Source organism: Narcine bancroftii, chromosome 7 (genome assembly GCF_036971445.1).
Source record: "Narcine bancroftii isolate sNarBan1 chromosome 7, sNarBan1.hap1, whole genome shotgun sequence".
Taxonomy (NCBI): Eukaryota; Metazoa; Chordata; class Chondrichthyes; order Torpediniformes; family Narcinidae; genus Narcine; species Narcine bancroftii.
Window position 1 is genome coordinate 187,588,715 of NC_091475.1, and position 121,896 is coordinate 187,710,610.

Genomic DNA, 121,896 nt, shown 5'->3' on the forward strand with positions numbered 1-121,896 from the left:
CACCACCATGTTTCACAATGAGGTGGTATGCTTTGGACCTTTATGCCTCCACACTTTGCGCTAGCCATCACTTTGATACATTAATCTTAGTCTCATCTGTCCACAAGACCCATTTTCAGAATTTTGCAGGCTCTTTTAAATACATCTTGGCAAACTGTAATCTGGCCATCCTTTTTCTGGGGCTAACTGGTGGTTTACATCTTGCAGTGTAGCCTCTGTATTTCTGTTCATGAAGTCTTCTGCAGATAGTATTCATTAACATATCTACACCTCCCCTCTGAAGATCTGTTGGACAGGCATTTGGGGATTTTTCTTCATTATATTGAGAATTCTTCTGCCATCAGCAGTGCAGGTCTTCCTTGGAATACCAGTCCCTTTGGAATTACTGAGCTCTCCAGTACACTCTTTTTTCTTAATGTTGTTTCAAACTGTTAATTTTGGTAATCCTAAGGTTTGGGTAATATCTTTTACGTTTTTATTCTTGTTTTTCAAACCTGCCTCCTGAAGAGTATTTCTGATCTGTTAGACAGTCAATGAGGATTTTTCTTCATTATAATGAAAATTCTTCTGTCACTAGCAGTGCAGGTCTTCCTTGGAATACCAGTCCCTTTGCAATTACTGAGCTCACCAGCGCGCTCTTTCTTTTTAATGATGTTCCAAACTATTGATTTTGGTAATCCTGTTATAGTTTTATTCTTGTTTTTCAGTCTCATAATGGATTATTTGCCTACCATTGGCACAACTCTGGTCCTCATGTTGAAAAATGGTAATTAGAGAAAGTCAATCAAAAGCTTTGAAGCAATCCGAGCTCTCATGCCTTCACCAAGAAGCAATGAAACATACCTGAGTACTCACAAACACCTGTGAAGCCAAAAGTCCCTAACATTACAGTGCCCTAAAATGAGGGGACTATGTATAAAAATAACTGTAATTTCTACATTGTCAAATCAAAATGTATACAAATAACCTTGAATAAAATCTGGAATGTGCACTTTAATTATATGTGAATCGTTTGATTATAAATTTAACACGCCAGAGCACAGGGCAAATAAAGGAGAAAAAAAACTGTCTTTGTCCCAAACATTATGAAGGGCATTGTATATCCTCTGGTGTTTGAGCGAAAAAGGCTCTGGCTTCCACCTTATCTATGCCTCTCATAATCTTGTAGACCTCTATCAAGTCTCCTCTCATCCATCTACGTTCCAAAGAGAAAAGTCCCAGTTCGGCTAACCTTGCCTGATAAGACTTGTTTTCCAATCCAGGCAACATCCTGGTAAATCTCCTCTGCACCCTCTCCATCGCTTCCACATCCTTCCTACAATGAGGTGACCAGAACTGAATACAACACTGTTACGAGCCCTCAGGACTCTAAAACTAGCAGCAACAGAAATTCACCAAGACACTGGCTCCTTAAACAAAATTGATTTTATTTTCTTAATACAATATTTAACTTATCACTATTAAATTACTTAACCCTCTCCTAATTCAGAGAGAGAGAGAGAGAGAGAGTGTGTGTGTGTGTGTGTGTGTGTGTGTGTGTGTGTGTGTGTGTGTGTGTGTGTGTGTGTGTGTGTGTGTGTGTGTGTGTTCACTCAAGATTGTTCTTTTTTCTCTGCCCAGCCATTTACTGTTCACTTTTCCAAGTTCACTGGCGTCACCAGTTTTCAGTATTATGCACACTTAAACAGTTATTACATTCAACAGGCTCTGGTGCCTTAAGTTGTTACCAGTCAGGAAGGTCTTTTGTTGCAGAGAGATTTTCTTCATTCATTGGACATGCAAACTGATTTCCTTCAATCGGCAACTGAAGTGTCTTTCCGGAGAAATGTACCTTCTTCCAGGTTACCACAAAGAGTTCTTCTTATCCCCTAATTCAGAAGAAAGACAACATTACAGAGATTTCGAATAGGCTGAACTCAGGATACGTCTGGAAATGGGGTTTTAGTAGGCTTTTCACTTTGCAGCCTTTCACCCACTGCAGCAACTTTTATATCCCTCTATCTCTCTCTTTGTTTCAGTTTCAATTTCTGTTTCTGCCTCTGTCTCTGGTAATGTGATGTTTGCTTGTGAAAAGTGACCTAAAATACTTCATCTTATTCTCTCTTTATAAGCATATATTTTATTAACTTATTCCGTTAATGTTGTCTCACTAGAGATTTGCTGAGTTGCAACATGACCTCTTGACTCTTGAACTCAATCCCCTTATCAATGAAGCCCAACATCCCATAGGCCTTCTTAACTATCCTATCAACCTGCGCGTCATCCTTGAGGGATTTATGGATTTGGACCCCAAGGTCCCTCTATTCATCCACACTCTTAAGTAACCAACCATTAACCCTGTACTCAGCCTTCTGGTTTGTCTTTGCAAAATGTATCGCCTCACACCTTTCTTTTGATCTTTATGCTTAACTATTTAGTTTATCTTTGATGCCTCATTCTTTGTACTTGGCCATATTAAATTCAACTGCCATTGCTATGCCCACTTCCATTGCCATCTTGTATAAATATTTCCCAGTTGCTATTAAATATGGAGTCCAATAATATCATCCCTCAATTAATGAAGTTGCTGATCCAGTTTTCCCTTTGGATATGGCAGTCTGTTTACTTCTTGGATAGCACAGTTAGTACAGCAGTTAGCATAACACTGTTACAGTGTTAGGAACACAGGTTCATCTGCAATGCTGTCTGTATGGTATTAGTAGGTACTCCTCCTATCTATGTGGGTTACCTCCCACCCTTCAAAACGTATGGGGGTTGTAAATTAATTGGGGTATTTGGGGCAGCATGGGCTCATGAACCGGAAGGGCCTGGAACCATGCAGTATGTCTAATTTTTTTTTAATTTTAATTTTTTAATTCCTTACCTGTTCTTAAGTCTTCCACCTGAGGTGGATCAAATTAGCTTCACCAAAAACTTTGCATTTCCCCTTTACCATTTCAATTTGTCTTTTCTAACTCTACAAAATGAAGTACATTTTGGTATTATGAAATTTCAGTAATGCTAATAATTTATTCCATGCCTCCAGCAGGGATGTTCAGGTCTTTCATCTTATTCCTAATGTTCCTAGTATTCAAAAAATTAATCTGAGAATCACCCATTTTCCCCAATTCAAGGTAAAAATATATTTAATTGTTTTATTTTTCCTTCGAGATTGTAAGGTGCATGGTATATTCAAAGCCCACTGTACTGATCCCCCCCCCCCCCCACCCACTTTGCAAACATACTCCAGTTTCTTACGACTGCAGGCAAAGAGGTGAATCAAACATTCACAGCCATTGATCTTGGAACTGAGCTAAGGGTCCTTTTCAACACACTGAAGATGGCAGGGAAAGCAAGTATAATTAAAACGGAAGAATAGGTTTTTATTCAGTTTGAAGATTTTGTGTTTTTTTTAAATCTGTAGGTGACCTTTTCAAACCAGGCTATCAAAATCCATTAGACTGAGGTACTAGTTTAGGAATAAAGTATTTATTTTTCTGGATTCAAAGTGCATAATACAAGCACAACAATCCAACTTAATGATCTAACCTATTGAACAATTCTGTACGAGAATGAGATTCAAAATAAAATCACAAATCGTCACTTCAAGTGCAAGTTTATATTGGGGGATGTTAATTTTCTTCTGAGTGGAAGGGCATGAAATGTTTTTTGAGGTACGTGAATCTTAATTGATAGAAACAAATGATTAATAAGCAAATCGACCTAAGCAAAGGTGGCAGAAATTGCTAATTACCTTTTAATCGTTGTCACTGTGGGTTGTAGAGGGGCAAATCAAAAGTGCCAAGTATAGAGCAGCGTAATTAATAATGCAAATTATTTATTTTTATAATTTATCTTTATTTTTTATCTAATGTCCCTCTGATGTATATGTAGTTTACAAGAAAATCAAGCCATTAGTTTATGAATTACCATCAAAATGCTGGGGCTAATAGAGTTTCCTTCGAAGGAAAAGTTGTGGCAATTTAAAATTTTTACATTTTTAATTTAGACATAAAGCATGGTAACAGGCCATTTCGGCCCACGAGCCCATGCTGCCCAATTGACCTACAAACCCAGTACATTTTGTAGGGTGGGAGAAAACCAGAGCGCCCCTCCCCCCCCCCCCCCACAGGCAAAACCCACGCAGACACGGGGAGATCGCACCAACTCCTGACAGTCAGTGTGGGATTCAAACCCTATTCCCAATCACTGGTTCTATACTAACTGCTACACTAACTGTGCTGCCCTTTTGGGGAAATGGACTGATGTCCGACTAAGAACTCAACTCCAATATAGCCTCTGAATCTTTGGTTCAACATTATAAAGGCAGTGCAGCCCTTAAAGAATGATAGTATGTGAATAACTGCTCCATGACCAATGCCACAATTGTATCATTGAAAAACTAGTCTTGCGCAAAAACACACATAAAGGTACATAACCAACATTTTAGGTTTGAGCTCTTCATCAAGGTTGGGTAGGTGCCAGAACAGTGGAGCAGAGGGGGACAAGCACAGTCCCATGGGCAATAGGTGGATAAAGGAGGCAGGGCAAACCACCAATCAAGGGGAGGGAGATGAAAAGCTGGAGAACTGGAGGAAAGAAGGCAGATGGATGGAGAACAGAAGGAGAATGAGGAGTAGACTAGTGGAAACTGGAAAAGTTAACGTTAATGCCTTTTGGCTGGAGAGTGACAAGACGGAAATTTAGGTTTTGCTCCTCCAATTTACGAGTGGTCTTGGTTTGACCATACGTGAGACCATGAACAGACATGTCAGTGCAGGAATGGGTTACAGAATTGAAATTGTTGGCCACTGGGAGATCCCAGTCACTGATGCAGACAGAGCAAAAGTGTTCAGAGAGGCATTTTGCCAGTCTGAGTCAATTCTCTGATGTATAGAAGGCCACAAAAAGAGCACCGGATGCAGTAGATGACTCCTGAGGATACACAAGTGAAGTGTTGCTTCACTTGGAAGGATAGTTTAGGGACCCAAATGGTGATGAAGGAAGAGGTGTGAGTGCAAACGTGGCACTTCCTAGGGGCCACAGTGGAAGGTGCCAAGGGGGTGATTACTAGAAAGGGATGAGTGGATGAGGGAGTCACGGAGGAAGTGATCCCTACAGAAGGCAAAGTGTGGAGGAGAGGGGTAGATGTGTCTGGTAGTGGGATCCTGTTGTAGGTGGTGGAAATTACAGAGGATAATATGTTGGATGCTGAGGCTGGAAGGGCAATAGGCAAGGACAGGTGAATCCTGTTTTTGTTGTATCTGGGGGCCCAGGACAGATGAGCGGGAAATGAGGAGATGCAGTTAAGGACTGAGTTGGTGGTAGAGAAGGCATGTTTTTTGGAAGAAGGAAGGCATTTTGGATGATCTGGAAAACTTCATTTTGGGAACAGATACGACAGAGACTGAAAATCCTTATGGCAAAGTGAATGATGTTGACAAGCTCATCACAGGTACATATTGATGTAGTCATCAATACAGCAGAGGAAAAGTTGAGGGAGAACTAGTCTGACTGTATCTAAATCCAAATAAAGGGGTGCAATTATCATGCAACTGAAATACATTGATATAAACTAAAGAGACACTGCATCATTCAACTCAAGTGCACAGAAGAGTAAAGATACTTAAGCCATTGGATTCTCATGCAAGAGTTACTTTATCTTATTGTCCTCAATTAGGGTGGTGTTGGGGGAGGTGAGGAATTGCACCATATCACAGAGCATCATGTGAAACCTTGAAGAATGCAGAACCATAACATTTTATTTTGTTTAATGTTCCCCTGCTAAGTTGAATGGCATTCTTTTTGTCACTTGAGGGGGAAAATACACTGGCATTACAGTAAGTCCTCGGGTTAAGAATGTCCATCTTACGGACAACTCTTACGAATGGGCAACATGCAGCTTCAGCTCGAGGAACAATGCCGCCTGCCATTTTAAGTCTGATCACGTTCCCATTAACAATGTGTTGAGTGTGTAACTTTGTACTTGGTTTAAATTTTTCCTCTCATTTATCCTTGTAACCATGTCTCCAAAGTATAAATCCAATGGAAGTGCAAGCAATGCATCAAAGAAAAGAAAAACGATCACAATTGAAAATAAAAGTGGAAATATTAAAGCGATCAGAAAGAGGTGAAAGAGCCTTTGCTTGTGCACCACTCCCTATATCCAACGCCACTTCACCACATCATTAAGGCATCTCTTTCCATTATTTGGAAGGAAAGTGCAAAGGCTTGGATTACAATTTCCATCTTTGAAGGTCAGTCCTTGAACCATTTTGTCCCTGCTGTTGAATGTTATTTCTTGGCCAAGAAAATTCCTTTCAAGACTCTCCTTATGCTGGACAACGCACCCAGATATCCAAGCACTTTAGATGACCTTCACCCCAATGTAAAAGTTGTATTTTAATGCCCCACCCCCCCCCCCCTACACACATCACTACTTTAGCCAATGGATCAAGGAGTCATAACCCCCTTTAAGGCCTAATATTTATGACGGGCCTTCTCCAAACAGTCAGGACTACCCAAGATGATGTGATGAGCTTAAGGGAATTCTGGAGGAATTATAACATCCATGATGACGTCAAAAATATTGCTGATTCTTTGGATGAAATGAAGCAGTCAGATATGAAAGGAGTGTGGAAGAAATTGTGCCCCGATTCATCATGCTTTTCAGGGGTTGACAGCTGATGACATTACTGAAGCCAGGCAAGCTGTTGTGGATATTGGGAATCAACTGCAGTTAGACATCAGTGAAAATGATGTCGGAGAGTTACTTGCCTCCCATGCGGAAGAACTGACCAATGAAGACCTTATGGAACTGAAGCAGCAGATGGCAGATGTTAAACTCTTGAGGAAGAAGCTTGGGCCTTAAAAAAAACTCCAGATATGAAAATGCTTTTGGTGGAAGAGTTAGCTGAGGCCATTCGTCTCATTGAAGCAGGGATGGCAAACTTAGAGGAACAAGATCCTAATACAGAGAGGTTCACAAAGTTTACCATACAGTTACCAAGGGCCTCAGCTGCTACAAGGCCATTTATGACAAGAAAAAGCTCTCTACAAACCTCCCTGTCGTAGCGATAAATAATATAGTTCGATTATCGATTATAATGCTTTGCAGGATAATATAGATTGGTTAACAATTGTAATGGTTGGCATGTGGCACAGGACCATGAGGGAGTAAAATAAAACCAGTAATGGTGGAATAAAGATTGAGCATATTTGAACTCCACTTCAGAGTGTTGACTTTATTTGACCTCAGGATTCAACATTGGCGACGAGGATGAACTTAGATTCTTGATATTTTGGCTACACAGGATAAAATATGGGATTTGCAGGAATTGAAGCCACAGGAATTAGTCTCCACTCGACCCCACTGGAGAAGCAAGCATAGTTAGTGCTGGCTGGATAGCTTGTTACAGGGTGTTCGATTCATATCCCAACACCTTGGGACTGTTTGTCGACAGAGCGACGATGGCGGAGCTTACACGCAGGAGGGCTCTACTCTGGTATACTCCTGGGGCTGCGGTGCGGGAGATTTTTGAAGACACCAGCTGACATGGGGAACAAAGCTGATTAAAGCAGGGCTGTTGACGCCTTGAAAAAGCATTTTGTTGTGGAATCAAATGCCACATTCCAACGCCATGTCTTTCGACAGATCAAACAGAGGGACATGGAAAGCATTGCTCAATTGTCATACGACTCAGGAAGGTGGCCAAAGGATGCAATTATGGAGAAGATTTGATAAAACAGATTCAAGATCAAGTGGTACAAAGTTGTACATCAAACCACTTGAGACGCAAGTTGTTGGAGAAAGGTGCAACACTCACACTGGCAGGAACATTGACAACAACAGCATCATTTGAAGCAGTGGAAACTCAGTATCAGCCTATGAAATTGGATGGTTCCCCCAGATGGATGTGATGGCACAGTTTCTGGTCAAGTTCTTAAGATATTTACCGCCGCAAGCTCAGGACAGGAACATGGTAAGCACACTAGTTATTTTGAATATCGTGAATGTTACTGATGTGGCAATATCGGGCATTTTAGCCAGGGATCAAGTGTGCAGAAGCTGTGGTAGAAAGAGCCATTTTGCTAAGAAATACAGAGCCCCACCCAAGGCAAGAGGTGAACCGAGACATACAAATAATTGTAGAGGAAGAAGGGGGATGAGAGGCGGTCGTAGGCCAAGGGGTGAACAAAATGTACGTCACGTTGAAAAGGGTCCAAGTGAATGTGGACGTACACATGATGATGATCAGGAAAAAACAAATTGAAACAAGATGTGCTTTTGCCATTAATAATAAACATGCAAATGCAAAGGTGCCAGTCGTGATTGGAGGTGTGAAGGTTGACATCATGGTGGACAGAGGGAGTGACACCAACATCAGAGACTGAGTATTGTGGGAGGAACTGAAAAAGAAAAAGATAAAATGTACAACCAGAAGATGTGAGAAAAGTTGTTTCCATACATTGAAGCTGCTTCAAACAATTGGATGCTTTACAGCAGAGGGGCAGGTGGATGTCCAGAGTAATCTTACACCATCTACCATGATGGCAGAGTTTGTTGTCATAGAGGAATGAGGGGAACCTCTGCTGGATAGGGAGACGGCGCAGGCATTAGGTGTATTACATCTAGGTCTGAAATGTGAACTCAGTGCAATCCTACAGTGATCTGAAGGAGGAATTCTGGTCAGTTTTTGAAGGATTTGGAAAACTAAGGAACAACAGATCAGACTGAAAAGAGATCCAGAGGTCAGGCCAGTACCACAACTCATGAGAAGGACACCATTTTGGCTAAGGGAGAAAGTAGCAAAAATACACAAACTTATCCAACAAGACATAATCGAACCAGTGGAGGAACCAACACCTTGGGTCAGCCCAGTCGTTGTAGTCCCGAAACCCAATGGAGAGATCAGACTATGTATTGATATGAGGAGATCAAACAAAACAGTAGTGAGGGAAAGGTATCCCATTCCTACAGTGGATGAACTCCTACAGGAACTATCGATGAGCAAAATCTTCTCAAAGTTGGATTTGAAATGGGGTTTCCACCAGCGAGAACTAGAGCCAGAGTCAAGAAAAATCACTACATTCATCACACATTGTGGATTGTTTAGATACAAGAGGTTACTATTTGGTGTAAACGCTGCTCCAGAGATCTATCAAGACGAAATTCACAAAGTGATCCAAGGAGATCCAGGCACAGCTAACATCTCATACCAGAGGAACGATGAGAGACTTAGACAGACATTAGCCCGGTTGAGAGATGCTGGATTGACAGTGAATGCAGACAAATGTTTGCTGGGTGTATCCAAGATGATGTTCATGGGTCACAAGCTGACTGGTGAAGGTATCAATCCAAATGAAGATAAAATCAAGGCAGTGGCAGAGGTTCGAGAACCAAGGAATGCAACAGAAGTGAGGAGCTTCCTGGGCCAAGTGAACTTTTGTGCAAGGTTCATACGAAATCTAGCAACTATTGCAGAACCACTGAGGAGGCTAACAAAGAAAACCGCTCACTTTGTGTTCGCGCCCTACCAAAGGAAATTGAAAAGAAGCCTGATGAATGCACATACATTGGGATATTTTGATCCAAAGGCTCAGATACATCATAGCTGATGCTAGCCCAGAGGGACTAGGAGCAGTCCTAGTTCAGAAGCAAAGGGGAACAATGGAGGGTGAATCATATGTGAGCAAGTCACTTACAGATGTTGAAAGATGTTATTCGCAAACAGAGGAGGAGGCCTTGAGACTCGTATGGGCCTACGAACATTTCCATGCTTATCTATGTGGCATAGAGTTTCAGTTCTTAACCGATCACAGACCACTGGAAGTCATTTATTCTCCAAGATTGAAACCATGTGCTAAAATTGAAGGATGGAACCTGAGACTACAACAATATTGCTACAGGGTGATTTACATAGCAGGGAAAAACAATATTGCTAATTCATTATCAAGGTTGCTGGAAGATGGGGTAAAGCACTCAACACTTGAGATGGAGGCTGAATCGCTCGTGAGATTTGTTACGGCGAATCCTACACCACGAGCTATATAAACCAGGGAGATCGAGGAGGAATCATGCGTGGACCCAGAATTGATGGACATTAGAGATCAGATCAATAACAGTGACTGGAACAGCTGTCAAAACTAAACCATTGTGGCTATCAGAGATGAACTGTGCACAATTGCAAGATATGTGCTCTGCGGAAACTGATTTGTCATTCCACCAAAATTGAGAGGGAGGATGGTAGCACTGGCTCATGAGGGACATTTGGGAGATGTTGGGACAAAACAAAACCTCCATACAAATGTTTGCTGGCCGGGAATGGAAAAGATGTGGGGAAATATGTGAAATCATGTCATGGTTGTCAGGTGACAAGCAGACTTACCCACCTGAACCGATACAAAGCACACTGCTATTAGCAGGACCATGGGAGGATATTGCAGTAGACTTCTTGGGCCCATTTCCAACTGGAGAATCCTTTATAGTGGTTGTTGACTATTACAGTAGATATTATGAGTATGTCATAATGAAACCAACAACGGCAGAATAGACTATCATAGCACTGAGGGAGATCTTTGCCAGACTTTGCATTCAGTCAGTGGACCTCACTTCATATCAGATAAACTTTGAGAATTCATGTGAAGCATTGGTGCACACCACCACAAGGTTACACCAAAATGGCCACAGGCCAATGGAGAAGTTGAACATTAGAATCAGTCACTGGAGAAAAGAATGAGAATCGCTCAAGAAAAAGGCAAGGACTGGAAAGAAGCTCTTTTGACTTACGTAGCAGCATACAGAGCAACACCACATAGTACCACAGGAAAGAGTCCAGCAGAACTCTTGTTTGGAAGAAAGATCAGAACCAAAATACATTGTTGACATAGTGAATGACCAGGAAGTGGAAGATCATGTTGCTGAAGGAAAAGGGGCAACAAAACTGTATGTGGACATGAAAAGGAATGCCAAACCTTCAGATGTAATGCCAGGGAATGAGGTACTGGTGAGGAAAGAAAGTCAGAATAAAATGGACACACCGTTTATTCCCCAACCATATATTTATGGTGTCCAGAGAAGGAAATCAGGTGACAGTCCAGTCACCAGAAGGTGTTACTTATGACAGAAACACATCACATGTGAAAAAGTAATATCATCGCAATGCTCCAGTGATGTTGATGCCAGTTGAAACTGAGAGACAGCAGAGCCAAGATGACCAGCTTGATGGAGCAGGAATGCACCAGCTGGAAGGAGAAACTACTGGAAATCAGCATCAAGACGGTAGACAAACTGAGCAGGACATCACGGTCAGCAGTCCAGAATGTGAAAAAGTATTATCATCGCCATGCTCCAGTGATGTCGATGCCAGATGAAACTGAGAGACAGCAGAGCCGAGATGACCAGCTTGATGGAGCAGGAATGCACCAGCTGAAAGGAGAAACTACTGGAAATCAGCATCAAGACGGTAGACAAACTGAGCAGGACATCACGGTCAGCAGTCCAGAAGCGGGCCAGACAATACGAGGAGAGAGACTGCAACATCAGTGACAACCATCTTGGATATTTCAAGACTTCATGATGTAATAGTGTGGAGAACTTTGTATTTTACTGTTTGGAAATCTGTGTTTTATAAATCATCCAGGAAAATATGTGATTTGGACAATGAAGTTGATATTGGCATTGAAAATAATCAATATTGAAGGTTGACTGGTTTAAAGATAGTTTAAGCATTATTTATCAGCAAAATACATTTATTTGATGATCCTTTTATTTGATAAGGGAGGGATCTTGTAGTGATAAATAATATAGTTCAGTTATCAACTATAATGCCTTGCAGGATAATATAGATTGGTTATAGATTGTAATGACTGGCATGTTGCACAGGACCATGAAGGACTAAAAAACAGTAATGGTGGAATTAAAGACTGAGCATACTTGAACTCAACCTGAGAGTGTTGACTTTATTTGAGCTCAGGATTCGACACTCCCTTAATGCCTACTTCAAATCTAAATAGGTCATATGCATTAAATGGTAGGCTATTGAGATGTGCAGAGCAACAAAGGGATTTAGGAGTTGTGGTAAATAGTACCCTCAGGGCTGATACTCAGGTAGATGGTGTGGTGAAGAAGGCATTTGGAATGTTGGCCTTCATAAATCGGAGTATTGAATTCAAGAGTAGGGAGGTTATGATGAAATTGCACAAGGCATTGGTGAGGCCAAATTTGGAATTCTGTGTACAGTTTTGGTCACCAAATTATAGGAAAGATATAAACAAAATAGAGAGAGTGCAGAGAAGGTTCACGAGAATGTTGACAGGATTTCAAGGTTTGAGTTTCAGGGAAAGGTTGTGCAGACTGGGGCTTTTATCTCTGGAGCGTAGAAGATTGAGAGGGGACTTGATAGAGGTGTTTAAGATTTTAAAAGGGACAGACAGAGTAAATCTGGATAGGCTTTTTCAATTAAGAGTGGGGGAGATTCAAACTAGAGGGCATGGTTTAAGATTGAAGGGGGAAAATTATAAGGGGAACATGAGGGGAAATTTCTTTACGCAAAGGGTGGTGGGGATGTGGAACGAGCTTCGACAGACGTGGTCGAAGCGGGATCATTGGTTACATTTAAGGAAAGACTCCTGTTCGGCTCCGAATCATGGGTCCTCTACCGGCACCACCTACGGCTCCTAGAACGCTTCCACCAGCGTTGTCTCCGCTCCATCGTCAACATCCATTGGAGCGCTCACACCCCTAACGTCGAGGTACTCGAGATGGCAGAGGTCGACAGCATCGAGTCCACGCTGCTGAAGATCCAGCTGCGCTGGATGGGTCACGTCTCCAGAATGGAGGACCATCGCCTTCCCAAGATCGTATTATATGGCGAGCTCTCCACTGGCCACCGTGACAGAGGTGCACCAAAGAAAAGGTACAAGGACTGCCTAAAGAAATCTCTTGGTGCCTGCCACATTGACCACCGCCAGTGGGCTGATAACGCCTCAAACCGTGCATCTTGGCGCCTCACAGTTTGGCGGGCAGCAGCCTCCTTTGAAGAAGACCGCAGAGCCCACCTCACTGACAAAAGGCAAAGGAGGAAAAACCCAACACCCAACCCCAACCAACCAATTTTCCCTTGCAACCGCTGCAATCGTGTCTGCCTGTCCCGCATCGGACTGGTCAGCCACAAACGAGCCTGCAGCTGACGTGGACTTTTTACCCCCTCCATAAATCTTCGTCCGCGAAGCCAAGCCAAAGAAAAGAGATAGTTACATGGATAGGAGAGGACTGGAGGGGTATGGACCAGGTGCTGGTCAGTGGGACTAGGAGGGTGGGGATTTGTTACGACATGGACTAGTAGGGCTAAACTGGCCTGTTCTGTGCTGTAAGTGGTTATATGGTTATATGAAATTGACACCAGTAGTTTTATATGCATAGCCTAGAAAGGTAAAATATATACTATATTCTAAGACAAACTTTTGACTGACACTAAATAAGAACTGTATGTCCCTGCTCTGACTTATCTACCAATTTGACAAAGACATTCTGAGGAACAGATCTCAATCGTAATGTGGGGACCACCTGTACAATGCCATGAGCCGTGTAGTTTCTACATTTACCCACCTGATAACTAACATTTTCATAATAATATTCTGTAACCCTGTAAATTATGTAGTCTAATTTCTTCAAATTTTAATTATTGATTTTCAAAGCTTTTTCATTCCTTTCTCTCCATCCATTTTTTCTCATTACCTGATCTAGCATTGAAACACCAGTTTAACTTCATTTTCCTTTTTATCTATGCTGCTACCCATCATCACTCTGTTTAAGGAAATACATATTGCTTTAGCTCTTTTCTCTCAGGTCCCTGTTTTCCAGTTTCCTTCACTCTCCCCTGGACTTCTTCCCTGAAACACACTCACCGGTCCATGTATTTTCCTTCTCCTTTTGATAACCTCTCCTAACCCCCGACCCCCTCCCCTAGTTCCATTTGCCAATCAGTTCCTCCCTTTCTGGTTCCACCCATCACTTACCAGCACTGACCCATAACTGAACCCCCTCATCTTTCGATAGACTGGCCATTAGTAATGTTGATTAACTGGTGCTTGCCACTTTGACAATGGCCCATGTAGCTAGCCATTATCAGCAAAATACAGAAATGTTGGAGCCAGTCTCACAGCATCTGTAGGAGGTAAAGATATATTACAGATATTGTGGGCCTGAGCCCTTCCTTACACTTTCACTCCATTCAGTTGCTCCACTGGAAAATCTTTTCAAGGGATGCTGTTTCACAACCACTCATCTTTTTCCAAAAGCAACAAGTGCACATCCCAGGGCTTTTATTAGTGGTTCTTCAAATATGCTCCATTCTGCTATCTTCTAGAGTATAAAAGCTCCCTACGTTCTACTTTGCAATATTTGAGTGTGAAATTTTAAGTACCCAACAACTCAAAAAGGCCTCTTGTTAACCATTCATCCACTAAATTTGAATATAATTGCAGAATCATCCAATGACCTCTGACACCTCTTCAAAATTCAATAGAATTTCTATTATTCCAAACACCAATATTAAAATGAAGCCTTCTACAATATATCCTGAAAATAACTTGCTAGGATGTTCATGAGAATTGAAGGATTTAGACATTTAATTCAGGTGCCTTGCACAGTTTGCAGAAACAGCAAGCGCTTGGGCATTTTGACTGGCTGAAAACTTACTATAACCCTGTGCCTATTCAATCCTTGCCCTAACAAAATCATGACCATGTAAATTAATAAGCAGGATTCAAAATCTCTCATCTGAAATGGTTGACCTCATTTAATGTTATAAATAGAAAACAAGACCATAGAATGCTACAGCACAAAACAAAAAACAGGCCATTTGGCCCTTCTAGTCTGTGCCAACCATGGTCTTCCTAGTTCCACTGACCTGCTCCCATTCCATAACTCTTCCATCCAGGTTCCTATCCTATTTATTCTTTTTTTTTGGCTTTTAGTTTGGAAATTTTTTTAAAAACTTTATTTATAAGATATAGAATACAAATAAAAAATTAAACTAACACCTTACATAATACATACTATTTTCCCTACTACTCACCCACCTCCCACCCTCCCCCCTATAACCCACCCCAAACTACTCCCTACAAAAACATATATCGGTTAATTATCCATTGCTGTGGAGTGTGCCAAACCCCTAACATCTTGAAAAAGACATTTAAGATTTATCCAAACCCATACATTTCAAATATGGAGTCCACATTTTAACAAAAAAAATAACTATTACATAAATTATGTTATCTTCTCTAAATAAATACAAGATCTCAACTCATCATGCCATCTATGTACATTCAATATCATTCTTCCATGTAATTGCAATACATTTCCTAGCTGCACCCAACGGCACACGAATAAAAGCAATTTGAAATTTGTCCAATCTTAAACCTGTTGTTAATGTTGCAGTATAATATATTTTTTTTAAAAAGTAATGGATTAAGTGTCAATTCAAACTTGAATATTTTTTTTTAAGAAAGCAATAACTCATTCCAATTTTTTGTAACAGAATTATATACATTTATTATGGCTCCATACAATAACAGCAAAGGATTGTTCTGGTGTCCTTAAATGTACACTATCAGGCACTCGTCTATGAAACAATACATTTCGATACAGTCTACATTATTGAAAGGATATAGAGCAGTAAAACTTTCAAGTACTGCTACACTCTGTAGTAATGGACAAAGCATTATTTACATGCCACTTTCAGGCTATGGTTGGTCGACGGAACATCCATCAAAGAAGGGTCAGTTTTGTGCAAATTGGTGAATTTGTTTTTGTTTTTACAAACCTATTCCTACTGCAACTTTTATTTATAACCTGGATCCAATAGATAAGTCACATTTATCTCGATTATAAGTTAATAAATGTAAGTACTTAAATTTTATTAATGATTCATAAATGTTTATTAAAACAGTTAAAGTTTAAGTGCAATTAACTTTCTATGTTGAAAAACAATTGGTCCAATAATTTTTCCTTCCCTCTTCCTAGCGATGCTCTACTGACTCTGATTAGCCAATTACATCAAGCAGTACATCATATTCATTCGTTGTACTGAAGTATACAAATTCATTGAAAGAATAAAAATTTCATCACTAACTTCTAAATAAACTTTATATGACACATTTGGTTACACGTAGCTATGTCTGGAATATTACATCTTTGTTACAATTAAAATATCTGATAACTCTAAGAATATACTTTTTAAACAGTACAAATCTGCAAAAAAAGTTCCAAGTAAGACTTTGTATGCATAGGTAAGATCTGCACATTTCACAGAGCAATCGATTCTTGAGAATTAAGGTATTTCTACTTAAAGCTTTGAGGTTCTATTGTGAAATGGCCAATGCAATACAGTAATGAAACTGTTTGAGCATCTAGCTGAGAATGTGTAACACTTCGTGGTACTTTCAACTTTGTATAACATTAAGCAGAATGAAAAATTGTAAAAGAAATCTGATTGTTAAATAATTGATCAAAAAAATTTAAAAAAAACTTACAGATTTACACGAGTCTCTGCGCAAAAGGAAAAATCCACAACAGCAAACTAATTTAGAAAACTCTTATGCTTGGGTTTTGGTGAATATTTACAAAAACACAAAACACCATCACTTAATAGCACCCCTTAGGATGTAAAAATCTAACATTCTACGTACAAAAATCTCATGTAATCCAGTTAATATAAAAGTCTGAAGGTGCTTTATGCCCCTTTTTGTGTGATTCTGTAAACTCAAAATTGGAGGGGAAAAAGTCAAAACTTATTATGACCCACAGTTCTTGTCTTTAAATATAAAGGGGGAAAATAAAACTCAGACAATAACTACATCAATGCAAACTCTGATCCTTGCAATTTCTTATTCATTCACTATTTATCAAACATGTCAGTTTATGGTCAAATAAAATCCTTCTATAACACTGAATGTCATCTGATCTGGCCATTAATAATATTCTGTAACAAAGTTCATGAGTAAAACAGACATGCAAACCTTGCTTGTATTGCCAAAAAATTGTAAATAACCAGAGAATTTAATCTTAAATATTAAATGGATGACTTCATCTTTAAACTTTAGTAATCTTGAAATCATACATGCCAAATAAGGTTTATACATTAATAGCTCCCACAAATACAGTTATGAAAATTAGCTGCTGGCGGAGGGGGGGTGCAGGTATATGTACCCATGACTAGAGTGTGAGTCTAGCATGTGACCATAACTTGCTCGAAGCATCTCCATGCAGCTCAGCTAAGATTGGAAACTCAGCATTTGTTTAGATGGGAAAAATAAATAGGAAATTGAAACTTGTTCCCCCAACACAAGGTATCAGTGTGTATATATATTGGACGTCTCAGGAGGGAAAGAAAAAAAAAATACCATTTGTATTAAGCAAGCAATCTTTGTGGCCAACATCCATAACAATTTTCAAAAGCAGGCACTGTAACAAAATGAATAATAGGATACAACTCATTTTTTTTTGTTGCATCGTGCCTTGGGATATACTGTAGGTGTCTAAACATTTCATATAATATCCATGAAACACAGCACTTCCCTACTATCAAACTGAGGATTTAATCCAGATTATTTGCTTGTATCCACAGATGCAGCTAACACAAAGTCACCTGGCTCAGATTGTGGATAGTGTAGAATTCACATTGGATGGTTTTAAGAATAGTAAAGCAATGGTAGAAAATTGTACATCTGGGAACATTATATCTTGTAGTCACATTTTTTTTGAAAGTCAATAATACTTCTGTTCCTTTATCTTGTGATAATTCCACCCAATACCATTCAGAAGATAGGACTTTTAAAGACAGAGCCTTTGAATTGGGGATAAATTAATATCCTTGGTGTAAAATGTTGCACACTTTTTTGAGATTAGCATTCCTAATGACAATTTGTGTTTTTAAATACCCAATCAGATTGTGGGTAATGCATAGCTAACATTTATATCTAAAGCTTTAAAAAAACTAAGCTGGGATCTAACATCAGTGTCAAAGAGCAAGATTCTTCTATTGCTTTGAGATCGTTAAATAGAATCTTCTTTAGGTAAGAATTTGGCCTGTGCTTTGCTTTTTGGATACCAAAGATTAAAGAATTAGTAAAACTGTCTCTCAGCAAACTTTAAATAGAAAATTCCTCATTGACTCTTACCTAGACTACAAATGGGCATTTGTAACATTAACAAATTGTCAGCTATCAGAACAAAATTACTTTACATAAAATTGAAATTAGTCTCAAGGTACAAAACATTCAAAAACCTTCTGAATTGATGTTTAAATAATTCAATGTTAAAAACGAATTCAGAATTCTAAATAATCAAGAGAATGGGTAAGTTTAGTCTTTGAAATAGTCATGTCGTTTACAAAAGGTGGTTGTATGTCAATAACAATTGGATGATGTGTAAGTGGAATGCTGGGATATTCCACTTTCCCAAGTTGTGGGCAGTATTACCGTGGAAAGGCCACATGATCTAGATGGAAGGACATAACTAAGGAATAATGTATTGAAAATCTAAAAATTCACTGTAACTTCTCATACTGCACTTCAAGAGCTTAACCTTAATCAGTTATATTTATATTTTGAACTGTATTGCACAAGATCCATTATCAATCTGCTTTAATGTAATTATTAGAAAGAGAGGGGATCATTTTCATCTGACCTGTCACATTGGAAACTAAACTAGGTTCCTGTTTTGTCCCCAGTCTGTTCTTACTGTTCACCCACTTCAACAAGATAAGTGACTCAGCTTCCCAAGTGTGGAATAAAATTCAGCTCCTTCCACCACTCCCCACGCAATCTTTGTTTTCAAATCAATTCCCATTAAAATTGTTTAAAAACACTGGAGATACGAAATCTTAAAATTGATTTTTAAAATCTTCCTTTCTCTCTATTAGCATGAATGTATTATTGGATAAAGCACAAAAATATGCTACAATAAAACAATTCAACATCAAAAATATTGAATGCGCAAACAGTCCATCTTAAGGCTTAACAGTTGAAAATCACTAGTGCAATTAAATATCACTACAATTCAACAGGCTTGGAAACTAATCTCAACCTTAAATTCCGATTTAAAAGTGAATGATGTGAGGCTTTAAAGCAAATAGCAAGTGTGTTATTTGCATCAATTTTTCCACAGTGCATTACTAGAAGATGTGAAAGATTTTGGAACAGAGTTTGTTACAGATACAATTAACAACCAGATCAGGCACATATAATGGTCAGAATTAGAGAGAGAGAATTGTTAATTAAACATACAATGTATCTATGTTTTGGAAATTACATTCTGTAGTGAGTTTGGCACTTTTTAACCAAACAGTTCCAAATTCCAGAGGCCTTATCTGGAGCAGCACATAACCTGCAAACATTGGGCAAACATCCTGTGCAGGAAAAAGTTCCATGCTGCCAAGTATGATGAAAAAGGAAAAGGGAGCATATATCAAGAGAATTCATCTCGGGTGAAGGACATCTTTGCATTGCTTTTCCCAATTCCTGATGTCAATCCAGTTTTGGTATCCTCAGAAGAATCTAGTTTAATGAGAAAAGGACAGTGTCAAACAAAACAGAACAAACATTAAGCTACTCAGATGCTGCAGATTAACATGGGTGATGCTACTAATGTAATAATTCATCAAAAGGGCTTGAGTTTTATCTGAAAATTATCAACCACAATTCAGATTTTTTTTGCAGAATTTAATGAAACTAGCATATCCTTAAATAAATAATATTCAACTGAACCTCCAGGAATATTAATCATTCTATTTCTGTCACACAAAATCTGTTTAATGAGGGATTGACTGAAAAAAAATACTGGGACCTATAAAAAAAACTCAAGCAATCAAGTCATCTGAACTTCTCAAATAGGTTATGACTTAGTAAAATAGATTCAGTTCTTAGCTACTCATATTTCTTTTCTTTGGCTTGGCTTCGCGGACGAAGATTTATGGAGGGGGTAAAAAGTCCACGTCAGCTGCAGGCTCGTTTGTGGCTGACAAGTCCGATGCGGGACAGGCAGACACGATTGCAGCGGTTGCAAGGGAAAATTGGTTGGTTGGGGTTGGGTGTTGGGTTTTTCCTCCTTTGCCTTTTGTCAGTGAGGTGGGCTCTGCGGTCTTCTTCAAAGGAGGTTGCTGCCCGCCAAACTGTGAGGCGCCAAGATGCACGGTTTGAGGCGTTATCAGCCCACTGGCGGTGGTCAATGTGGCAGGCACCAAGAGATTTCTTTAGGCAGTCCTTGTACCTTTTCTTTGGTGCACCTCTGTCATGGTGGCCAGTGGAGAGCTCGCCATATAACACGATCTTGGGGAGGCGATGGTCCTCCATTCTGGAGACGTGACCCATCCAGCGCAGCTGGATCTTCAGCAGCGTGGACTCGATGCTGTCGACCTCTGCCATCTCGAGTACTTCGACGTTAGGGGTGTAAGCGCTCCAATGGATGTTGAGGATGGAGCGGAGACAACGCTGGTGGAAGCGTTCTAGGAGCCGTAGGTGGTGCCGGTAGAGGACCCATGATTCGGAGCCGAACAGGAGTGTGGGTATGACAACGGCTCTGTATACGCTTATCTTTGTGAGGTTTTTCAGTTGGTTGTTTTTCCAGACTCTCCATCGGGCACACAAAACTCAAAACGGTCAACCAGTTTACCTATCTCGGCTGCACCATTTCATCAGATGCAAGGATCGACAATGAGATAGACAACAGACTCGCCAAGGCAAATAGCGCCTTTGGAAGACTACACAAAAGAGTCTGGAAAAACAACCAACTGAAAAAAACCTCACAAAGATAAGCGTATACACTCATATTTAGCAAGTCTGAAAATAACGCACTCCTGACATATATAATCCCTTAACTACTCTGGTAATCTTACAACTTGATACAAGCTTTAATGTGTGTGTGTGTGTGTGTGTGTGTGTGTGTGTGTGTGTGTGTGTGTGTGTGTGTGTGTGTGTGTGTGTGTGTGTGTGTGTGTGTGTGTGTGTGTGTGCGCGCGCGCACCCGCGAAGAACTGTTTCCTTAGTAAACTGAATACAAGAATGATGTAGATTAAATTTTTCTTACATTACATCATATTGTGTTAATTGGGATGTCCTCCTTGAGATGAAGGTATCAAATAAATTGATCAACATATTACAACAATTCACTTTTATTGAAAGATACCCAACAGTATTCCCATTGAACAAGCATTTGGCTCATTATTGAAATGATGCTGCTAGCATACATTAACCAAAAGAAGGTACAATCATGCCTCAATTTAAAAAAATCAAAATCAAATTAAGTAAGTTTGTAGTATTAAAATAAAAACCAGCTTTCATAGGAGGTGGTTACAAACTTGTGTCCCTATATTCTGTGGTACTATCTGAACAAATAGAGTAGAATTTATCTTTGCTACATGTGGTTAGAATGATGTTTTATATACAAGGAAAGAAAAAAAGATAATTCTAAATAGTACACAAAAGTCCTGGAAAAACTCAGTAGGTCACACAGCAACGATAGAAAACCAACATTTTGGGCCTGAGCCCTTCATCAAGATATGAGCAAGAAGAGGGCAGACAGTGTAGGGGGGGAGGGGGAGAGGCGGAGGGAAGAAGGGACAGGGAGCACAGCCAACAAACGAGAGATCAGATGGGAATATGGGTGGGAGCACAGAAGAAAAAGAATGCTCAAGTTCGATGGGGGGACGAGGTACATACAACATGGAACATTACAGCACAGTTCAGGCCCTTCAGTCCATAATACTATACTGAATTGTATATCTATCCGAAAACAGATTTAAACCCTTCCTACCTCTTAACTCTTCATTTTTCTTTCATCCATGTGCTAGTCTGAGGTGTTTTTTTTAATGCCCCTATTGTTCCAGCCTCCCCTCACCCCCACCCTTGGCAATGTATTCCAGGCACCCACAATTCTGTGTAAAAAAAAAAAAAATCTCTGATGTCTCCCTTAAATTTTTCTCCCTCTGTCCTCTCATGTTTGCTACTCCCACCCTATGAAAAAGGTGCTGGCTGACTACCTTATCTATGCCTCTCGAAATTTTGTAGACCTCTTCACCTCTCATCCTTATTTGGTCCAAAGGCTGCTAAATCCTTGCCTCACAAGACACATCTTCCAATCCAGGCAACATCCTGGTCAATCTGCTCTGCACCCTCTCCATGGCTTCCACATCTTTCCTGTCATGAGGTGACCAGAACTGATCACAACATTCCAAGTGTGGTCTCACCAGAGATTTAGAGTTCCAACATTATCTCCTGACTCTTGAACTCAATCCTCCGATGGATGAAGCCCAGCACACCATAAGACTTCTTAAATATCCTATCAACCTGCACGGCAACCTTGAGAGATTTGTGGATTTGGACCCAAGGTTTCTCTATTCTTCCACACGGTTAAGTGTCCTACCATTAACTTCAGCTTTGATCTTCCACCTCACAGTTACCCGGATTGAACTCCTGCCACTTTTCTGCCAAACTGCATCCTGTCTATATCCCGTCGTAACCTCCGACAACTTTCAGCACTAAACCACAACTCCTCCAATCTTTGCATCATCCACAAACTTACTGACCCATCTGTCTGCTTATACATCTAGATCAATTATAAAAATCACAAAGAGCAAGGGTCTCAGAATAGATCCCTATGGAACTCTACTTGTTACTGACCTCCAGTGATTTTCTGTCCACTACTCCTCTCTGCTTTCTACAGGCAAGCCAATTCAGAATCCACACAGCAAAGGTTCTAAAGGATCCCATGCCTCATGACTTTCTGAATGGGGGAAACCTTGTCAAATGCCTCACTAAAATCCATAAACACATCTACCTGCTTACCTTCATCAATTTTTTTTGTTACCTCAAAAACCTAGACTCTCCTGAGGCGCAATGTTCCCCTTACAAAGCCATGCTAACTATTTCTGATATTCTGTGCTGGTACTTCTCAAAATGCTTGTAAATCCTGTCCTTAAGAATCCTTTCCAATAGTTTGTCCAACACTGATGCAAGGCTCAGTGGTTTATAATTCTCAGGATTCACTCTATTACCTTTTTTTTAAAACAAGGAGACCACAAATGCCATTTTCCAATCTTCCAGCACCTTCCCTGTGACCAAGGAAGATGTAAAGAACATTGCCAACGCCCCAGCAATCTCTTTCCTCCTTTCCCATAGCGGTCTCGGGTATATCTCATCCAGTCCAAGGGACTTATCAATCCTATTGTTTTTAATAAGATTCAGCAGTTCCTCTTTCTTAATTGGAACCTTGTCTAGCACATAAGCTTGTTCTATTCTGACCTCACCTTGACTAAGGTCCTTTTCCCTGGTGAATACTGAAGCAAAATATTTACTTAGGACCTCCTCACCTCCTCCACCTCCAGGCACCTGTTGCCTCCTTTATCTTTAAGCAGCCCTACCTTCACTCTCAACATCCTTCTGTTCTTCACGTACGCATAGAATGCCTTGGGGTTTTCCTTAATCCTACTTATCAAGGTCTTCTCCCTTCTAGCTTCTCAAGTCCTTGCTTGTTTCATTCTGTCTACCATATTCTCATAGCTCTTCCTGTTGGTCGCTTTTTAAATCTAATGTATATTTCCTTTTTTCTCATAACTAGCTACCTCACCTGTTTTGTCAACCACAGTTACCCTTTCCTAATATCTTTTCCCTATTCCTTGTCCAGAACCCCACACAAGTGGCACCTAAACATCCTCCACATTACATCTATTCCCAATTTACTCTCGCTTGTTCCTGCCTCACCCCATCGTAATAAACCCTTCCCCAAATGGAGAGGGAAGGGGGTGGGAAGCTGGAGGAAAGGAGTCAGAGGGATAGGGAACAAAAGATAAAGATAGGGGAGGGACCAAATGGAAACTGGAGATTGATGTTAATGCCATCTGGTTGGAGTGTGCCCAGATGAAATATTAGATGTTGTTCCTCCAATTTGCAGGTTGCCTTGGTTTGGCATTGTGCAGGAGGCCATGGTCAGATATTTGGTATGGGAATAGGGTGTGGAATTAAAATGGTTGGCCACTGCAAGGTCCCCATTATTGCAGTGGACAGAACAAAGATGCTTAAATGAAATTATCTACTAGTCTGCGTCCAGTGTGTCGGATGTAGATGATGAAGCAGATGACCCCTGCAGATGCACAAGTGAAGTGTTGCTTCATTTGGAAGGACTGATTAGGGCCCCAAATGGTGGTGAGGGAGGAGGTGCAGTCACAGGGATAGATACTAAGAAGGCAATTAGTGGGAAGCGTTGTATGGACAAAGGGGTCTTGGAGAGAAGCAATTTTGCATTTATACTGGCACATTTCATATCAGTGAATATCCCAAAATACTCATTGCGAAGAGGCGAGATTTGTTTTAAACAAACACAGAGAGGAAGGTGCCTGAAAAGCATTGACAGGGGTTGTAGTGGAAGTTGGAATAATATGGACATTCTAAAGACTTTTAGATAGGCACCTGGATGCAAAAAAAAGTGGAGGGTGATGGGTGTGAGTTAGGGTAAAATTAAATTGTTGCGAAGTTTACATTATGGGCTGAAGGGGCTGTACTGTGCTGCTATGTTTTGTGTTCTATAATTTACTTTTGTAAACAATATGGTGATCAATTTGTTTGTTGCCACAATCCAAGACAAATGACCATTTGATCCCAACTGCAGGAGAAATTACTCTGTAAGAAATCCTTGCTCTTCTTGCAGATGCATATGGTTATTCACATCTCGATGAACTCATCACCACCCTCTCCCCATTTAATCTCTTCCCACTAAGATTAATTAAGCAGAATGCCAGCAAAGGTCTTCACAATCTCCGGAACTGCCAGTTCAGGTTTGTTGGTCATCTGCGCAGTTAATTATACAGTGTAGGGGGCTTGTTTATCAATGAAACAAACATAATAACTGATGCAGAAGACTGACGCTTTTTGTTGAAAAGGAAAGTCAATTTTAGTTGAGATCAGAAGTGGCCAAATACAGCCCTCACGCCAACTGCGACCAAAAGGTCATTTTTAAGTGGCACATCAGAAGAGCTGGTGCAGACAGTGGTATTACTAGGGGTTGGTTTCACCCGATGCAGTAACTCATGGTGTCAACCCCCCTCCCCACAATGGTCAAGTGTAAGGATTGTAGAAGAAACAGGTGTGTTTCTTGCATGTCCGGCGTGGCGGCAGCAGCACAGAGTGGCAACGCTGACCGAGGGAGGGTGCTCTAAATGGAGTGCACTAAAAGGTTCAAAAAGTAAATTAGAATAGAGATTTAGCCTTATGGGTATATTGATACATGTAACCTGGGCTTACAAAAAATTTTTTTTGTTGTTATAGCTAACCACAGGGGTATTTTTATAAAAAAATAATACATTTCTAATGAAACACTGCATATAAATTTTTTAGACAGTTATTTTGATCTCACCCCCTCTAATGGTGTCTCCCAGTGCAGTCTGCACCCCCCCTAGTGACACCAGACCCATGGAGAGCAGGGATCGCAGTCTCAGGACTACCCTGCGGGGTCCAATCAATCAGTACAACTGCCATCATCTCTGTACAGGCTTTAAAAAAGCCTGTTAAAGGAGCTGGCAGAGGTTGAAAACTGCTGGACATAATACTTTTTGGCTCATGACTCTTTAATTTTTCTGTATGTGGCACACAACCAAAAAGGTGTGGCAACCCCTTGTCTAGATAATGGAAACTATGATTCACGTAAGTGTTGTAAATGCTCTCCTTACTTTATAGGTATTTTTAAAACAAAGTTCCAAAATATTGAGTGAGCATCTACTTTTAAAAAAAAAAATCTAATTTTGCATGTTGATATGCTATGCAATTTCCACAAAGAATTATAAACTCCAAGCCGAGTGGAAGATTTCCAAAAATTGTGGGAGGCAAATTAAAACTATTTATCCAAACAGATATCCAATTAAAATAAATCCATGTCAATCTTCCATCCTGAATCTTCTGAGCTGGCTAAAAGCAATGAGATTCTTCTCTATATATGAGATTTGATGACATCATTAATCCTGACTCCTACTTCAACTCCAGTACAAGTACGCTTGACATCATGACAAAGGCAGACAAAAGGATCTATTTGAGGTTACTTTGTATTGCAATACAAAGATATTCTTGCTACTCCAGGTTCATTAAGTCTGGACCTTCCATTACATTAGTCTCAATTTGCAGACATTGCATTTCCCAATTTCCACAGAATGGCAGATACTACAATTTTTCTGGCAGGAATAGAAAAGTAAATTTGGTAGATTCCAATCATTTAAAGTTTCCTTCCCTTGAAATTACACTTTCCTTCCCCCAATGTCAGTTCCATACAGGCTAGACCTTCTAATTCAATTATTTGAGAAATTGGAGGTAATGTGACAAGGCAACAACATGCTGTTTTAGAACAAAATCTAATGCTTACCTCTCAGGAAAATTTAGCCAGAGACCCAGCTGTGTGTGGATGCTTTTGAACTGTTTGAATAACAGTCAAAATTAAAATCTAAAGTATCGCCATCCATAAGGTCATTACGAATAATGGAATCAACATCACAGTCCAGACTTTCAATGAACATATCATCCAAATCACTAGGGAGCTTCTCTTGGTTCATAGCAGCAAGATTCATCCTTCCATAGCCTCCATTACTATTAATAGAGTATGGATCCATTGGATTAAATTGCAAAGACATAGGCACATGCAACTGGCTTTTTGGGGCAGAGAGATGTCGGATGTTTGAAGGATGAGCCATGATGCTCACAGTATGAGGCACGATGTGGCCATTCATTGCAACCGAATGCTGGCTATGTACGGGATGTTGCTGGATGCTGGGGCTCATCAACTTGGTGTGAACTCCCTGGTTAGGATACGAGGACACTGTTGTGATCATCCTATCTTGACTACCCATTCGACTGTTCGCTTGTGATACCACAGTATCCACTTGTGGTAACATGTCAGCGTGCGGAGGCGAGTCAGAAGTTAGTAATTCTTTAAGAAGCCCTGACGGACAATTATACTGGGTAATCAGTCCAAAGTTTTGTTTTTTATCTTGAAAGGTCTGCATAGGAATTTGCTGCAGAGGGTTCATACTGCTTTGAGCATAGAGGCATTTTCTGTAATCTTGGGTCTGTGAACCAATGGCTGTGTTCTGGGGTGCAAAAGAGTAGCCAATGCTTTGCTGCAGTAGAGACACTGATGAAGGCTGGGTAGATGTTACCATTGATGAATTTGGGGACAAAAGATTCAAATTATCCAAAAGATCTTCCATTACATTTTCAGTCATAGAATTGTTCATCGAACTCGTCATCTCACTTAGACTTGGTAATGTCGAAGACATTTTACTGGAGCTACCAGAATAGACCAAGGGTGACATCTGATGAACTTCACTATCACCAATATCTTCTTGTTCTGGCATGATAGGAGACAACCTTCCACTTAATGTGCTAGCATTTGAACCAGTTCTCGTTCTGAAAGTGGTCCAAGCATCAAAGTCATCATTACTGTGAGAGTTCGGACTTCCAGGCCATTTTGAGAATGGTGTTCCGGGACTATCAGCATTGCTATCTTGACCCGTCTGAAGTGCTGCCTTTTTCTTAGCAGCTCTTCCCCTGCTTTTGGCAAACTTGCTATTGTTGTCCATAGATGCTGCTCTTCTTCTTGGAGATTTTCCACTCTTTCCCCCTTCTGGATTTAACATCCACCATGAACTCTTGCCAGTTCCTTCATTCTGTACTCTTACAAACTTGCTGTGCAGTGATAGATTATGGCGGATAGAGTTCTGCAAAAGAAAATACACATTGCTGAGTCAGAACTTCTGCTTCAATGCATTTCCACGTTCTAAGCATTTCTTTCCCAAGCAAAATCTAAATAGTTAGGATGTTGGGGGGCCGGAATGGGACTGAGTGAGGAAATTGTTTCCAAGTTAACCAAGGAGCCACTGGGCGCTTTGTTCATTCAGTTTTTTTTCCCCCACAGCCAACTAAATACATAGGAAAACAAACAAAATGGAAAGTCTGTGCTCAATTACATGAAAGGGCTGCGGGCACGCACAATAGATCTATGAAGGAGAAGACGGAGTGAATCTTAAGAGTAGAAACCACAGCAGGAGACCAGGCATTAGTTCAGGACTTAGAGGCTGCAGGCGCCTAACTTTGGGGAAAACCCAGCTTTGGAAATGGGAGCCCTGAGGATGCAGATAACGAGCAGGGCACCTGAAGGGCCTCGGACATTGACTTGGGGATTTCGGAACTGGAGTCGTGGAGGTGTGACAAATGCCTCAAGCTTAAGAGGTAGCAGCATCAGGTCAAACAATGTTTCAATAATATGGGGAGAAGGAGTTAAGTCATAAATTAGATCAGCCATGATCGTATTGAATGGTGGAGCAAGCTCGATGGGCCATTTTTGGCCTACTCCTGTTCCTACTTCCTATGTTCCTATGTTCCTATGTTCCTATGTCGTATTGCCATGATCGTATTGAATGGCGGAGCAGGCTCGATGGGCCATTTTTGGCCTACTCCTGTTCCTACTTCCTATGTTCCTAGTGCTGGATTGATGTACCACTGTGTGCCTTTAAAGGGCAAACAAAGGGAAACTTTTTGGGGCTGTACCTAACAATCAATGGAATCTTGATCATGTCATGAATACATGATTGCAAGACAACGACTTAGCTTTCCAAAACTTGTGTTGCAGGAGATATTTTGGAACAAAAACAATGGTGGCATTAAATTTCAATTAAAACAAAAGCAGTTAAACACAGGACTGACCCTTCAGCCCATGTTGTCAAACATGATGTCCAACATATTAGCAGAATATACAAGTGCAATAATTGTAACAAAACCTAATCTTGTTTGAATTAGGTGGGGTTTTTCCCCAAATTTAGACATAACGACACAGTAGCAGGCCCTTCCGGCCCATGAGCCAGTCCCCCAATTACACCCAATTGACCTACAACCCTGGTATCCAGACACGGGGAGTACATACAAACTCCTTGCAGACAATGCCAGATTCGAACACGAGTAGCTGGTGCTGTAAAAGCGTTGCACTAATCGCTACATTAACTGTGTCACCAGAGGTCAAACATTTTTCAACATTCTCCTTTATTGATTAAAAAATGAGCTGCCATGGTTAATAGATGCTAAAACCAGATCACAGAAAATGTTTTGACTCAACTTTTAGAATAAACTTTTACAAGGGCGACACGGTTAGTGTAGTGATTAGCGAAGTGTCTTGACAGCACCAACAATCAGGACTTGGGTTTGAATCCCGGGCTGTCTGTAAGGAGTTTGTACCTTCTCCCTGAGTTTGCGTGGGTTTTCCCTGGGGACTCTGTTCAAAACATATCAGGGTGTGGGTTAATTGGGTGTCAATTGGGCGGCACAGACTCGTGGGCCAAAATGGCCTGTCACTGTGCTGCATGTCTAAATTTAACTTAAATTTAATTTAAAGTGAAAAGTGAATTTGTGCAATCTGTTTCTCATCCCTCACTGAGCAGAGTGGTGTCATATCAACAATTATTGGAGAAGATGGTTGGATGACATGGGGAGATGTACTTGGAGAGAGATCAAAAGGTTCGCAGCAAGTTAGCATTAACTGTAATCAAAATCAAATCAATCAATTAATTAATTCAAATGCATTCATAGCCTTAAGCCTATTTATGTTTCAACTTTCATTATATATGCACAAATTTTTCAATGAATCCTAATTGTGAAAAAATGGATTCTGGCATAAACATAACATCCTTAAAATGATGATAGAATCCAGCAGAAAGATTTTTTTTTAAATAAGGCAATTTAGTGTATTAGCATTTGCCTTCTACCCAATGAAGAGGAAAATTGGAATGAGTGCAGCAGCAAGAAAGAAAGAAATCTGAAAATCAACTTGCTGCTCAAATGGTCAATGTAGAAGCCCAAAAACGTCCATTAATTTAGCTTGTAATAGAACGGTCCACAAATTACAACAATCTGCAAATCTTTGGACAATGCCTCAGATAGTATGTTTATTAAATACAATCTAATGTTTAATCAGCAAGTAAATACAGTAAAACCCCTGGTATCTGGCACCTATGGGCATTGATAGATGCCGGATAAGTGCATTTCCAGTTGCCTGAGATGGCGTGTTACATGACTGGCAAGGCATGCCAATTTTAAACTTCCATACTTTTTTTTACCATTTATTTTCCTTGATTTTTTTTGATGGTAGCTTGAGACTTATGGTTACTTGAATTCCAGATAAAAGGGGTTTTACTGTATTTAACTCTCTGCTAAATGCTTTTGATCACAACTTGTGTACATCACCATCTTGTTAATCTTTATTGCATCATTTTCCTTTCCTTTTTACTGATAAGTATTCAGAGTTGTACAAGTCTGGATATTTAAAATAAGTGACTGTTATTTTGAAAAGAACATTTTACACTGCTGGGATTATTTTTTTGTTCCACTGTTCACATAAACATTAGCAGTAGAACCAAAGACGTTAAACTCATCACTTACAGAATTAAATCCATGGAGGTCACAACATCATTGCCTTATCTATATGCAGTGGGTTGTTGCTGTTGATGGTTTGCATGGGCCTCCTTTCACTTTTTAGTTTAAAAAAAACAAATAAGACACCTACAGAGAAATCCTGGCTCACTCTGCAACTTTTGATCAATGGGCGAGATTTCAGATCACGCTTCCAGCTAACAGTACCGTCTCCTGATGCTGCCAAACAATAAAGTCTTTTTGTTCCGAACAGGAAAAGGGTTGCTGGGTTGCTACACAAATTCCTGTTTTTCGTGCAAAGCACAAACCATAAATGAAGCACTAATTTTACCAGCCTGGGAGGGAAAAATGATTACTTCTTAAAGTATGTCCTGCTGTTAATGATGTTGTGTCTGCTGGCAATTCCAGACAAATACAAATTGGAAAAAAAAAGATCTTGGCAACACAGATAGATTTTTTCACTTTTGCTCACCTCTCAAGACAATGCACTAAACCATGTTTCTACACAGTACACTGCCACACATGAATGACTTATTGCAAACAAGGATAGAACATAGAACACTACAGAACAGTAATCGGCCGTCGATGTTGTGCCGACCCATATAGTCCTTAAAAAAAAAGTATTAAACCCTCCCTACCCTGTAACCTTCTAACCTTCTTTCATCCGTGTGTCGAAGAGTCCCTTAAATCCCCTTAATGTTTCAGCCTCCACCACCATCCCTGGCACACTATTCCAAACTCTCTCTGTAAAAGAAAAACTTAACCCTGAGGTTTCCTCTAAATTTCCCTCCCGTTAATTACTACTCATGTCCTCTGGTGTTTGCTATTCCTGCCTTGGGAAACACCACCCTTCCTGTGTAAAAGGTACCGACACAGAATGGGGTGTGGGGGGGCCCATTCCCGTCCCAGCTTTTTTCTGGCAGCAGATGTGGTAACACCCCTGAAGTCCCGTCTGTGTAAAAGGTGAATCCAGCATTCCGGCACCAATGCAGGCAAAGATGTCTTTTGAAATATTTTTGGTGTGTTTACGGGGAAGCATTTAAAACTTGGTCAAAACATGCAAGTAGGACAACAGGAAAAATCTTTAATAATACTGTAATACCACGGCCCTGCTCTCTCCCGGTGGCCTGCAAATTATACAGAAGAGGTAAAAGGTAAAGTCGATCTTGCTGACAGCGAGTGGTTCACTAGAGAATACCTGACCGGCAGGCACTTTGGGGTTTAGCCCAGCTTGGATGTCTATGCATAAATGCAGAAGTCTGAAATGAGCAGTAGTTGAAATGGCTGGAGCTGGAGATGAAATGAGCTGTTGGTGAAATCGTGATGCATCCTCCACTAAATTCACTGTTTCATTAGGTGGGTGAAGTACTGATGTGTTGCTGGGAGGAGAATGAGATGATTTAATTCATAAGTACATAACTCATGGCTTCGGCAGGACAGATGTCGGGTGGTTGTCGGTCTTTCAAAATAGGGATTGATCATTCATGAATAAGATAAAACGTATGAATCAAAGGGTACTGAATCTGGAACTCTACAGAAGGAGGATATGAATGCTCAGTTAATGAATGTATTCAAGACAGTCACTGACTGACTTTCAGATATTAAGGGAGAGGAGATTAATCCCCACATTGATCACACTGCCCCCCTCTCAGCTGTCCCCAGGTGTCTCTAGTCACCTTGTGCTGTGAGAGAGCTGGTCTGTGGGTTTGTCCTCAGTTTGAACATTCTGAAGCCTGCCGCCCCGCTCCCCTCACAACAGCCCACCACCAGCCCCCAACAATAGATAGCAGTGATTACTAAAGGATTATTTAAGGTGGTATGTGAAAAGAAAGAAAATATTTGAAATCACCTGCTATAGATCAATACTTGCAGAAGATTTTCCCACGCTCTTTTATAAATTGTGCACGTTTTATTCCCGCTACAATTTTCCCACACTCTTCTATTAACTGTTGTGTTTAAATTAATGTTTGATTGCAAACCCTTGTGTTCAGACTCGGCTCTCAACACAAGAATGACCAGTGCATGGACCAACAGCGTCACTGTCAGCGTTACTCACCATTATCACCCTAATTTCCATTTTGTATACAAGTCTGGGGTATATTTTTGAGCCGTCAAATATGGTATGTTATACACGACACTAGACCCCGACACCGTTGAGTTGCACGTCCCGCCTCTTTTGCTCCCGACGTGCTGTTTAAAAAGATGCACAGGCCTGGCATAATGCCGGCTTTGTTTAGTTCAGCATAAGCGACAAAAGCCAGCTTAATGCCAGGTCTTTCTTACGACAATATCACTGAATTTATGTGTAAAAAAAACCCCACTATCAATTAATTAATGGGGGAAAACCTAGAATTTTCTTGATGGACATCATAAAAGAATTGAATGCACCATCAGAGCACAAATAGAAAGAAAAGGACCATATCTTTCAGGGAAATGCAGCAGGTTTGCGCCAATCTATATTATCTGCCACAGTGTAGGATCCTGTGCAAATATGGAACTCTTAGACTTACCGGTCGCTCTTTGCTCACAATTTCCTGACTGTGCTCTCTCTGAAATGATACTCCTCAAAATGTTGTAAAGTCCAACAACACAGATTGAAGATGTAGGAACTTCACCATACTTGTGTTCAAAAACATTCAAAGAATTTTTAAAAAATGGAATGGCTGAAGTTAAGAGGCAAGGTGGTAAAAATGTTCCCTCCCCAGCTATTAAACAGGCAGGAATTGTTATAGCTTACATTTCAGGTGATGGCATCAGTTCACACAAGGCTCCCTCTTGCAAAGCAGAGGATCAGGTCACCTTGGTCACATTAGATGAATCACAAGTTAACGACAATTGTAGGCTACCCAACATTTCAGAACCAAAATTATTCTAAACTGATGTAACAATTGGCTTGCAAGGATCAGAATTTATTGTCATGAACAAGTCATGAAAATTGGTGTTTTTGCAGTAACGAAAAGTGTAGGTGTTCATGTTACAACTATCTTATGTCATTACTGAAAATAAAGACAATTAAAATAGTAGAGCACAAAAGTCTTTGGCTCAATGATTATTCAGGAATCTGATGGCAGTGGGGAAGAAACTGTCCTTGTGTGGCTGTCTTTAGGCGAACTAGTATACACTAAAGATACACTAAACATTTAGGATACACTAAAGATAAGCATTATCATTTGCATATTGGACAAAAGCAGCTTGTGAAGTATTGATTGCAGATCTTGTTTCAAGGCCACATTCTATGTGCAGTTCCAGTGAATTTTGTTTAGACGATCGACACTATCCGTAATCACCATGACCATCTTTTGGGCAAGGAACACAAACTTTAGGCCTTGCATATCCTTCATTAATAAACTTCAACAAGTTCAAACTTTTCAAAAACAACATTCTTGGTCCTGAATAGTAGCCCTTCTTTGTTCTTCATTCAACTATGCCAGCAGAACCTTGACATCCTGACACAAATGGGTGCATATGGTGCACGCCAGCATGTGTGCATTCTACCTCGTGCCATGTCTGAAGTTTTCATGAAAGTTAAGCAGTCTATGCGCTTCTGACAATAATATTACGGTGAAGTTAAGCACACCCCCACACCCCCCCCATACCTTCTGGCAAATTGCTAATCTCCACAGTGCTAAATCCTAGGGATAATTCTAATATGGTTCTCCATGGTGTTCAGTCTCTCACAACCTCCAAATTCAATAAAAACTCCACATTTATAATAAATTTATACTGTCAAGAAACACAAGATGGTCAAAAATATTCTAAATCAGTGGTTCTCAGCCTTTTACTTTCCACTCATACACCACTTTAAGTATTCCCTATGACATAGGTGCTTTGTGATTAGCCAGGGATTGCTTAAGGTGGTATGTGAGTGGAAAGAAAAAGGTTGAGAACCACGGAGCTAAATGATGATATGTTTATTGTGTTCCTTGAAAGCAAGTTTAAACAAAGCATCCCAGTGACCATTATCCATCACCCCAAATATTGTGTCATTTATTCCCCATCGACTACAAAGTGCTGCAGTTAAACCCAATTTTGTCCTGACATGCCTAGGTAAGATAATTGAAAACCCACCAAAGTTTTGTAGAAAAAAAGAACATTTTGTAATAATAAAGTGAAAGCTGTTTTGCTCACATGTCCTTCGGTTAAGGTTATCATAGGGCCTTAAAGTTGGTGAAGTATTTCTGTAATTAAAAAAAATGTACAAAATGCAACCAATGAGCATTCATTAGCCTGCTAATCCCATACCTTTCAAAAACAAGTCGCAAGTCTTTTCGTTTGTTACCTCACAAACAGAACCCAAGGATAGTGTGTCAAATGCCAGAAGCAGGAGAAGTAAGAGGAGTTCTAGAGCAGGGTCCAGAGCTTCAAGTTCTGAATCTACACATCTAAAGACTCAGGCAGACGTGGCAGCTCAGAGTGGAAAAAGCAAGGATTCAAATTAAATTGGAATGGGAAGAGCTGATAAGAATAACACGGGTGCAGCTACGGAGAGAAGAGGAGCAGATGCGGATGGAAAAGGAGCTACAGGAGCTGCAGCTAAGAATGGAGGTAGCGCAGCTAAAAATGTGAAAGGAGCTACTGGAACTGGACAAAGAATTGTGTTGATTGAGCCAGGTCAAAGGCAATAGAAGGCTCAGAGGTATCTGGTACTTGAAATAAATGATCTAAAGCATCACGTTTTGAAGAGGGACAACAGAAAAAGAAAATATTTGATACCAAGACTGAGCCAGTGCTACGGTCACAAGATGTGCTTGATCCTGAGCTAGTCAGGTTAAGGCACCGTGCTGAGTCTCAAACCCCAATAATGACCCAGTGGACAGAGATGTGAGCCTAATAACATCTTTTGTAGTGTCATAGCACCTGCCTCCAGCAGGTAATAGAAATCTGGGTGAACAAAGGAACTTACGGCCAGGTATGACAAGGCGAGACGAATTGGCGGCATCATTAATTCAGTTACAGAATCTCTCTTCTCTGACCATGAGAAAGATTCCAATTTTTGATGGAGACCCGCTTGAATACCAAACATTCAAGAAAAGCTTTGAACACTGTATTGAAATTAAATGTCAAAGCTCGGAGGATTGTTTATATTACTTGCAGCAGTTCATGAGTGGACAACCACAAGATCTTGTAAAGAGTTGCCAATATGTGGCTCCAAATGAAGGATTCAAACAGGCCAATTTGTTATTAAAAAAGCACTTTGGCAACAAGTATAAAATTTCTACATCTTATGGACAGAAGAGTCTTTCATGGTCATCAATAAGACCAGATGACACAAAGGGTTTACAAGTTTACACCTTCTTTCTAAGAGGACGTTGCAGCTTCATAATGGAGATTGGTCATCTTCAAAAGCTTGACATACCTAATAACATGCTAATCATTGTAAATAAGTTACCCGACCAAATGAAAGAACTATAGAGGTCAAGTTGTTGAAAACCAGAAAAAATGTGATGAAATGGTTACTTTTAAGAATATGGTGGAGTTTATTGAAGGGAAAGTAGACATTGCCATACATCAGCATATGAAATTATCAAAGATACTCAAACAGCAAGTAAAAGAAGTTGAGAAGTCTAAATCGTAACCATAATCAGGGAAGATTGGTGAGAACTTCATCAGTACCAGAGCACCACAGGGCTGTGTTCTTAGCCCCCTGCTCTACTCACCTTACACCTACAACTGCATAGCTCAGTATGACAATAACACCATTGACAAATTTGACGACGATACCACGGAAGTGGGTTGTACAAAGGAAAGGGATGAGTCAGTATACAGGATGGAGATGGAAAATTTGGCATCATGAAGAAAGCACATCAGCACCTCTACTTCCTCAGGAGTTTGCAGAAGTTTGGTACGACACCAAACTTCTACAGATATGTGTTGGAAAGTGTGCTGACTGACTGCATCACGGTCTGGTATTGGAATGTCAATACCCCTGAGCAAAAAGCCCAGGATGTTACAGGCAAAACCCTCCCCACTATTGAGTCTCTTCTCTTTGGCTTGTCTTCGCAGACGAAGATTTATGGAGGGATAATGTCCACGTCAGCTGCAGGCTCGTTTGTGGCTGACAAGTCCGATGTGGGACAGGCAGACACGGTTGCAGCGGTTGCAAGGGAAAATTGGTTGGTTGGGGTTGGGTGTTGGGTTTTTCCTCCTTTGTCTTTTGTCAGTGAGGTGGGCTCTGCGGTCTTCTTCAAAGGAGGTTGCTGCCCGCCGAACTGTGAGGCGCCAAGATGCACAGTTTGAGGCGTTATCAGCCCACTGGTGGTGGTCAATGTGGCAGGCACCAAGAGATTTCTTTAGGCAGTCCTTGTACCTCTTCTTTGGTGCACCTCTGTCACGGTGGCCAGTGGAGACCTTGCCATATAACACGATCTTGGGAAGGCGATGGTCCTCCATTCTGGAGACGTGACCTACCCAGCGCAGTTGGATCTTCAACAGCGTGGATTCGATGCTGTCGGCCTCTGCCATCTCGATTACTTCGATGTTAGGGATGAAGTCGCTCCAATGAATGTTGAGGATGGAGCGGAGACAATGCAGGTGGAAGCATTCTAGGAGCCGTAGGTGATGCCAGTAGAGGACCCATGATTCGGAGCCGAACAGGTGTGTGGGTATGACAACGGCTCTGTATACGCTAATCTTTGTGAGATTTTTCAGTTGGTTGTTTTTCCAGACTCTTTTGTGTAGTCTTCCAAAGGCGCTATTTGCCTTGGCGAGTCTGTTGTCTATCTCATTGTCGATCCTTGCATCTGATGAAATGGTGCAGCCGAGATAGGTAAACTGGTTGACCGTTTTGAGTTTTGTGATCTACAGGAACACCACCATCAGAGGGCAGCAGCCATCATCAAAGACCCACACCACCCTGCACATGCTCGGTTCTTGCTGATGCCATCAGGAAAGAGATATAGGTGCCACAAGACTCGGACCACCAGGTTCAGGAACAGCTGAAACCTCTCTTCCATCAGAACTCCTCAACAACAAACTCAATTGGGGACTAATTTAAGGACTCTCACTTGTGGAGTTTATTGCTTTTCTTTGCTCTCCCTCTATTGCACAATTTGTTTACATTTATTCATTATCTGTTTACAGTTCTTTAGATCGTTTACATGTTCACCCTTTGTACAGTTTATGTTTTGCACTACCAAGAAGTGATAATTTTGCTGCATCATACATGTCATGTATGTACCCTGACAATAAATCTGAAAAAAATCTGAAATCAACCAAAATTTTTTTTTTAAATGTACATTTGCTACCATTCTGGCAGTGGCAAATAAAGAAATTAAGGAAAATGAACATTTGCTTTTGTGAAGAAATGTTTGTCCTGTAGTGATAAGTATGATTTGCAAAAGTGTGCACAGATGGAAAAGAAAATGCACAGTGAGAAAAATCACTTTTTTGAAGGAAAATGGAGTATGTTTTGGCTGTCTGTGTAAAGGACACATCAGCAAAAATTGCAAGAAGTGATTCAGCTGCAACATATGTGGTCAAAGATATCTCAAAATGTTACATACCTTCAAGGAAAGGAAGAATACAGAAAAGGAAGAAAACAAGAAAAGAAGCAATTGGAAACAGTGCAGTGGTCTCTGTATTGTCAAATGGTCTTAAGGAGGCCGGTGAAATTAACTGCAAATTGTGCAGGTCCAGGCCAAGAAAGGAAGTGCAATAGTACATTCCTATGCATTTCATGACCCAGGAATCATTTGTGTTATTTTGTACTGTGGGGGCGAATGAATAAGCTTCAAAAAAGTACAAAAATTCTATTAAGAATTATAGATCAAGTTAAATACATTGAAACCAGCCTAGAGATTGCTGGACTGGATAGCAATGATTTTTCTGAACTTCCAGGCGACTAGGCCTGTGCATAAAGGAGGCATTCTGCATCAAAACAACATTGAACTATGAATGCATTTGAAAAATGTTCGTTTACGGGAAATCTACTCGGAGATTGAGTTGTTGATTGGTTCAGATGTACCAAAAGGCCTGGAACTACTTGATATGAATAAAGAATGTGGGAGATGGACCTTACACTGTCAAAACTATGCTTGGTTGGACGATTAATGGACCATTAGGAGGAAGAAGATATTAAAAAATCAATCAGCTACAAGTGTTGACAAGATATCGATTGTTAAGCTTGATAAGCTGTGGGACCAGCAGTTCAAAATTGACTTCCCTGAGTGCATCAGGGACAACTAAATCTTCAAAAGAAGATCAGCATTTCTTCGAATCGGTGTCAAAATCTGCCAAGATGTTTAAGCATTATTGCATTGGATACCTATGAAGAAAATGGAAATCTGCATACATGATAATAGAAATGTTAACTGGCAACGTACACTGAATTTAAAGAGAAGATTCTTCCTTTCATTTAGACTATACCAATTGTGTGCCCGATATGATATCCAAACGATATGCAAAGAAAGTATCAAATAATATTTTGGAATGTAGTGATGGCACAAAAAAATGGTGCTTACACCATGGAGTTTTGTATCCACAGAAGAAAACACTTAAAGTGGTGGTTGATTGTGAAGCAACCTTTTGGGGAGCTTCACTAAATTCTCAACTCTTACAGGGTGCAGTCTTGACCAGTACATTGATAGGAGTCTTAACTAGATTCCGTAAAGAAGCTGTCGTCATTACTGCAGACATTGAATCAATGTTCCACCAGGTGAAAGTATCGAATGAAGACCATGACTTGTTACAATGGCTTTGGTGGCCTGATGGAGACTACAGTCAGAACATGGTGGAATACAAAATGACAGGGCATCTATTTGGAGCAACTTCATCATCAAGTTGTGTGAATTTTGCCCTTAGGACGTGTGCCAAGGACAATATGGAACAATTTAGCTCTCAAGCTAAGCACCATCAGGAATCAGGAATAACTTCTATGTGGATGACTGTTACTTCTGAAGCTGCAATAAAAGAAGCAGTAGTTCTTCATCATGAATTAAAGGTGACCAGTTTCAAAGAAAACTTTCTTCTTACCAAATGGACAAGTTGCCAGATATTGGCTGCCATATCTGGAAGAGAGAGGTCAAAAGAAGTGAAGAATTTGGACTTCGACCACGACAAAATCCCTGTGACGAGGGTGCTTTGTGTGTTCAGAGTGGCTTCCTTAAGTTCAAAATCATTTTGAAGGACTAACCTCTCACAAGAAGGGTGGGGGGGGGGGGTCCCTATCAACAGTCAGTTTGATACATGATCCTCTAAAAATATTGGGACCAGTTGTCCTGACTGCCAAGAAGATCTTGCAAGATTTGTGAAGGATGAAGATTGCTTGTGATGATGAGAAACCAGAATCCATTGTACAGAAATAGACATGTTGAATACAGGATCTTCAGAAGCTTCAAACCCACAAATTTTGGAACTGCAATATCAGCTCAATTGCTTCATTTTGCAGATGCATGTGAAAACAGTTATAGAACTGTCAGTCACCCATTATGATACCATGATTGCAAGAATCAGGTACATTGTGGATTTCCAATGGGAAAGACCACAGTGGCTCCATTGAAACCAGTCACTCTTTCACGAATGGAGTTGACGACTCCTACCATCGTAAGCAGAATCGACACAATGTTGAAAAAACAGTTACAGATGAAACTTACAGACTCCATATCTTGGACTGATAGCACCTCTGTGCTCAAATACATAGACAATAAAACCAAAAGGTTTTGAACTTTTGTGGCTAACAGAATCACTGAAATTGACAAAGTCTCACATCCAATACAGTGGAGATATGTTAACACAGTTAATAATCCTGCCAGTCTGGCTCCTTGAGGTTTGAAATTCAAGACTTTTCTGAAGAATGACATGTGGGTGTCAGGATCTTGATTTCTTCTACAGCCTCAAAAGGAGTGGCCTCAAAATCCTGATAAATTAAAAGAAATTTTAGCAGAAGATCCTGAAATCAAAAGCAAGACTGCAAATGCTGTTCAAATAATGTCTGAACAAGTTGATACAGTTAGTCATTTAATCCATTACTTCTCATCCTGGAATTGTTTGAAAAAGATTACAGCATGGAAATGTCGCAGGTGGAAACGGGTGCAATTTATATCGAACTTGTTCTGGAAAAGATGAGTGAAAGAATATCTTTCACTGTTGCAAGAGCAACATAAATTGTTTAAGGTCAGACACAATTTCACGACTGGACACATTGTGATTATCATAGACCATTCAGAGCCTTGAAATTCCTGGTTGAAGGGAAGATTGTTGTTACGATCCAGGACAAAAAAAGGTCTTGTACATCAAGTTTGGATTAAGATTAAAACTGGCTATCTGAATAGACCCATTACCAAAATTTGTCTTTTATAAAATCTGCCTTTTATAAGAAGCAGAAAGCGTTGATAATTAACTTTTGATATTTAACCAATATGTACCACTGTTTGTGCCTATCGCCGCCAGAAATAGGCACTATTGTACCACAGACAGAGACTTCATCAAGGCGGAGGTGCAGCGATTCCTGGCGGAAGTTGTCATAGAGCCCAGTAATAGCCCTCGGAGAGCCCAAGTCCTGGTTGTCAAAGGGGGAAATAAGCCGAGGATGCCCGTGGATTACAGCCAGACCATTAACCTGTACACCCAGCTGGATGCCTATCCCTACCGAGGATCGCCAACCTGGTCAATGAGATAGCCCACTACCGGGTTTTCTCCACAATTGACTTGAAGTCGGCGTATCCCCAAATTCCCATCCACCCGAAAGACAAGCCCTACGCTGCCTTTGAGGCGGACGGGCGTCTGTACCAGTTCCGCCAAGTTCCCTTTGGGGTCACGAACGGGGTCTCCGTTTTCCAGCGGGAGATGGATCGCATGGTAGACCAGCACAAGCTGAAGGCGACTTTCCCGTATCTGGATAACGCCACTATCTGTGGCCGTGACCAGCAGGACCACGATGCTAACCTGGAGAAATTCCTCTGTACGGCTGGGGAGCTGAACCTCACTTACAACAAGCAGAAATGTATGTTTAGCACCATCCGCCTCACCATCCTGGGGCACTTCATGGCCCATGGAGTCGTCAGCTCAGATCCAGAAAGGATGTGCCCATTAATGGAGTTACCCCTCCCCCCCACAGTAAAGGCCCTCCGCAGGTCTCTTGGCCTGTTCTCTTATTACTTGCAGTGGGCCCCTCGCTTCTCGTACAAGGTCTGCCCACTGGCCCAAGCTACAACTTTTCCCCTCCCACCCGAGGCGCAGGCAACCTTCATCCGCATCAGGCAAGACATCGCGGATGCCATGATGCAGGCTGTGGATGAGGACTCCCCCTTCCAGATGGAGAGAGATGCCTCTGAGGTAGCCCTCACCGCTACCCTCAACCAAGAGGGACGCCCTATCGCTTTCTTCTCCAGGACCCTCCACGGCTCCAAGCTAGGGCATTCCACCATTGAAAAGGAGGCCCAGGCGATTGTGGAAGCGGTCCACCACTGGCACCACTACCTGGCCGGCAGGAGATTCACCCTCCTCATGGACCAGCGGGCCGTGGCATTCATGTTTAACACTACCCACAAGAGGAAGACCAAGAACAACAAGATCCTGCGCTGGAGAGTCGAGCTGGCAACTTACACTACGACATCCAGTACCACCCCAGGAAGTTTAACAACTCCCCCGATGCCCTCTCTCGTACCTGCGCGTCGATGCATGATGACAGGCTGCAGGCATTGCACAAGTCCTTCTGCCATCCGGGTGTCACCAGGTTGTACCACTTCATTAAGTCCCAGAACCTGCATTACACCATCAGCGACATGACCGAGGCCTGTCGGGTCTGCACAGAGTGTAAACCCCGTTTCTTCTGCCCGCCTGCTACTCGGCTTTTCGTGCATCTCTGCATGACCTCAAAGGGCCCCTGCCTTCCACAAACCAAAACGTCTACTTCTTCACGGTAGTGGACGAGTGCTCATGCTTCTCTTTCGCTATCCTTTGCCCAAACACCTCTACTGCCAACGTCATCAGGACCCTGGGGCTACCCCGCCTTCATCCACAGCGACTGGGGGTCTAGTTTCATGAGTGACGAGCTGCGCCAGTACCTGACGGCGAGGGGAGTCGCATGTTGAGCTATAACCCGAGAGGCAATGGGCAAGTGGAAGGCGAAAATGGGGTGGTCTGGAAGGCAGTGCTCCTGGCTCTCAGGTCAAAAGGGTGGGATGTGGAGTACCGGCAGGACGCCCTACCCGAGGTGCCCCATGCCATTCAGTCGCTGCTGTGCACGGCTACCGACAACACCCCTCATGAACATCTGTTCTCATTCTCCAGGAAGTCGGCGACTGGAATGTCTCTCCCAGTATGACTCATGTCTCCAGGACCGGTGTTTCTGTGTAAGCACGTATGGACACTCAAGGCTCAAGCCCTGGTCCTCCTACATGCAAACCACAACTACGCCTACGTTAGGTTTGGCAGTGGCAGAGAAGACACCGTCTTCCGGAGACCTGGCACTAGCAGGAGCATGCACCACACCATGCCATCCTTCAGCCCAGGACGACACTGACCCAGCAAACATCCCTGTCCCCAGGTAGCTATGGGGCATGCAGGACCTCCTTGACTACCAGGGGCCTGATACAGCCCGGGGAAATGAACCTGCCCCTCCCACCCATCCAATATTACCCTCATACGTCGACCCCAGCCACACCTCTGCGCGGCACCACACCAGTCACACAGACCCCTGCCGCCAGCTCCCCCATTTCCCCTCTGACCAGTTACCAGGAGCCAGCCCTACGACGATCACAGAAATCCTGGCGGCCGCCAGACCGTCTCAACCTGTAAATATTGTATGTGTATAGGGGGTAAGATTCCTTGTTACTGCACGAACCCCCCCCCCCCCCGCCCCGGGACAATTTTAAAGAAAGGGGTGAATGTGGTGGAACACCACCGGCCTACTGCAGGGGGCAACCTCTGTATCTTCAGGAGTGTAAGGGGACAGGACAACACCTGGCCGGCTGTCAATCAGTCAGCCTGAAGGGATCAAGCCCCACCCAGTCAGGTGTCAATCACCCTCCAGGATATAAGCCTGTGCCGGCCTCCCGAGGCCTCACTCAAAGTTGCTGCAGCCACAGCCAGCCTGGCTCTGTGGAAGTCTTTGTGGATTAAAGCCTGTTGTACAGTCTTTACCTTGTGTGTGTCTGATTCCGGCTAACAGCACACCACAATCTGTCTAATCATCTGATGCTTAATCTGATTATCACATTAATTGATTATGGAGACAAGTTTAGGCAAAGTTCTAGCACTTGTATTTTGCTAAGAAAACTTGAATGAAATGCAGGACACCAACAGATATTCAATTCCAGCCAATGAGTAGAAAGAACATATTTTTGGAATCACAAATCCAAAGGAACATCAGCCAAATAACTGCGCACAGTTTCATAACTCACTGATCAGGGCTTCAAAAGTGGGAACTTTTCACTAATGCAGAAATAAGATTGCAATAATATAGCATGTTTTCAAAATCCTACACTTGCGATCAATATGCAAGATACCAGTGATACAAGGGGTGCTGAATGCAGCAGACAAGCTGATAAGGCAAAGAGTGGGAGGTTGATTTAAATGTGCAGACTTTTCCACAAGATAACACAGTGACAACATACATTGCTGGGTTGGGCCAATACTAAGGAAATGTGACCCAGTGATAGATCAACCCAGAAATTGCTGAAAAAGAAAATGATGGATTTATGGCATTTTTCATTTACACCATGTGCAACTAAAGGGCACCACACAAATTGCTCAAGGTTAGGACTGCTCTATTATTAACTGTCGAAGTGGAAAAACTCCATCACTGCGTGCTTTCTGACTAGGTCGTGAAAACATTGAATTAGCTGTTATTATTATCCAATCACTGGCTGTTGGCAGTGCCATCAAGGCGAGCATATAATGCCCATTAAAATTGCCCCACCGATAATGCAGGTGATTTGCCTCTTTAAACGGAGGCAATACTAGGTGTGATTCTTCCTCAGTGCTAACAGTTAAAATGCTCAAATTTCAGACACCGCTCTAAATTTAGGGTGAAAAGAGAACGGTTTAGAGGAAACATTGGGGGGCACCACTCAGAGAAGATGGGAGTGTGGAATGAGCTGCCATTTGCTGTGGTAAATGTGGGCTTAAAGTTTTAAGAATAAATTGGATGGATAAATGGATGGGAGAGGTCTGGAGAGTTAAAGACTGGGTGCAGGTCAATGGGACTAGTGGAATAATATTTTGGCACAGACTAGAAGGGCCGAATAGCCTCTTTTCTGTGCTGTAGTGTTCTTTGGTTCTATGCATGCAACATGGAGGGGAAACCCAACAGGGGATGATGTTCATATGTACCTGATCTCCTTGCTATTAGGAGGAGGTTATATTTACAGGCTCAAATACTGCAATCAAAATTGACCTCGAGAGCTAAATGCTTCTTGTAAATGGTATGCATTCTAAGCATGCCCCACCAGTGGTGTTGGAGAGAGTGAATTGTTAATGTGCTGGCTAAATCAATAATCAGGCAGGCTGCTGTGAGCCAAAATTTTTAATTTAAATTTAAAATTAAATTTAGACATGCACCCTGCTAGAAGACCATTTCGTGCTGTTCAATTTACATGCAATTAACCTGGTATGTTTCGAATGGTGGGAAGAAACTGGAGCCCCTGGGGAAATCCCACGCAGACATGAGGAGAACGTACAAACACCTTAGACAGCGTGGGATTCGAACCCAAGTCCTGATCACTGGCCCCGTAAAGGCATTGCACTAACCACTACGCCCACTGTCTTCTTCTTCTTTGGCTTGGCTTCGCGGACGAAGATTTATGGAGGGGGTAAAAAGTCCACGTCAGCTGCAGGCTCGTTTGTGGCTGACCAGTCCGATGCGGGACAGGCAGACACGATTGCAGCGGTTGCAAGGGAAAATTGGTTGGTTGGGGTTGGGTGTTGGGTTTTTCCTCCTTTGCCTTTTGTCAGTGAGGTTGGCTCTGCGGTCTTCTTCAAAGGAGGCTGCTGCCCGCCAAACTGTGAGGCGCCAAGATGCACGGTTTGAGGCGTTATCAGCCCACTGGCGGTGGTCAATGTGGCAGGCACCAAGAGATTTCTTTAGGCAGTCCTTGTACCTTTTCTTTGGTGCACCTCTGTCACGGTGGCCAGTGGAGAGCTCGCCATATAATACGATCTTGGGAAGGCGATGGTCCTCCATTCTGGAGACGTGACCCATCCAGCGCAGCTGGATCATCAGCAGCGTGGACTCGATGTACCACCCTATGAACTGAGCTGGTATCATCTACAAGTTGCAAGTATGTGAACTATATTCCATCACACACCTGACCTGTAACTTTTAGCAAGATTTAAAAAAGTGTTTTAGGGACTAGGGAGAGACAATGATCACAAAATAATATACAATCAATTAAGATTCTTGACAACCAGGAGAGCCAAAGGTTCATGCAGTAGATTCAATCATTGTACTCAGGTGGTTAGACATCTGCTTGTTGGAAGTTGTCTAGCTTGTATGTGGCCTCAATATGTCTTTGTAAACTTCACTCTGTCTGAATGTTCTTCATCTAAAAGTTAGAGGGAAATGAAGCAGGTGAAGATGATAACCTTAAGATCGTCTAGAACACACATGTCAAACTCTGGTCCGCGGGCCAAATTTGGCCCGCGATATAATTATATTTGACCCGCAAGATCATTTCAAAAATGTATTAGAGGTGGCCCGCCCTGCAGCGAGAGCCGATGCTGTTTTTTGGTAATGTCACCCCCACCATCCTTCCCCTTCATTGCACATCCTTCCCCATTGTAACACGAGAAATTGTAACACGAGAAGTCTGTCGATGTCATCAGCCGGCAAGCCGGTTGGAAGGCTCCCCGCACAACCAGTCACTTCTCCGCGGTCGAGCGGTGCGGCGGATGGGCGAGCGCCTGTGATTTCCTGTTGGCGCGATGGGCATGGCAGGCTGCACATGGCCCCCGGGCAGCGCGAGCCCCGTGCGACTGGCACCGGACGGCCCTTCCACAGCGCGAGCGCACTTCTCCCGGTCACCACGGCCTTCAGCGCTTGCACCCGTGCGGACCCCAGGGACGGCTGGTTCGGCCCTGCACGTAAAGACAGAGATGGTGGCTGTCCGCAAAGGCTGATCGGCAGCGCGCTGGGCCTGAGTGGGTGGGTAAGCAGGGGTGGGCAGAGGGTGTAGGTGAGGAGTAATGGGCAGGGGAAGTTATGGTGGTGCGAGGGGCAGTTAGAGGGAGGGATGAGTAGAAGGAGGGGTGGATAGGGAAGAGGTAAAAGGGGAGGGGCAGGGTGAGTAGGGGAGGGGTGATTAGAGGGTGAGAGATGGGTAGAGGGAGGAACAGGTTGAGGGGAGAGGCAGTAGAGGGGCATGTATAGGATGGGGTGGGTAGAGGCAGAGCGAGTGGAGTGAGGGTGAGTAGAGGTTGGGTAAAGGACTGGTCAGGTAGAGGGATGGTGGGTCGAGGGTGAATAGAGGCCTAGAGCCTGAGGAGTGAGCAGGAAATACTGAGTCCAGATGCAGGCCAAAATGGACACAGCCTGTGAATGCTGACTACATCTCCACAGGGACCAAATAGGTTTCCCTCAGGTCAAGCAAAGGGTGAACTTGAGCTACCTACTCCTGACCTGTAACATTATCCTCCTAAAGTTATATCCTAAAGTTTAACATTACATATGTTGAAAGAAGAGAAAACATGCAGATGTTGTTGAAAATTTTCAATAAATATTTAGTTCGGTCCTCGACTTAGTCCAAGTTTTTAATTTTGGCCCTCCGTGAATTTGAGTAACAGAAGCTTGGTTCTGTTACTGAGATGATGAACCTCCAATAATTTCAAGCATCTTCTTTTGAAAGACACAGCTCCAAATAGTTTAGACTTTACCATTATATTTTCATCGTCATCAATGAACACTTAATTAAAAGATACATTAGTGTCAAAAGAGTCAACTCTTACCACTCTTACCAATGGAACTAAGTTCTTGGCAATCTTTGCATGAGGCTTCAATGGCCAGTACTCCTGGCAGAAATTATTGGCTGCTTCAAAACATGACTGACAAATCCCATCACAGCTGCTTATTGAGAGTAGACTGGTATGGCATCAAATGGTCTGATTAAATATGCCATATGTCTTTCAAGACAAGATTTGGTTAGAGATAGTCAAGGGGAGGGAGGAGAGGTCATGAATGGATTAAATCTGAGTTAATGACAATTTTAAACTGCAGAATTTGTGGCAGGATGAGATACCAGCATATGGTGAAGTTTCCACTGGGCTAGAGCTTTCACAAATCAAGATCAAGGAACCCCAATCTGAATATCATTTGGGTTGTCAAATGTGTTCATAAAACTTGTGTTCAGTATTAGGGTAGAAATAAGAGATTCTCTGGGTAGAATCCGACTTACAACAGTAGTACTCAGTCAGAACAAACCTGCAAACTGTACAAGGAAGACCATGCTTTCGGAGGAAGAATTCATGGAAATCCAAGCCAGAAGCCATAGGGATATTCCAAAGTCACAAAGAATCATGTTTGCATCCAGTATCGCATAGAAAAATGTCATCAATGAATGATGTAAGAAAAATAGGTCATGCATGTGAGGTAGGGAAAAATTAGACTGCTGTGTAGCTTCCATAGGTCAGCACAACATAGTGGGCTGAAGGGCCGGTACTGTGTTGTAATGCTCTATGATCCATGATCTGTTTATATTGTTTTACATATGAAAAGAATGATCAGATCTTTCTTTCCCCATTTTCTCATGATATGCTGCTTAAGAAATTAAGCAGCTTAAAAAATAAATGGCAGAGAGCGCACCAACAGGCCCATCAAATCCACACAGACTGTCAAGGACCTTTTAGATGACCTTTTTTTAAAAATTTCCTCTATATTTCCATTCAACTCTACTCTGCCCTCATGCATGCACAACAGTAAAAGTAATTGGAAATCCTAATCAACCCGAGAATCTCCACATCTTTGGGATACAGGACGAAATTGGAGTACCAGGAGGAAATCCGTGCAGAAAATGTCCCAACTCCACACCATTAGCACCAAAAGTCAGGATTGAACTCCAGTCATTGGAGATGTGAAGCTGTAGCCTGACTCGTTGCACCACTTTCCTGTCCATTTCTATTCCAGGTCACAAGATTACACTGAAATGTTGCCATCTTTGGAAAGACACCAAATTGGCTACTAAATAAAGACGCCAAAAGATGCTGAGAAAGTACCTGTAGTTAAACAGAATTTATCATCTCAGCCTTTTCCTATTGTCCCACACAAAGACCTTCTCTATTTGGTCCATATTAATTTCAATGAAGAATCACCCAAACTGTATTTATAGTGAAAGTTAAATTCTTTGGAAAGTAGATATTATGGTACTTGAGCATAAGCCTAATTCCACTGACAAGTTGACATTAGCATGGGAAATAATTATTGAAATATTATAATTTGTCTTGAACTACAAATAGGATTTAAACCCTAGAAATATCACATTACTAGTATGTGCAACTGATTTTTTTTTAAAAATAAAGGTAGTTGAGATTCCTCCATATCTCAATAATCACCTTAACTTGCATGGGTCCAATATGTTCAAAATGCTAAATATCCCTGCAAAAGCCTGTAAAATTAGGATGTTGCACACACCCTTAAAAAATACAAAATCTCGTTACACAAAGAATTGAAACTAGAATAACACAACCATATTGGAAATTTAGTTAATTTTATCAAGTTGATGAAAGAACTACCAGAAAAAAAAAGACAAATTCTCTGCAATACAGTGGAGCTTGGGAATCTGCACAGATGATTGATTGCTCAGTTTGCATTGCAATCCACAAGCATCAACACTTGACCTTCTATCATGAACATTACACCTTCACAACTCCTTCATTGGTTCATCCTCTAGAGACACACCATTGTAGTTTGCTTCACAATGAGCTGCTTTGTAAATATTCCCATTCTCTTTTTTTTTTAAACACACACACACACACACACACACACAGACTTTCCTATCTGTCCTTCCAAATGCTCTTTAGTTATTGAGCAGTCATGCCCACCCTTCATGTGGGTGAAAGAAATGGTTGTTTCTAATCGTACTTTGATCAGTAGCAATTGTACACAGTCATAGTAACATTTCTCCTTTTCTTCATTTTAACCAATGCAAATAAAAATTAGCACAAATTTTATTACCCAGCTGGATTAAGAAAAAAAAGAAACTTGATTTTGTTGGAATAAACAACATTCAGGACTCTAATAAGGGAAGAACTATTAAAACAAAATAAATGAAGTAGTGATTCTATGGGAAGGTGACCACAGCAGCAAACCAGTAAGGGGCAATCGATAGATAACCTGCTGAAGAAAAAGATATGCAGCATCAAGCATTGCAATTTCATGAAAGTTTTCGCAAAACCTCAGTGTCACAAGGATCTGCATTAAAGACGATTCCAAATCTTTCTCAGTTTTGAATGCTTTCTTGATAATAATGGTCATCGGTCTTGAGTATGCTAACTAAGAGATTTACTGATCTGACTTAATAACCTGCATTTTAAAAAATTTAAACAAAAATATTAGATTGTATCCTGCAGTTAAAAACAAGAGCAACTGAGGAAAGCATTAAACCACACATTGATTAGCACAGTTTTCACCCAGTTTGCCATTGAAAACCCTAGAGACGTCAAAGATGGTTCTAATATCCTTGGGTTAAAATCATCTGATGTTTGTTGGGGGGGGGGGGGGTGGGGGGTGGGAGAAAAGGGGACAATGGGGTGGAATAAAAAGAGGTAATCGCCCAATGCAATAAATGTTCACTTCTGACAGAACAATATCTGATATGCATCATACATATTTCAATCTCCAACTCACTGTTTAAAAAAAAGCAGCCACATTCCTTGAAGTAGGTCCCATTCAAAACTGTATATTAAAGGCTCCATTAGTAACTAAACTTTAAAGTAGAAATGAAATTGCAGCTTATCAAATTTATCTTAGTACATTTTGCAATCCATTGAACATACAATAAATCTAATTCCACGTAAAGGTCCTCCACACTTTCATTTCTGCTCATATTGTCATAATATCCTGCAATAATGTCAATGGATCCAAATGTTATCAAACAGTATCACATGACCCTTTGAAAATTATGTCGCTGAAATTTCAGTCTTGCCCTCATTTACTAGATTATTGACCTCTAGAAAAAGTCAATGAATTCCTCAAAATCATATTAACTACCTTTGACCCTTGCATATTAAAATGATTGGAGACTTATGCGAGACTGCTGGAATCAGAAGTTAAATACAATTTGCTGGAGGAACTGAGTGGGTCAAGCAGCATCAGCAGGATTTCAGGCAGAAGCACTTCATCAAAACTGGGAATTCAGAGACAAGCAGCCAGTGGATAGAGGATAGGGACCGTGTTGAATTGTTGAACAAGGGGGAGAATGAAGCACAATGGACACAAGCAAAAGACAAAGAAAGAGGGAGACAAGAAAAACAAAGGGGTCCGCGGGGGGGTTGAAAGATGAGCATTACAGAAGGGAGAGGGTGATATAAGACAAAGACTTCCAATGTTAGAATCTGATCAGAGCAGATGACAATAGTGGTACAACAGAGACCGGATGGAACCAAGGATTGGAGAGGGAAGGGAAAGTGGAAGAATCCAACGTGGAGAAGGAAGGGAATGGAACCAAAAGGGGGAGGAATGAGAATGGTTGGATGGGTGAGAAAGATCCCCTTAACCATTTCTCATCAGAATGTCAAATCAAGTTTATCTCCATTTCAGAACATATTAGGTCTATGCCTCAATAGTTTTGCCCTTATCTGCTTTTTAAAAGGGGACCACTTTTTGGTTTTTCTAATTTTATTTTTAATTTTGTACTAGCAAGGCACTCAAAAATGCTAAATTTTCGGCATAAATGACCGAATTAATGCCAGCAAGGGATTTGCTTAATGTTTCATGAAGACAAAGTGACATTGTATAATCGGGCCTATTAGGACATGCTTAATGGACATTACCCCTCCATAAATCTTCGTCCGCGAAGCCAAGCCAAAGAAGAAGAATGGGTCAGAGTATATGCAAATAAAAATTAATACAGGTGGGGAAAAGAATTGCATGTACAAATTACCATTCCTGATACAAACCAAAAGCAAGACCAAGTTACCTGAAGTTGGAGAATTCAATCAAGTCCAGCAAACTAAAAAGTGTGCAGATGTAAAATGAGGTGTTGTCCCGAGCTTACATTGGACCTCACCGTAATGCTGCAGGAAGCCGGAGATAGAGGTCAGAGTGGCAATGGGATGGTGAACTGGAAGTTCAGATACACTCTTGCAGGCTGAGCACAGATCTTCCAAAAACCATCTGCATTTGTTCTCCAATGTGAAGATGGCCACACTGTGTACACCAAGTCCTCAGCTAATACATGCATACAAGAACCACTCAAACACCTCACATATAATTGTGATCAATATTCTCTCCCATGCCCATTCTTTCTCATATTAAAACAGGGGTGGCCACTGCTTTACCCAGCAAGACTGCTTAGTGATTCATGTTGCTGCTATGGTTACAAACATTATCTCCTTGCAAGTTAATTTCCTTACAGCTTTCAAAAGTTCTTATTTTTCAAGCATGATCTGTCCTACATTTTCTACCCTACTTCCTAGGTGGTCCATTCTTCTTGCTACAGATTGGTGAGGCAGGTGAATATGCGGACTGAAAGCTGTGACAAAACTATAAGGAATCAATGAGAGGTATGGAGAACAACTAAAACGTGCCCATCATCTTATTTCTGCTCCCACAGGCAAGTCTGTCATACACATTGATATAACTACAATAACTCTCAAATACCTTCCTAAGCATTTTCTCATTAACATGCTGTTCATTTTTAAAACAGGATCTTTAAAGATTCTATTTTCACGTCATGAATTAAACAAACTAAAGATAAATTTAGTATTCCCAGTGCCCTCTTGAAGATTTACCTATTTAATTTTTTTTTAAAGTACAGCTACACTGATTTGGCAATTCACACATCTCTCTTTAATCTTTTTATTAAACAAATAGAGAATAGAATACAGAATTGAATAGTAAAAACAGAAATGTCAATATATTCCAAGATGTAATACAATATATAACATTATAAAATATTGAACAACATTATCCCTTTCTCCTTAATTTGGAATATTCAAAAAGAAAAGGCTGGGCAGCCTAAACTGAAGCTCCTTTCACACTTGCAAGTGGTCCCAGGAATTAATGGCCAATCAGCCTTTAAAGTGTCTAGTGTGAAAGGAAAAAAAATTCTCAACACCAGACACTGATGGCTTTGACCCCTAGTCCAATCCCCGGTATCTGCAGACACTGGCATTGCGATCAGGCAAGTGTAGAATGGACAATTGCATTGTGGGATTGAAATTACCCATGTTTTTGCATGAGTCCAGGAACATGAAGGAAGAAAAGATGAAGGCATAAACTTTGCTGGAGAAAGTCACAGCAGGGAGAGAGAGAGAGAGGAAATAAATAGCAATAACAGACAACTTTTAAACAGCATTTGAAAGTTGGTAGCGTTATACCACACAATTTATAAAGACCATGGGAAAAAGCAATGGCAGGCCTGACTCCCCAGAATGCTGTATGGCAGAGAAACCCCTCCATGAGTACTCTGTGTATGGAGCCATGCACATAGCCGCATGAAATTCTGGGAGGACAGGTCCTCCATTGTTTTTTCCCCCACGGTATTTATAAATTGTACATGATAGTGCTACCAACTTTCCCACGCTGCTTAAAAATTGTCCACTTTTGCTATTCATTGCTAGCACTTTCCCACAGTCCTTTATAAAGGTTTATATAGGTCAGCACAAACAACAGGGACGGAAGGGCTCATACTGTGGTGTACATAAAGCTTAATTATGTTATAATTAGGCATGATTAATTTTGTTCAAATATAATTTGTGATATTCCCTTATTATTGTAAGACTGATAGCTAGATACCCATTTGGGAGCTGTGGGAATCCATGGGGGTGGGGGGGGGGGGGGGGGTGTGAAAGAAAACCTCATAGAAGGAATTTAAAAAAAAAACAACCCATTTTATTAAAATGTCTGCTGGAATTCAGAATCTCTCATACTGTTTAATACCTGTGCATTTTACAGTGATCTGAAAGGGTAAATGACAGTGAAAACTGATTGCCTGTGAAAACATTTACTATTATACTTTCCTCAGTGCATCGGGAGAAGTTTGATGGAGCTTGGAGGGTAAGGAGCTCGTGGACCTCTTTATCTTCCCAATTTGTAGGTCTTGCAAACGAGACTCTTGGAGTTTGCCAAGGTGGAATTCGAGGGCCAAACCCATCGGGACCATTGCCTGAAGAGGGCGCACAAAATCAGTGAATCGGTGCGGACTCGAAAGGCCCGTTTCCGCTCCGTATATGGTTCTATGGTTATAAGGTCATAACACATTGATCAGGATTTAGGGTGGATCTACCATCACTCAATGCATCATGACATCACAGGTAGAAAGTAGAACAGTCCTAACCCTGGGTGTGGCTCCTTGTAAGTGTCCCAGTTAGGAGTGGTCAAGTGTTAAAAAGCCAAACCCCCATTTCTATCCCGGGACAATGAATGGACAATTTAGTGGGATGTTGGTGTGAAAGGGGCTTGAAAATTCACTATAACAAATCAATACAAACTATTTATCTGGTCCTTGCCAATAAAAAAAAAAGCAACAGAAATCCAGAACATTCTGGAAGGTCAAGTCAAAATACAAATGAACACATTTGAAAATAGTTTATAAAAGAATGGCTTTAATGGAGGTATCAACAGTGCAACTTTGATTTTTTTCTAAACTTAAACATGACATAACTTGAGAGAGCCATTGCATCAAAGTAGGTGAACTAGGATCTTTCCATTTAAATAGAATGGCAGTGTAATAAAGGCTACAACCTAATGTGCAGAAGTGGGAACTCAATCCACCTCTGGAACTATCATTCCAAAAATAGCAGTCAATGGATTAGGTTGCAATCTAATACCCAGTACAATTGTCAAAGTCTTGAAAATATCTGTTTAATACTTCTTCATTACAGAGCAAGACCAAAACATGTGTTAGTGTGGCCACTTGTGATTTACATCTATCACACATGGAAGTAACATTAAGAAAGATACAGGACAATTTATCTTTTGACATATGAACCCAATGTAGCACTTTAAACTGAATCAGTGAATGTTGGGCACAACTTCTTCTTTGGCTTGGCTTCGCGGACGAAGATTTATGGAGGGGTAAATGTCCACGTCAGCCGCAGGCTCGTTTGTGGCTGACAAGTCCGATGCGGGACAGGCAGACACGGTTGCAGCGGTTGCAAGGGAAAATTGGTTGGTTGGGGTTGGGTGTTGGGTTTTTCCTCCTTTGTCTTTTGTCAGTGAGGTGGGCTCTGCGGTCTTCTTCAAAGGAGGTTGCTGCCCGCCGAACTGTGAGGCGCCAAGATGCACGGTTTGAGGCGAGATCAGCCCACTGGCGGTGGTCAATGTGGCAGGCACCAAGAGATTTCTTTAGGCAGTCCTTGTACCTCTTCTTTGGTGCACCTCTGTCACGGTGGCCAGTGGAGAGCTCGCCATATAACACGATCTTGGGAAGGCGATGGTCCTCCATTCTGGAGACGTGACCTACCCAGCACAGTTGGATCTTCAGCAGCGTGGATTCGATGCTGTCGGCCTCGATGTTAGGGATGAAGTCGCTCCAATGAATGTTGAGGATGGAGCGGAGACAACGCTGGTGGAAGCGTTCTAGGACCGTAGGTGATGCCGGTGATGATTCGGAGCCGAACAGGAGTGTGGGTATGACAACAGGTCTGTATACGCTTATCTTTGGGAGGTTTTTCAGTTGGTTGTTTTTCCAGACTCTTTTGTGTAGTCTTCCAAAGGCGCTATTTGCCTTGGCGAGTCTGTTGTCTATCTCGTTGTCGATCCTTGCATCCGATGAAATGGTGCAGCCGAGATAGGTAAACTGGTTGACCGTTTTGAGTTTTGTGTGCCCGATGGAGATGTGGGGGGGGGGGGCTGGTAGTCATGGTGGGGAGCTGGCTGATGGAGGACCTCAGTTATTAACCATTCCAAAAATCTTTTCCCAAAGTTCCTCTGGGAGAAGTGACTCAAGTTCCAATTCCCAACTCCTCTAATTTTATTATTAGAGATTGATTGCAATTTTAATAAATTATTGTAAATATTATCTATTAAACCCTTATGGGAAGAATTTAAATAAAAAGTATATCAACCAAATCAGGTTGATATGATATAGGAAAGATTGGTAATATCTTATTCAAAAAAAAATTTAACTCGGAAACAGGCATCATACACATCTTCATTGAAAGTACAAACACTGACTTTATTTAACAAGGTCATCTAAAGCGTATGCCTCTGCAGCATTTTGTTGGTGAAATGCATCAATTAATAGGTTGCAATTATGACTGAATCAGTCTTGAGTTAACGTCATTTCTCTGGGATTTCCTTGCACCGTGTGCCAAATTTACAGCAGATATCAGGACAATTCTGGCAGAAAATCTGCATTAATATGTTGATGAGCTGAAATATCACAGCAACTCTGCAGGCAACATTTGCTGCACACAGAAACCTATAAATTCACACAATTTGATACCAGTTATAGTTGCTGTTAAGTTCTCAGTCTATCAGACATTATTACTGGGAGCCGCTGCAAGAGATGCATGGCCATTTATTCAGGGCAGCATGTACAGTTTTACTTCGACTTTACAAGTTAGCTAGATTCACATACTGTAAAAGTCCTCACTAATTGGGTTATTGGCAAATAATTTTGCAAATTGGGAAGAAAAAAAACATCAAAATACTAATTTATATTATGGTTGCAATTGAAGAAATCTGAAAAATAGCTGTCTGACAAACATCTTTACCAAGCAGCATGCAACTAACTAAAATGCAATACATTTCCTTTACAGTAGGGCTTAACGACATTCCACAGGAAACCCCTTCATAGGAGGAAGCTGTTGTCCTGTGAAAGGAAGGGCAAAGCCCACTAATACTACAGAACTGCAAAAACAAAGTCCCCAATGGAGGAGCCTGGTGGGCCTTTGTCCTAAAATATGGAGGAACTACAAGAAGTCGAATATTGTGGAAAAAAAAAAGTTCCAAATGTTTCCCTCTCCAGAGACTTCTGTTATTCATCTTTAAAGCATACCTATAATGAGTCTAAATCTGGCTGTACATTTAACTCAGAATGATTACAGTAACAGTCAAGGAACACTAGTGCATACATGTGCATTAATCTATTCAGTCATTGTGGTTCCATTTGTAATATGTGTGTGACCCCAAGTAGTTAAATACTGCAGTTGTAGTCAGGCACGACTCTTCAAAGACAGGAATTAAATTTTTGTTTGAAAACTCATTTGTATTAAATTTTAATTGTATTAAAATTATATTGGAAATGCCAAATTCTCCTCTTTTGAGAACTCCTTCTCTGATTAAAAACTACCTTAACATTTGAATAAAAGGTAAAAAAAAAAAAGTTTAAATAAAGTGAAGGGTGGGTGAGTTGGGAATAGGGGTAGTAAATATCTGGTGAAATGCAAGAGTGGTCTGGTGTGCTAATAGGGAGCAGATAATTCACTGAGGTTAACCCAGCTTAGAACTGTTACAAAACAAGGAAACTTTCATTTATACGGCACCTATCAAGAACTAGGACACAACCATCTTATGAATACGTTAAGGAAGTAATTTTCAAATGTAATCACTTACAAAATGCAAGCCAATCTGGCCACAAGAGCATCCCATAACAGTGAGGCAAAACTGCAGAGAGCAGAATGTGAGATGCAGGAAGAGAGGCAATGATTGTGTAACTCCCAAAGCTTTTAAGTATGGTAACCATGCCAATGCAAGTAACTGAAAGTGATTTTATCATTTAGCTGTCAATATCCTCCATGCTCCATTTTTTCTGCAGAAATTAACATGCTTGCATTGCAGTAAGCTATTGCTTCCATCCGTTCAAACACTTTTTTTGGTAAATGCTGATGTATTGGAGATTATCACTTGCTGCAAGTCACAAGCTCCATTCTCTACTGGGGGTGGCACGATTATTGGAGTGGTTACCACACCTCTATTGCAGCACCAGCAAAATGGGTTCAAATCTAGTCTTGTCTGAAAGTTGTCTGTAAGTGTGCCCAGTGGCTGTGTGGGTTTCTTCTGGGTGCTCTGGTGTCCTCCCACTTTCCAGAGATGTATGGGGTTCGCGAGTGAATTGGTCTTGTGCGTGTCTTTGGGCAGCAGAGGATTGTGGGCCGGAAGAGCCCATTACCAGGCTGTATCTCTAAATTTAAATTTCTAAAAAAAAACAACTCATCAGCTGAAGCAATGATGCAGGTAAATCCTCTGTTGGGGCAAATAATGAGACAATAATTGTGTGATTTCTGTTAGCTGACTAATATAGATTGAATAAGGCCACCGGAGATCCTTTGATCTTTTAAACTGCTTCATGGGAGAAGTTGGATCCTGCAAGAAGAACAGAAAGGCAGAAGTTTCATACCAATGCTGCACTCATACAATGGGACACTGAAGCACACAAGTCCTTACATTGAGACTTGAAAATTTGAACTGTTTATTCAGAATGTGAGAGACTATTAATAAATTAAATCCACATGTAAATAAATAAATAATTCACTCCAAAACCCAAAATGTACCTATTCAAGTAGATCCTAACAGGAAAGCATTGAGAAATTTCTGGAATAATAAGTGCAATGATAAGAGTGCTAGTGGACCTCCTGACCAATAGAGGGAGTCAGAGACTAGTTTGTGGCAACTCTGTTGGATTCAAGGTGGATGCCTTAACACGGTCGTATGAGTACTTTAGCTAATAAAGTATAGTTGTTTTAAAATAACCCAAGTTTCTTTATTACAATAAAAGAAACATCACACGGTACCAGAAGTGGAAGAAATGCCAGGAGTTTGCAGAATGTGTATCAGCCAATAGCAGCAGAAAAATGGAAAGTGTGAAGACTTCTGATGCCATAAATTGGACTGGAAATGTCGACCACGAGTGGCGGTTATTTAAACAATGGAGCTGTGAAGATGTGCTACGTCAGTGAATTAGCTCTGCAGCACGCAAAAAAGTTCGATGAGAATGCAAAAGTCAGTGAAAATGAAGGCATAGCCATAGCCACAGTTGGTGTCCACACATTAAGTAAAAACAATGACACATAGGAAACAACAAAAAGGAGAGACATTCATTTGTAAATGATGTGGCACTCAATATGCACCAAAACAAAGTCTGTAATAAGTGCAAAGGGCAGAATCACTACGTAAAGCAATGATTTCCTAAAGGGAAACAAAACAGAAGTGAAAGCTTGCACACTATACACATTATAGAAGAAACTGCTCTTAGAGATACACTTTTCATTGGCATGGTATTGCAGGAAGATTGTAAAACCAACAGAGACTGAACAACCAAGCATTAACAAAGTCAAGCACGACAAGTGGACAGTGTCATTACATACAAATATTCCTTTCAAGCTGGACACAGGGGCAAAGGTCAAAATTCTGTGCAGCTAAAAGCCTACAATGGACAGAGCATCTACACGAATGGTACATGTAAAAATCAAGGTGAAAGTTAAAGAGCACCACCTCAGGTTCACAATAGTCCCAGATGGACATGAATCACTGCTGAGTGATAAAGCATGTGAAAACTTAAGCCTAGTCAAGAAGGTGTATACACCAGCGAAATTTATTGTTAGCTGATATGTTATTCAGGGCAACAACACAGACAATGAGAGTTCCACAGAGACGGATGTGAATCTCCATGCGAACCTAATCACTGAATCACTTCCTGTATCCAACATGAAATCCAAGCATATTACATCTGAAACAGAAAAGGAAAGTTCTACAGAAGATCATCAGTGATCTGAATGAAGGATAGTCTGGAGTCAGCCATACTACAATATTGTCAATGGGTTTCTACTCAGCCAAAGCAGAATTGCCATTCCTTAATCACTGCAGCAGGAGATGCTGTAAGGGGTGCATGAGGGACACTTTAGAAAGGTAAAAATGTAAGAGGGCCAGAACTGCTGTTTATTGGCCAGGGATAAATGCTGACATTGACAGGGTAGTTTCCAGCAGTGAGACCTTTTTGAAATATCATGCAAAGCAGACAAAGGAACCCATGATAATCCTGGCAGAAAGTTGGGACTGATCTGTTCCATATGGATGGAAAGAATTACTTGCTGGTTATTGATTATCTATCAAACTATCTAGAGATTATGTTGCTTCCTAACATGTCTGCTGCTTGTGTGATCAAATATATGAAATCAATCTTTGCATGATATGGAATTCTTCAAATTGTCTACAATGACAATGGACCATACTACAGTTGTAGAGAATTCTAGAACTTTGCAAAAGAGTATGATTTTTGACATGTGACTTCAAGACCTCTGCATCCACAGTCAAATGGTAAAGCAGAGAAAGGAGTTCACATAGTTAAACAGTTGCTCAAGAAAGTACTAGACAGTGGCTCAGATCTGTATCCTATTGAGTAAGAGCTTCGCCACTTGAACATGGCATGAGCTTCTGATGGGATGTAGACTATGCACCACACTTCCCTATTCTCCAGACCCAAACAAGAACAGAGACATCAAAGATGTTGAAAAGAAACAAAAGCGCCTGCAATGGAGTCAAAAAGCAAACTATGACAAGTCAGCAAGAAGCTTTGGGTCACTGGCACAACATGACACAGAGATTCCAACACTTGGGCCAAAAAGGCTACTGTACTGGAGGAAGCAAATCCAGGATCCTACACTGTCAGAACAGAGGATGATCATATACTGAGAAGGAATCAAAAGAGCCTGCTAACAATGCAAGAGGCACTGCAGAGACAAATGCAGAGGATCTAGCCTGCACAGCAACAGAGGAAATACCACCAGTGCTCAACAGTAGTGGACCAGCAGAGCAGATATAAGCATCTGTGTTAAGAAAATCCACATGTTATTAAAGCATCTGACAGACTGAATCTCTAAAAGAAAATGAACTGCACACTTAAAAAGTTTGTGCTGCTAATGTTGTGTTTGAGTTTGTGTTTAACTTTAAATTGAAATGAATTAGTGTGTCATGTTGTTAGATTAAACATCTCAAGGAAAGGGATATAGAGTTGGAGTGCTAGTGATCCTCTTAACCACTAGAGTGAGTCAGAGATTAGTGTGGATGCAGCTCAGTTGGATTCAAGATGGATGCCTCCACACAGTCCTGAGTGAATTCTTTAGCTAATAAAGTACAGTTTTTTAAAAAAAAAACGTAGTTTCTTTATTACAATAAAAGAAACATTACAAAGAAGTAGTGAGAATTGACCAAAGTTGGGTAGTAGAAGTGCAGGAGAGTCCATGAAGGTTAGAAGGAGATGTCAGAAAGGAAAATAGTGGGAAAAGATCAAACCTCTGAGAAGGGGGCCAACATTGGTGAGCAACATGAAAGGATGGGCTTGGGAAACAATTGAGAAGTAAAAGTTCTTGGCAACCGGAGCTTGGGACACGAAAACAGCACAGAATCAAATAGAGCCAAAATTCCACTTTTCCACAATTGTATAAGAAAAGAGAAGTAAATGGAAAGAGAAGCAGCAACAACCAAACCCCAATCTGTCATCGGGTACGACCGGTCCTGAATGCGGAAGATCTTCAAAGCCAAGATTGGACTCATAAGCCATCTGAGAGCCAATAAATAGATCAGTGGAATGAAGACCATCATCCTCTACCTCAAGGGCTAGCCACCATGATGGCAATACTATCCACTGATGTTGATGGAGTGAAGTCAGGAGGTATTCATTTACTGGCAAGAAACCAACAAGATGGTTTCAATTTTCCCAAAATAGAACTGATGAAAATTTCTATTTATCCAGGGGGTTTATAGTTGACAAAAAGTAAAGGAATATTTTGGAAAGTGCTAAACTGAGTCTCAACAATGGAAGGACACAGGAGTCCATGTAAAACAGTAAATGGAAAGACAGCACCCAATGCAATCCACCCCCTGTCAAGTTCCACCTGCAATTCAACACTCCAATGCAAATATTCATCATTAAATGAGGATTGGTCTTAGATGGCAACATTTTCATGGCTAAATCTTGTTAATTTGTCAAAGGTGACAAGAAAATGCTGTAATTAAGTGGGAAATGGTTATTCCCATGGAACTACAATCAAATTTATAGTGAAATAGCTAAACTTCAATTCCTTTTCCACGCAGAAACTTTCCAAAGACAAAGATTATCTGTACCAAGATTTAAAACTATTATATGTTCCCTTAAAGTAGTCAAGTTGAAATAAAAATCAAGTTATGTAGTTATTCCTTGAAACATAAAACTCACGATTCAAAGCAATGAACGAGTTAGCTGATATATATAGAAAGTGAGCAGTCTTAAAATAAGCCTCCCACAAACAATTACTTTCATTGGCTTAACATGAGAATAGAAAAGGATAAATGTTTTCATCTCAGCCTTTGTAAAAGGTACAAAGGACAACACAACTAAAATAAAAAGAATTTTCAAATATGATTGAGTTAACAAGAGAAACAACAGGCGAGATTGCTGGGATCGGGTAGGTAGGAATGACCTACCACATCCAACATTGCTCTTTCCTGAGCTCTCAGACCAGTTATGTCATCTCAAAATAACCAGGCCACCTGATCTAGACAATCATTCATTCATCAAGAGCGAAAACTCCCTGTACTTTGCTATTTGGCCACTGTGTCAACTTGGTCCGAATCCACTGAGCGACCTTTGTTACTAGACCAACAGCCATGATTCCTGGCTCAAGACAACCCCTCTTTGGTCAGATTTCAATTATCAAGATTCAAGCTAAACAGGAAGGTCTGCAAAAGCTGTGGTCATACAGTAATATACAAAATTTCTGGAGAAATTCAGCATCTAGAGGAAGCAAAGAGTAACCAACATTTCAGGCCTGAGCCCTTCCTCAAGGTACCAGCAAAAAGTAAGCAGGAGCATGAATAAAAAGGTGGGGGGAAGAGAGGGGAGGAAAAAAAAGAGAAAGGGGCAGGGGAAGGGGGAGGAGTAAAGGCTAATAGGCAAGAAGTCATAAGTGGGAGGACAGAAGAGAAAAGGGCTGTGGTGATAGAGGGGGAGGGCGTGGATCTCTGAACGGAGAGGGAAGGGGGTGGGGAGCTGGAGTAAAGGAGACAGCGACTCAGGATGGCATTTAACAGAAACTGGGGAAATTGAAGTTGATGCCATCTGGATAGAGAGTGCCCAGACAGAAGATTAGATGTTGTTCCTCCAATTTGTGGGCAGCCTTGGATTGATCGTGCATGAGGCCATGGGCAGATGTCTGTGTGGGAATGTTGTGTGGAATTAAAATTGTTGGCCACTGGGATGTCCCTTATATTGCAGCAGACAGAACAATAGTGTTCGACGAAATTATCTTCCAATCTATGTCCAGTCTCTCCAATGGAGAGGAAGCCACAACAGGAGCACAAGATGATCCCAGCAGATTTACATGTGAAGCGTTACTTCATTTGGAAGGATTATTTTGGACCCCCAATGGCGATGAAGGAGGATGTGTGGGCAAAAATGTAGCATTTCCTGCAGTCACAGGATTATGTACCAATGGGGCATTAGTGGAAAGGGATGAGTGGATGATTGAGTCCCATTGGGTGCAGTTCCGGCAGAAAACTGAAAGGGGAGGGGAATACGTGTCTGGTGGTGAGATCACATTGTAAGTAGCGGAAATTGCGGTGTATAATATGCTGGATGCGAAGGCTGGTGATGTGGTAAGTGAGTCCTTACTGCATATTGGGGCAGAGGGAACCACAGTAGATGTGTGAGGAAAAGAGGAGATGCAGGTAAGGACTCTGTTGATGGCAGTAGAGGGGAAACAAAGTTTTGATGCAATAGAGGCAGAGGTATTGAGAAGGAAGAATAGAATCCTTACACGAGACAGGCATCAACTCCACCTTGATCTCCTGCCACCCACTGACATTGGAAATATAAACAAATAGCCAATTAACTGAGCATTCTTTTGGGAAGTGGCAAGAAACCAGAGCAGCCAGGGAAACCTATACAATAACACTGCCAATATGTAAACTCCACAGAGATATTAGAACTGAATGCAGGTCACTGCAACTTTGAGGCATCAGCACCACTTGCTGCACAACTGTGGTGCCCTACTATAACTCCAAGAAAAATATAGAAAATATTTTTGTTGTCTTTGTTCACTGTTTAAGTCCATTGTTTAAGTCCATTTAAACAGAGCACACAGAATCAGCCCTTCTCTGTTCCTCTCTTCTAATTATTTTTCCAGCATTGACACCGCATTGTTTCTCCTTCCCGCACTCATGCAAAACTCAAAAAGAAATCATCAATGTGGAAATATCAAATGCAGCCAATTACCAGCCTGCTCTAACCTTCACTTAATCCATCTCCAGCTCTTCTCTTCCTAGATCTGTCCATCTCAATCAGGTGAGGTTCAGCCACCAATATCTACTAAAAACCCACCAACAGCTGTACCCCACCCCCCATACCCCGTTCACACTTTTAAGAAATCTATTCCATTCTTTCAGTTACTCCTTCTGCATTGCCTTTTCTCTGAAGGCAAGATATTCTGCACACGTCTCCAAAATTACTCCCTTATTCTTTAACCAACTGAATAAGAATTTATTATCATGAACATGTCACAAAATTAATTGCTTTGCAGAATTACAGGTGCAAAATTGCAGTTTAAAAAAATAAATGGTACAAATTTATGAACCACATGAACTGCATTGTCAACCAAGTCGTTAATATTGATGACAAATGTTGGCTCGTCACTGAGGCTGTAACACATCACAGGCCACCATAGAGTAATAAAACTCTCCACTGTCTCCTACTACCAAGCCAATTCTGCATCCCAATGGACTGCTATCTAATCTCCTGCAATTTAACCTTCCAGTAGAGCCAACAATGACACACATTGTCAAAGGTCTTGCTAATATCCATGTGGATATCAACTATTGTCTTGCTCGCAATCTTCTTGACCACGTCCTCAAAAGCTTAATTTCATGACACATTTTTTGACAGACACTTTCAAGTAGATCCCATCTCTTAGAATCCTCTCCAATAAATTACACATGGTGGACATTAAGCTCACTGCCCTGTCTTTCCCTTCTCCTTGCACAAAACCACATTATTAACCAACCTTCTGCCTCTGGTACCCAATCTTTGCTCAACAATGATTCAAATATCTCTGCCAGAGCTCCTGAAATTTCTTCCTCCACTTCACATACATTTGATCAGGCCCTGGGGATTTATCTACCTTAATGCTTCAAGACCTCCAATGCCTCTTCTTCTATAACACTAGCCCTTTTTACACTCGCCTCCCTGTAAATCATCTGCTCATTGTCCCAGTTAGGAATGATGTTTTTGCTGTTCACACTTGGCCACTCTTAACCAGGACACTGCACCCTTTCATGGTCACCATGAGCCATCCCTGGGGTTAGAACTGGTCTACCTTCTACTGGTGATGACATGGTGCATCGAGCAATGGTGGACCTGTCCTAAATCCTGGTCAATGTATTACGATCTTATAATTAGGCATGATATAATTAAGCTTTATATACAGAACAGTATGAGCCCTACAGCCCCTGTTGTTCTTGTGCCAACCTATATAAACCTTTATAAGGGACCGTGGGAAAGCAGTAGCAATAGCGGACAATTTTTAAAACAGCATGGGAAAGTTGGTAGCGCAATCGCACACAATTTATAAAGACAATGGGAAAAAGTGATGGCAGGCTTTCCCTCCCAGAATTCCATGCAGCAGAGAAACCCCTCCATGAGTGTTCCGTGAATGCAGCCCTTTCTCATCTGCACGGAATTTTAGGACGGCAGGTTCGCCATCGCTTTTTCCCCCATAGTCTTTATAAACTGTGTGTGATAGCGTCACCAACTTTCCCCACGCTGTTTATAAATTGTCCACTATTGCTATTTATTGCTGGCACCTCTCTCTCCCCCCCAGCTGAGACTTTACCATGGCAAAGTTTATGCCTTTATTTTAATCTTTTCTTTCCTTCGCGTTCTTGCACTCACACAAAAACGTGCATCATTTCTGTCCTAGAATGCAATTCTCATTTTCACACTAGGTTAATCAGCATACTGGTTTCGGGAGATGTTGGGAATTGCAGTAGGGGTCAAGGCAGTCTATCCCTGGAATGAAATGACATCATTTCACATCAGTGTTCAGACGATTTTGCTTTCACACTTGACCCTTAACCAGGCAATTGGCCGTTAATTCCTGAGACAAGGTGCAAGTGTGAAAGGGGCTATTGATTCTCTTCACTATTTACTTCCTGGAATTCCCCGACCTCCATGCCTTTCTCAACGGTACACACAGACGAGAAACACCCATTAAGGACCTCACTAATTAAAAAATGAAACTAATTCCTCTTATTTTGGTAACTCAATCAACCTGGGAGTAGCTTCATAAAGATGATTGAGAGAATATGAAATGCATCCCCCAAGAGGGGCAAAAGTAAATTTAATAGGTAAATTTATAAGGGATAAAGAAAAAGAACATTTCAGGTTTTGGAGCTGCAAGAGGGTATTCACAAAGATCGGAAAACAAAAAGATATTTGTTGTGGTAAAATCTAATGTTACTGTAATGTTTAGTTCATATTCAAATCTCAAATTTATTGTCAGAGTACATACATCATATCACATATTTTCCTACATCTTGGACAGAATTCTCCTTATCAATAACTGTAAACTACACACAAGATACTTATGCAAAAGAGAAAAATAAACTAGAAATAGTTTAAACAAACTGTGTAATAAAGAAAAAAAATATACAGCAATAAGTAATGTACAAAGTAAGAGTCCTTAAAAGTATCCCTGATTTTGTTTTTTTGGAGGCTGATGGTGGAGGGGTAGCAACTGTTCCTGAACCTGGTGGTAGGAGTTTTGTGGCATCTATATCTCATTCCTGATGGCAGCAGTGAGGTCAGTGCATGTCCTGAGAGGTTTGGATCCTCGATGATGGCTGCTGTTCTCTGTCAGCAGCATTCCAGGTGAATTTCCTTGATGGTGGGAAGAGTTTTGCCCGTGATGTACTGGACGATGTCCATTATCTTTAGCAGTCTTTACTGCTAAGGAGGAATTGGTGCCCCCATACCAGGCCAGAATGCAACCAGTCAGCACCCTTTTCACTACACATCTGCAGAAGTTTGCCAAGTCATACCAAACCTCTGCAAACTCCTGAGGAAGTAGAGGCACTGACATGCTTTCTTTAATGATGTCCTTGGTGCAAGTAGTCCAGGAAAGGTTGACCGTGATGGTGACTCCCAAGAATTTTAATTTGCTCACCCTCTCCACCTCTGAGCCCTCAATGTCACTGGATCGTACACCTTTGGTTTTCCCTTCCTAAAGTCTGCAATCAGCTCCTTGGTTTTGGTAACATCAAGAGAGAGGTTATTATTAGAACACCATTCAGCCAAGTTTTCCACCACAACACTATTACAATGCCAGCAAACCCAGTTCGAATCTGGCACTATGTGCAAAGAGTTTGGATGTTCTGTCCATGTCTGCATGGGTTCTTCCGGGTGCACTGCTTCACTCCCACTTTCCAAAGACATATGGGGTTTGTAGGTTTATTGATCACGTGGATGCATTTGAGCAGGCACGGGTTCAGAGACTAGAAAGGCCTGTTGCCAGGCAGTCTCTAGAAATTTTAAAAGTCAAAAAACCTCACTGCTAAATTCCATAGTCCTGCTCCCAGAATGTTATGAATAAACAAGATAATAAACAAGGGACCATCATATAAATTCCTTTAACTTCTAGAAATAGCTACAATGGACTAATCAGAACCATTCATTTTAATCTATAGTTCATCTTTCACTTTCCCAAGGATTTTTTCATTTATTACTGAGTGCTACTTCCAAACCATGAACATAATACATGATCACTTATTCTTCCCCAAAGCAACAATTACATACAATTCTGTACAGACTTTAAGCAGCCTGTTAAAGGAGCAGACAGCAGTTCATTTTAAAAATCCTTGATGGGTTGCAAACTCAAGAGAAGCAGAGGACTTCAGCAGGGCACCAGAAAACAGAGAGACCACCCCCCCCCCCCCCCCATTTGAGAAGGAGAAACAGAGGAGATGACCCTCTGGACAGTGATCATGGCGGCAAACTAGAGAGGGGCTCTGTGGCTGAAGAACACACAGGCGGTGGGTGGGTTGTTGGTGACTCAAGGCTAGGAACCCACATAGACTGTGGGCTCCTGTAGTCAAAGTGCTCACACCAGTTTTTGGATTGTTGTAGACAGTCTTGAGACTGGCTGAACCTGTTTTATTTCATGACAATTATCTTGAGCAGGAATCACAAGGTGGGAAAAAAAGGTTAATTAGCCAAAAGTAAATTACAAATGACAAATATATCCCTGCATTATGAAGGACCAGGCAAAGGCATTTTTGCTTTGAGAAAGAGAACAAATTTCAATTCTGAGTAAAAAGTATTCTAATTACAGGCAACATCTGCCTCTTTCCATATAAACCAAAAACAGTTTTATACCACAGGGAATCATTATTAAAGATGGAGGAATAAGTGTGCACTCAGTATAGTACAAGGGGCTCCCTTGTGCTGTCACGAGATTTCAATAGGAAAGATTAGAGAATGGGTGCAGATCGTAAGGATAATGGTTTTTTTTTTAAATGGAGGTTGATGCTCCAAATTTTAAAAGAGAGGGTAACTATTTGAAACATGTCAAATAGTACAGAACCCCAAAATCAATAGCAACAAATAGTTTCAGTCCATGTCTTAATTAAATCTATCGACCCCATTCTCTTTTGCTTGAACAATGAGTAGTATGCCATAGGGGGTTTTGGTTAGTAACTAAAAAAGGTTGAGGACCACTGGTTCAAGACCAAGGTTACATGTGCTTTCAAAATGAATCCATTTATGGGATATTTATTTAAGAAGAATTAGGCTCCCCAAGTCTTGATGTGGTTAACCCAGGTAAGGTTATAAATAATAGGAGCTGTGACCTGGATGAGTTCACATCTGCACTTCATGTATTTGCACAAACACCGCTGGAAGCTAATAGCAGTAGGACAACGAAGTGCAAGCAAACCTGTGTGATAGCTGCTTGTGTGGTAAAAATTTACCCTATTATTCACAAATCACTACCCAAAAATTTGAGATCTGAATAAAATTTGTGCCAAGTAAACAAGCTTTTTTTCCTATTTCTCATTTCTTTGATGTATACAGAGCCAGTGAACATCATGGAAAATTATGATATGGACAGTTTTCTTGGGAGGAAAATTTCTGAGTGTTGTACAACAAACTCTGAACAAGTTACTGGGAAGGTGGATAAATTCCTACATTTTGTACACTTGGTTTTTTTTTTTGCAGAGTTTCCTAGGGACCAACTTCTACACACTTCGCCAGCACAAAGGGGCCGGCAGATTTTATTGTTTAGGTTTTTTTTAATTTTAGAGATACAGCATGATAACAAGCACTTCTGGCTCAGCCTGCCCAAATGCACACACGTGTCCAATTAACCATACCCTTGTACATCTTTGGAACATGGGAAGAAACCAGAGCACCTGGAGGAAACCCACACAAGCAAGAGAATGTACAAACTCCTTAGAGACAGCTCCAAATTTGATGATGCTGTAATTGTGCTAACTTTCCCTCCCTAACAGGCTAAATTCTGGGTTCAATCCTAATCTGTGTGGAGTTCATATGTTCTCCCCATGGCTGCATGGGATTCTTCTAGGTGCTCTAATTTCCTCCCACATCCCAAAGACAGAGGTTAATTGGCCATTCTAAATGGATTTGTATGTAGGTGAGTAGTAAAGTCTGTTTTGGGCTTGGCGGGAAGGGAGGGGGGGAGGGGCAAGATTGGCAAAAATGTGAACTGTGTATTCAAAACTCTTTTAACTATCTGAAAATGGCTCTCTTACAATGCCAATCCTTTTGACCAGAATAAAAAGCACTGAAGCAGGTTGTCACAGCATGACCTGACTCAGCCTAACCTCACATACTTTGCCAAAACAAACACACCCAAAGTTCATCAGGTGATTTCACTGGCAGCGATTTTACTACAACCACAGTGGCTGGTTAAGCTACCATAGAAAGCAGTTTAGAGTTGTTCAGGGTAGAATATTCTAGAGCTGTGGGTTTAAGCTGAGAGGGGAGAGTTTCAAGAGAGATCAGAAGGCAGCTTTTGCTACTTAGTCTGTATCAAGTCAAATTGATTGTGACCTGAGTGTACAAGTACAACCTCATAAAACAACATTCTCCAGTCCTTGGTGCAAAACATGAAGACACAAGCAGACATAACACACTTACAGACTAATACATATGCAAGACAAGTATTTAATCAAACAGATAAATATTGCTTTGTACATATAAGAGCTTCAGATGGTTAGCGTGAGCAGTTCTTCAGGTCGTTCAGCATTCTCACTGTCCATGGGAAGAAGCTGTTCTCAGCCAGCGTGGTGCTGGCTTTGCTATTCTTGTATCTGGAACAAGTTGCCAGAGGAAGCTTTCAATGTGGGTACAATTGCAATGTTCAAAAAGGATTCAGACTGATTCACGGATAGGACGAGATGAGAAGGATATGGACTAAATGCAGGCAAAAGGGACCATCACAGAATGACAACTTAGTGTGAGAAGGACAAGAGGGCCTGTTCTGTGATGTACTACTCTCCATGACTCTACTCACGTTGGCACAATAACTGTCAGTTTTTTCTGCTGAGAGGAGCATAATAAATTTATTTAGATTTTAAACACCTGTGTGTACTTTATGATCACTTATTATCAGTTTTTTATTTTCCCAAATGTCGAAACTAAATTTAAAGTGTTTGCACCGCACGATAGAATTTCAATTCACATTTATTCATACCTCGATTACTAATCCACGCACATAACCATATTATCATACCATTAGCATGGCCTCATATTACATTTATAATATTTAACATTTCAGCTAAAATATTTGCTGAAATACCTTGAGCTAGCAGAGTGAAAAATGATAGAACACATTAAAAGTTTCATTTTTTTTTAATTAATGGCACAAAGCATCAGTGATGCAGATTTCACCAACTTCCCAGCAACGCCAATTCACAACCGCAACAGAAAATCTACTTTGCATTCATGGGAAAGCACGACATTGGCCTGAGATCACGTGGCACTCCATATCCTATCTTTTTTTTTTCTTTGGCTTGGCTTCGCGGACGAAGATTTATGGAGGGGGTAAAAAGTCCACGTCAGCTGCAGGCTCGTTTGTGGCTGACCAGTACGATGCGGGACAGGCAGACACGATTGCAGCGGTTGCAAGGGAAAATTGGTTGGTTGGGGTTGGGTGTTGGGTTTTTCCTCCTTTGCCTTTTGTCAGTGAGGTGGGCTCTGCGGTCTTCTTCAAAGGAGGCTGCTGCCCGCCAAACTGTGAGGCGCCAAGATGCACGGTTTGAGGCGTTATCAGCCCACTGGCGGTGGTCAATGTGGCAGGCACCAAGAGATTTCTTTAGGCAGTCCTTGTACCTTTTCTTTGGTGCACCTCTGTCACGGTGGCCAGTGGAGAGCTCGCCATATAATACGATCTTGGGAAGGCGATGGTCCTCCATTCTGGAGACGTGACCCATCCAGCGCAGCTGGATCTTCAGCAGCGTGGACTCGATGCTGTCGACCTCTGCCATCTCGAGTACCTCGACGTTAGGGGTGTGAGCGCTCCAATGGATGTTGAGGATGGAGCGGAGACAACGCTGGTGGAAGCGTTCTAGGAGCCGTAGGTGGTGCCGGTAGAGGACCCATGATTCGGAGCCGAACAGGAGTGTGGGTATGACAACGGCTCTGTATACGCTTATCTTTGTGAGGTTTTTCAGTTGGTTGTTTTTCCAGACTCTTTTGTGTAGTCTTCCAAAGGCGCTCTTTGCCTTGGCGAATCTGTTGTCTATCTCATTGTCGATCCTTGCATCTGATGAAATGGTGCAGCCGAGATAGGTAAACTGGTTGACCGTTTTGAGTTTTGTGTGCCCGATGGAGATGTGGGGGGGCTGGTAGTCATGGTGGGGAGCTGGCTGATGGAGGACCTCTGGTGTGATAGTAAAACCACAATCACTTATAATTGAAGAAGCAGCTACTTAACATTCAAACTGGCAAACAATTTGGGCCATTCAATTGCAGACATCTAAATGATAATAAAAGAAATGAACATTTCTTATGGCTCGTGAATCAAACCCACACCCTGAGTGGAGGTTGTGATCTATATGCAATTCATCTACCCACAAAAACACAGCAGATCATGAAGTGAACCACACCCTTGAATTTTGAAATCTGGGTTAACATCCACCCATTAATTTCTGAGCAGCAAAGGTGTAGATGTAGAGTCAAAATAAAATGAACTTGGACCACACCTAAAAGCTTACAAATGAGACTTCCTTCAGTTACAAATACGTTCAAGCATTATACATGGGCTCAATAAATATCATCTCTTTCGAATCAGCCACTTGCTTTGCCACACTGCAATGTTCCTTCACTGATTCATGCAACATCTTTATTCTCCTCCAGAAATATACTTTTAATGTCAACGCTGGTTGCATTGAATTTCCCCCAGAATTATTTTTCTTACTTTCACTGATCTTTCACAGTACAGTCTCCTCATGGCAATACCTCCCATTAATTGGAGGAACAACCACTCTATTTTACATCTGGGCACTCTTCAACCCAGATGGCATTAACATCAACATCTCCAGTTTCTGCTAGCCTTCTCTTTGTCCTTCCCTTCCCTTTCCCTTTGTCTTCTTTCCTCCTCCTCTCTACCCCCCCCCCCCGCTTCCTTCTCCATTCACAGCCATTCCCCCCTCCCCTGCTTGCGGCAATGTCGTCCCTCCCTTTCAACCCATTACCTCCTGCCTGTGTAACTATGCTTTTCCCCTGTTCCTCCCCCCCCCACTACCATTTTGTTCAGGTGCCTGGCAACATTTGTTAAAACTTTGATGAAGGGCTCAAACCTGAAACACTGGTTATATATCTTTATCTTTGCTACATCAAGGACACTGACCAGCCGAGTTTCTCCAGCATTGTGTATTTACTTCAACCCAGTGTCTGCAGACTTCTGTGTTTTACTTTCCCAGCACCTCCCATCTACCACAAGGTTTTATACTTAAAAGTTCTCATTATTTCTCTGATTTGCCACAATGTGTGGCTTTTCAAATTATTTAAACCACTGACCAATGGTGATTTCTGGGAAAGTGGTAACAGATTTTCTTCAATACCAAAGGCAGCCAAAAATTGGTCCGATGTGGTCTCGGCTCCAAGGAAACCTCTATAGACTGGAAAGCACAATTTACAGGAAACCTCAACAGGTCAAATATAGGCTTGATCTACAATTAACATAAGGTTTGTGGTTTACAATAGATGGAGAGACAAAAGATGGAATTGCCCAGAAAGAAACAAGCTCCTCATGAAAGCTCCTAGGAATCTATAGTAGGCACTTTCAAGCAGGGAAAACACCCGTCTGTAAAGATGGAGGTTCTTTACCCTTACACCTAGAGACTTACCTTTCTGAAAGTGCAGTGGCCGGCTCCAAATCCAACCCTTTTTAATATTTTATTTAAAATATTCAACCAATCCGAAAATAAATAATACATATGGTTAATTAAAAATACATGGTATATACACACACACACACTACCCACCCTCCTCCCATGGAAACCTTCCGCCCCCCCCCACCCTATCTTCCCTATACCAATTTCCCTAACCAACTAACCTAAACCCCAAAGAAAGGAAAGGAGATAAAAACAACAATAACATAATTACCATGGATTAGAAACCCCACCACAGCATGGCCAGAGAATTCAAAATTTTAAACCCATATAATCCAAATAAGGACTCCAAATTTTCTGATAGCAAAATAATTATCATGTAAATTATATGTTATTTTTTCCAATGGAAAACAAGATCTCAATTCCATATGCCATCTATATAAACTCAAATCAGTCTCATTTTTCCAAGTAATCGCAAAACATTTTCTGGCTACAGCTAATGCTAATCTCAAAAATGCTATTTGAAATCTAGATAGTCTCAATTCCAAACTCAATTTTTTAATTTTACCTAATGAAAATACTGATGGATCCAATGAAATTTTAATTTTAAAAATTACTTCTTAAAAATTCTTTAAGTCGCATCCAAAAAGGTTTTACCACATCACATAACCAAGTAGAATGTAAAAAAGAACCTACTTCTTTTTGACATCTAAAACATAAATCTGAAGAAATTAAATTATATCTCTAATTTTTCTGGGGTTAAGTATAATTGATGTATAAAATTATAATGAACGAATCTATACATCACATTAACAATTTTGGTCATATTATCTTTAGATAAATTTCTCCAATCATCCCAAGTACTTATTCCCTAAATCTTTTTCCCATTTTAACCTAGATTTATGTAAATTTAACTTAGGCATTTTATTCTGTAATTATGAATACATTTCAGATAGAAATCCTTTCTTCCCACCTTCTGTAAGTAAAATTTCAAATTGAGATGGTCTTGGTAACCGTAAAGTATGTCCAAAATTATCCAATAATAAAGCTCTAACTTGATAATAACAAGAGTATTTGATGATATTTCATATTTTTCTTTCATTCTTTGATAAGAAAAGAACCCGCTTCTTAACAATCTTCTACAAATTTAATTTCCTTCTGATCCCAGAATTTCAAAAACTGATTATCAGACGTAAAAGAAAAAAAGTTTATTCTGATATAAAGGTGTCTTACTTGAAAATTTTCCTCATGTACCTATTGCTTCATTTATCATATTCCATAATTCCATTAAATGTATCAAAATACGCAAATTATAATTACTTAATAACTTAGAATTCCATTTATAAACAAATTGGTCCATCTTCTTCTCACCAATTTAAAATAATTCAATATTTCCCCATACCAATGATTTTTCCAAATCAAACATTCTATTAATAAATTTTAATTGTGCTATTTTCTAATAATTTTGAAAATTCAGAAGCTCTAAACCTAATTCATATTTCCAAGTTAATTTTTGCAAATATACCCTTCATTTTATCTTTCCATAAAAACTTCCTTACAATAGAATTCAAATATTTAAAAGATTTTTAGGAAAAATAATCATCTTTAATACAATTAACTCAGCCCACTAATGTTATCGGTAAATATTTCCATCGATTCAAATCATGTTTAATTTTATAAAACAAAGGTAAATAATTTAATTCATACAGATGATTAAAATTGCTATTTACTTTAATACCTAAATATTTAATTTAGACCATCCATTTAAATTTAACAATATTTTTTGAGAAGTATAATTCACTTCAACCAATGACATAATCTCATATTAATCCAGAATTTTATAACCAGATATTTTTCCATACTGTTTCAACCTATCATGTAACCATTTTAAAGAATTCTTTTAAGTACATCAAAACATCATCTGCAAATAAATTAATTTGAAATTCATCAGATTTCACTTTAATACCCTTGATATTCTTAGCTTGCCCTATGAGTCAAAGGATTAATAACCAATGCAAAAAGAGCCGATGACAAAGGGCACCGAATCCAGCCCTTCTCGGGGATAGATAATCGGTGAAGCGCTGTGCTCCGCTGCCTGACCTGAATGTACAGCCGCAGCAAGCAGCCGGTTAAAGGTGGGGTTTTTTTTATTGTGAATAAATTTTATTTTTGGAATATAAATTGATTCCATTAACTAACAGTTGCATTTTCAAAGAACTTCAGTGTTTATGAATGATTTCAAGGAGTTGTGAGTTTAAGAAAGGTGCTATAGAAATACTCAGGCTCTTTTGTTGAGGTTCAGCAAACTGTCCAATCAGAGTGAAGATGACACTGGTATTGAGTATTAGCTGCAACTCGCTTGCTGAATAAGAGGTACAACATAAAGATAAAGGTTCCGTTATTGTAATGTAATGCCACATTTTGAATGCAACATACATGAAATTCTTTACCTTATGTCTACCATAAGACAGGCAGAGAGTTGCCACTTTGTCCAGTTCCCCTCACAGAAACCTACAGCACTGGGTGTTCCTAGACAGGCTCCCCTCCAAGTCCTGTGCCTGCTGAGATCGGACAATCTTTTTTTTTATTTTTATTTATTTATTTTTTTTATTTTTCACACCATAAATCACATTAGCCATGATATACACTTTTTCTTTTTCACACATATACAGTGACTTTTTCTCCCCCCCCCTCCCCTCTCATCCATTTTAGGTATACAATCTAGGTTGCATTAAACCAGTCAGACAATGTTGTCATTCAACAAAAATACACCAGAAATTCTACTGAGTCCATTCTTTTCTTTCCTTCTCCTTCCATCAACTTAGGTAATGTTTGTTCCCGGTAGGTTTTCGCTATTGTATTTAATGTAAGGCTCCCATATTTGTTCGAATATTTCAATATTATTTCTTAAACTATATGTTATTTTTTCTAATGGAATACATTTATTCATTTCTATATACCATTGCTGTATTTTCAAATTATCTTCCAATTTCCAGGTTGACATAATACATTTTTTTGCTACGGCTAGGGCTGGTTAAAGGTGGGTTGATGATGCAGTCAGCCTGCAACCCATCTCCCCACTCCCTCCATGACACCCTCAAGGCAGGGGCAGCAGATGGGAGCCATCACCTGGCCACTTTGGCCTTGAGGGCCACTCTTTGTGGCTCAAAACACGGCAGAGCAATGGCCGTCTTCCCTACCCGTAATCTCCCATGCGGCTGGAATTGTTCTGGGAACCACAGAGCAGTTCCAGCTTTGTGGGGGATTATGGGTATGGAGAACAGCCATTGCTCTGCCTCGTATTTATGATGGGTGACGCAATGGCACCAGTTGCCCTGCCTCCATCGGCTCTGGAGGATGCTACGAGGCACCTCTTGATATGAATGGGATGCTGGAGCAGCCTTTTTGGGCTGCTGTCTAAAAAGTAAGTTTCAAGTTTTCGATCTGCTCTTGTAGCCGGCTTCCAGGCGGAGGCCTGACATGAAATGGCCTAGTGTCTGACTAAATGCTCTCACTAGCCTATTCTAAGGAGTTTCTACAGTCATGTGTTGTACTAATGTTAAACCAAGATGTCATCCAACAGGCAAATTAGTCTCTCAAGAGAACTTATTAAATATTAAATGTATATTTTTAAGGCTCCAAAGGTTGAGGGAGAGAGTTAAGATGTAGTAGTTAGTAGAGGGAGGGAGGGGGGTGGATGGTTATTATCAGTATTTTTTTAATGCTTTTCCTTCTTTTGTATTTGGTATTTTTTTTTGTAAAATTCTTAAATGAAACTTTCAAAAAAAAAAAAGAGAACTTATGTGCCCCCACTAGTGTCATTGATCGTTAATTGTGTGTAAAGGAACCAGAATTATTGAAAGACAAGTCCAAATGTACATTGAGTGTATGCCTCCATAGATTGGGGTGGTTGATGGAGAGAAAATGCCTAACTTTAGCTGACTATGCAGCTTTGAAGATGGCACATACACAGCAAAAGAATTGACATGCAAGACAGATTGTATGTCGCCAGATGAAAGCTGTATGTCAAGTAATCATCACCTTAAAGCACAAATGACCACACCCACTACACAACCGTAGATCGTATCCAACAGCACAATACCCTCCATTAGTCACTTCTACAGAAAATTTTTAAAAATTACAAATCAATCACAAGATAATTAAATCTGCTCTTTCAATCTTCAAATCCCACAAAAATATTCCTGCAGTTAACACGGCTGAAACTCCAGGAAGAGTAGAATGTTTCTCCATAGTGGAAAGTTTGTCTCCACTTTCAGTCCAAAAGCAACCAATAGAATTCTGCCTCCATTCCACTGCCTCCACCCTGCGACAATCTGATTAAAGCAAGACATACCTTTAGAAGATTCTAATCTTAAACTCCACTGAAGGGCCGTTTAACTTTCCAATATGATTCATCCTCCAGGACGAATGGAAAATATTTACAGTGCATTATTCTCTAAGGCATGTTTTGATCTGTATTGCTCATTATTTCAATCATTAATATGAATTGCATTTTCTTTTGAAGACCATTAAATGAAATGCCAGCTTTCAAGTCATTCCTTTTCCATTATCTCCCCCCCCCCCCCCCCATCAGTTTTCTTGTACAGTTATGATCATGTCATTCTGAGGATACTCAAAAGCAAAAAAAAGGACCAATATTTTGAAGGACAAAGTGCTTTTACCACAAGCAATCAAACCACTCAATACACAAAACTACTTGGGTTGGAAGAGAATGGAGCTTGTAGAAAGTTAGCTATTTTACCCCTCAGGAATTTTGACAAATAATTATCAGAGGTACTGAGCTTCACTGTGTCAATGGCATAAACAAAGTTTTATAAATGACAGCTTAATACTACTGCGCAAGAGTAGCAGTACCTGCAATAACATGCAATGAAAGGAAATGTATTCTCCAAAATTGAAATGGATTACAGATGTAAATTTCCAGTAACCACTATAACTCTCTTTGTCTTACAAACTTGCCCTGCAGTTATACATAGAGTTAAAATGACAGGCCTTATAGGATAACCACATCCTACCACAGACTTCCTGTTCTGCTTTTTCCTCATTCATCACTCCATTTCTCAATAAAAGGATAACTTCTTGGCAATGTTTGGGGTGCAGAGGGGGTATAAGAGCAAAAAAATAGACTTTCTTCTTCAGTTTTTCATAATACTTTCGCAGTTTTTTTCAAAGATGCACAAACTTCAAAAATATGTTACTGGCCGACAAAACCTTTTGCTTGAGTACTAAATTTCAGAGTAGAATTAATCTCAAGAAGAAGGACAGATATGCTTTGGATGTGAACTTGAATGCTTTACACCATCTTAAAAATGTAAAGATCAAATGTTCAATATCATTCCCAAAAGAATCAGAAAATGGGTATACAAAAGTTCTACTAGGCTTCCAGCATCAAAATCTCAAATGATAGCCTTAAATTTTACAATTTTATTTTTAACTTACATCCTGCAAATAGCACCATCTCATGTATCTATCAGAATTGTTAGTGAGAGATGAAGGAAAAATGTAAAATTGTTTCATTACTCATTGTTATAAATTACATGCACTAATTAATGAACTTAATTTGAAATATCTTAGCACAGGTCCAAAATTAGAGATACCAGTTTACTCACAATATTCCAATCAAAATAACTATTACATTCTCAATCTGTACAAACGTACTGAATCAAATCACTACCAATGCTTTTTTGTGTGTGTTTAAGACTTTAAGAACACAGTTGGCAACTCAATGTCAAATTACCAACATATTAATATTACATTCAGACAGACACATTGTAAACATCTCACTCTGCACCAATATAGTTTCCTAATTTTCTCCAATTACATCAGTGGTTTTCAATTTTTTTTCTTTCCACTCACATACCACTAAGTATTCTTTATGCCATCGGTGCTCTGTGATTCGTCAGGGATTGATTAAGGTGGTATGTGGGTGGAAAGAAAAAGTTTGAAAACCACTGTTTTAATCATACGTCATTGACTTGTTATGTGCAAAGTTTCAATTTTTCTCAAGCAAAATATTTCAGTAACAATGGGCCTCGAGCTGTGGTTTTCAATCTTTTTCCCGCCACTCACATCCCACCTTAAGTAATCCCCACTAATGGCATAGGGTGGTATGTGAGTGAAAATAAAAAGTTTGAATTACATCCATTGCCTACAAAAATGAATAGCAAACTTGAAAATAGACAAACATTCTGTAACAATTTTTTTTGCTCTTTCTACTTAAGCGCATTAAAACTTTCGACCAAATTGCTTTCCCAATCCACAATGTTAAAAGTAAATGATAACAAAGGGGGGGGGGGGGGGGGAAGCAATATTTTAGCATGACTGTCTCAGTACAAGGGTTCTAAATGTTCAGCAGATAGTTTTGTTCACATGATAACAAAAACCATTATTTTCACAAGTTTGAAAATCACCAGGTCATAAAGTGACAAGGATTCTTTAACAAATTTAGCACGTGAGAATTAATGCACAAAAGTGCAGAAGAAACTCCACAGGTCCCACAGCATCCATAGAAACTCCATAGAAGGCAAAAATAGATCAACAAGGATCCAAGAGACTGCAGATGCTAGAATCTGAAGCATAAAGCAACTATTGGAGGAATTTAGTGGATTAAAAAGCACCTAATCAAGAGAAAAAGTCAATGCTTCCTGTCAAGGTCCTAAAACAGAAAGATCTAGTTTGTATTGTTACATAACATTAAGCACAATCTCAGATGGGCCTTTAATAACATAATTGCACCTCAGATCATCTCTTCATGGCTCATGTATCAGTCTAGACCAGGGGTGTCAAACTCCAATTCACAGAGGGCCAAAATTAAAAACTTGGACTAAGTCGTGGGCCAAACTAAATATCTATTGAAAATTTTCAACAACATCCGCATGTTTTCTCTTCTTTCAACATATGAAATGTTAAACTTTTTCTTATTAAAATAAATGTTTAATAATAGTTTTGGTTAAACTCTTTCCAGAAGAAGCATTAACAAATGAGAAATGAAATATTCAATAAATAATATTTCTCTATAGCCTTTAAGCTCCTTTTAAATGTATTTTTTTCCACAAGCCAAGTCAAAAAAATAACAACTTGCTTCAATGAAAATCCAATCTTTCAACTATGAACAGTCCAAAGTTAACCAAACAAAATATTAATCGAAGCTTAGCTTGCTACACTGTGATTTACTCTGATGCACCTGGGTGTAAACCAGATACTTGGCATCTCTTCTTAGATGCAAGTTCATCAAACTCTGGGGTCAGAGTTTTCCTCCCACCTGTCTTGAAAGGTCCTGTTTTCTGTCTTTCGTTTGGCCATTTTTCGTAAGGGGTTTATTACATGTGAGTGTGGCGACAGGTCGCAGGTGCTAATGAAAGTAAAGAGAGGAGGTGGGGCGATTAGCGGGCTGATGGGCCGGCGCCAATGCATTTGCAAAGCATTCTGGGATTTGTAGTATTAGCTGTGCATGCACTATACTGGCACAGCAGCCAGCGGGCCAGCTCTAATACATATTTGATATGATCTTGCGGGCCAAATATAATTATATCACGGGCCAAATTTGGCCCGAGGGCCTGAGTTTGACATGTGTGGTCCAGACCCTCTACGATAATCTGAGGTTAAGAACACAGCAAATATAAGTACCCAACAGTGGGATTAAGAAAAGTGAAGAATATCCATCTAAAGCATCAAACTTTTTAAGGATGTCAGCTGACTGCCTTGGAAGGGAATGTGTGCAAAGATCAAGATTAAATGCAAGCCTAATGTTCAGATAGGAGCATGAAGGACATGAAAAAGAAAAATGACGCAACAATTTAGTGCAAAGTATGTACAAGTAATGGAGGAGCAGAGATCTGGAAATACAGATACATTGTTCCCTGAAGGTGACGTCACATGTGGACAGGGTTGTAAAGAAACCTTTTGGCTCTTAACCTTTATTAATCAAAGTATTGAGTATTGGAGTTGCGATTTTATATTGAAGTTCTTTAAGACATTGGTGAGGCCAAATTTGGAATATTGTGTGCAGTTCTGGTCACCTAACTACCAGATCAATAAGATTGAAAGAGTGCAAAGATTTACTAGGATGTTGCTGGGTCTTCAAGGGTTGAGTTACAGGGAAAGATTAAACAGGTTAAGACTTTATTCCTTGGAGTGAAGAAGAATGAAGGGAAATTGGATAGAGGTTTACAAGATTATGAGAGGTATAGACAGAGTGTATGTGAGTAGGCTTTTTCCACAGATTGGGGGTATTTAAATCCAAGAGGTCATAGTTTTACGCTGAAAGGGGAAAGATTCAGAGGGAACATTAGGGGGAAGTTCTTCACTCAGAGAGTGGTGGGATTGTGGAATGAGCTGCAATCTGATGTGCAGGCTCGATCTTGTGTTTTAAGAATAAATTGGATAGATACATGGATGGGAGAGGTCTGGATGGTTATGAAATGGGAGCAGATCAGTGGGACTAGTGAGATGTTGGTCAGGACAGACTCAAGGCCAAATGCCCGCTTTTCTGTGCTGTAGCTTTCTATGGTTCTAACTGTTTAAATGGTGGACAATGCAAAATAGCATACTGATCCCAGGCCAGTTATATTGGAAATCTCAGTAGTTAGGACTTTCAGCTGCTCTTCCATTCATACAAGCAAATTTTTTCAGGTTTTTTTTTTAAACGAGCATACAACAATGAAATAAGGGACAGAAAAAGTGCCCAGAATTAGGCCTTACACAAACAAAACAGCAAACACGGTGGAAATATTGTCAGGTTTACATTCAATGTTCCACTTAACATTGTTTTTAAATCTATTAATACTAGACAGCAGAGATTGTGGGAAGTTGTAAGTCTGGAACCTGCAATCAATGGCCAAGAAATACTATTAGTAGATTACATAGTCAATCTTTTTTAAAAAAAACATGCATTTCTCCATAGTGGGCAATGGGCAGGTTTACCAAATTAGCTGGATATACATGTGAACAATCAACTCTGATAGGGAGAAACTAGCTGAAAGAGTTCAGACTGAACTGGAAGAAAACTATAATTATCCCATCATAACTATTTTAAAAGTAGCTAAAAGAATAAAATGAACACACTTGGAGATTCATATACAAACATTAAACATTAATTAACCCAAATGCCAAAGGAATCTATTGTAAACCTAGAGGGATATCATATGCCTGGAGGAAGAACTGAGCAAACTATAGAAATACAGGACATTTCTGAAGGAGGGACAGAGTGGCTTGACAACATTCATTGTGAAGACAAATAAGGCCATCCAGCTCTGCAGAGGTAATACGATCCTTTGTGCAGGGATGGATGACAGACAATACCCTCTGTCCACATGTCAGTAGTGTATGCTGAGTTGGCAAGAGGGCACCTTGCACAATTTAAACATAGAAGACACTACTTGACCCATTGATATAAACAAGTTATCAAAAGGGATACGATAGTTCTACAAATTTTCCAAGCACTTGTAGATAAGGCACTGAGGGAGGGTCCAACAGTGTTTGTGCAATCAAAATGAGGTTTCAACTGCACAAGAAGAAAATGTGTGGATATTTGAAGTACTTGGAAGACTTCAACACTTTGTAATTGCAAATATGCCTGTGTGTAGCAGGAAGTGGTTCATTAGGTCTGTACATGGGTGAAAGTAGACTGTAGCCAGTCATCAGGGGCCTCGGTATTTCTAGAGCTGAAATGGGACAACTGCGCAGAGTTCTGAAATTAATGACACCTACATCTGGCCACTCTGTAAATGCCACACATGGCATCAGTACCATTGCACAGACTCTGGAGGACAAAAACCTGTGATTAGATTAAATTTATAAATGCAGTTCTTTGCTTTATCGATTCAAGAAAAAATAGAAGTATATAGTTTATGTAAGCTTGTTAGGTCACCCATGATGAATTATGGCAAGTGTACCACTCAGCACAGAAGCAATCAGAGTGCAGCCTTTTAAAAATTACACAGTCAAGATCCTTGCGTCTGTGTGCATTATTTTGAATTAACTTATTCAGAATAACAATTCACCAAAACCACATAACTAAAGGCAAAGCTTAAAGATTCCATTATTGTCATGTCATACTCCATTGAGAATGTAACATACATGAAATTCTTTAACTTTTGTCTATCATACGGCAGATAGAGTCACCAGTTTGTCCATAGTTTGTCCAACTATTGACCAGTCCTGTGCCTGTTTAGCTTCTGAGATCAGGCAATCCCAGGCATATTCAGGCCATGTGCTGAAGTTATGCCCTAATACAATCAATTTAAGATATAGATTACTTCATAATAATATTTTACATTAATTGTATATTACACTTTAAAAATTTAATAGATTGAAATCAAATATATCGGATAAATGTTTTAGATGTGGAGAAGATATTGGAATTTTTATCCATTCTACATGGTCTTGTTCAAAGGTTAAACCTTTTTGAATTTCCATTAGTAAGTTTTTACAGTGAGTTACGGGTTGCTTTTCCCATTAAATCAGGAATTATTGTTGATGGAAATTTTTGGGAATGTTACTCCTAAACTACCTTAATCAGATTTTCAACTGAAATTTCTTAAATTAGTTTTGGTGATAGCAAGGAAATCAGATGTTTCATTAACATTAGGAAGATAGCATACAGAGATTCAAAGTTACAAAAAAATTACATACACTATGAGGGGTAAATATTCTGTATTTTTACAGATTTGGAGCCCATATGCTCAAACAATGGGATTAAAATTATAAATAGTTCCTTCGAGTCCTCCAGACTGGTGAAGTCTTCCCTTATTAGACATTTTTTGGGGAACTTTGAGCGTCTTCTGAAGCAATCCAATTGAAGATATAAATATGTAATTATATATTTTAGGTATTCATTTTTTAGTCAGGGTGTTAAGGGTGAGGGTGGGGGGGGGGATAGGGTTTAGTTGGGGTTTATAATGGCATTTTTTTCTTTTCTTTTTTACATATAAATCATCATGTATGTATTAATGTCATATGTGTTGATTTTAAATAAAATATTCAAAAAAGTCTATGTGCTAATAATTACCACAAATGATGGAAGTAATGAAGTGTTCAAATCCTTGCATAGATTCCAAATCAAATCCTTGTATTTTTCCTAACTGTATATCAATAAAATAGGCCTTTTACGAAGATCATCTCTGCGAAATAGTACAGAACATGCCACTCTTAAAATCAATTCCTGCTTCCATTCCAGTTTAAAATTGATGATAATCCTTAGCACATTTTTAAGAATTCAGTCATGGCAGGGTGCTGCAAAGATTTGCAGTGAAAAGTCAAATACATGCAATGAGCCTTTGGAGAAGACCGCAGAGCCCACCTCACTGACAAAAGACAAAGGAGGAAAAACCCAACACCCAACCCCAACCAACCAATTTTCCCCTGCAACCGCTGCAACCGTGTCTGCCTGTCCCGCATCGGACTTGTCAGCCACAAACAAGCCTGCAGCTGACGTGGACACTTTTACCCCTCCATAAATCTTCGTCCACGAAGCCAAGCCAAAGAAGAAGAAGATTTTTTTTAAAAAATATAGGTATAGAAAATTTAAATAGACAGAAGGCTTAAAAACACAGTGAGCTGATGTGATGTGGTGCATTGTGCTGTGATGTCAGTTGTAAATCTTACATCATCTAGCACCCTAATTTATTCAAAGATGCAAGCACTTAACATGTGGATTTGATGTGAGAGAGAGATATATAGAGACAATAACCAAAAGTAATGGGAAAAAGCAGATTACAAGGATGTACATGCCCCATTAGGTACTACTTAATAGAATCCAGCAGGGACAGAGATTTGATCGATATCTTGCATGAAAGGGTCATGCAAATTTCCATCCCTTTGGAAGTAAGGAAGGTAACTTTAACAGACAGCCACCCTTGTACATTATTCTCTTTTCAATTGTGTGATTAAATTGCTGTTAATCATTCAATTAACTGAATTTCTAAGCTGCAAACTTAATAAGATCCTGACACTTTGGACATTCAGGAAAACTGATGAATTTCTAGAAGATGTGTCCTTCATTTGATTACAATTCCAATCAAGCAATTCAAATTACAGAAGCAAAACTCTAATGAACGTCTCATTGGTAGACTCTTCAATGCAAATAGAGGACCTGCAGGAGCAACTCACAGAAGCCAGCACACTGTAGTGTCATCTTCTGAACAGTGTGTTAGCACTGAGGCTTTTCACCCTCCCCAAACTGCATCTTTAAAAAAAAAATTTTGCACTTGGTTCGAGGCTTTGAACTTTGGACAGTTTTAGAAATAAATTATGGTAGTAATCCCACATAAATACTGTGGCTGCAAAAGAAAGTTGGAGACTAGAATCCTGTGGTAAGTGACTCACCAAAGCCTCTCCAGCATTTTTAAGGAACAAGACTGGTGTTGAACAAAATACTCTCTATTTGTCTGGAAAATTACATCTCCAGTAATATAGTTTGACATCATCTAGGTAAGCAACAAGTCATTGAACTAGTACAACTGACTAACACTCAAAATATTTAGTCTCTCCACCAATACACAATCTACATTATGTAGAAAATGCACATCAAGGCTTCAATGGCACTTTCCAGTTTAGGAGATCTACTCCAAACCAGGGACTTTGGCATAGAACAGAAGCCCGTGTTTATAGGGTGGCACCGTTAGCACAGCGGTTTGCACAATATTAGCAGCTGGGCTTTGAATGCGATGCTATATCTGTAAGGAGTTTGTACTTTCTCCCTGTGTATGCATGGGTTTCCTCCCACCGCTCAAAAAACGTACCAGGAGCGTAGGACAATTGGGTTTAATTGGGGGCTTATTGGCCGAAAGGGCCTGTGACCATGCTGTATATCTGAATTTAAAATATTTAGATTCCCCAGTTTACACATTATCCATTGCAAACAATGTTTTTTTTGTTGTATTCAAGCCAATACTCTAGATTTTCCCACAATTAAGCATTATGGAAGTACCTTCTCAACTTTAAATAACTTTCCCTCTCCCCCACCAAAAATATACTAAGATCTGAAGTGGTTAATTAGCGCTTCATCCTAATTTCCATATAACATACATTGAATATTCCTTACTTAAATCTTCCTTTCACAGGACAATAATCCCCTGGGCACATAAATCTGTATATTCACAATCCACAGACTTCGTCAAGTCCCACCACAGAAGGAACTCCATTTGGCCTCGACAGTCCTGGTTTGAAAGAAAAATAAGTACAGGTAGATGCAACAAACTGAACAGTCTCCACTCAAACTATGGGTGAATGGAGCAGAGGAATAAGAATACAATCAGTTGCAAAATGATCTTGGCTCCCTGCCCACACCCAGCATCAAAGGTTCCAATTCTTCTTCTTTGGCTTGGCTTCGCGGACGAAGATTTATGGAGGGGGTAAAAAGTCCACATCAGCTGCAGGCTCGTTTGTGGCTGACAAGTCCGATGCGGGACAGGCAGACACGATTGCAGCGGTTGCAGGGGAAAATTGGTTGGTTGGGATTGGGTGTTGGGTTTTTCCTCCTTTGCCTTTTGTCAGTGAGGTGGGCTCTGCGGTCTTCTTCAAAGGAGGTTGCTGCCCGCCAAACTGTGAGGCGCCAAGATGCACGGTTTGAGGCGTTATCAGCCCACTGGCGGTGGTCAATGTGGCAGGCACCAAGAGATTTCTTTAGGCAGTCCTTGTACCTTTTCTTTGGTGCACCTCTGTCACGGTGGCCAGTGGAGAGCTCGCCATATAACACGATCTTGGGAAGGCGATGGTCCTCCATTCTGGAGACGTGACCCATCCAGCGCAGCTGGATCTTCAGCAGCGTGGACTCGATGCTGTCGACCTCTGCCATCTCGAGTACTTCGACGTTAGGGATGTAAGCGCTCCAATGGATGTTGAGGATGGAGCGGAGACAACGCTGGTGGAAGCGTTCTAGGAGCCGTAGGTGGTGCCGGTAGAGGACCCATGATTCGGAGCCGAACAGGAGTGTGGGTATGACAACGGCTCTGTATACGCTTATCTTTGTGAGGTTTTTCAGTTGGTTGTTTTTCCAGACTCTTTTGTGTAGTCTTCCAAAGGCGCTATTTGCCTTGGCGAGTCTGTTGTCTATCTCATTGTCGATCCTTGCATCTGATGAAATGGTGCAGCCGAGATAGGTAAACTGGTTGACCGTTTTGAGTTTTGTGTGCCCGATGGAGATGTTCCAATACTCACTCTATAAAACATAGAGTACTTCTCCAAATACAAAAGTTCAGCAAGGCAGCAAATATCATACGATATGTGTGCATGTGCAGGGACCAAATATTGAAATTCAAATGGGTGAGCAAATTTTTTTACATGTTTGGGATATACAGAACAAGAGGGCAAAGTAACTGGGCCAATCAAATAAAAGTTCCACAACAGAGCAGCTTTTCATACCCTGCAGAGAAATGTCAAGATTTAATCTTTCCTTGCTTGCAACTCTACAGAAAGCAAAATATTCGATACGTGAAAGACAATGGGCACAAATTTAAATTCATAATCTACGACACCATGAATCTAATGCAACAAATCGTTGTGGAACTCTTCACTCTGACAATTTTCACTTCTCTCCAGAACCGTTTTAGCGCATGTTGGAAATCCCCACATGAGGAAAGATCACAATAATCATCGGATTACGTTGTTTAGCAGGACAAAAATTCTGATTTAGCAAATCACTTAAAAACACGTTAAACTGTAATTACATGCTAAAGGTATGTCAGAGATCAATTTAGTATTTATTTGTGTAGAAGGAGAACAGAGTTAGAGAAAGATTTGCAAACCTCACAGTTGAATGGGTTATGCAAATAAGAAACCGTTGAAATATATTCAACGGTCTTTCACAAGTGTTGAGTACAGATAGGTGAAAACAGTAAGAACGAGAATGAACAATTCTGACAAAGAAGGCACCAAAAATGCTGCATTAACATTGTGAAATTACTAATACAAAGGCAGTTATCAACATCTAAAGACTGCAATCAAAAAGATGTTACGACCAAATCAAAATGCACTCCAGCTTTCCTGCTGCACAATTTCCCATGAAAAGAAATCACGAACAATTCAATGTGCAAACATCACTTAAAATATCCCATTATGAATTACCATTTGTAATTTTATCTAACACAAGAATTCAACACAAGACAGTTGCTAAATTGCCTGATAAAGTGCCATTTTTTTATAAATATATATAATGAAGTAGGAAGAGAAGGGGAAAAAGAGTGAAGGTAAAGGCCCTTATGGAAGCAGGATGTTCAAGCCAGGGTTTTGAAAGAAGAAATAACATTCTGCGGAATTATGTCTTTGGCTGACCCTGCTTCATTTTTAAAAAAATGGAAGTTAGCAGGTTCAGTCCAAAACTTTTATATATATATATCCCTACCAAAACTTGCCCACTTCTGGTTGTTGGATTGATTGGCATATTTCTTAGCTGAAACTTTTCTGAAATTGCTCCTGTTCCATCTAAAACTGTCACAGTGATGCCCATTCACTGAATCACATGGAGGGCAACATCCAGACAATAAATAGCTCTTAGGTGGTAGTGTGCAGAGCTGACTGCCAAAACATCTTCAATCAGCCTTGATGGAGGGCATCATTGGGGCTGGTGGAGTGGATCAGAGAGAGAGAGAAATGCTTAACCTCCTGTCAATCATCTTATGGATTTTAACGAGAGTCCTTGATATTTAGAAATGTGCAAAATTCATTATAGGAAATTATTAAAAAGACAACAATTCTAAAATAATAATTAGGAACAGAAAGACATAAATGCCTTAAAAATATATTGTTTAAAAATGTATATTTCTATAGGTTCACAATTTACAGCTTGGAAACCCTTTGAAAGTATTGGGGGCTCAGTTTCCACAACCAGCCAGACAAAATTCTTCAATACAGTGTTGGCAAATCCAAGAATAGGCTCAGCTGTGGACTTCATGGGAAATCCAGTAATAGAGACTAGCAGGAGATGCAGTGATCTCCAACTCAGTAGCTCACACTTCAGTGCATGGGTCTGCTGAAAATAGAAGGCCACAATTCATTTACATGTGATAACTGAAAACTGCAAGTTCGACACGTCAGCTCCATCTAGCAAGGTTCATCGACCATCTAGGTTTTTACGCACAGCAGTCTTTGTTTTTTTTTTTGTTTTCTGTCTTTCTGAAAGCCTTTGGCCCATTTCTCATTTCAACCCAGAGCAAATTCAACAAGAGAATTTCCCCTGTCCTTCAAACTGTTACTCCTTCAATATATCATGTACTTATCCTTGCCTGCAACAGTACAGGTAGCACACATGTAGTTGTCTCCAGTATGGTTGCAAAATAAAGCCTTTTTGATGAATAAAGGCATTACATGTTTTCTTCCTTGGAACAGTTGAGGCATCTGAATGGACAAACCTCAATTTGAATGCACGCAACAGAGCTCAAATGTTTACAATAGACAACAAAGCCAATTTAAATGACAGTCCACATAATAATTACATATTGAAGAAATAAACAACAAATTCTTTTCATATAAACCACAACCACCCCAAATAACAAAACCTATTAAAAGCTCAAGCAAAATATGAAGAATATTTCTCATCATAAATCTAAAATAACAGGCAGATAAGAAACTATTTAAAGTCAGTATTCCTTGGATTCAACTAGTTAAGAAAATTGTTCAACCACAACAATAATCAACAAATATTTGACTTATGCATCACCAACCTATTTTCCAGATGTGTGCACTGAAGAACTCCACATCCGATTTCACTGTTATTTATCCATGAAAAGGGAGTCATCAGAAGAGCCTAACAATCAGGAAATCTAATCTGTCAAGCAAGATGCTGGTAAAATCTCTGTTACAGCACAATTTCTTTCCTCTGCCAGATTCCATGAGCTTCCACCTTTGCAATTCCTGGCATGTACAGATACTGCATGAACAATAATGAACAAGATGCCAAGTTACAGAGCATGAATCTTACTGGGAATGACCTACCATGACAGTATTTCTGGCCTTGTGCCTGTGATGCATTTTACGGAATCAGAAAGTATTGTCCCTTTGTGCACGAAGAGCATTATACCCATTTCTTACACCGATGCATGTTCCTACAATATCACCTCCATCCTAAGATTATTGGTATTGATTTCCTGCAAATATATTTTAAAAACTTGTGGATATACTTGTTAAGCATTGGCACACATTTCTTCTGACTCTCAAACAGAAAAGAAAAAACCTCACTGACCAAAATTATGCTTTGGTTAATGAAACAGGAGTCCATAAGCAGCAATATTCTGGTCAATATAGTTTTAAACTTTTCACCTAAAACCTGCTGGAAAGTCTGATGGAAGATGGGAATGAGGAAGGAGTTAACGAAGCACACCTGGGGCTCGAATCTCACACTCTCTGTAAGGAGTTTGTATGTTCTGCCATGTCTGCATATGCTTCCTCCAGGTACTCCGATTTCCTCCGACCTTCAAACACATACTGGGGTTGTAAGTTAATCAGGAGTAATTGGGCACCATGGTTTTTTTAAATTTAAAATTTAAATTTAAAGCACCTCAACTAAAATTTTAGTATTATAATTCATACATTTTGTAGAAAAGCTTCTTTGAAAAATCAGGGAGATGTATTCTACTCTGACGAACAACAATTTTTACAGCCCATTGATTTTTCAGAGTTCATTCATTTATAGACCAAATTAACCAAACAGATCTGCTAGACACCTTGCACCTTGTACAAATTCAAAGACGTGAAGTCCAAACACAAATGGACAGCTATCATTTAGAAGACACACACAAGGCTAAAATCTTCAATTGTGTAGAGTACTGATATCCGTGCAATTGAGTTCCTGAAATGTTTGACCTTTGATCAAGAGATGCAACGATTATTGCAACAAATCTAAAATGTCATGCAATTCCAAAGTATGTTCGATATTCGTCTTAAAACTTCCTACATTGTATCATTTTTACCTTTATAATATTCTTACTCAAACCTGTTATTTAAAGACATTGCTAAGACCAAATCTGCAGATTAAACTTCACCAGGCTTCACAGCTCCACAATACAGGAGCTCTTTAATTTCTCTTTCTTTGAACCCACACTTCTGAAATAAGCTTGAAACATACAACTTCTTAAAACCAGAGGATATTATAGGACAAATCATTTCCACTAGCCCATCAAGGCTCTGTTTTTCTCCATGGTGCTAAATCACTTTAATCCCATTGGCTGACCATTCTGGATAGTACTCCCTCCACCCAAGCCCAAGCCTAATTCAGATCAAGAGAATTTATAGACTCTGCCCAAATGCAGGTTATAAAATAAAAGTTCAAATTTTGAACTTGTGACTGCCAACTCTTTACACTGCCAGAATTAAAATATATATAAATGCACAAAGCATTACAAAGACAAATAAATATCAGTTCTGACAAGCAACCAACATTTCAGCGCATAAAAAAGGAGTGACAATTACCACTTACAAAAATTAAGTTGTTAAATTCTTCTTGTAAGCCAGCCCTTTGGGATAGAGAACAATTTGCTCCCACTTGTTTTGTGGGTTCCAAAGTGGCTGACAATTGATCACAGGTTCTTCCACAGATGGGACAGGATTCACCTGATGGGCCAATTGACTCCTGTCACCTACATGGCATTTCCATGTAGGTATTTATACTGCATGATCACAAAGTACAGAACAGAAAGCAGTTGTTCCTTCAGAAATCGATTAAAAACTTCTAAAATCTCCAAGATTCAAATTTCAAGAGAATTTTTTTTAAATCAGCATAAAGCTATAGAATGCTACAGCACAGAAAACAGGCCATTTGGCCTTCTAGTCTGTGCCACCCATTGTTCAGCTAGTCCCAAAAACTTTCTCCTATTCCATAACCCTCCAGACCTCACCCATCAACGTATCCATCCAACTTGCTCTTAAAACTCAAAGGTCCACACCCACCACATTAGATGGCAGCTCATTCCACACTCCCACCACTCTGAGTGAACAAGTTCCCCCTAAATCTTTCCCCTTTCACCCGAAAGTCATGTCCTCTCATATTGATCTCTCCTAATCTCAGTGGAAAGAGCCTACTCTCATTTATTCTGTCTATACCCTTCATAATTTTGTAAACCTCTACCAAATCTCCCCTTATTCTTCTTCAACTCAACTCCTGAAGACCTGGCAACAAACAACAATGGTCCCATCACAGATCCCTGAGGCACACCACTCATCACAGGCCTCCAGTCGGTGAAGCAAACATCCACTACCACTCTCTGATTTCTCCCAAACAGCAAAATTCAAATCCATTTTACAGCCCCTCTATGGATACTTAGTGTCTTAACCTTCTGAACTAACCTCCACTATGGGATCTTGTCAAAGTCCATGTAGACAACATCCACAGCCTTTCCTCCATCTATCTTCATGGTTACCTCCTTGAAAGCCTCTAGGATTTGTTAAGCATGACCTACCATGCACAAAGCCCACGCTGCCTGTCCTTCAACAGCCCATGGCTGTCCAACACGAGCTCCTCTCCAATCTTCCGGCACCTCTTCTGTGGTTAAGGAGATTTTGAATATATCCTTCAGGGCCCCTGCAATTTCAACACTCGTCTCCCTCCAGGTCTGAGGGAATATCATATCTGGCCTAGGGGATTTGTCTACCTTTATCCGCTGTTAGGCAGCAATTACCTCCTCCTTCTTGAGCTCCATATGTTTCAAGAAACTTCTATTTGTCTCCCTTCCTTCCTGATGCACTATCCCAGTTTCCAGAGTAAATACTGATGCAAAAAAAAAACTGTTTAAGATCTTCCCCATTTCATGAATCTCCACATATAGTTGACCACTCTGATCCTCTCGGGGACCAATTTTGTCTCTAGTTATCCTCCTACTCTTAATATACTTGTAGAAACCCTTTCAGATATACTTTTGCATTATCTGCCAAAGCAATGCCTTCTTTTGCCCTCCTGATTTTCTTCTTTAGCATTATCTTACATTTTCTATAATCTGCAAGTACCTAATTTGCTCCTTCTTGCCTATACACCTCTCTCTTCTTCTTAATCATATTACCAATATCCCTTGAAAACCAAGGTTCCCTGTGCCTGTTAATTTTGCCTCTAATCCTAACAGGAACTTGCAAACTCTGCACTCTCAGAACCTCATCTTTGAATACCAGTCACATCCTTGCCAGAAAACAGCTTATTCCAATCGACTCTTCTGAGATCCTTTCTCATTTCCACAAAATTGGCCTTTCTCCAATTTAGAACCTTAACTCAAGGACCAGATTTATCCTTATCCATAACCAACTTGAAACTAATAACATTATGGTCACTGGACCTGCCTGGTTCCCTCATAGGTGATCAAGTTTTGCATCCTCTCTCATTGGTACCTCTATATATTGATTTAGAAAACTTTCCTGTACACATTTGACAAACTCCAAGCCATCCAATCCTTTTACAGTATGGGAGTCCCAGTCAATATGTAGAAAGTTAAAATCTCCTGTTTCTTACAATGGACTGCTATCTCCCAACAGATTTGTGTCTCCAATTCTCTCAGACTATTAGGCAGTTTATAATACACGCCTATTAGTGTCCTCACACCTTTCCCATTCCTTAGCTCCAGCCACATGGCCTCTGTAGGAGAGTCCACAGTGCTATTCTGTCTAAGCACAGTGGTGATATTTTTCCTAATTAGCAATGCCATTCCTCCCCCTTTCATCCCTCCACCTCTATCACATCTGAAACATTGGAACCCCAGAACATTGAGCTGCCAGTTCTGCCCCTCCTACAACTAAATCTCACTAATAGCAATAAAGTACAATCCCACATGCAAATCCACGCTCTAAGCTCATCTGCCTTACCGACAATACTCCTCACATTGAAATAGATACATCGGAGATCATTTCTAATTGTACAAATCTCTGATTTTTGTCTTTACATGCAGTCTTCACATGACCCTTACCATCGTCCACCCCACTATCTGCTCTATCACTCAGCTTCCTCTCCCCTGCAAATCTAGTTTAAACCCCCTCGGAGTAACCACAAGGATGCTAGTCCCCCTCCAGTTCAGGTGCAAACTATCCCATCGGAAAAGACCCCACCTTCCCTGGTCAAAGTCCAATTATCCAGAAACATGAAGCCCTCGCTCCTGCACCATCTCCTCAGCTGCATCATCTTCCCGTTTCTAACCTCACTAGCACATAGCATGAGATCACCCCCCTGGAGGTCCTGTGCTTCAGCTTTGCACCTAACTGCCTAAACTCTCCTAGCAGGACCTCCTCACCCTTCCTACCCACATCATTGTTCCCTACAAGGACCATGACATCTGGCTGATCACCATCCCTCCTTAGAATTGGGAGAAGTTGATCCAAGATATCTCAGACCCTGGCACCAGGGAGACAATAGACCATCCAAGATACTCTCCCACAACACCTCTAACTATCAAATCCCCTATCACTATGGCACTCCTCGCCTCTTTTTCTGAGCTGAAGCTCCAGCTCAGTGCCAGAGGGATGACCACTGCAACTTCTCCCTGGTAGATCGTCCCCACTAACAGTATCCAAAATGGTATACCTGTTGATGGGAATGGCCACAGGGGGTACTCTGCTCTCTCTGCCTCTTCCCCCTACCTCCCCTGAGTCATCCAGCTGCCTGCCTCCTGGCTCTTAGGGGTGACCGCCTCCCTAAAACTCCTCTCTATCACTGCATGTTGACAATACACAGATAGAACGTTGATATACCCTATTATAGGGGATCATTATTTCTCATATTATCCAAATAATGATACAAGTAGTGAATAAAGCCTTGTAGCTTAACAGCCAAGATAACAGCAACAATGGGAAAAATAAGTTAACATCAGAGTCACTAAGAGGAACCAAGTGCAATTAACATATTAACTATTATCTGCATCACCTTGGTCCTCAAAAGTTAGAACTACAAACAGACTTTATTGTTGATCTCAGGGTACTGCCAAATGCATCCAAACATGCCGTATAATAGTACCCAGAGTACAATAATTAATTTTGGCTTCATGAATTCAATTGATAGCAGGAATACAGAGGAACCACAATGGGCCTCCACCTAATGGAAAAAAAATAAAGCTTCCATTAACTCCAGTTAAGTGCACTGAACAGACACAACTCACTGGTGGTTGATTTTCCATATGGCACAACATCCCAGTGTGTAGCTTGTAAAATTAGCCAAGGAGTAGTATAAACACATTTAAAACCTTTTTAAAAATAATAGCCATTTATTACGAAAAACTGTTGCATGAGTCAACTTGAACCACCCCTTCTCGATATTTTGTACATCTCTCACTTAAATCCCACTCTCATGCCCATACTTCATAAATGAGCATAAGAATATGCAAAGACAAATTATTCAACGTGCCAAAGTTTGCATCCAAATTTTAATGAGTTCATTCCCAACATCAGAGACGTTCCAGAATCAGCTGATAGTGTCTGATCTAGCCCCTCATCATTCCTTACCTCTCATCTCCACCTTTGTGTCATCTGACATCACGAAGAATCATTTTATCATGCCACCACAATCAATTCAAGAGTAAACCCACAGAATAATTGCACAAATGTTCCCAAATGATGATGTTCAAAGCAACAAAGAATGGTGAAAGACAATAAAATTAACAGATATTAACTTAATAGACAATAGGTGCTGGAGTAGGCCAATTGGCCCATCGAGCTAGCACTGCCATTTATCAGATCATGGGTGATCTTTCTCTTTCAATAACCAATCCCAGCCTTGAGCAACTAAAGCATCAACTTCTGGAAAAATTCATTTGAAAACCAAAAAAAATGTGGAATGGAGAAACAGCATTCACCAAACTACCAAAATTCCCTACTGTTGTCCCTTTGGAATAAGCAAGATGGCTATATTTTACAATTTAAAAACTCACTATAAATGAAGAGTTGAAAATAATTCAGTTGGCAGTAGGGGGATAAAGTGAAAATTCACAGAATACTTGGCAACAAAATTGTCCAGTTCTCTCCCCCGCCCTCCCCCCAGACATTTGGGCAAGATTCAGAATTTTTTTTTCTCTAACAAGATTCATAATAGATCATAATACAAAATAAGAAATGCTGGCAATTTTAAGCTACATAAAAGTGAGTACATCCACAGGGCCTGACCAAGGGTATCCCAGGACATTATGGGAAGCCAGAGAATAAATGGCTGGGCCCCAGCAGAGCTATTTGGATGATCACTAGCCATGAGTGAGGTCCTAGAAGACCAGAGAGTGAATTATGTTGTGCCTTCATTAGAGCAGGGCTCCCAGGATGGGCCAGAGAACTGAAGGCCAGTGAACACAACTTCAGTGGTGTTAAAATCACTGGAGTAAATTCCAAGGGACAGCATCTATATGGATTTGGAAAAGAAAGAAAGTATTATGAAATGCTAGTATGGGTTTGAGAGTAGAAAATCATGTCTTATATATTTGATTGTAGTTTTATTTTGACAAAGAGGATAGATGAGGGCAAGGCCTTTGACAAGGTGCCACATGGTGAGCTAGTCCAGAACTTTAGATCACATGGGATTAAGGATGAGCTAGCCAATTGGATATGGCATGGTTGGCGTATCAGTTAACGCAACACCTTTACAGCGCCGGCGAGTGGGACTGGGGTTAAAATCCCACTCTGTCTGTAAGGAGCTTGCACGTTCTCCCCATGCTTGTGTGGGTTTTCCCCAGGGGCTCTGGTTTCCTCCTACTGTTCGAAACATAATGGGGTGTAGGTTAATTGGGTGGCAAGGACTAGTGGACTGAAATGGCCTGTTACCATGCTGTATGTCTAAATTTTAAATTGGCTTGATGGGTGGAGACAGGGTGATAATAGAGTTATTTTTCAGATTAGAGCCCTGTGACCAGCTGTAAGACTTGGTTCTGGGCCCACTGTTGTTCACCATCATATTAATGATCTGGATGAGAATGTAGTTTACAAGTTTGTGGATGATACTAAAATATGTGGTATGGCAGACCATTTATTATAACAGAACCCAAATCAACTAGAAAAGAGAGTCAAGGGATGGAAAGATATACGTGGGCGTGAGGAGTGTAGAATGTGGAACAGACATACCTTGGGGGGGTGGGGGGGGGGCAAATACATAGTTCCCTGAAAACAGTGATGAGATGTTCAGCACACATGTCTTAACATTGGTCAGGATATGGAGTACAAGATTTAGTATACAGTGTTTATTACAACTCCACCAGACATTAGTGAGACCACACTTGGAGTTAAGTGCACAGTTGTGGTCAATTAACTGTAGGAAAGAGGTTACTAAGCTGGAAAGGGTGCAAAAAGACTCAATGATGTCACTGGGACCAGAGGACTTGAATTTTGATGAGAGGATGGATAGATTGACTTTTTTTTCCCCTGCAGCAAGGCGACAGGTGATTTTATGGAAATATACAAACTCATGAGGGACAGACAAGGTGAACAGTCATGGGTTTTTCTTTCCCCTCCCACCTCACACGCATGTGGAAATAACTGCCAGAGGAAGTGGTAGAAGATGGGCACAAATTCAATTTTAGGAAGACATTTGAACAGCTTCATGGATATGAATGGCTTAGAGGGATATGGGCCAAACCTGGTTGGTGTTGACAAGTTGCCGGAAAGGTCTGCTTCCATACTGTAATACTCTGAATCTAGAAATAATTCAACTGGCCATAAATGCACTTTGACAAAAGCAAAAAAAGGAAAATGCTATGTTTTAAGTGCCACTGAGTAAGTGGTTCCCAGTAAAAATCATGTGACAACCAAATCAATGGAGCAGAGAAAACAAATTGCTCTTTATTATATTTAATCACAATTGATGCACAGAATTAAGTTTTGCATTTGCCTCAGAACAAATAACAATGTGGAGAACTAGATACTATTATTATCAGCTAGGACAGAGACCATGAAACAGAAAGTACATTGAGTATAAACAGATGGGTAAGATGAGGGGGTTGGAGGGGAGAGGAGGTGAGGAGAATAGGAGTACAACTTTACCTACGCAGAAAAGGATCTGGTACATTCTGATATGTGGCAGAGGGAGGAGAATCTTGAGTATTTGAGAAGCTGTGTGAGTGAGTTATACTTGCATTGAAAAAGGTAAAACAACACAAAAATATTCAATGGCAACTATTAAAAAGCCTGTGAAGTTCAAAATGCAAATTGCTGGAAAATAAAATAGTACACAACGGCCTCAGATTTTTCCTAATCAATTTCAGGAAGCTTCCTGGAAAATGAGGTAATAGATGCTTTTCAGTTGTACAAAGTCAAACAAGAGATTAAACAGGTTTATCTTTCTGTGTACCATAGCCACTGTTAGATTTCAGATTTTATTGTCAGAGTACATACATGACATCATAAACAACCCTGAGATTCTTTTACCAGTGGGCAAGGCAGAATTACCACTTATTGGTAGTGCAAAATAATGTCCTCAATGTACACATGTAAACTCATAAAGAAATGTAAACAAACTAACTGTGCAATACAGAAAGAAAAAATAAAATCAATAAAGTACACGAGTCCTAAAATGAGTCCCTGATTGAGTTTGTTGTTGAGGATCTGATGTGATGGGGTAGCAGCTGTTCCTGAAGCTGGTGATAGGAATCTAATGGCACCTATACCTCTTTCCTGATGGTAGCAGCATGTGCTGGTTGATGTGGATCCTTATTTAATTATTATTTCTCAACCACATTCTTTTTCCCATGCATGGCCCAGACTGGATACTTTGACAGATTATGTTATGTTTTATATTGTATATAGATATGTTTTAAAGGAGATAAATAGTGGCAGGTTTTTTAGTGTAGGTCACAAAAAGATACAAACACTTCACAACACAGATCTCATTTAAAATGCCAGAGTCCTGCTCAAGCCAGACAGGCCAGGCTCTGATTGCCTTTGCAAAAACTTTGAAGAATGCCTATAAGGATTTCACAAGTAGGCGTTAATTGGACATGCTGTGGAGTAATGGACTATTGCTTTGGAAAGCAACAGATGAATGAACACCTCTGAGTGCAGTTGGCTGTTCTCGGGAAGAGGGGAGAGAATGAGAGAATTCAGTTCTGCAGTAGCAGCTGGGACTGGAATATGACAAGCTGGTAGGCTTGTGGAAAAAAACCCATTTTGAAGATGGGTTGTCAGTTCTTGATTCAGCCTGGTCAAACCCCTTGTGGACCATACAAGAGGACTGGCTGCATAAGGTTTCACTTGAAATAAGGGAAACAGAAAAGGAACTCTGTGGTGACCTGAAAGAAAGAGGTTATCTTCTGGAAAACCTTGGTGGGGCAAGTTTTTTCAGCAAGACACAGAAGTAGGTGATCTGAAGGAATCAGCTGTGGGTCTCCAACAAGCAACAAATCTCTCTCTGAAAACCGACAAGAACCTTCCTGAGCAGTAACCATTTATCTTTCAAGCACCAAAGCCTGGTGAACTTATAATTCTGATATTTATAATGTTAAATTCTGTGCACAGTAATAAGAATTGCCTGCAACCAGTGAGCTTGGAGAATTGAGATTGGACTGTGAATCAACTTTCCCGAACTTATATACACATTACATACACGTGCGCGTAGTTTTAGAAGGGGGTTAAATTAGGTTAGATAAGTTAATAGTAATGTTAAAGTGTGATCCTGTTTTCATGTTTAAAGAAAATTAAAAGCAACTTTTATTTAAGTAACCATTTGTCTTGGTGAATTTCTATTGCTGCTGGGTTTTGGGGTCTTCTGGGTTCGTAACAATACAAATAGTAGATTTCCTTTCCTAAAGAACGTTAGGAGAGTGATTCAATTACAACCAACCAAATTTTTTCAGTGCTACAGAATTCCCACAACCATCAAAAGGCACAGAAAAATATCACGTTACAGTTTAGAGAAAAATCAATGATTATTTTCTACCATTAGCAAAGCAAATATACAGGAATATGGGGAGGAGACTGCTGCCCAGATACCAGTTTTTACCTTCTGCTTCAAAAAAATGTGCTAACGTGGACTTTGAGAGTAACTTTTTCCAATTTTATGGTCATGTGTAGCAGTTGATTGCAAGCAGACTTGTAGACATTTCACACCTAGTTCAAGAGAGACACAATATAAAAGTAGTTACAGAGAGATCGGCTGGTGTGGAGCAAAGGCAATTTTTGGGATTCATTCAGGAGTCTGACGATGGCGAGAAAGAATCTGTCCTTCAATCTTTTGGTGTGTGAATAATTGTGAATCTTCTCCCTGATGAGATGGGGATGAAGGAAGGGTGGCCAGGGTGGATGAGTCTTTTAATATGCTGGCAGCTTTCAGGAGTTATAGATCAAGGAAAGGGGGCGATGTATGGCCTGAGCCACATTTGCAACCTTCTACCTTCTTGTGGTCTTGGGCTGATCAATTCCTGTACCATGCAGTGATGCAATGTGACAGGATACTTTCAATGCTACACCTGTAGAAGTTAAGGACATTGGTGACATGCCAAATTTCGTCAGACTCCCAAGAAAGAGGGAGTGGTTTGTTTTCCTGGCCATTTCAAAATCAGAATTTATTGTCATGAAATTCACTGTTTTGCTGCAGCATCATTTAGTGCAAACATTCATATCATGGCCATCTTCCGATAAAACTGATTATTTTTGCCACTTCAGCACTATTGACGTGGCCCAAGGAGCAAGTTACAGCCCTCCTCTGGCAGTCCAAGTGCAGCTCTTTGGTCTTCCTGGCACCAAGCCACAAGTCCCTTTATCTCTCTCCTGTAGTCAGCTTTGTCATTGATAGAGATTCTGCCTGCGACAGTGGTTTCATCTGTGAATTTATAGATGAAGTTGGAGCAGTGTTCAGTCATGTGTGTACAAAAAGAGTTTAAGGCAGTGAAGAGGTCACATACAGCAATTTTTGAAGGTGATAGATTTTTTTTAAAATAAAGAAACTTCTTCAACAGTGTTCAAGGCTATCAATGGAGATATTGGATCCAAATACAAAGTGATGCCAAATCATTTCAAATGGGTAGTTAGGATACTGTTTCCGAAGTGCAAGGTTTGCCATAAGCCATTTCTGAACATTAATTGCATCAGATAGGCATTATCGACATTATTAATGCAGACTGAGCACCAGCTTAAAGGTTAAGAGAGTACATACTAAAATAATGTTAGGAATAAAAAGGACCAGAGAAGCTGACAGGAAGAAGGCGGAATCTAACAGATGTGGAAAATTATGAAGGGTTCTGATAAGTCAGAGCAGCTTCTACTTGGTCCTATATTTGGAAGCACCAACAAGTCCATTTTTGTTTTAGCAAATAAGCCATGATGTGCAAAAGATTTTTTTTGAAAAGGCTCGCAATAAAATTTAGGTTCACCCTACACATCTACCATTTTTTAAAAAAGCAGAGAATATCTTTCAGCAAAGAAAACAAGGCCTTGCCTTAAACACTGACAACTATACAACTAGACCCACACAAGCCAGTGAGTGAGTCTGCTCCCTGATTCCACAGATATACAAATTAATTCAAAATACTGTAGTTAGTGAAAAAGTTAAAAAATGTTTTTCATCAAATGAAGCCTTTTTTGGTCTCTTCACTCAGAAATGCTGTGACTTCTTAAAAAGTACTTTATTTCAAGAAATACTTTGTTTCAAGAAACAAAAGTTACTTGGCAAATTCAGAAAATGCAGTAATGGAGAAATGAATTGTACTGTCAAAGGCCAATAGTTGACTTCCACATCAACACATCTAAACAGTAAGTTGTCTCATACACTGATACTGTTGCCAACACCTGACAAATGCCTTCAAAAGTAAAATGTAGTAATAGTCAAATAGGTCCAATAGGGATTAAATTAGGAAGTGAACTAAACATTTGACCTCCATGAAACCATCCCAGATACTGCTTCCAATGCTCACATTTTCCAAAAATTATTGGAGAGCCAAGAACTATCAAACCTAGCTCTTTTTCCACAAACCTAGTTATAAATTCTAACCAGTGTTGAATTGCACTTTACAGACGAATAAACAAAAATACAATTTGCAATCTACAACAAAATTGTGCCTTGTGCTCAACTTTACCACCATTTATTTTTAAAAAAGCACATTTTAGTAGACAATCTTTTTTAAAAATCTTTATGACAGCTACTAAATGCAGTTACTCATTTGACAGCCCCTGCTACGGAAAGAGTAGAGAACATTGCATTTGGTTTTGCTTTGCATTGTGCACAGAACTAGTTCATCTCCCTGTAAAGTCTTCCAATGGAAATGACATAAGTGAATACATGAACTCATGCCAAGAGCGATACTTTTAAAACTGATTTCACAATTGAGATCCAAAAATAATGTACTAGATAATTAGTTTTAATTGTGAGGACAATCTGTTTGCCAGACAACTTTGTTTTCTAACTAATCTCCAACGGGTAAATTTTAGTACCCATTTCAAAAGACAGTTAACTTGACAGAATATTGATCCAGTAGTTCAAGCACAATGAAGTAACCATTGTGGTGGACTCTGCATTTTATGAACAATATAGAGTTGCCCAGTTTGCAAATTTTTCACTTTTGGGAGGGGAAAAAACAGCTTTAGTTGTCAGTAAGACATGATGTGCACGTAAAGTGACATTTGATTAGCAAAGTTAGAGAACTGAAACAAAAATAATGTAAAATGGTCCCAGTGGCAATGTCATCACACATCACAAAACACTCTTACTGTAGTAAAAAGCACAGTAATCTAATTTAGTTAAATAATTTAGTTAAATATTAGGTGGGCACCACCCACATTTGTCTCTTTAATCACATTGCACTTCATCAACTGCATTGTAGGTGAATGAATACTGAGGCAGTGTAGCCAAACACTGGAAACTTTATTCTGAAGCATTGTGGTTAGGTAATTAAAGCTGTTTGGCAAGTGCGGTGAGTAAAACATTAAACAAGGTAATTACTTTAAATGTATCCATGCAGATCTAACGGATTCCCAGCTTGATAGTTACAACATGTACTAGACTAGATTAATCTGCTTTAAATAAACTCCATTCATCATATTTAGCAGACTCCTTTAGTTCACATCGCAAGTCACTAATATGCACATTTGGAAATTTACAGTTTAACAGATTCCTCTCAATCTTCAAAGGTCATTCAGCTCTTTTTGCCTTACATTTAGTTTTATTTTGTAGTTGGAGGGACCAGGAAGAGCATTAGCCAATTTCAGCTAATTTTTCAGTTAATACTGTAACCAGGACAGTAATCACAAGTCTACAATTGTTTTATTTTCTCAGGCTCTGCAGAGGGGGGGGGGTGGGGGGGAATCCAGCCAGATAAGGCAGGAAAAAATATCAAAATTGGTTGGGATTACAAGACAGCACCTTCCACTGAAGTTCAAGCAAAAGCATTAGATGATGACACCCCAGTCCATGGAAGCATTCTCCACAAGAATTCAGCCATAATAATAGGGAGGAAATGTAGTCCCATCTTTAAGGTCATTTTTTAAAAAATTAAAAAGCACATTCAAACCACAGTCTTTTGAAGTGCTGGAGTGATAACTGAATGACTTAAAAAAAAGTCTTTTTGAAACATTTATCCACATTTATTGAACAAGACCAACCTCAAGAAATAATGTGCACAAATTAGTATTTCCACTTTAGAACATTTCTGTGATTGATTTCTCCCTTCAGCATCCACATAAATGAAAGGCCTTTCTAGAGGCTGCGGGGCACTTGCATTCCTGTCAGTTTCTAATCTTTATAAAATCTTCTCTTCTAATGCTCACCAGGAATAATGTCAGCATTAAGAGGCATCAAAAGCCAGATCTTACTGATACGAAAAGATGGCTTTCAAACACATGAGGCCTGCTTGCATCTATGAAAATCATCCATTTTCCACAAAGCCTGCGCTCACGTACCACGACCTATTAAACCCAGAACATCTCAACATTGCTTCCACATAATAAAAAGTTGAAATAAATTATAAACATGATACTTCATGGTGTTACTTACTCAGTTCTTATTTAGGAATAGGTTTTAAAAATTGAAAAATAATATTTATCAGAACAACTTGTATCTGAGCTCTTCCTATTCAGCAAAAGGAGCAGGCCTTGTTTAATTTCTATATAATTACCCAATGTCAACATTTATGCTAAATTCCTAATTAATGTAATTCCTTAATAAATCATCACTGAATTAATATTATTTACATGAAAAAAAAAATGTTGAGACATGTGCCATTTTGTCATTTTTGTTTTAACCGTAGATGAATGCATAAATTACTATCATTTAAGTCCATATTTTCTGGGATTCAAATTGTCGGATCAATTAAAATTTCCACTTTCATCCACATTAGAAAAAAATTGCAATTGGTAAGTTCCGAAGCTTTCAATGCTTCACAGAGAAAGTCAGAACAAAGTATTGTCAATGCTGTAGGTATAGCTGCTGGGAACATTGCTCACTGACAATAAAACCTAATGACAAGATCCTGGAAATCATGGAACTCCTCTCAACAAAGCCAGACATCCATGATGAAATTCACCATTGCCTTCCATGAACCAGCATGACCTTTAGTTGAACGAGGAAAAGGATATTTGAAGATCATGACCTTCAGTCGAGCAGTCAATAGTAACCTTTTCTCCCCTATATACTCCCAAGATCTGAATTACCTACAGCAGGCATCTCAGACAAGAATGATACCACCAATGCCATCACCATAAAATCTTCCAAATCCACAAGTAAACCAATTAACAACCATCTCAATTTTGTTAGGGACTAAATAGACTTTGTTAGCACTAAGGAACAGCAATGGCAAAAGTTCACCTGATAATGGTAAATTCAAAATAATCTATTAAACTATAATAACGTGATTTTTCTTACTTAACTCGAACATAAACTCTAATTTAAACTCTACCTTAAGCCCCCACTATGCGCAGATATAAATATGTGTGTGTGTTAAATTCCCAAATTCTGAAAAGTCCATTTTAAAACTTCAGCATCATTTTCGTCTTGCTTGAAGGTCTTAAATTTTCAGTTCTGAAATAATTATAAACACTTTTAAACATCATATCTTCAGGCCTCTTTAATTCACAATTCTTTTGATGATTTGTCTTTCAGAGAGATTTTCTTCACACAAGTGTTTTCTTCTTTTGAATGAAGATTTTTGAAACTGGTCTCTTTATCTGAAAGACAGTCAAAAGTGGTCTTACTTATTTCAAAGCCACTTATTCTGCGATCTCCTTTTCCAGGGGTAACATTGACAGCTTTTTCCCCCTCTGCAGGAAATATTGTTGCCGGTCAGTTCTGCATCTTAAAGAACAGCAGGTTTACTTCAACTGAATTAAAGTTGTTAATTTTATTTATCGTTCATACCATGCTCACACAGCAGGACGAGATAGCATTTCTCCAGTACCTCGGAATATATTTACATAGATACAATTTAGGAAAGAGGTACACACTGCAAGTCCACGGTACACTATTCACATCTGTACTGGGAGTTCAGGAATCTGATGACTTGGGGGGGGGGGGGAAAGCTCTTTCCCACTCTGAACACAAGGGCCCGAGTACTAGGGTACCTCCTGCCAGATGGCAGAAGGGAGAACAGTTTACATGCGAGATGTGTGGAGTCTTTCACGATGTTTATTGCTTTCCGCCTGCATCAAATGTAGTTGATGTCCTCCATGCTAGTAAGAGGTTCCCCAATGGTCTTTTCCACTGACTTTACTATCCTCTGCAGGGTCTTGCAGTCCGAGGTGGTACCGCTTCCAAACCAGGCAGTGGTAGTGACACAGGATGGTCTCAATACATCCTCTGTAGAATGTAGTGAGGATGGAGGTGAGAGAAGGGCTTTCCTCAGCATATGCAGGAAGTAGAGGTGCTGCTGGGCTTTCTCGGCTATGGAGCTGGAGTTAAGGGACCAGGAGGGTTTCTCTGCCAGGTACACTCCAAGGAACTTGATACTCTTGATGACCTCAACAGTAGAGGCATCAATGGTCAAGGAAGCATGCTCTCCTTGGCCCTCCTGAAGTTGACAACCATCTCTTTTGTTTTTTTTAATATAAACATTGAGTTAAATTGTCAATCATTTCAGTGGTTACATGGCATGTCCACTTATATCTCCATGATGTCTGCTCACGAGAGCAAAACAGCCACGTGTTTATACAAGTGCTTCTGAAATAACACCTTTTGTTTTCAGTATCTCAAGAACCATCATAAATCCTTTCATTTCTTGGCTTCAACTGCAATCAGCAGGCCATTCCATCTTTCAAATTGGCTTCTGTGTTCAATGGTGTCTACAATGCAAATGCATTTGATGATGAAGCCAAGTACCAGCTGCAATGAATCCTGTGTGTCTGTTGAAATGCTAATGTGTTGTATTTGTTTCCCAGACCATCCAAAACTAACTTATTAAACCATAGTTAGATAACTGAGGATCATTATTAACACAGATCCATTACATAGTGTCCTCTCCCAGGCCATTATCACAGCACTAGTTACACAAAATGGGCTTTGCCAGTCCACGTCATTTGCATGCCTAACACCAAACTACTGAAATAAATAATCCTGAGATCTGTCAAAGAAAGAAGTTATCAGGTGGATAGAGGAAAATATTCTTAAATATGCTCATATTGGTTTCCCACAAAAGTGGAATGAAGAAAGTCATCCTTGATCTAGGACAGTGGTTTTGAAACTTTTTCTTTCCACTCTCATATCACCTTAAGTATTCCCTATGCCATCGGTGCTCTGTGATTAGTAAAGGATTACTTAAAGTGGTTTGTGAGTGGAAAGAAAAAGGCTTGAAAACCACTGTTTTAATCGTACTTAATTGACTCATTATGTGCATGGTTTCAGAACTCCAAAGGAAATGGGCCAATGACAATTTTTCTCAAGCAAAATATTTCAGGAACAATTGGGTCTAAAGCAGTGGTTCTCAACCTTCCCCCCCCCCCCCCCACACCCCACTCATATACCATCTTAAGTAATCACAGAGTGCCTATGGCATAAAGGATTACTTAAGGTGGTATGTGAGTAGAGAGAAAAAGTTTGAAAACCACTGATCTAGGGAATCAAGAAGCAGCCAAGGGAAATTTGAATTGGACACACACAATCTCCCAAAATCCTCGTGACAATTGTGCTATACATACTGACACCACGTTGAAACTTGCCTCCAAAATCCACACCAATTAAATCAACAAAAGTAATTGTCAATGTAGGGTACATATGCTGATGTTACATCAGTGTATTTTGCACCAGCATCCAGGAATGAATTCCTAGATAGGTTTTTATATGCTGGAACTCCCTTGAAGTAGCACAGTTATGCAGCTTCATACACGTCACCATGGCGGAGTTATTTCTAAAATGGAAAGAAGTGTTGTGTGACACCACCAAGAGTCATAATGTCCTATTCCACATGCAAGTTGCAAGTAGACTGCTTTCAAACCCTTCGTAAATGTTGTGACTTCAGATTGGGTACATTGAGCGGGATTACCAAATCTCAAGCCTAACACAATTTCCGTATGGGAATGCAAACAATGCCCATTGAAATATGTCCAAATACATTTCTGTTTGCGGCATAGCACAACAGCTCCTCGTGGTAACTCCATGAACAATTTATTCCAAAGTCAGTGCTCAATTTACATTGATGGATAAAAAATTACCACTTCAGAACAACAAGAATTCATTTGCGAACATGGACAGGGGCAACAATTTCAAAAGCAATATCAACGGCAAAACAGACCCCACTCAGCAAAATGTCATGAAGAGGACAGTACATAGAAATAACATCCAAACTTCCCCTTCCAAGTGTAGACCAAAAGAAAAGCCTCTACCTCAGGACATAGATAGGACTTCAAGAGAGTGGGGAGGGGGGGGGAAGGGGTGGTGGGAGAAATCAGGAGAACATGAACCAGTCCTCATTGAGGGGTCAGCAGTGAAACAGTTCAAGAACAAGTTCCTGGGAGTCAACATCACTAAAAATCAGTCATGGCACCTCCATGTCGATGCAATCACAAAGGTGGCTTGCCAGGGCTATACTTTGTGAGGGGTTTTCAGAGATTTGGCATGTATAGAGGTGACAATCCACAGGACAGGAAAAGACTACCAAGAGTTGTGAACTCTGCCAGTGCCATCATGGGCATCGTTCTTCACTCTATCAAGGACATCTACAACAGGCAGTGTCTTAAGAAAGCAGCCGCAAACCTCAGGACCTTCACCACCCAGGCCACGCCCTCTTCACACTGCTGCCATCAGAAAGGAAGTACAAGAGCCTGAAGAAACACCCACCAGCACAAAAATAGCTTCTATCCCTGTGCCATCAGATTTCTGAGTGGACAATGAACCATAGACACTCCTTCACTTTCTCTTCTTTTCCACTAATTTTTTTTAATGCAATTTATAGCAATACTTGCACCTGTAAAGCTGTTGCAAATGAACAAATCTCGTGATGCGTTCACGCCAATAAATTCTGATTCAGTAATAGCAATCCTATCGTGAAACATTTATACATTTTTCCAACCACCTCAGGGAAATCCACCACATTAGGTGATACACAGCAGACTCATTATTCAACGTGAAAAACATTCAATTTCACGTATTTTTCCCCCACAGGTACCAAAATGCAGTGAGAAAATTTGCTTTGTGAGCCATCCAGAACCATACATAAGAAAGTAAGTAAAACATTATTATTTACATTACAAGACTGTAGAGAGAAATCAGTATTGAGCAAAAGCAACATAATTTTACCATAGTTAAGGTTCATTCAGGAGTCTGATAACTGTGGGGAAAAAAGCTGTTCTTGAATATGGTGTTGCATGATCTCATATCAGTGAATTTTATATGAACACAAAGCTTGCAAGGTCAGCCCCTTCAAATTACTCGATTCAGGGAGAGATTTAGTCAGATAGTGTACAAAGCAGTTGAAGTGGTGAATGTAACTCAATTTTAATATTTAAGAAAAATATGGACAAATACATGGATCAGAGGGTATAGAGGGCTACGGACTGGGTGCAGGTCAATGGGATTAGCAGAATAATAGTTCAGCACAGACTAGAAGGGCCAAAGGGCCTGGTTTCAGTGCTGTAATGTTCTATGGTTCTAAAGTATACTTTAGAAAGTCGGGTGCCCTTAATGGCATGTCTGCAAAGGTGGCATCCAAATGAACACCACTGCTCATCTTATCAAAACACCAACTACAAACCATTTGTATTAATTCTAAGATGAATCACAGAAACATTCATGTTTTAATTCCAAGAAAAAGTCCCAATAAAAATGCAGATTTTCAATCACATCTTAATTAACTTATTTTATACCCAAATTGTTTCTAAAGTCGATATCATGACTGACAGGCCCCAGAAAAAAAAATGCACTGAAGTGAGAAACACTCACCGGTGTCTCAGGCTTGCATGCTCCTCATTTGCAGTCAAATGCAGGATTCTGCATGGACCCCATTGTCACTTCCCTCCAAGCAACTGAACTACTTTACCAGAAGAAGCTTTCAGCTCCAAATAGGATTACACTCTGCTGCTATGAGGCAAGCCAATAAAAACTTTCCACAAGGCTCCTCTGTTTGTCATAATAGCAAGCTCAGCTGCCTGGATGAATTTTATGCTACTGTGTGAACTGCATTATAAAGTAAGGTCTGTTGGCAGAGAGATTCAAAATAAGAAAATTTGGCACAGGTTCCTCTTCAATGCCAGCAAGGATCAACCACACCATGAGCCAGAGATCAGGATTTTAGATGCTAGTCCAAAATCAGTATCACATCAGCATCTAACCCAAAACATCATCTACTTCCTAAAACATACAAATACTAAGTAGCAAATGCCTCTATTATTAAATTATAGCAAGATTATACCGTTAAATTTGAAGTTTACTGAAATGTGGCTACTGAAAAGAAGTTGGATTTAAACAGGATTGACTGTCCTCCAACTACCAAGCTACTGAAACAGCACAAATCCTTATCAGCCAAAACTTGCATTAAATAAAGGCCAAGATATTTATGATGGTGGATAGATTACTTCAAAGCCATCTCCAAAAATAATAGCAGCACATTACAATTTTGAAAGATTTTTATACATTTATTATTTTTGACAATATTATTTGCCTCCTTCCCCCATCATTTTGGGAGCTGAACAATGTACAAATACGACAAATGAAAATTACAATTCATGGATATCCACATTATCAGTATTGCCTGCATTTGGAACTATTTGCATGACAAATTTGAAATTATTAGTGACCACTCATTTCACAAATAATAATGCTACATCCTCAGGAGCTTGGCACTGTAAAGTCACACTCTTTATTAATCACAACATTAAATTGTGCTAAACATCAGTTACTTCTCTCCAATCTTCTCCATGTCTAATGCAAGGCTTTCACAAATTTGGCTCCTTATTAATCTCTAACATAACCATTAAAATGCTCTAAAATTCTTGACAAGTTTTAGTTGCTCCTATAATTATAGGAAACCATGAGAGCTATTTGCACCCAAAATTCCATGAGAAATTAGATAAAATGTCCAATTGGTTTGGAGCCATTACCATTTTTCAAATGATATTACATTCACCTGAGAGAGTTACAGACATTGCACTTGAAGGTCACATCTCGATAAATTTGCTCTCAGTTGATAAGAAATTCTAAGCCAGTGATGGATGTGAATTTAGAGCCATATTCGAAGAAGAATGGTACTACTATTCACACCATCAATAAATTGACAATAACAGAACCAAATGAATCATTTTTCTTTCATGGCATTCCATTGCAAAAAGAAATCATTCTCAAATCAACTTCTGATCACATGAATTTATGCAGAGAGTTGAGAGCGTTTGGGTTAGCGTAACACCTTGAGAACACCAACTATCAGGACTGGGGTTCGAATCCCGCACTGTCTGAAAGGAGTTTGTATGTTCTCTGTGTTTCCTCCCACCCATCAAACACATACCGGGGGTGTAGGTTAATTGGGCAGCATGGTCTCATGGGCTGAAATGGCTTGTTCCCATGCTGTACGTTTACATTTAGATTTATAAATTTTAAATTATAAATTTATGAATTTTACCATAATTGTACTCAGTTTATTTTGTGAATGTAATTACCAAAAGTAGGATTTGAATGAATCAACCTCCCACGCACAAGATTGTAGCAAATGATGAGTCAATCATCAGTAGACATGGAACTCAGCTCAGGGCAGGTGGGTTGTATCCCCAAAGAATGATCATCTTATTTGATTTCAGACAAAAAAAAAAGGAAACTGGTTCAAAACTAGAGTAGCAAAGGAAATATCAGAAATTTGAGCTTCAGGCAAGTTGAATCAACTTGGTTATTTTCAAATTAAAAATATGACTGACCCACAATTATCCAACTGTAAGAAATTATGAATTATTCAAGTGTTAAAATGGTCACAGCATAATAACAAGTTTTCTTTTCCAACTCGTACTGTGCAGAGAGTGAACAGGTGGTAGGTGTGTTACCAAATCAAAGATTACTGTCAGACTGATGTTTAATATTCCTGCTGTGCTTTTTAGAATGGCAGATAATCACTTTCGACTTTAAGCCCAAGATAGGAAGAAAAGATGGCAGCCTTATTTGTGCAAAATAGAGCTCCAGGTGACACAAGTGCATTGTCTTGGCCAGAAGAGGGAAAAGTTGGGCTGGCTTCTGAAGAAATGGGATGGGGAAAAAAAAACCATTTAAGAAAGAAAATAGGATCCTGTCTAAAAGTTTAACCCACCCATTACTGAGTCAACTGAACTATCATATTACTGACTGCACTAGCCATTCAATCTGTCTGCTTGAGCATAATAGAAAGTGAACAATCTGGGAAAATTCCCAGCTATTGAAGAGCAAATAAAACATGATCACTCAAAAATGCAATTACAAAAAGATTAATCATGGATCTAGTATGAGGTAAAATACAACTCCCCAAATAAATGATGAGCAAATGTGCAGCTTGCACAAGACACTTTCATACTGCTAGAAACAAAATGTGACTCACTGCAGCTAAACCACATCTTCCCACCCACATGTCTACTAATAGCACACATCTCGCTATTGATGATACAATAGAGCAAATTTGTTCCCATGTTTTTTTTTCCCCCTCTCTTCTATATATTCAGTATTTGAGAAACTTGTAGACAATTTTATTTGCTATCTTAGACAGATGAAGATAATCAGGTCTGCAACAATCTGTATTCCTTTCTGGTCCCATCCACTCAAGTAACTTTGTTAAAATTAACCAAGGACATTTGTCCAGGAGAAAAATATTGTGAACTTGAGTATTCTGATATCCAATAGCAAGTCTTTAAACACCCGATAGAGCTTTGGAGTTCTACAGCACAGAAACAGGTGCTTCAGTCAATTTGTCCATGCCAAGCAAGCTAGTCCCATTTGTCTACATTTAGACCATGTCCCTGCAAACTCTTCTATCCATGTAATTGTCTAAATGCCATTTAAATGTTATGACTGTCCCCACCTCTACCACTTCCTCTGGCAGCTTGTTCCATATATTCACCACCCTCAATGTGAAAAAGTACCCCATAGGTGCTTTATAAATCTTTTCTCTCTCACCTTAAGTCTATGCCTTTTAGTTTTCTCATTACCCTGAAAAAATGATAAATGATCTAATCTATGCTCAAGATTTTATAAACCTCTACAAGATCCCCCCACCCCCCCCCCCCCTTCCCGGCTTCTTGTACTCAAGGACCAAGGTCCCAATTCAGCCTCTACTAATAATTCCCCCCCCCTTCCCGGCTTCTTGTACTCAAGGACCAAGGTCCCAATTCAGCCTCTACTAATAATTCAAGCCTTCCAATCCTATTAACATTCTTGTGAATCTTTTCTGTACCCTTTCCAGCTCAATGGCATCATTTTTTTTATAATTGGGTGTCCAGAACAGCACGCAATACTCCAGTAGTGGAGATGCAACATGACGATCCTGGTTCCTGAATTCAATGTCCTAAGTGATGAAGGCAAGCATGTTAAATGGCTTTTTCATCACGGTCTACCCATCTCACCACTTTCATGCAACTTAGGTTCTAAAACACTCTCCAAGGCTCCACCATTAACCATATATGTCCTGGTTTGACCTCCCAAAGTGCATAATATTGCACCTACAAGAGTCAAGTTCCATCTGTCATTCTTTGGCCCACTTTCCCAGTTCATCTAGATCTGATATAATTTTAGATAATCTTCTTCACTGTCCGACAGGTCCAGTCTTTATTCCAACAACAACAGTGTTATCTTGCCAGACACAACCCAGCTTACATATAGACGTTACTAAAAACTAATAAATATTATAGGTCACTAAAATACCTAGAAATAGATAACACCATTGCTGGACTTTAAACAACCCCTGTAAGTTTCAAGTATTGGTTCTCTCTGATGACAGAACCATTGTATTACTTTATAAGAAATAATAATACATGAATTGAATGCAAAGATTGGAAATTGTGAAAATAGAAATTGTACCAGATATGTAAAAATACACCAATATTCCCAATAACCATCATCTTCAATAGTTAAACCCCATATGGGCCAAGCATGTCAGCAAATAAATGACCAAATGCATGTCAAGTCTTGGCTTATTACTGTTAACGTTGCCCATAAATATAGAAAAATAACCTGAAAATACAATCAAATACCAACAAATATCAAATGTAAGCATTATATACCAATTAGACTTTTTTCTTTAAAGTACAAAATATTTGTTCCCTTCATTTATTTTGATTTATCCCCGATCACATAGTCATTCAGGCCTTAACCAGCCAAAGCAGTTAACAATAGCCCCTTTTCCACAGGAACCTTGTCCCAGGAATTGTCGGCCAATTTACCGCTTAGTCAAATGATGTAAAATCACATCGGGAATTGACAGCCTTGATCCCTACTCATATCCCCGGCGTCAGCTGACGCTGGCCATGCTGATCAAGCCCGTGGAAAAAGGACAAGTTGCATACCTGGACTATTGTTGAAGGTAGATTCTCCAATCCCCAGGGATGACTTGTGGTCAGTGGGAAAGCAGTTTGTGTGGACCAATGGAAACAGCAAAATGGACTCTTTAACCAGGACACTGCATGGCCAATTAACTGGGGTGCCGGTGAAAAAGGGCATATGATTGTAGAAAACTCATTAACCATATTTTCCATCAGAATTTTGACAAAGCAGATGTACTACATAGTTTTCTAACACATAATATTTAGAGATAGACATAATTGTGGGGAACACATCTATGTCTAACAAGTAATTTCAAATACAGAGAAGTCCCTCTACATCTTCATGGAGATACAACTGGTCAAAGCCACTGCAGTATAGAAAGTGCAAAGGAGTAAATGTGGGGCAAGGGCCAGGGGTGGGGGGGGGGGGTGGGGGGTGAAAAGAGGACTGGATGTGGAGAATAAATAAATGCACTTAGCAATATAAAAGATTGGAAGCCATCCACCCCATTGACCTCATTTCACCATTGAGCACACTATTTTTTTTCCCCCCCCACAAACATTTCCCTGCCCTGCCCACCACATATTTAAGATAAATATTCAGATATTTCTGATTTACAAATTTTCTCAACATAGGGATAGAGTGTTCCAAAGATTTGCCACTCTGTGCAGGAATGTTCTCTTCAATTTCCAAATTATCTATCTTTTATTTCAAAAGTTTGAAACGCGAGTTTCAATTCCTTAGCCAGGGAAGTTTACTCCTCATATCTACCTGGTCAAGCTCTCTTCAGAATTAATGGGATCACCTCTCATTCTTATTAACTTTGAAGATGGTAAATATTTTATGACATGTGAGTGGGCTGCAGTTGTATTAGTTTTGTTTTCATTTGATATTTGTTTGTACTTGGCAGTATTTCCACATTGTTTTTAAATTTGTGCTGCTATTTACAAAGGAATGCCATTCTACTGCTTGCTGGCAGCTCAAGAGCCAATAAAAGGCCTACTCTAGTTTTCTCAGATGGCAGTCCTGACATTCAGAATCATAGTTGTACACAAAACTCTGAGTATGATCTCACTAAAGTTTAAATGCGGTAAAACAGCTTTACTCTTGTACACACATCCTCCTGCAATAAAGGCTATTTACTTCCTAATTGTCTGCCACACCCACACATTACTTTTCAGTAAAGTTTTTTTTTAAAAAAAACCCATCTTTTGAGCACTTGCTGTCTCAATTCCAGAAGTGAAACAGTGCAGCAGTAATGTTACGCAGCTCATATACCAAACATAGCATTTGCACATCCTTTGGGCATAAAAAGACATCCATGTATATTGGCAGCCCAAGCAGCCATTTCTGAATTGTCCAAAACATTTTAACACAAAGTACACATAAATGTAACTGAATGAATAGACCCCACCCACAATATGGTTAAAGGAAAATCTACTTTGTTTTAATATCTAAAAAAATTCATTTGAGGGATGAATCCTCCAAGAGTTACTGCCTTTCCTTCCTTGAAATTCTACTAGAGAACAATTTGCTTCAACCTGAGCAATGTTTCATGAATGCTTTCATAACAAATGTTATTTTCCAGGAGTTTTGATCATTGATATACCGCAATTGATATATTAGATATAATGAAATTCATATAACCATATAACCATTTACGGAGTGGAAACAGGCCATGTTGGCCTTTCGAGTCTGCACCGGTTCGCTGATTTTGCAAAATATAATGTTGTACCTTGCAGGTAAACCAATTTCATGTTTTTTTTCCAAAAAGTTGACCACTGCTGCTTTACTCCGTTTAGTCACAAGGCTGGTCCTTCAGTCAGTGGAGTCCAAGATGCTCAAAATGATAAATGATATTTTCAGAGTTTGTTATTTTAAATGCAAAAGAAAACAGGAGTCAGACATATTACATTATCTCCTGAAAATCCTCAAGGCTAGAGAGAAAGAATCAGTGTACAGAAAACAAAAGCTTTGTTAGAAGGTGAAACAAAAAATTTAAAACAAATTCCGTGAAGAGCAAGGTGATCTGACACACAATGAGATATTTCCCCCTGAAAATGCTTTGTAGCAACTCACCAAGGCATTTTAGATGCCACCCTGCAAACCTAAGCCACCTAGAACGTAAAGGGCACCCAACCATTTGCTTCCATTCAAGTGCAATCCTAACTGGAAATGACATCACTGAAACTTTCAGTGATGGCAAATCAAAATCCTGGGACTCTTCACTACTTCCTTCTCATCTCCCCTTTTACCCAGGGCAGTGGAGCCTATAACTAGGCGAAAGGTGAGAGGTACATGTTTTTCCATGCAGAGGAATGCAAAAAGCTAGAGCTACCAGGAAAGATGGAGACAGATAAAAAAAAATAACACATTTCAAGGGCATATGGACAGGTTCTTGGATAAGAAAGGTGCAGAAAGATACTCTATAAGCAAATGGAATTAGTGTACATAGGCACCATGATTGGTGTGGAGGAGGTGGGTGAAAGAGCCAATTTCTATGCCGAGTGGTTTTATGAAAAGGATTGCACTGTCACTGGAAGACAATTTTGGGTGGAAAAGATACTAAACCTGCCAGTAATATCCACAACCATTAACAAATGTGCTATCCTTCAAGTCAAGTTTATTGTCATCTGATTGCACAAGTACAACCTGGTTAAAGAGCAGTGCTTGGTGCAAAAACTGCAGACACACAACCAGACATAACACACATAAAGACATACAATACATATACAGGACAAAAATTCATAGATCCAAACAAATAAATATTGTTCATTATATATGGGAGTCTCAGATGGTCAGTGTGAGCAGTTCCTTTGGTCACTCAGCATTCTCACTGCCCGTGGGAAGAAGCTCTTCTTCTGCCTGGATGCTCTTGTATCTCTTTCCTGATGGGAGTCGCTGAAAGATGATGTGTGCAAGGTGGAAGGGGTGGAATATTGGTTATTTTGCACTCCCTCTTCAGACAGGTACAGTATACTACATAGTGGAGGTGTGGGTGGGGGAGGAAGAAAGGGATATGCCAGTGATCCTCTCTGCCACTCTTATGGTCCTGTGGATTGACCTCCGATCCATCTCTCCGCAGCAACCGTACCGCACTACAATCCAGCCAGCCAGGATGATCTTAATAGAGCATGGGAGAAGGTGGATGTGATGGTGGCTGGTAGACTTGCCTGCTTCAGTCTTCTCAGGAAGTACAGTCGCTGTTGCACCTTCCTGACAAGTGAGGAGATGTTGTGCGTCTCACTTCTTAAGGAGATGCCAAGGATATTGGTGCTCTCCACTCTTAAACGATAGAGTTTGCAGATGTGTCGAAGGAGGCTGGTGGTTCTGAAGTCCATGATCATCAACTTTAATTTTGTACACGGCGAGACTCAGGTTGTTATTCTCGCACCCTATCATGGGACTCATCGTTGTTGCTTGGTGAAACCCCTGTACCTGGACAACAACAAATCCAATACATATTCCCACGACCATCCAAAATACTTTGTCAGTTAAATTGAAAGTACAAGAACAAAATACCATGGCCAAATAAATATAGTCGTTGTGTCGAACATGGAGTTTAAAATGTTCCACAGATGGAATTTCAAATATAAGCTGAACCTCTGCATCTCGAAACGGCAAGTTGAGGGTATTCCACAAAAAGCCCTGGGGGCAAGTCAACAAAACAGGTCATGTTTATTCTGTGCAATCCGATTTTTATTCCAAGCTAAGCATTCGGGACAGTTCAAGCAGGTTCAAGTGAGTCAATTCTGAAAAATGTGTTATTTTCCAACCTATAAGGAAATGCATCACGGCTTATTGTGGCTGTTTTGCCGGAAGATGTAAAAATAACGAACCGTTCCGCTCGCTGCCTGTTTCCACCTCCCCCCCCCCCCCCCCAACAAAGGGTATCGCACAATTCACTTGACGAAAACGTCAAATCCATTTCCATTTCGCTATCAAGAACAACAGTGAGACACAAGCAAACAAAGTTAAACGGCAAAAACACGAAACTGTTCCAAGTTGCCGCGAAGTCACGAGAGAGACCAAGAAAACCAGGTCCCAATCTGAATCACTCTTCTTTATCGAAGCCCAGCCAACAATGTCCTCCAAATCATACATCAAATTATCCACCACCGTCTCGGCTTTCCTCCGAGAATTGATTAATAAACTACAAGTTAGCGCTCCACTAATTCAGGACTTTGCGTAACTTTGTTTCTGTCAACGAGTCAGTCCCAAGACGTCAAGTTTGGCCTTCCAGTGTGATCGACAGGGGCCGCCGTCCAATCCAACGCTTCGGAGGCGCCTCCTCCCCCCCGCCGTGCAAGGCGCAGAGACCAATCGGATCAGATCTGCGATTGTAGCAGATTAGGATGTCGCCTGAGTGACAGATGCCCGTGACCGTAACGCGAGCAGGACAGCAGCGGGTCGGGCAGGCTCACAGCTGCACAGCTTCGTGATTCAGCGGGCAGTTCCAAACTCCAGGAGAGACAATGACTCAAACCCCTCTTCAGGTCGGATAAACCAAGGAAGCAGATCATTTCCTCGAACATAAAAATAATGAATGCCCGACGTGGCTACTGTGACGACCTGTGTGCCACAGCTCCACAACAGCTTTAATGCAGACCTCAACTGTGACAGTTGCATACTTTAACTGGAATTCGGCATGACTTAAAATCACGACTAGGAAATGTGGGCCAATCGCGATTTTTGGCAGCACTTTTTAAAAAAAATCCAAATCATTCTCATCAAAGCCATCCATACGCTAGTCTGACACACTATCGCTCTCGGAGATGCCCAGTCCCAAATAAAAAGTGAAATTTACATTTTTTTGTCACCAGTGTTCACTTGTGGCGGTAGAACCGGCCTTTATGACACTGCTCCCCTGACCAGCGTTCATGGGCAAGGCATCGGTCTTTGAACCACTGAGATTTACTCCGAAGCTATCCGATCCGTTGCAATTGGTGTTCTTTGCCCAAAGTGTTGCATTTAATGTAATTAGGGGTAAACGAGGCTTGTTACTGCCCTTCCCGAAGAACCCCAAACTTTCTCACAAGGAAAAGACCTTGATGGTGATACCAAATACTTATCGCGAGCTCATCTAATGATACAAAAAGCAAAGCTTGTTTTAATTTTGCAAACTTGGGTCAATATTGATTTCTTGACAAAGCCCTTGTTCCCCACCCGCTCCCCCGCCGAATAAGCAACACAATGCCATCTTAACTTTATAAATGTCATAAACTGAGGGATATTTGTTCTCGGCGCATTGGAGAGCTGACGTGAAGCTGTGACCCGTTTGCGTAAGGGACAATTCCTTGATTACTTAAGCAAAGTCCACTAGAATTGTTTGGTTACACGAGTGATCAGAGCCGACATGTCACCGTTTGAAACTGACGGCAAGAGAAAGGAAAATCTATTGAATGCCTTGCATTATGATTAATATTGAAATGATTTAAAAGTAGAGTTTAAAAAGCAAATCGTTTTACTTTCCTAAAAGCGGAATGTTTAAGCACCCGAGCGGTTCATATCATCCCCATCAGATTTCCTTCCTCCGGGACAACAATTGGCGCTAAGTGGACGTGGAAAGTATAATACACTTAGAAGAAGCACGAGTGACAGGGATGGAAGTTTCACCAAACTCCTGACTTGGGAGAAAAGTTCATAGGGATACACAATCCAGATCGGATTTACTGGATTTGAAAAATAAATACTCTGTTCCCACCTTCCATCCGGCAGAACTGTTGCTGTCTCCCTTATCCTTGAAATAGGGAATACTCCTGACCATCCAGTCATAGATCTGGGACAGGGTGAGTCTCTTTTCAGGTGAGCTCTCGATGGCTTTGGTGATGAGATCGGCGTAGGACAGGTTGCCCCAAGCGTTTCTGCGGGACGAGCTGCTCTTCCTCTGGGCTGCCGAAGCTGCTCCGGCCGGCGACACTTGCTGCGGCTGGTGCGGCTGGTGGTGACAAGTGTCCTGGTGTTGGCACTGGAAGTCGCCGCAGCACTCGGGGGCCAGGACGACCGGCTTCTGGTCGAAATCCTCCTCCTGCTCTTCCAACACCAGAGCCGGCGAGACCGAAGCGCTGACCCGGCCGGCGCCTTCCGGGGTCAGGTTGAATTCATTCGGCCCTTCTTGCTTGACCGAGGCCGGCGAGGAAGCGCAGCTGAAATCCGGCCGGGGTAAAGGCCAGGTGCAAGACCGTGGCCGGGACTGAGGCTCGAAATCGGGGTCGATCTCCACGACCTGTTGCAGAGGAGGCGCCTCGGCCATAACTCAAGGGAGGTCTTTGAAAATAAAAGAGTCTGCTTGAAAAACAATTCTCCCCAACCCAGCCTCCTCCTCCTCCTCCTCCTCCCTCCCTCCGACAGGGCTGCACGAGGAGGGGAAAAAAGTCCAGAGGAAAGTTACTCCGTCACTTCATACACTGGAGAGAGAAAAAGACAAGTCACTTCGGACCAAACAAGTCCAAGCTCCCAAACGGCGACTGTGATTTCCAGACGGAGCAATCTAAAGAGCTGCGGCGTTCTCGCACATCGCTGCTAGTAAGACTCCGAAACCTTCATGACCCTGTCGTACCATTCGTCCCACTTTCCTTCCCTCACGCACACAGGCTCTGTATTGTACTCGCGCAAATCCACCCAACCTGATAGCGTCGCGTCACCAAAGAAGCGGGGGGGGGGGGGGGGAAGGGCCACCTCGATGAGCAGGCGACCGCTCCAATCCGCGACGCCGCTTCCCGGCGAGCCGGAGACCGGCAGCCAATAGGCGCGGGGCGAGAGGCGGAAAGTTTGTTTTGGGGGGGGGGCGGGGGGTTTGTCAAGTCCACCCTTTTCCTCCGTTTCAGGTTAGGTTGAGGAGGAGCTTGTTGATCTCACGGTCCGCCCACCAACACGAGAGTTACGTTGAGTCAACACATGGCGCGGAGCTTACTCACACTTTAAAAACAAACACACACACACTGCCATTTTGGCAGCGAAATTGGATTTTATTCCAGAAACCCAGAGAGGAGGGAGGGAGAGAGAGAGAGAGAGAGAGAGAGAGAGAGAGATGTCCTAAAGGAGAGAGAGAGGAGGGGTGTCCTAAAGGAGAGAGAGAGGAGGGGTGTCCTAAAGGAGAGAGAGAGGAGGAGGGGTGCACTGAGAGAGAGAGAGAGAGAGAGAGAGGAGTCCTGCACCCGTAATAGAGAGAGGAGGGGTGTCCTATACCCGTTATAGAGAGAGGAGGGGTGTCCTCAGAGAGAGAGGAGGGGTCTCCTTGCACCCGTTATAGAGAGAGGAGGGGTGTCCTGCACCCGTTATAGAGAGAGGAGGGGTGTCCTGCACCCGTTATAGAGAGAGGAGGGGTGTCCTCAGAGAGAGAGGAGGGGTGTCCTGCACCCGTTATAGAGAGAGGAGGGGTGTCCTCAGAGAGAGAGAAGGGGTGTCCTCAGAGAGAGAGGAGGGGTGTCCTCAGAGAGAGAGGAGGGATGTTCTGCACCCGTTATAGAGAGAGGAGGGGTGTCCTGCACCCGTGATAGAGAGAGGAGGGGTGTCCTGCACCCGTGATAGAGAGAGGAGGGGTGTCCTGCACCCGTGATAGAGAGAGGAGGGGTGTCCTGCACCCGTGATAGAGAGAGGAGGGGTGTTCTGCACCCGTAAATACAGGGAAGTGTGTTTACACCTAGAACTTGGGGTTAAAAGCGTTGCAAGTGACTATCGTGGAATTAAAATCCCCAGGCGCATTTGATTTTAATTTTCAAGTTTGATGTCGTGCAAAATAAACCTAACATTTATTGAAAATTACTTGCTAACTCCCCGCCCTGTTGTATTTCTGGACTTGTGGCTAACCGACCTCAAATATTGACAGATTTCCTTTTTGTTTTAATCCCTCAATCCTGAGTCATTTCCACTACAGCTCTCAAATTAATTCAATCTGGAGATTGTTTCGTGAACTTGGAATATATGATGCATTTGGGGATTGTAACTGGATCTACGAGTTCAATCCGAGTTCACGCTCAATTTGTCACCCATCTCAATCTGCTTTTTTTGGTGCGCCTCGCTCCCAAGTTTGCGTTGACGAAGTAACCCTCAGCACTGGAACCTGTAAGCGAGACGCGTGGACCCACTTAATAAATTAACTTCACAAGCTGTGGCGAGAATTAATCACTTTACAATTTCCTGCTTCGTTACGAAATGTTACTTCAATTCGTGCTGAAATTCAACCCAATGCAATGATTGTTTTACACTTACTTAAACCAAAGCATGCTTCTGTTTAAGTTACCTTCTGCAAACATGATCA

General features: G+C 40.5%; 1 protein-coding gene across 1 annotated transcript; it reads right to left on the minus strand.

The window, feature by feature from the left end:
- Positions 1–15,508: 15,508 nt before the first annotated feature.
- foxo1a (forkhead box O1 a) lies at positions 15,509–120,272 on the minus strand. Its single transcript, XM_069891729.1, has 3 exons — positions 119,341–120,272; positions 26,384–27,734; positions 15,509–19,539 (listed from the first exon to the last, which is right to left on the minus strand). Exons 1-2 carry the CDS (start codon positions 119,887–119,889, stop codon positions 26,397–26,399), a joined length of 1,887 nt encoding a protein of 628 aa, XP_069747830.1. The 5' UTR covers positions 119,890–120,272; the 3' UTR covers positions 15,509–19,539; positions 26,384–26,396.
- Positions 120,273–121,896: the final 1,624 nt, after the last annotated feature.

Excerpts from the sequence above, each read along its gene's own strand:
- foxo1a (XM_069891729.1), bottom strand. The coding sequence starts at position 119,889 with ATGGCCGAGGCGCCTCCTCTGCAACAGGTCGTGGAGATCGACCCCGAT. Across the intron at positions 27,735-119,340 it reads ACAGTTCTGCCGGATGGAAG|AACTCTATCCGCCATAATCT; the intron begins GTGGGAACAGAG and ends TTTCTTTTGCAG.